Source organism: Typha angustifolia, chromosome 5 (assembly GCF_048772165.1).
Source record: "Typha angustifolia cultivar Huaian chromosome 5, ASM4877216v1, whole genome shotgun sequence".
Lineage (NCBI taxonomy): Eukaryota > Viridiplantae > Streptophyta > Magnoliopsida > Poales > Typhaceae > Typha > Typha angustifolia.
Genome location: NC_133243.1, coordinates 2,160,254 through 2,275,009, shown reverse-complemented (window position 1 = coordinate 2,275,009; position 114,756 = coordinate 2,160,254). Strand labels below are relative to the sequence as shown.

The 114,756-nt window shown below is 38.8% G+C and overlaps 2 protein-coding genes across 2 annotated transcripts; both read right to left on the bottom strand.

Moving 5' to 3' along the window:
* Positions 1-15,564: 15,564 nt before the first annotated feature.
* Positions 15,565-18,983, bottom strand: LOC140760057 (oryzain alpha chain-like). Its single transcript, XM_073096849.1, has 5 exons — positions 18,479-18,983; positions 17,709-17,944; positions 17,466-17,606; positions 16,202-16,651; positions 15,565-15,925 (listed from the first exon to the last, which is right to left on the bottom strand). The coding sequence occupies exons 1-5, from the start codon at positions 18,936-18,938 to the stop codon at positions 15,827-15,829; spliced, it is 1,386 nt and encodes a 461-aa protein (XP_072952950.1). The 5' UTR covers positions 18,939-18,983; the 3' UTR covers positions 15,565-15,826.
* Positions 18,984-39,235: 20,252 nt separating this feature from the next.
* On the bottom strand, positions 39,236-82,994 carry LOC140760047 (probable cadmium/zinc-transporting ATPase HMA1, chloroplastic). Its single transcript, XM_073096838.1, has 13 exons — positions 82,306-82,994; positions 78,893-79,043; positions 78,561-78,745; positions 59,162-59,308; positions 57,020-57,215; positions 55,930-56,042; positions 53,015-53,256; positions 52,617-52,719; positions 51,271-51,435; positions 44,681-44,897; positions 43,893-44,080; positions 43,722-43,808; positions 39,236-39,604 (listed from the first exon to the last, which is right to left on the bottom strand). The coding sequence occupies exons 1-13, from the start codon at positions 82,813-82,815 to the stop codon at positions 39,425-39,427; spliced, it is 2,484 nt and encodes an 827-aa protein (XP_072952939.1). The 5' UTR covers positions 82,816-82,994; the 3' UTR covers positions 39,236-39,424.
* Between the last annotated feature and the right edge of the window lie 31,762 nt (positions 82,995-114,756).

Here is a 114,756-nt window from a genome sequence, read left to right as displayed (position 1 = left end):
TGTATCTGAAAAGTAAATACCTGTTTCGATTGGACAAATCGTCGGAGTTAAGATTGGTGGGTTCTTGAGTTTCCTTGAACCTTTGATCTAATTTTTTTAAGTAAAAAGAAATTTTATAGATTAACCTGGTGGTTATAAAAATCTCCAAAAATTGAAATTTGCACAATATAACGTTGATAATTTTGTAATGGCAAATTCGCAGATAAAATTACATTTAATTGAGCTATACAAATTGGTTTCGTATATAGACGAGTCACAACTTATGAAAGATTGGATTGTGCAAAGAAATCAAGTGAAAATGAGAATAAAAACAAAACCAACATGCGAACTTTCGGACCCCGTCTGGATGAGGCCAAGGGCATCGAGATGGCTGAATTGCTTCACTTAAGAAAAGTAAAGTGGCGTACGGATGGCAGGTGAAGAATAGAACAAGAAATTCGGAAACCTGTTCAAACTTGGAATTTCATTTTCTAGTGCGAAGTAAGATGTTTCTTATCTCTATATAAGTAATCTAGAGGCTTAAATAAAGTCATTCACTTAGAGGAATTAAAGTAAATCATTTGAGTTCTATGATCTTGTGCGGAGTATGTTTTATATCAATTGTGAGGAGAGCGATCATCACAAGTCTAACAGCTGGAGCTCAATAAGGCTCAATCAAGCTAGGTGATATGAATCCTCGTCTGTTCCTGATTAAACTTGGACGTATGGAAGAAGTCTGTGCAGTGGGAAGAATATTCTTAAAATATTCTTTCGTAGTTAGAAAATTACCAAATCAGTCGGGATCGTTCCGTATCTTCTTGATCTACGTTTTTTATATTCATGCCCTTCGCAGATTTTGACTGCACTACACCTAGAGTGAAAATAAACAATATTACAGTGGAGGTGGAGATGGCGAGTGATGGTGATGATGATAATGAAGATGGTGGTAATGGTGATAGATTTGGTGGCACGAGGTGTTGAAAGGATAAGGATAAGGGGAGAGAAGTTGGTCGAGATCCCAAGGAGGAGAGAGGACCCGACAATTGAGGGGTATTAGGGGTAACTGGTATCGAGATGACAAATGGTTAAGGCTTGAGTGAGGAGGGTGAGCTAGGGTAGAGGGAGAAGAGAAGAAAACTCAATATTTCTTGATAATCTCAATTAGGTTGCCATCCAAATATTAAGAGGCTAACCTAACAAGCCAAACTAACAAATGGTAAACATAGAAACAATACATTTTCACTGATCGACGGGGGCTAATGCGTTCGAACGCACAATTCGCGTCCTCTGTATGTGCAAACGTATGCAAGCGTTCAAACGCACAATTCATGTCCTCTATATGTGTGAACATATATAGGCAGTGATGATAGAGATAAGACATACATCTATGTTACACAACTTTCTTAGAGAGGTATTATTTTTGTGGAGGATTTGAGTCTGTAGGTAGCAGAACATCAAGAGAGATGCGCCGAGCAGCACCGCACAGCATTAGCCACTAGCACGACCATCATTAATATGATGGAATACTTTCTATACGATACTATACTTTTATTATATTCTAAAGTTTACATAAGTGGATTGTTATTGTAACACGCCCACTCGGCATGGACACGTGCACGCCCACGCGCCCACACGGCACGCGCGACGCACGCGACAGGTCGGATGAGGCTCGTCACGCACAGATACTCTCCTGTGCATATATAATCATGATATCATCAAATAAAACCTACTAACCTATCCATAATCACATAATCCATCACCAAAATACATCATACTATCAACCAAATAAACTTGTTAACATATGAATATCCAAGTCCATAATAATATACACTAGACCACTACATAATCTAGCAGGGCCCACATAGATCATAATAAACCATCAAGATACAACTAAACAACTGATATACGAGTGCTCTATAATCTGACATGTACTATACAAATCATCATCTGATACAATAAGGTACAAATATAACAAATAATGATACAACTCAAAGTCTGGTTAAACTATCTTCTATACCGCTTCACGTCTATAGCTCAGCGAATAGACCTTACCCCGAATCAGTGATGCCAAACAGAGAGTAAATCATGTACTGGATAATATGAATCAGAAATAGCATCATGTCATGAATGAGTATATAAATGTATCCTCAATAATATGAAAAGTAGATAACATGTCATAATTGATAAAAGTATATAATCCTCGACAATGAGTAAACAAATCTCCGTATCATACTATCATCATAATTCTCTCTCAAATATGACACATTATGCATGCTGACTATGACTATGTTATGATATCAAATGTAACCATATATGATGTATATTGACCACTCGATAATCAGATAATCAGATGATAATGAAATCATATGCATTTTTCAACATCTCGGTCATCAATGTTGTCTCTATATATCATCATCATACTAGACCACTGTGCACAGTCAACACTCGGTACCCGGTCTCAACATCATGCCCGAAGGCTCAGAGCATACTCTGCCACCCGCAAGAGTATCTCAAATATAATCATACCCCGCCACCTGCTAGGGTATCAACGTCCATCCAGACCGGGCACCCTCATAGCTGATAGAAATCTCGTGAGGATAACTCGCCACATATGCCCTAGCGAACGGCATGTGTCCGAATGTCTGCTGCGCACATAGACTAACGACCTCGGACGTAAGGCCAACAGGATCATGACTATGTCGAGCGATCAATCATCCACCAAGCACGTCCTAACCCTCCCTCGCACCCACTCGGGTATCCTCACGCTTTCTATCAACTATCCTATCAATCACATTTCATACTTTTCTTCTAAATGATAGATCATATGCATATATCCAGTACAATAACAAGTCAATGCATAACAGGAATTTAGGTGAAATAGGAATCAAGAGAAAAATGATGCAATGTAGTCTCCAACTATATAGTCAATACATGCATACTCATGCTAATCTATTACATGCATACCCATGCTACATATCAACTGGACATAACCTTACAACAGTATAATCATCTCTCATCATCTCTATTTATCATCATCATACTCATATCCAAGATCAGCTTAATTATATGCATGATAAAAATATGCTCGATTGGAATAATCTCTATATACCATATAATCATGTTAGAGGCCAAAACATGCATGTACATAATATATAATATATCCTAATTTGAGAAAGGCGTCTAGGGGATATGACTACTCACCGTCTGATCAGAAGATACAAACCACGCATCTCTCACATCCATCAATTAACCGAGTGACACTCATCGCTAGCAAGGTCCACGAGGTCTCAAATGAGGGGTTCGGGATCTGAAATATATAAGTAGTATGATGTTAGCCGTTTATCTAATTAGAATTAATTCAATTAAAATATAAATGTTTATTAGGTTTAGAATCACTTTTCTTTATTTTTGATTATATAACTAGGGCTATAATATAGATACGATTCAAATACTATAATTATATTATTATTATAAAATGTTAGTTATAACATAAGGAGAAGAGGCATGTTTCCTTTTATATGAGAGTATTTCTAAATATATAATTATAAAATAAAATAAAATAAAAGGCTAAATAACTATAAGTATAGACAAGGTCTAATTATAATTAATTTTATAATTCATACACTATCTTGATTAATTAGGGATAATGTAGTTTTTACTCATTAAAATAATAAATAAATAACTAAATAAGCTTAGTATTTTATTTGTTGCAGAATAATCATAAAATTAATAGAAATACTTCAAATATATATGATGAGGGTATTAGAATATAAATCTAATAATTATAATTTACAAATCTATCTATTAATCTAATAGATATATAAATAAATATAAGTATTACCTATATTTATGTGTAATAGGTTATAACCTAATTAATCATCAATTATAAAATTATCATTAATAAAATTATATTGAAGGATATATAATATTATTACAATAGTTAATGTCTAAATAATCTACTTGCACTAATTAAGAAGAAAAATACCTAAATAAATAACATAAATTAATTAATTAATTAATTAATTAAGTTCGGCCCAGCACTGTGCAGAAAGAAGAAGGAGCTGAGGGAGGAGGAAAGAAAGAAAGAAAGAAAGAAAGAAAGAAAGAAGAAGAAGAAGAAGAAGAAGAAGAGAGGAGGAAGAGAAGAAAGAGAAAAGGTGAGGGAGGAGGTTGCGGACCCGGGCCGGCGGGGAGGGCACCGGCCGCTGCTGGCCAGCCAGCGGCCGGCCTCTCGCCGGCGGCTCGGCTTCGACGAGCCCGAGCTCGGGCAAGAGAGAGAGAGAGAGAGAGAGCTTCTCACCGGAGGCGGCGGCTTCAGGAAGGTGGCGGCGGGCCGACGTCGGCAACGAGGAGAGGAAGGAGTGCAAGAGAGACTAGAGAGAGAGTAGAGAGAGAGTGACCGAGAGAGAGATTTAAAGAGAGGGAGGGAAGGTGGTGAGGGGATCTTGGCGGTGGCTGCGGTGGCGCTGGGGCCCGCCGCGGCTAGCTGGTCACAGCCAGTTGGCTGCAGCGACGCGAGGGGGTGTGTGGCACGCTCCCCTCCCGCCACTGCATGGCACGAGGCCGGCTACACTGTGGCCAGCCACGTCGTGCCATGTATCTAGTTTTTTTTTTGTTTTTTTTATTTTATTTTTTTAAGGTTGGGTTGTTACAGTTATTGTTACAATCGCCCTTCAGGAAGATAATTCAAGATCGAGAGACAATTTAGGACAAAACTAAACACGAAACTTTCAAATGCAATATTGAAAGTGCCTCTTTGTATATGAGAATGTATATGAGAATGATCTGTAGGCATTCAAATGGTCAAACAGCCCTTCTTAGCGCTTGAACACCCCAGCTAGAGAGCCTTATTCTTTAGACACAAAAATGATCTAGTTCGAGGTAGGCTGGTCAGGGTCCAATCTGTATTATAATCACAAACCGTAACAACCTACCATGCTTTCCTCACCTTGTTCTCACGATGCAAATTAGGGAAAACAATCCATCAAGTCATCCTACTTCTACGATCACCCTTTGGGTGGTTGTGATCTCAATAAAGGACCAACTTTGGACAATTCTGGAACTGGAAGTTTGGAGGACAATGCCAATCGATCTAACCGTCCAAAAGCCTAAAACTCTAGTAGGTTATTCCCTTAGAAGTCAAGAATCAAAGGTGATAAAAAATTGTGTTGTAAATACTGACCAAGGGTCAATGGGTGGCGATATGGATGTGTAAGATGGAAAATGGAATAATTGGCTAGGGTTGGGGTTTTGGAAGGTAGATATGGCTACCGTAGTGGGGATAAAGCATAAAGTTAGACAAAGAGGAAGAAGTGGACATACTTTCAGGGACGAGAGGGAACGATCAGACATAAAGGAAGGGTGACGACGGCATTAACCACGACCGAGGATGGAGCTTGGCGAGAGAGAAAGATGCTGCATAAAAGGGAGAGCAAGGGAGAAGAGTCTTGTGGCAAAACTAATGGGTTCAAAATTCATTCGGTAATTAAAATGTTGTCAGCACCTAAATATTTATAGGTGGCCACAGTACAACTTGGTTCGACTAGTCTGTATGCTTCGACTTAACTCTAATTAAAGAACTAAAGCAAACGCACCTAACATCAATGCTACATGTACGCACCATAAGTTGGTGGCTATCTAACTTAACTCAACCGGCCTGCTTTAAGAGCCCAACCTAGCTAACTTAAATAAGGACTAAATTGCAAAAGCACACAAGCAAATATAAGGGGTTTCATCCCTTATCTATTAACTCGAGACAACTAGGTTGGCCCAACTCATATCATTCCACCACTTTCCGTCACCTTGACCTCATCGATGGCTTCCTATCTTGCTCTCGATCATATGATCTTCTTAAGCACCCTTTGGTTGGCTCAGATCAACCGACCTGATTGCCTTCTTAGGTCCAATCCGAGAGACCGACTGGGCTTTAGCTCTCTTCGACAATTGCTCCCTCGACTAACTCATGCAGTTCTCCCATCCTTGACGTGCCTTGCGGTCTTGTGGTGTTTCGTGCCTTAGTGACTGAGTGTTGATCCCAACTTGGTTTGCGACCTTCCATATGAGGTGGTTGACACCTCAAGTTGGGAAAAACACTCAATCTTCGATGTAGCCACTGCTCCATGCTTCCCACCATTGGTTCGGTTGGATCGGTATGATATTTTGGGGTTTGATAGATCTGGGATGGAGGACCGAATCTATCAGAATGGATCAACAAAAGGGTGGCTAAGTGGTGGTAATAGTGGAGCTCGACTAGGGTTAGTGAAGGTGGATTAATGGAGGTGTTAGGTAGATCAGGTGTTGCGCAAAGCATAGAAGAGAGGAAAGAAGGAGGTTATTTCTTAGGGTTGAGAGGGGGGAAGGAGCTCGGCCAATAATGGTAGTCGACTAGATTGAGGGAGGTTGAGGGAGAAGATAGATGAAACAAGAAGAAGATTTGATTCAATTTCTAAAGTTACTAATTAGGTGCGCACCACAAGTATTTATAGGTGGACCTGCAACTCAGTTGGCCTAACCCATGCCTTTTGGTTTGATTCTACTAAGTAGAAACTTATAAGCAAATAACATAACAAAAGACTAGAAAATAAATACTCTAGACAAGAACTCTCCGTCATGCATTCAAACGACCTCGTGAAGTCATTCAAACGGCCAAAACAAGTTCTCGAACTTTGCGAATGCTATGCAGGTGTTTGAATTCCGCATTTGAAAGGCCTTCTTGGTGTTAAAATGCCCTAGCTAGAAATTCATATTATTTAGCAAGCAAGCAAATAATTACTACAAAACCAAAGTGAGAAAACAATAAGTGGCTAGGGAACTATCTCATATCAGCCCACCATGCTTTCTCCACTTTGTCCTTAAGGTGAGAAGTCGAGAAATCATTCCATCATATCGGTCTCTAGCTCCCATGTTGCTTTGTTTGATGATTTGCTGAGCCATTCAACTAAGACCTTAGTCTCCAATCTGGTTTCATGTCGATGCCATCGTCTAGCAAGCACATGCACCACCCCAATAACCTCTATGTCCTCCAAAAGCTCGGGCAAATATGTCCCCACCTTAAGGAAACCTTTTTTTTTGAAATAAATAACTAGTACAATAAGAGAAGACTCTAGTAAGGAGTATCAAAGGCTAGCCCTAGGGTCCAGCCGCAACCCTTCGAGTCGAATTAGTCTCCTCTCATACTCGAAGTTCATTCACGTCATGCCGAAATCAACTAGGATTGGGCCTAAGCTTTAAAGCCATTAAACTCCTACAACCAAGTCAACCCCCTTGAGTGCCAATTGGTGTAGGTCCAACCGGAACATCTCACCTTGGATCTACATCTCAACACCATCGCACCTACTATCGGTCCGCAAGACGGTGCCATCTCCGATGGCTACATCGAATCCAATGGTTGAGTCACCCCCAACCCAATTTGTCGCACCAAATTCTTATCTATGAAATTATGTGTGCTGCCCTAGTCAATAAGTATCTCGACTTGGTGCTTCTTGATCGAACTCTCTATCCGTAGGGTTCGAGGTGCTCGCGAGCCCAAATAGGTATGTAAGCTCAATTCGGCTGATATGATCTCCCCTAGATTAAGGTTTTATCTATCCCGTTTTTTATATCTGGACAAGATCTTGCACAAAAATTTAGAAAAGGATTCGTGGAAATATAGCTATCGGATCAATATGAAATTTTGACAAGTCATAGTCCTAGAAAAGAGCTTTCCAACGAATCTAATTTCAGGTGAATTGGATGGTGGGATCTGGAGATATCTTCGGATAAGTGGGCAAACGTCAGGGAGTTCGTTCTTTGGATCTATGGATAGGGGTACGAGATCCTAGGTGGATTATGGAGGTGGTAAGCTGGAAGTAATGGGTGGCACCAGTAGGGAAGGTGATGGTGGAAGGATTATGGATGGTGGAAAGGGTTATGACAAATGTAGAGAGATTTGAAGAAAGGGGAGGAGTTGGCCGCCCCTAAGGGAATAGGGTGAGTGGTCGGTTGAGGGGGGCTAGAGGCGGCGGAACCGTGAGATGAGGGAACGAGAGAGAAAGAGAGGAAGAAGAATAGGGCAAAAACTCAATTCATTTAATATCCTCTTTTTGATTGTCATCCACACCTTAAAAAGCTAACCAAACAATTCAAAAATGACAACTATTAACCCTAGAAACAGTGGACTTTTGTCGACCGTGTTAGAACAGGGTCGAACGCATTTGAATGCACCAAATGCGTTCTCTATATTTGTGAACACCTGTCAACGTTCGCAATTGCCTTCGAACGCACTTATCCACGTTCGAACGCAACATACAAAAGTCTTTTTTTTTTATCTGAATAAAATACTAACACAATAAGAAAAGACACCCATAAGGTGTATCCTTGCTCGAGACAACATCGATGAAGTCTGAATCGTATCAATCCACCATGCTTCCACCACCTTGTCCTCAAGGTGTGAAATTGGGGAATCAATCCATAACATTTGACTCAACCTCCTCCATGACTCGATCCTTTGCACTGGCTCTTCGTAGATCTAAAATAAAGGGAAGGTTGGTAATGAAATGGAAGCGAGCTCACTTGCATTCGGTTGGCATGAAAGGGCATTAGCGGCTCGGTTCTCGATCCCCTTTTTATAGACTGGCTCGTAGTCATACCCAAGGAGTTTCATGACCTATCGTTATTCTGTTGGGGTGTACACACGTTGCTCAATGAAGTAGGATAAGCTACGCTGGTCTGTACGGATAGTAAACCGTCGGCCAATCAAATAGGGTTGCCATTTGGTGACGACGTGTAGAATTGCTAGCATTTCACGCTCATAGGTGGATAATTGTCGCGACTGGTTCAACAATGCCTTGCTGATATATGCCATGGGCTTGCCCTCCTGCACATCAAAACAGCTCCAATGCCTGCACCCGAGGCATCGCATTCCACCATGAAGGGCTTGCTGAAATCTAGCAAAGCCAAAATCGGTGCGATAGACATGGCTGTTTTCAATGCTTCGAAAGTCACCGTCGCCTTGCTCGTCCATTGAAACCCTTCTTTTCTGAGTAAGGAGGTCAGCGGGGTAGCGATCTTGCTGTAATTGTAAATGAATCGCCGATATTACCCCATCAACCTAAGGAATCCCCTCAATTCTTGAGGATTAGAGGGAATCGGCCAATCCACCATGTGTTTGATCTTGTTTGGATCGGCTTCCACCCCTTTCGCTGAGATTATATGACCCAAGTACTCTACTCGTGGCTCACCCCAAAGGCACTTGCTCTCTTGACTTTAACTGGTTCAGTCACAATATATTCAACACCTCATGCACATACCACGAGTGTTCGCTCCAACTCCTGCTGTATATCAAAATATTATCAAAAAAGATGAGCACACACCGATGCAAGAGCGGATGAAAAAGGTCATTCGTCAACCCTTGGAAGGTCGTTGGTGCGTTGGTGAGCCCAAACAGCATGACTCAAAACTCGTAGTGGCCATCGTGAGTTCGGAACGCCGTTTTGTGTACATCTTCCGAGTAGACGCAAATTTGATGGTATCCCGCTCTTAAGTCAAGCTTGCTGAAATAAGCCGACCCTATGAGTTCATCCAGTAGCTCCTCGATCACCGGTATTCGATATCGATCTTTGACAGTGATTGCATTCAAGGCTCGGTAGTCGACGTAGAACCGCCAACTCCCATCTTTCTTTCGAATCAGCAGCACCGATGATGAGTAGGCACTCCTACTCGGCTGGATGATCCCTTGCTCTAGCATCTCGATCACCAATTTGTTGATCTCCTCCTTCCGGACATATGGGTACCGATACGATCGAACATTGGTTGGTTCAACCCCTAGGATAATCTAGATTTGGTGGTCATAGTGGCGGTTCGACGGTTGTCCTCGGGGCTCCTCGAAGAGGTCGCTGAATTCCTACAACAACTCCTTCATGTTAGCGGGTATTTCATTTGATGGTAGATGTTCTGGTTCAACAATAGTCATTTGCAAGAGTAGAGCTCAGTCCCCTACATATGGGAGTCCAAACAGCGATTGCAACACTGGCCCTTGCCGCGGCTGGTTTCCATCCAGCAGCACTCTCCGGTCATTCCTCCGAAATACCAGTGTGAGGTTTGTAAAATCAAATGTTACAGGCCCCAAGCTTTAACGTCATTGAGTCCCCAAGACGATGTCGGCACCCGGCAAGGCCAACGGATAAAGACATAATGTGAAAGTTTGGCCTTGCACCTTCAATTCCATACCTCCGTAAAAAAAATCAGCTCGCAATGTGGTGCCATCTCCGGTTGTCACATTGAACCCGTTCGTGGGTTCCAACTTGAGCCCAATCTTCCTAAGAAGCCTCTTGTCAATAAAGTTATGGGTGGACTCTGATGTTGATCAGGATTCTCACTGTGGTCTTCTTGACTACACCGTTCACCTGCAAGGTCTTTGGTGTGGCTGTCCCGGAATAGGCGTGGAAGGAGATTTTGACCATAATGTCTTCCACGGGTTGCTCTTCCACTACTCCTTTATATTCAGCCACACCCTCATCTTCAATTGCAACCTCATCCTCAGCTTCCTCTAACCCATCTATTAGCATCACTGATCCCATCGGTTTGGCACAGCGATATCCAGGTACAAATTTCTCATCACAGCGAAAGCAAAGGCCTTTCGCTCTCTGCTCCTCCACTTGAGCAGGTGTGAGTGCTCAACTTGGACCTCTAGGTGCGTACTTCTCATCATGGGACGGCCTCAAGGGTGCCCGAGGAGGCACCCTTGCAGTAGCAGCTTTTGATACGCTGACTACATTTCCTACCACTATGGTAGGCCGAACCGGGTTGCGGCTATCTTGGCTTGTCCAGTTCTGTTTGATGTGCATCTTCATTGCTCGATGCTTGTCTTCCATTAGTACTGCATCCTCGAAGGCCTCCTTTAAGGTTCGAAGCCTTAAAGCCCTCACGTCAGCTTGTATGTCTCCCCGCAGCCTTGAGATGAAAGTGCTGCAAAGTTGTTGATCGGTCCAAGGAGGTTAGTAACGATTATTCATTCTCTCAAATTCCAACCGTGGTCCTTTGTACAGTCTTTGAGAGAAGAGCATCAAAGTTTTCATGCCCCAACGCTCCAAATCGCCGAGTAATATTAGTGCAGAAATCGGCCCACCTTTCAATCGTCTCATGCACATTGGCTACCCGAAACCAATGAAGTGCCGCATCTTCAAGGTGGAAGCTCACAAGCGCTATCTTATACTCTTCCGTTGTACCTTGGTATGCGAAAAATTATTCTGCCTTATGTAACCAATCGACCGAATCGCCACCTTTGAACTTCGAAAAGTTGAGACGCACAGTTCACCCATGGATACTGTTGTCTCGGTCTGGATCATATTCGAGCCCTTGTCTAACCTAAGGAGGATGCATCATGAATGGTGGATGATCCCAAGGGTCTAGACCACCAAGATGATCACCATTTAGGTTTGCCCGACAAACAAGCTCACCCGCAAATTGGCCTGGCAGAACAACCCTTGCTGGTCTCTGCCCAAAGGGTTATGGTAGCAGAGGTTCTTGCCGGTGAAGGTTCTGAACCGGTGGCGTCGGGTTCATGGTGGTAGACTCGCGTCAGGGGGTTGTTGGTGCATTTTTTATCGCCATGGCTTCTCTCGTCGCCCTTATTTCCCGCATCATCTCCATCATCATATGATTATTGATGGCCATCTATTCAAAAAGAGATCCAATCATGGCTTGAACGCCAGGCTCTTTCATATTCAGATTCGGTCGAGCGGTTCCGCGGGTGGAAGTTTCTGCAACCGTTTCCCCCTCCTCCATTGGGGGAATTTCATCCTCCTCGTTTCGTCGTGCAGCCATGGCTCTGGTTGTCGTCATAGGAAGCGTGTGCATGTGGCTCTGATAACACTTTTGGTACGATCTCCCCCCCTAGATTGAGGTTTAATCTGTCCTGTTTTCAAATCTAGACAAGATCTTGCATTGAAATTTAGAAGAGTATTCCTGGAAATATAGCCATCGGATCAACAAGAAATTTTGATAGGTCATAGCCCTAGAAAAGAGCTTTCGAATGAATCTAATTTCAGATAAATCAAATGGCGGGATCCGAAGATATTTTTGGATAAGTGGGCGAATGTTAGGGAGTCCGTTCTTTGGATCCATGGATAGGGTTACGAGATTCTAGGTGGATTATGGAGGTGGTAGGCCGAAAGTAATGGGTGGCACTGGCAAGGAAGGTAATAGGGGAAGGATTATGGATAGTGGAAAGGGTTAGGGCGAATGTAGAGAGATTTGAAGAAGGGAGAGGAGTTGGCTGCCCCTAAGGGACTAGGGTGAGCGGCGGGTCGAGGGAGGCTAGAGGCGGTGAAGTCGTGGGATGACAGAACGAGAGAGAACGAGAGAGAAAGAGAGGAAGAAGATTAGGGCAAAGATTCAATTCATTCAATATTGCCTTTTTGGTTGCCATCCACACCTTAAAAGGCTAACCAAACAATTCAAAAATGACAATTATTAACTCTAGAAATAGTGAATTTTCGTCGATCGCGTTCGAATGGGATTGAATGTGTTCGAACACACTAAATGCGTTCTCTGTATTTGTGAAAGCTTGTAGGTGTTCGCAAGCGCGTTCGAATATACACACCAGCGTTCAAACGTGACCTGCAGAAATCTTATTTTTTTTCTCTAAATAAAACACTAACATAATAAGAAAAACTCCCATAAGGTGTATCCTTGCTCGAGACGACATCGGTGAAGTCCAAGTCATATCATCAGCATGCACCTCATCCTCATGGTTCGTGGCCTCCATATGCGCAACTTCCTCTTCATCACCCCACGGCTCCATTTCGTCCTCCTCATCTCCTCCAAGGAACATGATCGTCGTAGGTTGTTTCCCACACTTGTGGCTCGGAGCAAACTTCTCGTCGTAGTCAAAGCACAAACCCTTAGCCCTCATTTCCTCAATTTGTACCGGGTTAGCCATCGGGAGAAGCTCTTTCGTTGCTCTCTGAAGTCAGTGAAAGGAGCACTAGGTGGTAGGGACTTCCCTAGTGCCATCTTCAAGTTGTATAGTTCAAAATTGAGCCCCTACAAATGACCCATCTTCATGGATGGCATGTCCTCATTCCTCGCGTGGTCCCTTTTGCCACGTGGAGGAAGGGGGGCGGGGGGGGGGGCACTGTGGCATTGACTCCATTAGTGTAGGTGGCTCGGGCCAATCTCCAGCTGTGGGTCATTCAAGCTTTGGTCTTGGTGCATGTGGTTCATGCCAGGGTCTACCCTGCTTTGTTTCGGGCCAAACCCTAGCTATGGGTGGCTTGGTCCAAAGCCTTGGGGAATGGTGGTTTGGGCCAAGCTCTAAGCACTGTCAAGTCAAAACAAGCCCTAGTCGTTGGATGTGGTGGAGTTTTAGTGCGCCGAACTCCATCTTGTGCGCCTAACCCTGGTGGGTTCAACCATTGGTGTGCACGTCCAAGGGATAGGTCCACCCCAAACCCTACGACATCCTCCTCTTCAATCAGTTTAGTGCTCATTGATTCGGGAGCTACAACATTCCTCTCTATTTGTGCTCGTAGATCCATTCATCACGGAGTTCGCGAATAGCAGGCACCATCTCAGTCATGAATGTTTGTATTAGTTGCAAGGATTGAAGCACCTTTGACTAAGTTGCCAAGAGTGGTGAGGTCGGCGGTTTCGGTGGTGGACTTGTGTTCTCGGGTAGTTGTCGCTGGCGATCAATCCCTGGCCGTAGAAGTCTCCTTGGTTACTCTTGCTATCATCCTTCGTGTGGTTGTCATTTAGTCCGAGGATAATGATGACTCTGATACCAAATTGATATGGACCAACTAGCGAAGATCTGCAACAAGTGAGTGTAGGCTTCGATTAGGGTGAATGATGGTAGATGCAAAGGGTGGAAGGAGGGATGATGACGGTGGTGATGGTGAGAAAGATGAAGGGCAGCAATGGCGATAGTGAAGGAAGATTAATTTACTTCTACTCCTATGTCATTTTACTCTTGCTCTTAAGATAAACTCAGGCTAGAATAATTTCTCAATTCTTGGATGCTTAATAAAGGAGCCCAACCACTCTATATATAGAGGTCAAGTACAACGAGTCCTACTAGGACTAACTCTAAAGGTTAACATGACTCGAATTAAGATTAGCCTTAAAGACTTACATGCCTTAATTGGACTTGCTTTAAAAGCTTACTTGATTTAACTAGACTTATCATAAGTGCTGTCATAACTTATTTAGACTTGCCTTAATGGCTCACATGACTAAATTAGATTTACTTAAAATGCTTACATTATAAAATAATTAAAGGATAAATAGACTCAATCAATCGAGCCTAATGTTCTCGCTAAACAATCCGATCAAATCCGGATCACATTTGTATCTATAGATCTATCCAACCGAACGGCCGTTAGATCAAACTAAGAATTGCTCAAAAATAGCAATCGAGTTAAGAGTAGACATCCAGCAAGAATTTTGAAAAGGACTTCCAACTTATAATAGCGCTGCCCTGTTAACTAATGCCTAAGAATAGAACTTCGAAACTCTCCGTATAACTTAGTTGTCTCCCAAACGCAACTTCTTCTTTAAAGTCCAAGTAGATAATGACTATTTTGCAATGTTGCCTTTAAAATCTAAAAGTTCCAACTCATATCCGACAACTTATGCAAATAAAGAAAGGTAGTAGGCAACATCAGCTTGAGAAATTATTCCTAATGGAATCAAGTGGTGCATACGACAAAGAAATAGATCAGCAATTTCCCTCACTGCTATGGAAATCGATATAAATGAAGAATATTTGTACATATATATTCCTACAAATTTTTCTTATTTGCGTGCAGGCAGCTTATAAATTTTATATACTTTTCAAGTCATGGAAAAAGCATGGATTTTTATGATATTTTACGAATCACAACCTATATTTTACTTATTTTATGATTCACACCCTATATTTTATTTATTTTATGATTCACACCCTATATTTAACTTATTTTATGATTCACACTCTATCTTTAATAATTTTATATTCTAACACTTCTTTTTCTCTATAATTCTCATTTAACATCCTGATGATATTTTGACTAACTAATATCAACTAAATTACTAAAATACTGTCACTACTCTTTTCATAAATTATTTTTTATATTCCAATAGAATACTCAATGAAGTGCGTTAAATAAGAATTATAAAGGAAAAATAGATGTTGAATTATAAAAATCTCAAAGAGGGATGTAAATCACAAGTGTGATTTATAAAATTTTTATATTTTAACATATATAATTATGAATTTTAATAATCTAACGGATAAAACTGCATATATATTCTAACTGAAATATATATATACAAATATAAGTATAGGTCTTTCTATCTTTTTATAATTGAATTGATAAAATTTCAAGTGTGAATTAAATTTGGGAGACTATATGCATGAAAATACAAGCGTTTTAAGTGGTACCCATGAAACCAAGTGTTCTGGGTGGTTAACATTCGAATATTGATTTTTTGAGCTGTAACACGAAATAAGATATTTTAGAAGCGTATGCATGCAAACCAAGGATAAGCAATGCAAGACATGACAATTTGGTTGTCACAAGGCACCATTATTAACATGAAGGAATATTAAAATAAAAGAAGGCATCGAATAAAATATAGCTTAGTTAATCTGCATTATAATCCAATGGAGTAAATTTGCAAGATTCTTGAAAGTAATCACATAAACTGTCCAGCTAATCAGGCAATTGGGAAACTTAGGATATGTACAATAGCATCTAACATTACCAAATAACCCAACAACCAACTGCCTCTTATAACCATATAATGAGTCCAAAGGCAATCTGGCACCAGTTTCAGTAACCCACGTCCCCACTCCTTGCCTGCCCAAATGGGTCGTTTCACTTCCTCACGCACTGCTCCTCTTGCCTTCAGCACCAGAATGAGCCCAGAAAGGCTTTGCAGGAGTGCGCTTAAGAGCCTTCACTCCCAGTGGGTTGTTCTTGCTCTGTAATTAAACCAAAGAAAAGAATATATTAGATAGGTAGGTAACGATATATACTAGAGAAAGTTGAATATTACATCAGACAGAACATAAATCTAATAACAGTTCTACTTACAGGAGACCTAGATAACTACATATCAGATTGATAAATGGATAGATAGATACACTAATAAAATATTAAAATAACAACTATCTGTTTCTAAACAGAACAGCATAAATGATAAAACTTATGTCTCAAGGCATAAATTAAGCACAAGTACTCTTAAGTTTGAGAGTTACCATCAAGCAAGTTCCTTCGCGGATGTTGCAAATGGGGTAATCATGGGGACAGCAGCTGTAATGGTCTTCACAGCATGTAGCTGCCTCAAGTGGGCAGCATCCCCATCCAAAGCATTCGCGGCCAAATTCGAAGACACAGCAGCATGTGGTGCTCTCTGGGCAAGTGTAATAGTTGTCGCAGACGGTCGGAGGCTTCACAGGAGAAGGGGGTGATGGCCCAGGGTTTGGTGGGTTCTGACCATTCTTGATGGGGTAGGATGCTTCCATTGCGATTCCACATTTGCCAGTTGCAGCGGCAATGTTGCGCTCCATCTTCACGTACCCATCCTCTCCCCAATCTCCGCCCCATGAGTTCTTTACAATCCAGTAGTCTTTGCCATTCTCAGTGCCATAGCCTACAGCAGTGACACCATGATCCAGCTCGGTCCCGCAAATTCCAGTGAATATGCCCTGAGAAAACCAGTGCGGCACATTACTTTCTTAGAAAGATACAAGTCTAAATTGTGATCTATGACCTATAAATCAGGCATATTCGTGCAGTAGAGTCTCCTCACTTGGTAAGTTAATGATTCAAGTATAACCCTTGATCCCATCCACAATCAGATAAAAGGTTTCAGGCATACAGGGATATTTGCAAAGTAATTGCCACAAAGTGTTGGTCGGCAATGAGATATGCTAATGGTTAAAATTCCAACCAAAAGTTTCCATAAAGAATGACTAACTAGTATTAGTTAAAAGTGTGTAACAACAAGACAGAATTAGGTTTTCAATCATGAAAATGGGGAAAAGAACAAAAAAAAGTAGTGGGCCACCATGTGGCAGAGGTTGGCCAACTATAGGCAAGATTGTTAAATACAACTCTCCACTAGAAGATAATTTTACATTTAAATTGGTCGACAATCCACGAGATTACCCACTTCCATCTCGAGAAAATGAAGTGGGCACTTAAAGTCAACAACCACTAGAGTAAATAATCAACAGGGCTTATCCTAAGGCAAGAATCTGAAATAATTTTAGTGCTCGAAGATCAGCACCATTATCAGAGTTCTTTAGAATGCAAAAGAGTCAACATAGGACAGAAGCCAATATTTTCAGGATCAGATAAAGATATATGGTGTTAGTGCAGAAAAATCATAGATGGGGTAATAAACAAACAGATCAGCAATTTTCTATAGCAAGCGAAGACATAATTGTCTTAATCAAGAAGCAACATATAAGATTGAGATCCAATTATCATCTCCATGTATAATCAACAGAATCTTACCGATTGATACAGCTGGAAGGCCCTGCCTCCAGCTTCAATGGCAACACTAATTGGTTGATTTGCAACAGCCTTCTGCAAAGCTTTCTCATCGTTGACTGGAACATCCTCATATGAGTCAATAGATACAACCCGTGCATTTTTCTGCAAAACATAAAAATACATAAACAAAAAGTTGTCATCCAGACACCAATTTAGGAATGAAACGAGTCAATACAACTTAGCAAAGAGGAACGAGGATGGTACCCTGTAGGTATCGCATCTGCCATCTCTGGCATTGTACGGGTAGTCCTCCTCGGTGTCAATGCCACCATTGTTGATGATAAACTCAAAGGCATAGTCCATAAGACCTCCATCGCAACCTTGGTTGTAGCTTGTATCACAGTCAACAAGCTCCTGCTCGGAAAGCGAGATCAGATCTCCGGTAACAATCTGATTTATACCTTCAACGGCAGCAATTGTTGAGAACGCCCAGCAGCTTCCTATAATTCCAAAAGATCAAATCGTTAGATTAAGCAAGGGGCGAACCATTTTATCTAACCTTTGTAACCACCCCCTTTAATCCTTAGCATGCATATAGGATCATCGATGCTGTTTAAATAATATAGATATCAAATCTATTAAATGTATGCATCCTTTCAAATAATTCTCGAATAACTCTTATATGATAGCTTTAAATTACTTTAGCAGATAACTCAGGTGATTTCCACCTTGAAAGAAGAAGTGAGGAAGGAACCAGATAGCAAAAAGGACAGTAAAAAGAAATCTTATAGGTAAAACACAATACAAAGCATATACAGAGGATCTCCATAGAAGCAACCTAAGGAAACATGTGAAAAAAAAATTAAAAGAAGAGGGTCCTCCCTAAACTCAAATATAAGTACCAGAGAGGAGGTGTTATGGGGGAAAAGTATCATAGCTTTCACATGAATAAGAAAAACTAAGCACTAATTTTGTTGCAAAATACCCAAAAAAAAAATATAATTAAAAAAATTAAAAGAAGAGATAAAACTTACCACAACTCCCTTGATCCTTGACACTAACAACCGCTCCCTTCTTCCTCCAATCAACGGAATCCGGCAGCGCATCGCCGGCCCGCAGCCGGTACCGATCACTGCCCTCCCCCTCGTCCCTCCGGCGGTGGGATCCCTCAGCACGGACGCCGAGGAACTTCGCCCGGTACTCCTCGTTGGTGAGATCGGCGAACCGGTTCAGGCCGAGACGGAAGGCGTGAACCCCAGCGTCGGCGGCCGCGTTGTGCTGGTCGATGTACCTGAGGTTGTCCTTGAAGATCTCAAACCTCTTCTCCTCCTCGTCGATGGCGTTGTACGACTTCCGATGCTCCGCCATCCACGAGCGGTAGAGCCGCCTCACCTCCTCCTCACTCCTCTCGCCATACCCGACGATTGACAACTCCGCCAAAGACAAGCCCAGGAAGAGAAAAAGGACGAGCAAGGTAGAAAGCTTGGAACCCATTGTCTTTTCTTTCTTTCTTTTTCTTTCTTTCTTCCGTATGAGCAACTCTGGGTTCATTTTATAGGGAGGGTGAGAAAGAGAGGGGATGGTGGGAACGGGGTGGATACTTTTTAGTTAATCAGATTTATTTTATTTATGAAAAGTTTTAATTATAATAGGAATAATGAGATGTACAGATTGTAACTTTTCTTATTTTATATTGGAATTATTAATAGACAGTGTTCTCATCTTAGAGAGAGAGAGAGAGGAGATAAGGAGAGAGAAGAAAAAGAGGATGAGGTGAGAGGTGGAGATAGTTCAGCCAATCGAATGAAAACCAACCAAATACCTATCATGGAATCGGGAGCGACGGGGGGAATCCGTGGCCTCGTTTCCAACATATGTTCCAACGCTTGTACTTACAAATTTTATGCGGAAGACTCCATCATTTTCTTCTTTTTTACTGGGCAATTTTCGTTCATTCTATGTATGTTCAATTTTGATGATCTCATATTATTCGTATATCCTCTTAAATTTTGTATTGGCAATGCATTATGTACTCTTGAAAACTTTTTTTTATGAGAAATTATATTTACCTCCTATGGTTAAGACTAAATTGATTTCACTCTTTATAGTTTTATTTCTATTAATTAATTCTCTCATGATCTAGATTAAAATATAATTATTTATTTTTTAATATATTTAACTAAATTATATGTTGAATTTTAAAGATACTCATTAAAAATAAAGTTATAAATAATTAAATAAATTTTTAATGCATCTAAAATAATACAAATTAGATTTTTAGATAACACAGATTAAACAAACATTTAAAATCCGATTGATTTTTATTTTAGATGCATTGGAATTCTCTATAACTTTGTCTAATAAGTATCTTCAAATTTAACTTATAAATAGACAATATAATAAATTAATTAATAATTTTAGTTTAGATTTAATCATAAGGAGGTAACAAAGTACACATGAAACTATACCGGCAAAGTGAATTATAGTCTAACCACACAAGGAACTAAAAATATTTTCTCTTTTTTGGATAGATGCCTTTCAAAACTTTTTTTGATAATTATATTAATGCAACCCAGTGAAGGACTGCAACTAAATTAATTAGTCTTAGATAGCAAAACTGGCTTCTCTTAGGTGTTGTTAGGGTTCGATGTGCACCGACTCAAGTAGTCTATCTCGTCTCTAAAGGGTGACACGGTGAAGGGGAAAGCTGCAAAAAGGAGATGGTAACAAGGTTAGAGAGAGGATTTGATACCAGAGAAAGAAAATTATGGAAGACTAATTCATTAATAAATTAATAATTCAATGCAAAGATACAAACGATAAGCTCTATTTATAAGAAATAAAATAAAGAGTTCTAAGATAACTAAAGTTGAAAAAAAATAAATTAATGAGCTTATGTAAATGAGTATCCATATCTCATTCGAATTAGATTACAATTATATCCAAAATAGAATATGAATATGAACAAATTTAAATATAAAAATTATAGATTACAATGCTACTGATCATATCTCTCTGGTTTCATAGTTTTCGGATATCGTATGAATACTTATTTATTATCTTCTCAGAACTACGTAGATTATAAATTTCTATAATTCATGGATCAGACTAGTGCGAAATCAGAATTCTTACGCTAAAAATGTCCATCTGTAGTAGTTATCGTTGTTACTCATACAATGTTTATGCGAGAGCTCGTAGATTCATTGTGGAAAAGAGAAATGCAGCAATCGCATGACCGGCGACTACGGGTTAACTGGGTGTCCTGACCGCTAATTCCTCCCAACCCCCGTTCCAAGGATTCCGATCTAAAACAATTTCGAATCTTCGAGTGTTTCGAGGGTCGCCGTGGCTTCATTTGATTGGTTTTCGTGGGGAAGTGGTATACTATATACACGATTTAAAAAGAAGAAAAATAAGCGAGAATAAAAAGAGTGGACCCGGGATGCACGCCACTATTATTGGTCGCTTTCCTACCAAATTAGCTTCTAGTTTCGTACTCACTGAATAATTGTTCTTTTTTTTTATATTTATATTCTATGGCATAGTAATTATCTTAACCATGTAAAATCTCTCAACTACTTCTGTTATTATTTATTTAATATTTCTACTAAAAAGATTAGATGACAGTCACGTAATTATTTTTATGCACTCTCGGATGATTTTATTTTTATATAAAAAATTACCAGTAAAATAACTATTTAACATTTTATTGGCACTATCTTATTATAAAAGAAAAGTGCCGGCTGCAATTGAATCTAGATATTTAAACCCTACACTCAATGACCTCTTTAACGACGGAAATTCGTTGGGTTACGTCTCTACGACCAATTGTGTATTGATAAGGAGTGTATTAGAAATATAGAACAGGCCACATCTTGGGGTACACAAGTAATTTAAATTAATTGGGTTTTGTGGACCCACTTGACGGCGATCCGTCTGAGTGAGAAGCATGATTTTGGGTAAAATTATGAACGGCGTGACAATAATGTCAAAATAATTGCTGGCAATTGTTTCTACGAAAGAAACTCTCTACCTAGCCTACTACCTTGGGAGGTTGGACGGATCTATCTGCATTTATGAAACTCCGTGGTAACTAAAATGTGTCAAATTACCTTAGTTTGTGTTTGGTTGCACAAAAAGCGAGACAATTTATATGGGTAGTTTCGCAAACTTTTTATTATTTGGTTGAAGAAAGTGAATTAGTGTTCTACTCATTTTGTGACTGAATTGGTGAATTCAAAGTGCATGGTCAATGGGTGCTCTTGAAAGCAACATTAAACTTGCGTACTCTGATTGTTATGATCGGACCATGTGGGTTAGGTTAGTTGAGTCACTTGATTCGACTCGAGTCAACTTAGGAGTGGCAATCGGGTCAAGTTAAATAGGTTCAGGTCGGGTCGAGTCGGATTTGAGTCGAGTCAACTTTACCTTAATACAAACACAACCTGATTAATAAATGGGGTTGCATTTGGTAAACATGAACACGAGTCAACCCGCCTAGACTGTTTGATAAACGGGTCGAGTTAACATGACAGCTAACATGACCCGTTTAACCTGTATACTTAAACATGTCATGTTAACTCGATCCGTCTAATCTGTTTAATATAAATCTTATATAAAATTTAATATTTACTTATTTATCACATATAAATAGTGTATTATACATACAAAATAACCTATTACCAACTCAAAACTCATACAACATTAAAATTACAATCCTTATTGTAATACCCTCTCCCGGCATGGGCACGTGCACGCCTACGCGCCCACACAACACGTGCGGCTCACACAACAGGACGGGCGGGGCCTATCATGCACATATACACTCCTATGCACATATAATTATGACATCCTAAAATAATACCTACTAACATATTCATGCTCACATAATCCAACACCAAATAAATCATACTATCAACCAAATAAATTTGTTAACATATGAATATACAAGTCCACAATAATATACACTAGACCAATACATAATCTAGCAGGACCCACATAGACCACGACAAACCATCAAGATACAACTAAACAATTGATACATGAGTATACTATAATCTGACGTGTACTATAATCGTATGATACAACAAAGTACAAATATAACAAACAATGATACAACTCAATTTTTATACAAATTATTATATATACCATCTCGCATCTATAGCTCACTTCATCAATCTAAAATATCTTTTCGGGATATCTCAAGTTACTATCACGTACCACATATCTGAGAGAGTTAGAAAAGAAATAAAGAGAGTCATGAGCAAAAGGCTCAGTGAATATATCTTACCTCGAATCAGTGATGCCAAACAGAGAGTAAATTATATATTGGATAATATGAATCAGAAAGAGCATCATATCATGAATGAGTATATGAATGTATCCTCAATAATATATATGAAAAGTAAATAATATGTCATAACTAATAAAAGTATATAATCATTGACAATAAATAAACAGACCACCATATCATACTATCATCATAACTCTCTCTTAAATATAACATATGATGCACCATGCTATTGTACCAAATACAACCATATATGATATATATTAACGACTCGATAATCAGGTAATTAGATGATAATGAAATCATATGTATTTTTCAACATCTTAATCATTAATGTCAGCTTTATATGTTATCATCATACTAGACCACTATGCATAGTAAACACTCGGTACCTGGTCTCAACATCATGCCCGAAGGCTCAGAGCATACTCTGCCACTCACAAGAAGTATCTCAAATACCTTGCCACCCGCTAGGGTATCAACATCCATCCAGACTGGGCACCCTTCAAGCTGATAGAAATCTCATGAGGATAACTCACCACATATGCCCTAGCGAATGGCATGTGTCCGTTTGTCTGCTGTGCACACAAACTAATGACCTCGGACGTAAGGCCACAGAATCATGACTATGTCGAGCAATCAATCATCCACCAAATGCGTCCTAACCCTCGCGCCCACTCGAGTATCCTTAGGCTTTCTATCAACTATCCTATCAATCATATTTTATGCTGTCCTTCTAATTGACCGATCATATGCATATATCTAGTATGATAACAAGTCAATGCATAATAGAAATTTAGGTAGAACAGGAATGAAGAGAAAAATGATGCAATGTAGTCTCCAACCATTTAGTCAACATATGCATACTCATGCTAATATATCACATGTATACTCATGCTATAGATCGACTAGACATAAAATTATAATAGTATAGTCATCTCTAATCATCTCTATTTATCATCACCATACTTATATCCAAGATCAGCCTAATCACATACATGATAAAAATATGCTCAACTATAATCATCTCTAGATAAAGTCATATAATCATGCTGAAGGCTAAATTATGCATGTACATAATATATAATATAACCTAATTTAAGAAAGGCGTCTAGGAGATAAAACTACTCACTTATGATCAGAAGACCCAAACCACTTATCCCTCACATCCGTTAATCAAACGTCAACTCATCGATAAGTAGCAAGAAGTTAGTCGTTCATTTAATTAAAATCTGTTCATGTAAAATATGATGATTTATTAGATTTTAGAATTTCTACTTACCTTAATAACTAGCTAGATTTTTTAATTATAAATAAAAATAAAAATATAGATAAAATCTAATTATAAGTAAATTGTGGTTCTCACTCTATCTTGATTCATTAGGGACTATGTAGTCATTACTTTATAAATAAATAAGCCTAGTATTTTATTTGTTACAAAAGAATAATAATATATAATAAATTATTAGAATTTCTTAAAATGTATCTCATAAGAATATTAGTATAGAAATCTAATAATTATGATTTACAAATCTATCTATTAATCTAACAGAGATATAAGTAAATAATAAATATAAGTATTACCTATATTTATACCTAATTAATCATTAATTAAACAAATTATAATTAATAATAATTATATTGAAGAATATATATATTACTATTAAAATAATTAATGTCTAAATACTTTATTTGCATTAATTAAGAAAGAAATACCTAAATAAATAACATAAATAAAATAAAATAGAAAACTAGTGGTGCCACCAGTGCTGGACCGAGCGCAGCCTGCTACAGAAAGAGAAGGAGAAGAAGCTGAGGAAGAAGAAGAAGAGAGCAAGAAGAAAGAAGAAAGAAGAAAGAAGAAGAAGAGGAGAAAGAGAAGGAAGGAGGGTGTGGACCCGAGCCGACGGGGAGGGCACTGGCCGGTGTTGGCCAGCCAGCAGCGGCCATTCACCGGCAGCTCGGCTCTGGCAAACCCGAGCTAAGGCGGAAGAAAGAGAGAGAAAAAAAGAGGAAAGAAAAGAGAGAAGAAGAGAGAAAGGAGATAGAGCTCACCGGCATCAGTAGTTCCAAGGGAGGTGGCGGCGGGCCGGTGTTGTCAATGAGGAGAGAAAGAGAGTGTGAGAGAGAGTAGAGTGGGAGGGTGACTACGAGAGAGAGAGAGAAGGTAGTGGGGATGTTAGCGCTATGGCTGCGGCGTCGGCGGGCCCATCGGAACTAGCTGGCCCTGCCGACAACTGGGGGTGAGTGGCACCCTCAGCTCGTGCCACCCAGCAAGGCACGAGGTCGGCCACATTGTGGCTGGCCATGTCATGCCATGCAATATGTTATTTTTTTTAAGAATAGGTTGTTACACTAATACATATATATCCATCTCTTAAGGCCAAACGAATGTCGTGTCACATGTTGCCGCTAAACACGTCGTATCTAGAAGGTCCCATCGTAGTATTCAAATCCATTTCCTTCACTTACTCACTCTTCTTCCTCCTCCGCCTTCCCATTTTTCTAGAGATGATGACCATGGCGCTCCTCCATCACCTCTCCTCTTCTTCCACCTCCCCCATCCGCTATTTCTTTATCACTCCTTGTGGCTTCTCCTCCCCTCTGACAATGAAACCCTAACGATCAGACGAGCATCCCCTTCACCGGCAACCGGATTGATCCCCCATCTTGCGTCGTCGATACAAACCCCTTCGAGTTCCTTTCCTTCTTCTGAACCATGTCCACAATGCATCATATGGAGATTGCCGCCGACTCCCTATACAAGGCAAAGCTCAGCCGTGGCTTCTACCACCTCTACGACGGCTAGGAGGTCATTTAAGTCGGCATGGAGGCTGCTGTCACTAAATTTAACGCCATCGTCACCACCTACCGTGACCACTGCATTTACCTCGGCCACGGCGATGATCTCATATCCAACTTCGCTGAGCTCATGGGCCGTCGCAACGGGTGCTCTAGAGAAAAGGGCTGATTGATGCATTTCTACAAGAAGGATGCAAATTTCTACAGGGGGCACGGGATCGTTGGGGTGCAGGTTCCCTTGGGATATGGCATTGCGTTTGCTCAAAAGTATAACAAGGAGAGGATGATGATGTTTACATTATATGGAGATGGGGCGGCGAACCAAGGGCAACTATTTGTGGCACTTAATATGTTGGCACTGTGGGAGCGGAGGCATCGTAGATGGACATCGACGAACTCTTGTGGTAGATGGCAGGTGGAAACTAAGCGAGAGGCACCGCGATAGGCAGCAGACGACGATTAGAGAGATTGGAGAGAGAGAGGTGGTGTGGCAAAAAATTTTTGCCCTTTTGGTGAGATGAGGCGGTTACGGCTAGACTGCTAGAGAGTAGAGAGAACGAGAGGCTGATTTAGATTTTAGACTTTAGTTATCTTATATATATGGGTGATAGGCTCTGATACTAATTTGTTGGGCTCTGATACCAAATTGATGGGCTCTGATACCAATTGATGGGCTCTGATACCAAATTGATAGGCTCTAATACTAGATTGATGGGATCTGGAACCAAAAGATCGGCTACGGAACAATTCCTTAAAATATAAATTTATTGTAGGAAGCAGTCCACACAACCATGGAAAAATATTCGTCAAATATTCTCCGATAGTCAAAAAATTACAAAACTAATTGGGTTAGATCCATAACTTCCTGATCTACAATTTTTGTTTTTACTTCCTTCACAGATTTGAACTATAGTAGGGACGAAAACACGGAATAACGTGGTTGATGGTGGTGGTGACGGGTGGAGTGGATGCTGCGGTTTTGGATGGGTATGGAGATGAGGGTGGATTGTCGATGTGATTAAGGGAAGTAGACGAAGGGAACGAAGTGGTCGAGATCCCAAAGAAGAGGGGTGGCTCGATAGTCGAGGGAGATTAGAGGTTAGAAGAAAACTTGCCAACGGTAGAGGTGGAAGGATGGTGAAGAGGAAGGAGGGAGGAGTCTAGAGAGAAGATATGAGGCAAGAAATCAAGAATCCAATAGCATAATAAAGTTGGCTGCCTTCCACATATTTATAGAGGCTAGCCAACAAGTCCTAAAACAATATGAAACCCTAATTTTAGAGGATTCCCATCGATCGTGTTCGAACGCACTCAAAAAGCTCAATCTTTGGATGTGCGAACGCGATGCAGGCGTTCGAATGCGGGCGTTCAAACTCGCCCGACTGCGTTCGAACGAACAATATGTGTTCTTTGTATTTGCGAACCTGATGTAGGCGTTCACAAGGGCGTTCAAACGCGACCCCACCTACGTTCGAGCACAACTTATAGGAATTTTATTTTAATGAAAATAAACACCTAATGCAATAAAAAAAGATCCTAACTAAATGTATCAATGGGTTAGTGGGTTGGCGGGTTGACTCGACTCGGCCCAACTTGTGTACTTAAACGGGTCAAACAAGTCAAAACAGGTCGGCTATATAAACCCGAACATGACTTGATTATTAAACAGGTTAGGCGGATTGACTGATTTGTGACCCAAACCAAATTATTCTTTTCATCTTTATCTTTACCGTAGCCGTTAGATCATCTTTATATTTCTAGGAGTATATCATAGATGTAAAAGCATTTCGATCTCCTAAACCCTGGCCATCTTTAGCACTAGCTGCCATCCTACTTTATGGTCATCCACCACCACCCTTGGCCATCCGCCACCCTCTGACGACCACCACAACGTCAGATATTTACCATTTTGCCCATTCTGACCTTGCTCCACTAGTTTAACCATAACTTTCCATTAGTATCTTCGATTAACTTAATTCCAAAGCTATTAGATCCGAGACTTCCAAGGTTATTACCATCAAAATCTCAGGATCATCCTGCAAATCATTCCAGATCTAGTATGCAATATTGATTGAATCCATGCCTAGATTATTGAACTTCTGAGGCCTAAGTTTACAATGCTCGTCGAGGACTCCTCATAGAAATTTTTCACCATGACAAGTAATAGTGAGATGATGGGCTATGCGATGGTTAATAGGTTTGGACAAAACCATCATGCACTTTGGCATGCTGACATGATAGGTTACGTAACGATTCCTTCAAGATTTGGATTTATTATAGGAAGAAGTCCGTACAATCGAGAAAAAATATTTACCAAATATTCTCTAGTAGTCAGAAAATTATGAAACCAAGTGGGATCGTTCCGTAACTCCCTGAGCTATGTTTTTCGTATTTATACCCTTCATAGATTCGAACTGCAACTGGGACGAAAATATGATATAGTGCAGATGATGGTAGTGGTGATGAGTGTAGTGGATGTTAGGGTTATGGATGATAATGGAGATGAGGGTGGATGGTTGATGTTGTTTAAGGGATAAAGATGAAGGAGAAGAAGTGGTCGAGATCTCAAGAAAGAGGGAGGACTCGATAGACGATGGAGATTAGAAGTTAAGAGAGACCTTGCCAATGGTAGAGATGGTAGGTTGGTGAAGAGGGAGAAGAGAGATTAGGGTAGAGAGAAGATAGAGAGAGGCAAGAAACCAATATTCCAATCGCATTCTGATTTTGGCTGCCATCCACACCATTATAGAGGCTAGCCAACAAGCCAAAATAATAATTATTAACCCTAATTTTAGTGGACTCTTGCCGATCACATTCGAACGTGCCCGATTGCGTTCGAACGCACAAAAGGCGTTCTCTGATTTTGCAAACCTGATGCAAGCTTTCGAATGCACCCAACCGCGTTTGAACTCGCATTTCACGTTCTCTATTTTTGCGAACCTGATGCAAGCGTTTGCAAAAGCGTTCAAACGCGACCTATAGAAAATTTATTTTAATGAAAACAGATAACTAATGCAATAAGAAAAGATTAACTAAGTGTATCATGACACCCCAACTATTGATTACAACACTTGTCAGTCTAGTGTTGCTTAACCACTTATAAACATAGCCTGCTATAAATACGAGTTCTATTACATTTATAATGATACGAATCGAGTCAGATTGGGTCACATTATAGAGACATTGGGCTTAATGGGTTGAGTTTATTTATCTTATCTACTTAAATAATTTAGTCATCTTAGTAGGTTAGAAGTTTATTTAATTAGCTAAATCTAACTTTACACAATTTTAAAAATAATATATATAAAATATTAGTTAGATATCTGAAAATTATGAAACTAAGATTAGCAATCTCAAGATCTACAAAGTTTTAAATTCAAGATTTCTCTGGATTTGAACTCTATTTGCGGTGAAACGAATGAATAATTAGAGAAGATAAGGAAGACTATTTAATTAAGTTTGTTTAGGGCTTTTTAATTTAATCTCTATAAATAGGGCCTTATGGCTTGTATATGAGAAAGGATTAGTCAACAATTATTTGTTTACTACTATATAGGGCCTTATGGCTTGTATCTCTAGGTCGTTGGCCACCATCTTTCATTGGATAGGTCTCTACTAGCCTCTAGCCTCCCTCTTCTTATCATCTACTTCTCCTTCATTTTATATTCCCTAATATCTGTTACGGTCAACATCGAGGAAGATGATTGTTTATCCAAGTTACTAAAATGAACAGAACTCAATACGAAAATTTTGAAGGCAATAGGGATCAATCCAATTGTTGGAACGATCTGAGATTTGGATATGTTATTCCTCTAGAAGTGAGGAATCCAATGCAATCAGAATCTTGTCAATCATGTAAGTAGATCAAAAGTTATGAAGGAAATAGTGACCAAAGATCAAGGGATGGCGGGATGGATGCGGATGATGTGGTTAGGGTTTTGGAAGATGATAATAGCTATGGTGGATGGATTAGTATCTTGAACAAGATGAGGTGGGAGAAGGAAGCTTCCATGTATGGTTAGTTGCTAGAGTGAGAAGGGAGAAGCGACGAAAGCTTGGGTTGGATACGGGGTTGGGAGGGAGGAGGGAGAAGTTTGGCTCAAGTCTAGATGCAAAACTAAGTTCAATATTTAATAATGCAAAGATGGCTATTTTCCACATATTTTGGAGGCTAACTAACCATCCAAAAATCCTAATACGAAACAACTTAACTGATGTGTGTTCGAATGCCCCTCGACCGCTTTCGGATGGCCAAAAACAGGGCTCTGGATATGCGAGCACGATTTGCGTTCAAAAACACTTGCTGAAAGCCATCTTATTTTTTTAAAATAAATTTAGAAAATGATACAATAGTATCCATTAAAGAGTGAGTTAATATTTGCACTAATCTGGCCATTAAGGACAACCAAGGTGCAATAGATCCAAGTAGATACGATCTCAATTAATCGAGTTGTATCACCCTCAGACCTTCGACCACCTCTTAGAAGATATTTTTTAATCTAACCATCCGATTGGCATGAAATTAGATTCGTTGGATGCTCTCTCCGAGCATATCAAAATTTCACGTCAATCTAATGGCTAGATCCAACTAAAAGATCCCTCAAATTCTATGAGAAGTCTAGGACTGTTACGAGTCGGACTAAGCCAATTCGTATTAAATTGGTATTAGAGCGAACTTTCCTTGGACCACCATGACCACAAACTTGCTACTCCTCTTAATTGATGGATATGGGCAGATCGACAAAGGATGCAAGCTGATCGAGAAGAGACTAGGGCATCATGGGAGAGGATGATAATGATCCTAGCCAACGCACAAGGAGCGAGGATCACCATATAGAGCTCTCTACCTACAGCAATCACAGTGGAAACACTAACCTATCCGAGTGAACCCGACGAACTAGATCTAGTTACTACAACGACAGTTGAACTAACACTAGCAGCGGCCTGTGGAATACCACCACCACCATCTCCTATTTATCTAGATCGACGTCCACCACTACTTGTCATCTAGCCATGGGTCGAAGAGTGGCCAACACTAGTGGAGTCAGCCAATTGCGAGAAGCTCCTAATCACACTGATAATGCAACACTTTGAGGAGGGCAATCCAACGAAATGTGTAGAATCGCAACTTCGGGAAGAATAATCATGGGTATATCTCGATGATTTAGCATTTTGATAAACAGAACCAAGGGCTGCTAAAGAGCCACCTCCTCAGTCCATAAGTGACGAGCCAAAGCCCAAACTGGTTAGACCGTGCACGAGGTTTAGATTAGACTCATATCCATATTGGATTGCGAGTGAGATTAGTCCAAGCATTGGACTAATTGGTTGAGCACCAACCAGTAGGACACATCAGGCTATATTTGGCTGTGCCCTAGACTCGGCTAGAAGGTTAGTGGAAATGATTCGACAACTATAAAAGGTTTGAAAACCAATATAGACACCTTGAGGACAAAGTGATCGGAAGTGAAACACCCACTAATTTCCCATTATAAGCAATTAGTAGAGGTACACTTAGACCATAGTCTAATTTATTAATATGAATTTATAATAATTATTATGTTTAACAAAGCTATCATCTAAAGGTGATTAATATTTAAGGTTCAAGTTGACAAAGATAATTAAATAAAAAGACTAAATTATATTAAAATAAATTAAAGAGTAGTTAATCTATTCGGGCCAGCCCAATGCCCAAAGCAATGGGTTGGGTTGTAACTAATCCAAAGACCACAACACTAACTCACCATGGTTAGGTTCGAAGCCCAAACTATCCAAAGATAGCCACTTGGGCTGGGTCGCACAACTAGCATGGGCTACAATAGAAACAGAATCCACATGGTTTGATGGGTCCAAGGTGGCCAAACTCACTAGCATTACTTGAATGAAGGGAATAAATAATCATAATAGGTGAACAATATAAAAGAGAGAGAAAAGAGGAACTCATCTGCCAAAGGAGGTGTTAGACAAAAATTTGCATGAAACGTTCAAGAGATTTTTCTGCTCATCTAGTCGTTGGATCCTCGTGAAATTTTAATATGTTATAGATCTAGGAGCGAGCTTTTCAACATAGATTTCACACCAACCAGATGGCTAGATTGGAAGATATCTTCAAAATAGTAGATGAAGGTTGGAGGGTGATACAACCTAACAAATCGGGATTGTTTCTACTTAGATCGATTTGCACGTTGTTGCTCTTGATGGCTGTTTTGGCGCATATCTACCTTGCTTTTGTAATAGGGTTAGTGAACATAGGTCGAATGAGAAGTAGAGAAGGAGAAGAGGGAGCCTAGAGACTAGAAGAGACCGAACTAACAATAGTGGCGTAGTTGGCAAGGAGGGAGATGGAGGAGATGAGGCCGATGGCCAAGAGATAGAGATAGAGAGAGGTAGAGGGCCGCAAAGCAATCTAATAATGAGATAATTCTCAATTACGATTTCCTCCACATATTTATAGAGGCAAACCCTAGACCAGTCTCGATAAGGACTCAATCAACCGACTAGCTCGAGTTGAACTCGGGTTCCCAATACAACTCATGACTTGACTAAAACATTTAATCGACTTTACTAGACTAAATTATCAAATTAACAAATTGAGTCCACATTTATACGTACTTGAGTTCATGGCTTAACTAACAAGACAGCAGCAAAAAAGAATACAAATAAATAACTAAATAAATATGCTTAATCCTATGAGCCCAATGTGCCGTGAATGGATTCAATCCGACTGAGTCATATCAGAGAGAGAGAGAGAGAGAGAGAGAGAGAGAGAGAGAGAGAGAGAGAGAGAGAGGAGAGGGAGGGGAGACTGAGGGGTAGTGGGGCACATGTCTAGAAATAATTTTTATTTATTTATTTTAGTATAGGCTATTACAATACTATACACTAGGTGATTTGAAATTATAATTGAGAGGTAGGGATCAGGGTGTTTATGAGCAGTGTGCTCTTATTTTTGCTATGAGAAATGATTATGGTATATGTGATGATTCAGCTACAAGTAATGATTCTACTATGTGCGATGATTTACTAAAGAGGTGATGATGATGATGTTAGGATATAGGCCTACAATAGGAGAGAATGATGACGATCCTAGCCAACGCTCTAGGAGCGAGGATCACCACACTAAGCTCTCTACCTACAAGTGAACTTACTGAACTAGATCTAGTCGCTGCATCGATAGGTGAACTGGGCATTAGCGCTGGCCCATGGAATGTCACCACCGCTTCCTACTTATCCAGATTGACGTCCACCGTCCACTTGTCATCCAGCCACAAGCAGAAGCATGACCACCACTAGCGACTACCCATCGCAAGAAATTACTACCCTCACTAATAATTGATGTGATTCGGACCAGACCGAGTCATCTCGTGTATAGATACAACATAGGAATCTTTTCATGTTCCAATTTCTTAGTTTTCTTGAAGAATAAGAATTCTAGCTATCACGTTCGAACGTGAGAAAGTCGAGTTCGAACGCCCTATTCGAACGCCTGCATACGTTTGCAAATACATAGAACATAATTTGCCATTTGAACACGCCCAACCCCATTTGAACCATTTGAACACACTCAACGAGAATGTATTATTTTTAAGTTTATCATTTGTTTGTTTTGCTTGTTAGATTAGCCTCTAAATATGTGGAACGTTGGTTACCCCTAGCCTCCTTCAACTTTAACCCTCCATCTTCTTGGGATACTGACCACCTTCTTCCCCCTCTTCTTTCACCCAACAACACCTCGTGCAAACCCTACGTATAACCCATGTCCACTCCATCTCCTCCTTCATCACCACCACCCATCATCAACACCTCCACGAGAACTCTGCCTATTTTCTCCCTATCTATATTCCAAATATGTGAAGGTCATCAATACAAAAAAACTACACCAAAGAGATATAGAATGAACGCATCTATATTTGTAATTTTTTGGCTATAGGAGAATATCTAACAAATATTTTTCTACGACTGCGCGGATTGCTTTCCTACACCCGAGCTAGATCGAGTAGTCAAGATCGGGCCATAACAAGGTTTTAGAGCCACTGTTCCTTGGTCACCATGCCAACAACCAGATCCATGGCATTGAGACCCAATGAAGGGACCTCTATCGAAGGAAAGGCCACGGATGTGGTTAGATCTTAGAAGAACCCCAGCACACCAGTCAGGATTTCTCCCTCGACTTCTTCCATCAACTCAGATTTGATCAAGATATTATAAAGTTGCCTTCTACATATTTAGAGGCAAACTTAACAAGAAAAATAAACAAAAGATAACCCGAGAAACAATGCAACCTTGCCGAGCGTGTTCAAACGGGGTTGGGCACGTTTGAACGGACAAAACATGTTCTCAGTATTTGTGAATGTATACAGGCGTTCGAACGCGACAGCTAGAATCCTTATTCTTTGAAAAGAAAAGTGATTCAGCTCGAGACAACTAGGTCCAACCCCAATTGTATGTATCGTCATGAACTCAAATCAACTAAAGGTAAAAGCAATAAACTAATACAAGGACTAAATGGAAGAAGCAAATAAATCTAATTAAACTAAGGGATTTTGACCCAAGTCCTATCAACCCCTTGTAACCTAAAAAACTCAGTATAGAAATTGCTGATAAACACACGGTCATGATTGGAGGCTATCGTGTGTGGCATGCCATGGAGTCTAGCGACAACTCAAATAAAAATTTTAGCCACCGACTTAGTTAACCTGTCAATTACCATAAAAATAATAAAATAACTATGTACCAACAAAAGACCTATGAAATTCATAGAAATATCTTCCTATACATAGCCCGGTATAGGTAGTGGTCACAACAATCCCGTCGGTTTCAAAATTGAAGACTTCGCCCACTGTCAAGTTTCACATGCTTGGATAAAAGCCCTTATGTCACGCTGATATAGTTTTGCCAAACCAAGCCTTATTCGACTCTAGACTGGGTTGATATAGAACCATTACTTGTTAATAATTCCTTATTTATGAGTTCTAGTAGTTATTTGCTTATTTGCTAAAAATTAAGGATTTTCAAGCTAGGGCGTTTGAACACTAGGGAGGCCATACAAACATGGCATTCGAACGGCTGATGGAAGAGTACTTGCTTGAAATGTTTATTTTCTAGTCTTTTCTTATGTTATTTGCTTATGAGTCATTAGTTAGTGGAGTTGGACCACGCAACGTGGGTTAGGCTAATCGAGTTGTAGGTAGCAACCTAATTAGTCACTTCTTTTTGGAAATTGAATAAATTCGTTTTCTTGTTCCTTTATCTTATTTTCTAGTCTTTTTTTCTTATGTTATTTGCTTATGAGTCATTAGTTAGTGGAGTTGGACCACGCAACGTGGGTTAGGCTGATCGAGTTGTAGGTAGCAACCTAATTAGTCACTTCTTTTTGGAAATTGAATAAATTCGTTTTCTTGTTCCTCTATCTTCTCCCTCAACCTCCTTCAATCTAGCCGACCACCATTGTTGGCTGAGCTCCTCCCCCCTTCGTCTGGACGCCCCTCTCGACCATGAGAAATGACTCACTTCTCCCTCCTCTTCTCTGCCTTGCTTAGCATTCCGACCTACCTTACATCTCCATTCATCTACCTTCATCAACCCTAGCCGAGTTCCACCACCACCACCACCACTTAGCCACCCTTTTGCCGATCCATTCTGATACATTTGATCCCCACTCTAGATCCATCAAACCCTAAATTATCTTTCTAATCCAACTGTTGAATTTTGAAGAACCTATTAATCTTGAAGGTTCACGATAGACCTAGCTTTCAAATCAGAGGTTCAATCATGAATTAGATATCATATTTGGACTCGCATTGCTCGAGGAAGTTGGAAGCCACCTACGGATCACTATTTGGAGGTAGTTCTTATCATTGATATCAGAGCCAGGCAGACCTCCAACCTCCGACCTCCGACCTCCTTTAATGGTGGATACAAGGTCAATGGCAGTAAGGAGACAACCAAGAGATACGCCACTACAAGGAGATATTTCAGCTACCGGAAACTCAAAACACGGTGTCAAGCCAATCGATAATCATGGCTAACCCAAACCATAGAAGCTACTTTGCGGCAACCTTGGGCCTTACAAATGCCATGCTCAAGTTGACGATACAGCGGATGGACCACCTACAAAACGAGCAAGCTAAGTTTGAGAGAGATTATGCGGAATTGGTCAGCCGCTTCTACACCACGTTGAAGAATAGAGCGCAAGACGGAACAATGATGATTCCACCACCAGCACCAATATAGACCCAAAGACATGAATATCCATTGATACCTCTCCTAATGAATTTAGACCTACACCAGTGGTAACATTAAGGCCAACTACAGTGGAACCAGATCGGCGTGCCAACCTGATGAGATAGACCATGAAAGAGGATACCCCAAGTTCAATCCACTGCCTCGAAGGTTTAGAACTGAACCGAGAGCCAACCGCGAGGTTGATCACAAGATCTAGGGTCGAATTGCTCAATTGGACTTTTCAAGTTCCAAGGGGACAACTCCACAGATTGGATATTTCAAGTGGAACAATAATTTAACTATCAACGCACAATGGAAAAAGCCCAGGTGAAGATAGCAAGCTTTCGCCTCCAAGAGACGGCCCTTTATTGGTATTGATCTATCATTCATGGTCAAACAATTGATAAGTGGGCAGATTTATTAAGGAGTATATCTAGGCGATTTAGGACAGCACACTATGAGGATTTCCATGCCATCCTCAATAGAATGATGCAGCGAGCAACGGTGTTAGAGTACTAGGCGGAGTTTGAAAGGGTTAGTAGCCAATGCATACCAACATGGCCGGACCAGACATTATGAAGATCTTTCATATCTAGGCTACGGAAGGAGATTAGGGCGGATGTTGATACGATCACGCCTCGGGCTATGGAGCTCTGATACCAAATTGATACGATCTCCCCTTAGGCTAAGGTTTGATCTCTTCCAATTTCCTGATCTGAACTAGATTTGGCATGGAACTTTGAAATAAGATCCCGAAATATGTCGTCGTCGGATCGATGTGAAACTTTGATATGTTGTAGACCCAGAAAAGAGCTTTCCAACAAATCTAGTTTTAAGCAAATCGGATATGGAGATCTCGAGATATCGTCCGATTAGTGGACGAAGGTCAGGTGGTCTGTTTTGGATCCATGGATGGAGGCACGTGATCCTAGGTAATGGTGGTTGAAGGTGGACCGGCGTTAATGGGGTGGCACCGATAAAAAGTGGTGGTGGAAGGGTTATGGTTGATGGAAGGGTTAGGACAAGTGTTGGATAGATTGGAAGAAGGGGGAGGAGAGGGCCACCCCTAAAGGACTAGGGTGATTGGCCGGTCGAGGGAGGTTAGAAATGGCATCGCCAGGGATTTGAGAGAACGGGAGCGAAGAAGACGAAGGAGGCAAGGCAAAACTCAATCTCAATATTCAATAATCAAATCCTGACTTTGGTTGCCATCCACATCCTTTTAAAGGCTAACCAACAACTCAAAATTAACCCTAAAAATACAATTTTCGCTGACCGCGTTCGAACTCACCCGACTGCGTTCGAACGCACCGAGTTCACTCGTCTGGATTTGCGAACGCGATGCAAGCGTTCGAACGCACGATCGAACGCCCCTCTCGGTATTTGCAAACGCGATGCAGGCGTTCACAGTGCGTTCGAACGCAACGCACAGTGCACTCTCTTCACCCACGTTCACAACCCCGTTCACAAACCGTGTTTGAACTCACTCCACCTGCGTTCGAACACGAATTACAGAAAACTTATTTTAATGAAAATTAAACACTAAAACAATGAAACAAAAACACTCCTAAAGTGAATCCATGCTCGAGACGACGTCAGTGAAGTCCGAATCGTATCAGATGTACAAGCTCCCAACCCACTTACACTTGAAGAGGCCTTTGAGAAGGCTGTGAAGATGGAGCAAAAGCATAAGGCACTCAAGCAAGCGATGAAATCTAGTTGGACCAATTGAGAGGGCCAATGGGCATCACCTACTACTAGTGAACCTACTGCGATTTTGAGGACAACAATTGCTACTTTTGAGTTGAGGCCTCCTTTGAAGCCATCTTTAGATGTTAAAGGACGCACATGACCCCCTACTCAAGTTCTCACCCCTATCTAGGTGGAGGAATGAAGAGCAAAAGAGTTGTGCTTTTGCTGTGATGAACGTTTCACTCTTAGACATCGATGTTTGAAACCAACCAAGAGTATAGTGTTAATCGATGATTTTGAGGATGCTGAGGATGGAATTGCTAGTGATGAGCCCACAGAGGACTATCAGGAGAAGGACTAGGATGAGTGCGCGGAAGAGAAAATGCTAGTGGAGAATTTCTTGTATGCGTATCTGGGTACTGTCGCATCGAAGACCCTACGTGTCGATGGCCTTGTCAAAAAGCATTGCATGCATATTCTAATTGACTTTGGGAGCACACATAAATTTATAGATTGAGTGGCTGGTTAGAATGATTGGATTAAGAGAGGAACTAATGATCGGATTTGATGTGGTGATCAACAACAATACCATGTTACGGGCGAATAGTTATTGTTGCTGGGTTGGAATTCGAGTGCAAGGCCACAATTTTATTGCAGACATATATCCGCTGGCCTAGCGAGGAGCTAATGTGATTCTAGGAACACAATGGCTACAGAGCTGAGGACCAATGGATGACATTTGATTTCAGCAAGTTGTGGATGATGTTCCAACATGACGATAAGGTGATACGATTAGATGGGATGAGATCACTGCCAAACCTAACCTTGCATTTGATGGTTTGGCTACCTCAACCCACTTGGATAGGAGAAGACATGTGGGAGATACCTCAACCACCAGTAGCATCACTTCACGTCGTCCCAATTTGGAGCGTTCCCCAGTTTCACACCTTGAGGAAAAGGTGGGGAAAGTGTAGTGGACTGATACGATTTCGCCAAGCCAAACATTATTCGACTCTAGAGTGGTCTAATACGGACTTGCTCCTTACTTAATAATTCCATGTTTATGAGTTGTAGTAATTATTTGCTTGTTTGCTAGAATATAAGGATTTTCTAATTGGGGTGTTGGAATGCCCAACAAAAGAGCACTTGTTAAGTATTTATTTTCTAGTATTTTGTTATATAATTTGCTTATGTGTCATAAGTTTGTAGAGTTGGACCAAACAATGTGGGTTAGGTTGACGAAGTCACAGATAGCAACCTACAAATAGTTACGGTGCGCACCTAATTAGTCACTTTTTTGAAAATTGAATCAATTCTTCTTTTTCTTCCTCTATCTTCTCCCTCAACATCCCTCAATATAGCCGACTACCATTGTTGGCCGAGCTCCTCCGCCTTCCGTTTAGTCGCCCCTCTCGATCCTAAGAAACAATCCACTTTTCCCTCCTCTTCTCTATCGTGCGCAACACCCCGACCTACCTTACATCTCCATTAGTCTACCTTTACCAACCCTAGCCGAGTTTCACCACCACCACCACCACTCAGCCACCCTTTTGCCGATCCATTCAGGTGGATTCAATCCCCCACTCCAAATCTATCAAACTCTAAATTATCTTTCCGATCCAACTGTTTAATCTCGAAGACACTATTAACCTTAAAGGTTCACAGTAGACCTAGCTTCCAAACCGGAGGCCCGATCGTGAATCTAAGATCATATTCTGAAATCTTTACTGACAGTCCAGATAAACCTATTGAACACTGCATAGAAATGCTAAGTGCAGAACAATAAATGAGAGATGTAATATACTGTGATACAAAAGAATGTTTGGCATTTTCTCGATTTCTCAGATTCACAAAGTGCTGTCTTCAATAGCATATAGAAGCTTCTGCACTACATCCCTAACATCCAATTCAGAGAAAAAAAAAGGCAATGATTAGGATGTGATAGTAATGGTTGTAAAATATCATACATAATCTACATTGGAACTGCTTGCGCCATATGATCTGAGGCAGGCCTCCAGAAGAAACCCACTACAATCTTTCTTAGTCCATTGAGCAACTGTTGTAGATCCTGTACCCAGGACCATGTAGGGTCGTTAAGAGCACGGATTGAGTTCAAGCAAACCAGAAGTGTTCCTCCCTCATGAAGAAGTACCTGAAATTTAACCACCATAAGGTATCAAAAATATTAATAGTTAGTTAAGAATTGAATTCTGTTAAACCAAAAGCAGACACATTTCTGATCAAGAGTAATGTGGACTACATGGGTTGACTTTAACGATCCACTTCTGTAAGGGATTATGCAATAGAGGAATTGTACCATATGCACAATCTTATGTTAAAAGATGATAAAGAAATAGAAGCTGAAACAGATTAGTAGTTCAAAACGGATCTATAAAATTCAATAAGAAATATAATTCTAAGGACAGAAAACATTCACATGCAACACCCAAAAAAAAAGAAAAAACAAAGGTGCATGTCAAAGGCACGTGCGTGACTGTTCTCCTTCACCCTCTCGTTTACCCATTACAAGAGGGCGTGACCGGCACCATCCTCACCACGATTTGGGGGAGATGAATCATCAATCCAATCCCTAGATCCTCACCTCTTCAAAACCCAACCCCCTTCAAAACTCTTCTTCTCCACCCTTTCATTTGGTATTTCTTTCCAAAACCTCCTCTTTTTTGTTTTCAGGCTGAAGTGTTCAACGTACCATGTTCATTGTTGGAGCATCACAGGAGAAATCCAACCAATCCATTAGGATCACAAGACATAGGAGATCGACATTTGAGGAGAGTTTATTGCAATTCAAATATACTTTCTAGGCAAATAAATCTTCCATAGTCTAGGAATAATATAGACTGTAACATGATGTGGTAATTATTATAATAAAGTAGATATATTATAGCATGCATCATATTCGTTAAGCTCTTATTCTTTATTGTATTTATTTATTGTGTTTCTGATGATCTGATCCATGCATTATAGAATCATGTGTGCTATAATTATCCTAAACATCACATGGCGAAGATAATAAAAGAACTTATATATGTGAGGAAGGGATTATAGACCTAGCAGTATTTTATGGCGTAGGGTTAGGGCATCTTTTTGAGTTGCATGCTCCTTATTTCGTTGTCTGCAATAATTCGAGCTATGTGCTCCTAATTCCACTACGTCCGATAATATTAGATATAAGGTTTATGAGCTTACGACTGGAGTTCTTAGTTTGATGACCATAGACAACCGATTTGATCATATGCAATATCGTCAAGCATGTACTAGTAATATTATCACTAGTTATATATCCCTCATTGTTGTGTATTGCTTTATGCAAGCTATTATATATTTGTGACTGCTTTTCGTGAGCTTATGATATGTCGAGTAGCAATTAGTGTAAATTTTGTGAGTGAAAAATATGATATGAAATTATATAATTGTATTTTGACATTTGAAAAATGGATAATCTATTTAAGTTGTTAAGGGACAATGAATGAGATTTCATTATCATACATTTGGATTGCATATTACCGAAGCATTTTTGTGACTGTTACACATTATGTTTACATTATCTTTAGACTATCGTAGATTGCACTTCCTGGATATTTATGCTCATCATCTTTTAGTAGAATATATATAGAACTAGAGGAGGATTACGAATTTATCTACTCCTTGATTGTTAGTTGTTTTATATTGACTTTGTTAGATAAATTATTACTCCTAAGTATGTTGGATATTTTGAGTTGTATGGACATAATTCTGGAGGCTTGTTGTGGCCAATGTTTTGTGTGAGTTATTTCTTGTGGACTTATATTTTTTTAGTAAAACTAATTTTTGCTTTAATACTATATGGAAATGTTAATCGGGTCACATGAGCACCACATGGGAAATTCCCATGTGATTAGCAGGTGCTTTTTTGGTGGTGGATGTTTCATTACAAGTCCTTGAAAGACTATATACTAGTAGGTAACAAATTCAGCAGCATTAGAAGACTTTAAGACTATACTAGTAGATAACAAATTCAGCAGCATTAGAAGACTATAGAAAGTAATAAATGTGTGAAATGAAAGGTTAACCATTACGTATAATGTCTAATCTACAAATTACTTAACGATTGCTTTGTTTCAGCCATTCAATTGATATTTTAAGCAAAGGATTTAAGTGTTGTCCTATACTTGGCATGACAAGTTGCACGACTCGCTGACAGCTCTTGGGGATGAGAGCAACATGAAAAGAGACAGAGAGAAAAGAAGCGAGTAAATTGGCTAGTATTCATGCTTTTAGCAAAACGTATTTTGTTTTTCCCTGATCTTTCCCATGCTCAATTGTTGCATCTCAGTGTGAACATAAATATGGTGTTTTCTTATATTCAACACCTTGCATAAAATCTTGCTTATGCAAACTATTTGCTGAAATAAGACAAGAAGGTAAAGTGTCTAGAAACTATGCAACCTCAAATGGAAAACAAGGATAGAGGGCTGATATTTAATCAAGCAACTTCTCAATTGGGCTTGTTAAAACTGCGGTATACATTGTTGATCCATATATCACAAGTTAAGTTTCTGGGACAACAAGTTATTTAACATGATATCAGAGTGTTTTTCTATAGGTCCAAAGTTCAAACATCATTTAGCTTAATCCCTATTTTCTATTATTTATTTTTGTTCAGTGTAGAGGGCTGCACACTCATTAGCTTTAATCTGTTAACATACAGTGCATAGAGCTGCATGTGAGAGGGCATATTAAACGTATGACATATATTGCTAGTTCGTTACATAATAGCTAAAGTTTTTAGGCCAACTAGTCATCTAACAGGATTAATTAACAAAAAAAGGAAAAGAAGATAATGGTAGTTTAAGGACTGAACAACGATTTACTAGAAGTTTAGATTAGGACAACAATTAATATGAAGAGATTGATGACTTTCAACATGGATTTAGGAGACAAACATCATAGATGATTCACATTATATATTTCAAGAGCCTATGTTAAATCATGTTAAAATTAAGAATATTGTAATTGCAGACACCTATTGATAGGTGAAATAAAGAGAGTGTGCACATTGGATTGACAAAATTCCCAGTTCCCACTTCCCAGAACCAAAATCTTATAAAATAATGTGGTATAAAGCAACACCCCTCTTGAGGACATCATTTCTATCACATAATTGCATGCCTCCAGAATGGTTATTGCATTGTAGCGAAAGTGACATTGGATTGGGAGGGAACAATTTAATGCAATAATTTGTGTGAGAAACAGTCCGAAAAGAGAATCATCCACCAGATGAACTTCTCAGTGTCTTTGAGTCAGACAAGTATCAGAAATCAGAATATCCAATGAAGTAGAACAAAATGGTGCACGAAATTTTAAGATTTTATTCAATTACTACAAATGAAAAAACTCTTAAGAAGATATAAAACATGTAGCTATATGAAACTTGGAGATCATTTATTCATATAAGTGTCCTACATCCAGCTAAAAACTTGAAGATCCTCAATAGTATTAAGCTCAATGGAGTTGCAGATATATGATGTTAAGAAAAACAATAGGTACAAACTGATTGTTCTTGTCCTGATATATATGATGTCATTGACCAGATAAGATAATTAATTTATATAAGTGAGAAATAAAGAATTAACAGATAAAATGGTGGTTAAGGAAGATCCGTAAAGATGAGACAACTGAAAAGTCTATTTTAAGGTAGACCTACATGAATCTTATAAAAGGAGAACTATAGAGCAAAAGTAAACTAGTATTATATCAAACAACCAAAGAGAAGTCTTGTCTACCAATATTACTAATTTTACAATCATTTCTCCAGGATAGTCATATATATCAATACTAAGCTTCAATATACAATGAAAAATTTCAATGAACACATGCAACCAGGCAAAACTTCTCCGGTCATAAAAAGCTCTTAAGCTCTAATCAAAGTAATGTGTTATTCAAATTAAAGCAAATGAAGATGCATGATAATAAGCTACAAGGGAATTGCCATAAAATTTGAGATATCAAACACTTCTGTTGATTTAGTTGTGGAGAAAATGATGATGTAGGATCCAACAAGACTAATTCAACAATTTATGCAGATTTTTTTTTTTTTTTTTTTGCTTTCTGTGATTTTACCAATTCAGTGAGACATTATACCTGATGCATTAATTTGCTATAAATGGAAGCTAGTTAAATAGTCAGTAGGAAGTGACTTACGTAAAGAATCATATCCAACAGATAATAATAGTGAGAAAGCATATGAAATAATAGAGTTGAAAGCATACCGTCAACCATAGAGGAACACATCCTAATACAGAAGAAAGAGCAGCAAAAAGAATACAAGATAAGGCAAGTGCAACACTTTGCTTGACCTGCAAATACAATTGAAATTTGGAAAGTCAAAAGATAGCATGATAGACAGAGAACAAAGGATTGGAAGATCACAAAGACCATACCAATGAAGTAGTTTGACGAGCTTTAGCTATACAAAATGGAACAGCAGAAATATTATCTTGTAACAAAAGAACATCAGCAACAGCTATTGCGGTTGCACTAGCACGTTGGGCCAGAACAATACCCACGGTTGAAGCAGCAAGAGCAGGTGCATCATTGATACCATCACCTACCATAATCAAACCTCTACCTGCAACACAAGTAAGGAAGCACCACTATGAATCACTTGTTAAATGCAAGTTAAGCTGGACCAGTAGCCCAAATATTCTCCCAAACGAAATCTAGCACAGACACTCGATAATACAAAATCTTCAAATAAAATAGTAAATATATAGCTGCGGCAAAAGTAGACAAGGATAATCTTCAGGATCATTCAACAATGGAAATTAATCAACCTGAATCCACTACTACATGACCCAGAACTACAATGCCAACCACCAAAGCAGCAGCAGGAGTAACAGAAAGAACATTATGACACAACTAATTGATTTTGCCTGAATGATTTTTTCTTCATTCAACTAAGGAAAAGGGACAGTTAATGGAATAAGATTAAAGAACTACAGGTCAGCTTTTCAACTAGATGTTCGTTCTCCAATTAAGCGGTGATTACAATATGCGGATCATTTCCAGGTCACTCCTGATTGCCGATTCTTTCCTAGTGACTTCAGGAGGTCCTAAAAGAGTGAAAGTATCTCAGGTCTGAAATCAAGTACTTGTAAAATAGCATGATATTCCATGGTTATAGTTGAAAATCAAATAAAATGGTATGCAGTACTTCTCTCTACACTACCTGTATCTCTTGAAGCAGTTTTGACTTGATTGAGCTTATCTTCAGGCTTCAAGGAGCAATGCACTTCGTTGATACCAACAGCTTTAGCAACTCTCCAAGCACTCGACTCATGATCACCAGTTAGCATCATAATATGTAGCTTTGCCTTGTCTCTAAGAATAGATATAACTTCAGCAATACAAGGACGAGGTTCATCCTCAAAGTGGAAGAGTGTAACCTAAAAGGAAGATTAAACCTCATAAAGATCACGCTTTACTGACTAAATAAGTCTACTGGTACATTCAAATCCCATTGTGTATGAAAGTCATTATTTGTATCCATTAGCAAAACCACTATTTACAGCTGAAGATAATTACAGAAATCAGTGAAACTAAAAAAATCAACTTGAAAAATACAAATGCACAATATTCACGTTAAAGTTACAAAATAATAAGATCAAAATATAGTAGACATCATTACTAAATCATGCAATGTTAGTTGGCAAAATGTTCTGCATAATTTCACAGGATTTTTAGTACTAAATGATGAGCATATAAAGACTTACTCTGTAAGCAATTGACAAGACATACTATCTGTGAAGCACAAATACCCCAAATTGGGGTAAGTATCCGTATCATATACGTTTTCGGAGTATCCTAAATTAAAATAATAAAGTTTTATTATCGGCTACAGATGGATACATTAGGGATATGTATTTTGAGTTTATTTGGGTAATCGAGCGGGTTTAATTTTATAAACCTGTTAAGCTTATTAACTTACCCACCCCCCACCTCCCACCCCAATTCGTTCTCCTCCCCGTTCTTTCTCCCCCACTCAAACATTTCATGCCCTAGCTGTCCCACTCTCTCTCTCGACAAACCAGCCGCCGACGACAGCATTACCTCGACACTCGACTGCGACGATCTTCCTATCTCACTCTCTCACAATGGTATTTTCTTCTCCCTTCTAATTGACTCTTTTTTTCCTCAATTTCTTCTTAGTTTCTTCTTTGAATTTTCTTCATCAGATTTCTTCCACTTCCCCTTCTCAAATTCAATTTTCCATTTCGTACCTCAGTTTTTTTTCTTTTTATTTCTCTCAGTTTTTCTCCCTTGTTCTCTGAACTTTTTTCCTTTAAAATTGTGCACAGTTTCTTCAATGGATTTTTCTTCTCTACCTTATTTGCAGTTTAATTAATTCTGATATGGTTACTTAAGTATCAGATGATTAAGTAAGGTTACTTAATTCTGATATGGTTACTTAAGTATTATAGTTTAATTAATCCTCTCTCACTCACAATTTTTTCAGATAGAGACTCGTTTTACAGAATTGTTTCCAATCTGTTGCTTTAGATTCCTAGTTCAGCTACTTATATTTACCTTGAATGATGTGGTTTCATCTTCTTAAATGTTCAATTGTTGTGGAATGTGAATGATTAGTAGAATTCTCTGTTTTATTTCAGAGAAGAGAAACTGAATACTAACAATTAGATTAGTATAGTGTTAAAACGTAGACAGAAATGGCTACTGAAAGTATGAGTTCTAGTACTAGTAGAGTGCGGCGGTAGATGACAGCGCCTCACATTGAAATATGTAACCAAATTGGAAAAGATGGGGAGAAGGAGGTAATACAAGGTTTCGGCGCAATTATTGTCATCAAACATATGATGGATCTTGCTATAGAGTGAAGGCTCATGTGATAAGAATTAGTAGATGTGGAATCAAAACATGCCCTAAAGTTAATTGTGACGGTTCATTGGAGTCCCTAGTTACCTTAACTTTTAGCTTTTGCTTAATTATGCATTGCATTTCATTTTTAGATCTTAAAGTCTTGTTAATTGCTTACTAGGTGTTTAGGAAAATAAGATAGTTTCTGGCGACTGCGTTCAAATACAAATGGTTGGCGTTTGCAAATTCAAAGACTTGTTTTGGGGCGTTAGAACGCAATCGATGCAAATGGTTGGCGTTCGAATGCCTGATTCACGTTAGCAAATCCATAGACCTGATTTGAGGCATTCAAATGTGATCGGGGTGCGTTCGAACACGCGATGGAAAAGTTGAGTTGTAATAAGACTTTGCTAGAGTTTTTGGATGATTAGCTAGCCTCGGCAGCTTCTTTTCATTATTGATTTATCAAAAAACTTGGACTCTTATTCTTCTTCTCTTCTCCTTCCTCAAAGCTTGGTTGACCTAGATCTTCCTAGGATCCACCATTGCTGACCACCTACTCGACTGGCCATACCCCCTTGACCCTAAGGTGTGACTCACCTTCCTTTCTATCCTTCTCTTGCAACCTAGCCACCTTCCTTACGCCCTAATCCATCCATTCATTTTCATCCAAACCCTTGGCCGTTCTCCACTTCATTCACCAGCCTTCCCCACCTCCATCCACACCCCTAGATCAGCCCTACATACCTGGTCTATTCCTTACATAAATAGTCACCATATTGTGAAAATAAAAAGGATTATAGAGCAGGTTCAGTTAAATATAAAGAACTCTATGCCAAAGTCAATACCATTGCCAATGTCAGCTCAACATGGAACTTCTAGTATACCATTTGCAACTTCTTCTAATTAGCTTATTAGGCTCTTACTACTCTAAGTCACTTCAGTCAAGCTAAATATCATCATGCTTAGGAATAGGTTCTAGACCTTCACGCTTAAGCTAGGGTTTCACACCCAAATCTTCTTGATGTTAAGACTTATCCTCAATTTCAGAAAGGGCACCGATCATGGGGATCAGAGAAGAATTCAATAGGGACGTGGCAGCGATGGATGGAGGTTGGAGGCTACAAGTAGGTGATGGTAGGTAGTGGAGTTCAGAGAAGATGGCACCGGTGGTAGTGGAGAGCAACTCTAGCGGTGTCAGTGGAGAGCGAAACTGGCGGTAACAGCATTAGTGGAGAGCACTGCTGGCGGTGATAATGTCAGTAGAGAAGTTGCTAGCTATAGAGAGTCCGATGAAAGAAGAAATAGAGACCTTCACCCTCAAGTTAGGGTAGATTTAGATATGTTGAGGTTGAAGACGACTTAAAGCTAATAGGTGGAATTGGTTGGGGTTAAGACTAATGGATTGGATTAGGTTGGGTGCTAATAGATTTGAGGATTGAGTTGGTGAGCTGAATTGGTTGTGTTTAGGTTAGGTTTGAATTCAGGTGAGTTTGAGTTCAGTAGGTTAGAGAAAGTGAGGGAATTTTGGTATTTTGAGGGAAGTTAAGATTCGAAATTTTGGTAGATATGATAAGGAAGAAAAGAAAGAATTTTTGATATTTTGTGGGGAAAATTTAAAATAAAAAATTTTGGGATAGGCTTGGGTAGTTTTTAGATAGTCAAGATTTGTTGGGAGGGTTAGGAAAAAAAAAGATTCTCAAAGAAAGGATAAGGCATTAGAATTTGAAATTCAAAAATTTGAAATCCATGAAATTTGAAATTCGAAATTTCAAAGTTTTCAAAATTCTTTGAAATTTGATTTCTTTTTTTGCTCTCCTATGGTAGAGAAGGTTGATTTAGGTGATGATGGACTATGGGATGATGCACCAACACTCCACGTCTGGCCAGATCTTGCTTCACAATTTCATAATGATGGCTAATTTTTCTCGTTCCTCCTCAACGGTGATCTCTTCATGCAAATGTGATAGGTTCGTGATGATCAAGCATTCGTAATGCAAGTATCAAACGAAGGACAAGTGTAGAGAGGCATAGAACCTGAAAGGCGGGCCCATCTATACCCAGTGGAAATAGTGATAAAAGTTGGGGATGATGGATAGCACAGGTAAATTAATGGGTAACTGAGAGAGATGGTGATTTGGAGAAGATTTGAATTCTAAAAAACCTAGCTCTGACACCAAAATGATGTGAAACAATGGGACCGTCAAGATTCTAAGAGCGATGACGGTGAAAAAAAGAGAAAAAGAATGGGGTTTGACACCTCCATTCTCAACTAGGGTTTCACACCCGAAACTCACATTGGAGATAAATCTCAAAAAAAATTATTTCTTCATTAAACCCGATTGAGTAAAAAGATGGCCTATATATAGATCTTACAAATGACAATAAGCAAATAACACCTTAAATAATTACAAAAAAGCAAATATAACCTTTTTAAACACCATAAATAGCAAATATATAATAAAAATAATTGATTTAAAACTAATTTCTTAAAGGAGAAATTGCACTGATACATGTGCCCATGTAATGTTATTGATGTCCGCATCATTCTCCCCGAGAGGGAGAGAACTAAACTCTATCAAGTGTCCTCTGTAGTATTTATATTGCTCTAGTCTCACAGATTCTTGACATTCCAAATCACCTCATTCGAGCAAAATATCATCAGATTCAAGGATAGGTTTCACATCTCCACCTTTAAACAAGGGTTTCATACCCAAGTTTGTCTAACGATAAGACTTGTCCTTGGTGACTTTGAGCAGTAAAGTGAGACTTTCCTCGTACTGCTTTAGCCTATCAAGCTCTTACCATTCCAAGTCACTTTAGTCAAGCCAAATATCATCATGCTTAGAGATAAGTTTCATACCTTCACCCTCAAGTTAAGGTTTCAACCCAAATCTTCCTAATGTCAAGACTTGTTCTCAGTTTTAAAAAGACCACCGATTATGGGGACGAGAAAAGAAGTCGACGAGGACGCGACAGTAGTGGATGGGGCTTGGCGACTACAAGAAAGTGATGGTAGGTACGGAGTTCAGAAAGGTGGTGGAGAGAGAATCTGGCAATGTCAGCGTCGGTGGAGAGCACTGCTGGTGACGACAACGTCGGTAGAGAAATTGCTAGCTATGGGGAGTCTACAACAAAGAAGAAGGTTGATTTTGGTGATGGACTATTGGATTATGCACGAGCACTCCACGTCTAATCCGATCTGGCTTCGCAATTTCGTAATGATGATTGGTTCTCGTTCTTCCACAATAGTGATATCCTCATGCGGACGTGGTAGAGTTCATAATGCAACGACATTCATGATGCAAGTATCGAACGAATGACAAGTGTAAAGCAGCACAAAACCTGGAAGGAGGGCCATCTATACCTGGTGAAAATGGTGATAAAGGTTAGGGAAGATAGGTAACACAGGTAAATTAATAGGTGATGGAGAGAGAAAAGGATGGTTTGGAGAAGATTCAAATCCTAAAAATCATTATTCTAATACCAAAATAATGTGAAATAATAGGATAATTAGGATTCTAAGAATGATGATGGTTAGGAAGAGAAAATGAATGGGATTTCACTCCTTCATTCGCAACTAAAGTTTCACACCAAAACTCACATTGGAAATAAATCTCAAAAAAATTTAATTTCTTCATTAACCCATCATCATTTCGTAAAAAGACAGCCTATATAACAATAAGCAAATCCCACCCTAAACAATTGCAAAAAAAGCAAATATAACCCTAAACACCATATATAGCAAATATATAATAAAAATAATTGACTTAAGACTAATTTTCTAAAGAAGAAACTACACTAATACATGTGCTCGTGTAATATGTCATTGATATCCGCATCAAGTAATATACCTCTTTATTGTTTAGCATAGTTTGAATCCAAGGTAACATCAATATCCTAAAATAATTTACATAGTTTCCTTTGGTTCTTTTATGTAACTTATTTGGGTGTTTGTCTTACTATGTACTATAGGGGATCTTGGAATGGAGAGGATCCAAACTATACTCCTCCGCACAGGACTTAAGGATCTCGCGTATGAGAAATAAATGTTTAAAAATGTTCTTTCCATATTTAGAGAAAAGAATTATGAATGATGAATATGCTAATTTCTGAACCGTCACCGAGGATTTCAAGATCATGACTCTATTGAAGATAAAGAAGCTATTGAATCAAAGAAGTGGTGGCTTATCCATAGTGCTTGTGCACCAACACCTTAAAATTTGGCACTCGATTTACTTGGATAGTCATGGTCATCTTCATGTTGTAAAGGAATTGACCAAGATGTGGGATGTTGAGGGGAGATGCATTTGTTTCGTTCAACAGAGAGGATGTGTTAGAAATTGTCAAGCTCTCACTTGATGAACCAGATTTAGGAGTGTTGTATTCACCAATGATGGCAATGAGGGCAAGAATGAGGAAGTTAAAGAAGAAAATGAATTATCAATTTAGTAGCAATGGCTCTTCTAGTTTTATTTGTCCGAGCACTTTTGGTCATTTGGTGGCATGGCGTATGTACTTACTTAGTATATATATTATGTAATGATGGAACACGGTTGGTGACTTTCTTTATGAACTTTTGGCACTATTTTGGTGCTATGAATAGTTTATTATTGATCGAATGATATGCACTTTTTTGCCATATATTACGTTGGTTGACAATAGATTGCAAATATAGTTTATTAATTTATTTGCTGTTCTATCCTTGCCATATTTGTGTCCTGTCTTTTAAGGATTTGTCATATCCCTTTATCTATATCTGGTATCCGCATCCGTGCTCTATAGTGCATCAATCATAATTGACAGCTTTCAGCATGTTTAACATAGAAGTAAATCCATAATCATGAAGAGCTCAAAGTAGCAGGTTTTTATTTCATATTAGAAAAAATTAATACAAATGAGATCATATTCAAAACATAAGATTGAATTGAAGGCGTATCTTACCTTTCTATTGACACATAGAGCGGCTTGAACAAAATTAGGACCATAGGCAGATGCCTTTACTGCATTTTTTATTCTTTCAGAGTCATCATTAGATTTGCATAAAGAAACAATGTACTCCACCGAACCAAGTGATGCATTCAAAGGCTCATTGTCACCATTTCCTGGCTGTTTAAAGAGATAGGCCAGTGTCAAGCTAATCACAATATGGGTTTGGCATAATTGCATTTTCAATACAAACAGTCATGTAAATTGAAAAAAGTATTACACTTGCTAAAGTACTTACCAGTCTCAAACTCAATCCAAACAGGACAGAAAAAGCAATTTACTTTGAAAAGTATGATAATCAAATTGAGTTGAATTAATAGTTAAAGTTAAATGATATTTCAATATCACAATCATCATGATCCAAGAAAAGTGAATTGCTTCAAGCGGAAAAGGTAACTAAACAATCTGAACTTCTAAAGTTTACTGTATTTCTCAAATTCTCACATTCTATTCACTAAAACTATGAAACAAGATAGTACAGCTAGCTACTTGAAATCCATCAGGCAGAAAACGAAAGGTTCATGTTAATCATAGTTTACTTAAGAAGCATTCTCAAGTAGCAATGCAAGGAAACTTGTAAATGGAAAGAAAATATCTATAGTTCACTATAAAATCAGTTAAGAAAATGAGTAGGTCTCTTGTGTGATGTATTTTTTTTTCTTTGAGTTCATCTGAGTAACTCACATATAAGTATCCTAGGAATAACAAAGAAACAGAATGAGAAAATGCAGTATGGTATTCTTTTCTTCTTAGTAGGTGAACCCCACGCTGTATCTCAATCAGTAACTGGAGCTTGCAACTAAATTATGAATAATCTGACTGTACGAATATATACTTAAAAAACTAGCTAGTCTATGCTCGTCTGGCCATTCGTGCAACTAAGAGTAAAATCTGACCTTTTCTCAGATAAGAGAAAAAGGATTAGTTTCTCAATTTATCATGCCTCTTCATTTAGAAGACATGGTGTGAGAGGAAGGGCAGACCATCAAGGTGAGGAAAGTGGATCCTGTTGACAAAAGGATTCAAGAGTAATGCCACTAAATTAGATTGAGACAGATTAATAACAATTAAAAATCATGGTCAGAAAGAACATACAGTCATAGAGATATGCAAAATCTGTTAAGAAATTACGGTATATTACCATCATACCCACACTGGTTCTTTTTCTTTAAAGAAGAAGGCAATTTTCCATATCATTTCAGTTGATTTGATAGAAAACCAATATTACGCGGTACTTATTGTACAGAATGGAATTGAGAAAAACAAATACAAAGATCATTTAGATAGCATAGACTGCCTACCTTCCTTGCGAGAGTTGCAACAAGACCTCTACCGGGTAAACACTCGAAACTTTCAACTGCAACCTCTGGAAGAACTTTCCCTAGAGTGTGATCTAAAACAGCTCTGTTCATCGTGCAGTTGTCAGAATAAGTGGAAAGCACAATTCTTAAGTAGGCAATGAAATTTTGAGATCTTCATCTAAAAACACCTAAACAGTAAGCAGGCTTATAACCTGAAGAAAGAGCATCAGATTATCAAATATACAGATATTTATAGTCGAGAGTACAAGATGCATTTTAAGCATTAAGGAAAAGAAGAAGTTCATTTGTCTAATTCAGGGTTTGTTTATTACCTAGTAACATGTCCTGCTAATCCTAACTAAATCAATCATGAGGAAGTTTACATGCTTAAACTTTACCTGCCAATAGGATGCGTAGTTCCTTTCTCCATGGCTGCCGCTACAGCTAGAGCTTCTCTTTCACAGTTAGGGACACAACAAGATGCGTCTTCAGATCTACTCTCCATTTCAGAATGTCCATGAATGGGCTCGATTGCTTTACACATAAGCTTCCCTGTTGTTAGTGTACCAGTTTTATCAAATGCAATTGATTGACAAGCAGCAAGGGCATCTAGTACATTCCCACCCTTCAGCAAAACACCCTACAGAGAAGAAGGAAACATAACACACAATTCCAAATGTGCAATATAACCTTCAGAAAGAGCAGCTTTCTGACATAGGAAATTTGAAACCTAGTAAGTGGATGATCATCTATGAAATGTATTTGAAACACAATAATGTAGATTAAGTTGATCTCCTCAATTGCATATTTTAGCTTCACAAAACATCCTAATTCTAGATATATTGCAAGACTTCTAATAAGATATGATTCAAATTTTGAAGAATCTAATGGCATCACAGGAAAATAATACACACTACGCCTTATCACAGATTTAAGCTAAGACATAAAAAGGGAACTGAACTGTGATAAATAAAGCCAACAACACAAATTAAAAATATGAATACACAAACATCCTCTTCGAAGCAATGAAGGCAAAGTTAGAGATCCATCTAGAAAAGAAAAATAAAGGTCAAATCCTCTAATAAGATTATAGGTTATGAGAACTGTTGATTGGCATTTGATAAGAAGAAAATTACAGAATGTCAGGTCACAATGATGGAAAAAAGATATCCACATCACCTGGCCCAATTAAATGACTATGGTTGTGTGATGCAATAGATCAATTTACAATGCAGCTTTTATTTTCGATAAGGTTACAAAGATGGAGTTGTACAATGCAGTTCTTGCAGCAATGTGAGCTTACCTTGGACCTACAACATGGCAACTAAACATTATGGATCCAAGACTTTTTTCCTTCACAACATTAGAAATAAAATCCTACAAGTGATCAAAACAGATCAACTCTAATAAAGAAAATTACGCAGTGTTTCTAATCAAGGCAAACTCATCCACTGCAAATGATACTATGGTGATGATCAAGACAATGGTTATTGCAATTTGTAGTTGACCTTAATTCAGCTCATTGATAAGCAACAAAAATTGGAGGCGACGAGTTGCACATTCAGTAATTTCCAATTTACCATATTGTCTCAATATGCACATCCAAAAGCACACAAAATACCAAATACAATTTTCACCCCTATGGTTAGGCCAAAATTTAGAGTGCCTCCTTGGACTTTCATTTTTTGTTAACCCTTATAGTTCTAACCTATATGCAACTACCTGACAGACATAAATTTTAATATAGAAAGACCAAAATGCTTTTTTTGTTTTACAACAACTAACTAGAAAAACAAGCTTTTGTGAAAATCATTTTGTCTTACGCTTCTTTTATTTCAATCATTCTAAATTTACATTCTGGGCATTTAAATTTTCAAAAAGAGATAATATACTGCAAATTGTCAAAAGTTTTAACAGTTGTAATAAAAAATTACCTTCACTGATAGTTTTGGACAAAAAAATAATAGTTGCAAATTCCAATAAATTATTACTAAAATGAGTTAAGTGACACTAATGAAAGTTCAATAAGGCACTTTCAAATTTGGCCCAATTATAGAGGGTCGTAACCTTGTAGAGTACTAGAAATTCTAGGTGTGCAGTGATGAAAACCGGGTGGATAGATGGGCAAGCAAGAAAAGGAAGGGAGGAGAGACAATGGTAGTGAGGCTCTCGGCTAGATGGTGGCTGGCGTGTGAGGGAGTTGGCCTTGTGGGTAGATGGCTGGCAGCAGCAATGATAAGCCAACGACGGCCAAGGAAAGGAAAAAAGTCATATGGGTGGTAGAGACGGCTAGGGCTGAGAGAGACAAGAGGGGAGAATACACAGATGAGAGAGTTGGAGAGAAGATTAAATATTTAAATCAACTCAATTCATCATTCCATTTGATGCCTAGGGTTATAAGCCATAAGGCCATATTTATAGGAAATAAAATAAAGAGCCCTGAGGTAGCTAAAACAAACTAAGAATTAATTATATCCATCCAACTTTTGTCTCTACCTTAGATTTGATTGCAGTTCTGCCCTAGATAGAATCTAAAACTGTAGAAAGTCCAAATACGGAAAACATAGATAATGACATCCCCGATCTAATCCATCTAATTTCATATTTTTTGGATATCGAATGAATATTTGCTGATTACTCTCCCTGAACTGCGCAGACTGTAAATTCCTACAATTCATGGACTCAAGCTAACTTGGACTTGGGCTAAATCCAGACTTGGACCGTATCTTGCAGCTATTATCCTAAACCAGCTATCTGGAAGCTAGCATACTTCATCTCAAAACAAAATCTAGTGTCAAACCAACTCCCGGCACTAAAATCCACACAGAACAATCCTTATTAAACATTTAAAAGTTCAAACCTGAACTTGCTGTTCTAATACTACCCTTTGCTGTGAACCTTAATTTGTGGGTCCCAGTCTTCACTTATCACACATCAATTTGGTATTAAAGCTATGTGGTCTCATGCGAATGTCCTAGAGGCTAGAGGAATGAACTCCAAAGTAGTTCACCTAGGAGCATCATTAAAGTAACCTGAGCAACTTCATTTATCAATAGAGCAAATTTAATTGAAATTCAAATGCATTTCCATGCTTAATTTTGTCCATATTATTTTAAAAACCTACTGAATTTGCTAATAGAATAACAAAGAAATAAACAGTAATTTAAGAAGAAAATTGGTTTAAAGACTAAACAACTAACCATCATTAGTTGATTACAGCAGATGTTGATATTTTTCTAGTGGAAGATCAGCTGAAGAAGTAGCAGTTATTCAGAAATTAAAGATATTATTAAAATGAGATATAGCCAATTACCTTATTTGCACATGCACTGATTGCAGTAGCATATGCTAAAGGAGCAACAGCCAATGCACATGGAGATGCTGCAACCATAAGACCTAAGGCACGGTAAACAGAACCCCTCGAGACTGCAAGGAAGTCACATTCAAGAAAAAGTCATTTAGACCTCCAGCTCAACATATGAGGATAAAATTACACAATGTCGAGGATTATATATAATATAACCTTCAATGTCACTGTAATAAAAGAAAAAGACGAAAAAACTGCATCTGTAGCACATACACCATTTTTTAAAAAAGTAGAGAAGAATTTTGTACAATTGTTAGATAACATATGAAAGCTTTCATATGTTTAGGCTCATAACCAGCAGAAATTTTGTAGACGTATTCAATTTGATCACATTATCAAGTTCTTTAATTCTTCTGTGCAGAGTAATCAACTTAATGCACTGTCCATTTTCCAGTACAAGTTGGAAGACATTGTCTGGAACTTGGAAGTCTTGTACTGATTGGCTTTATCAAAATATAGAAAACAAAAAGATGCAAGTAACAGTGGAGACAGTAAAATTACTATATTAGGTCATATTCTATTAGTTGCAGGAGAGAACAGGCTACGCCTTCAGTGTCATTATGAATCTATTATCTACCTAAAGAAAGTTGTGCAAGTTTGGAAACCTTCAGCCTGGCACAAAAATCAATAGATCAATTTATTGCTCCTTTTCATCTTACCAACATATAATTCCTTTTCACAGAGAGCAAGTTCTGGAGGGCACAAGCAAGATTATGTGAATGTTATCTGCATATATTTCCAAAGCATATCAATAGATGTCAACGCCAGTTTTCTCCCAAAAATGTTTCCTACTATTTTAGCTTTTTGGGTGGATCATACAGTTGATTTCCATGTAGCATCATGAGTCATGAACATATGAAATGAAAAACAATATGATGAATGATACTACATTCATTTGAGTGTGCAACTTACGCAGATGCCCACATCATTTATAGTAAACAGGATATCCACAATAAAGTCTAGATAGGTTGTAATTGACAATCCAAAGATTAACAAACTAATTGGAACAGAGCAAAAAAATTGTCTAGTAGGAAACCTGAGTTGCCAATGAAGGGCCATTTAAAAAGAAACGGTCCAAGAAGAGCTACAACTAAAGATATAGCTACAACTGCTCTGCCGTAATATTCACCAAACTCATCTAGCCATCGTTGTAGCTTTGGTTTGTTTAGTTGACCTTCTTCAGCTAACTGCACAATTTTATTTAATGTTGAATGCTCCCATGACTTTGTCACCTACAAATGGTAAATTAAATGGAAATAAATATCTTGGAAATTATTGAAATAGCACTATATGAACATATTGTGAAAGAGTTGAAAACATAACAGATAGAATATTCCCTTTTAGCTGAGCACTGAAAACTTAAATCCAACATAAATTACACATGGAATTTATAGGTTAAATTTCTTGATGTAGAGCTATTACACCATAAACGATATTGACTAGGTTAGCTATACCGGTCGGTATGCCCAGTGCTAGTCGACACGGGTTTTCTATTTTTATCTTTTTATTTTTGCACTTTAAAATCAAGGTTCGTCGGATCGGCTGGTCCGGATCGAGATCGGCCTGTTTTAGTTAAACTGAGTCAGATCCATTATGGATCTTAACCAGATCCGACCCAAGGACATCAATTATTGACGTCCCCAAGCCAAGCCAGACAACTTTATTTTTTTCTCACTCTTTCTCTCTCTTCTCTCTTTCACTCATTCTTTCTCATTTTCTTCAAAGTTCCCAACTCTCACACTCTTTCTAAATTCTAACGGAGAGATCTAGCTCCGACAAAAACTCCGACGAACTCCAGCGACGCAGATCTAGTTCTAACAAACTCCGGTATATAATTTTATAATTTTATTAAATTTTTTCTCAGTTTTTTAATTTCTTTTATTCTCTCTTTTTTCTTCTATCATTCTTCTTCTCCTTCACTGCATCATAATTTTTCATTTTTTTTTGGTTTTCTTTCTCTCTCTCTCTCTAATCTCTTTTTCTTTTGATGTTCTTCTCTCTAATCTCTTCTTTTTCTTCTCTTTACTGATTTTTTTCTACATAATAACTCTTTAAAATCCAAATTGTTCTTTGCTGAATTTACTAAAATTGTAACTAAATATTTGCTGAATTATTTAATCTGCTGAAATTATGATTAAATATTTGCTGAATTATTTAATTTTCTGAAATTGAAATTAAATATCTATTGAATTATTTAATTTGCTGAAATTGAGATTAAATATTTGCTGAATTATTTAATTTGCTGAAATTAAAATTAAATATCTGTTGAATTATTCAATTTGCTAAAATTGAGATTAAATATTTGCTGAATTATTTAATTTGCTAAAATTGAGATTAAATATTTGCTGAAATTGAAATTAAATATCTGTTCAATTATTTAATTTGCTGAAATTGTGATTAAATATTTTCACAGTGTTAGTTCAAATCTAACATGGAGTATTTTCTGCACATATTTACTAAATTATAGGCCTCAATTTACAAATAGTAAAAATACAGGGTGTAAACCATAATTACATTATAAAGCAAGATGTTATGTACAAATTTTCCTAGATTCTAATCTAATAATCTTTCCACAAAAAAAAATTTGGAACCAATTTGTTAAGGAAAATAACTTGCGGAAAACTAAAATTTCCCTTGGATTTCTAAAATTTTAAATATAATTTATATAGATTAAGCACTAAAATACAAAGAAGTGAGACTTCAAATTATGTTTGTTTAAAAAAAGGTACGTTCAATTCCTAATGGCACACACCGGCATAAGTGGCCATGGAGTATCAAGATACTCCCTTTGTATCGATGTTGATAATTCACTAGCACAATACATATCGACCCGTGTCGATTGTATCAACCAGCAAAGTGATCCATGAGCACAGTAGACATACATGAATAAAAGGATTTACACTACATGTAAATTTCGCCCACTTAGCTTGCTAAAAAGTTCTAGGTCTCAATTGTTTAAGGCAACAAAATTTGGAGGCAAAAAATAGAGTTGACAAAAAGATTTGAACTAACTATGTCCAAAGAAGGAAAAACCAGTGTTACTAAGAAGCAAAATGATAGACAGAAGAAACAATAGATAAAAAAATGGCATTGTCTATACTTAGCATTGCTAAAGAAATCAAACAATGGATAAGTCAAGCAATGGCATCATTAGTTGCCATGAAATATTCTTCCATACCTTAATAATCATCATTCCTTCCAAGTTTCTAGCACCTCCAGGGATAGTATCTCCAACCTTTCTTTCTAGTGGCTTTGTTTCACCGGTAAGATGTTCAATAGTAACTGTAGATGACCCCTGGAAAACTTCCCCATCAACTGGCACAGCCTAATCAAAATATGATTTGTCAAATTGTGAGGTGAAAATATGCAAACCATACACAAGAACAAAGGATCCTTGAAAATACCAGAACTAAAATAAACCTTAATAACAAACTTAAAGGATGGAAAAATAAAAAGACTGCATAACAAACCCAATGGATAAAAAAGAGGACAAAAGATGAACGAGCATAAAATCTGAAGAACTACTTCAGATTAGAGAGTTCATAGATAGTCTTGGGGTATTTTTGTTGAGTCAAAGTCTAGTTAGGCTTAAAGCTCATTTAGGCTAATTATCAATTTGTATGTATTTTCATAACTTCTATATTTGGGCCGGTTTTATGGTCAAATTAAGGCTTTTCAGGTCAAAAAGCAGTTGGTTAGTTCTTATTGGTGCATATATCGGTAAAGTATCTTTTGCCTTAATCAAGCTAGGAATGTGAGACTTTACGATTTCTTATCCACCCAATATTAAAAGAACAAGATATGGGCCTTTTGTAATGATGGTTATGGTTTTGCATCAAAGAAATAAAGAAAAAATGTTGGTTTCTCCTTCATTCAGATGCAGCATTGAATATGATGCCAATCCTTCAGTGTGATTCTATGAGACAATATTTATCCCTTATATCTAGTCTATTGTTCTCATTCTTTCCTCTCTTTCTTCTTTTCTTCCTGGGTTATTCTCTTTCTTCTCTACATATCCTTTTCCTTGCTATGTTTTATTTGACTATTCACTACTGAAAACCAGAAGATCTTTTTGGGGTTGCAGTATTGTAACAGTTCCTGTTAGCAACCATGCCGTGGGGACTACAGCAGTGATAGAGTAAGGTACTGTAGCAGTTCGTACAAACATTTTTTTTTAATTAGATTTTAGATCTGACTCTCTTTTTTTCCTTATGTTCTTTTCTTGTTTTTCTATTTGAACTCTTAACTCTTTTTCTCATCTTTGATCTTCTTCCATGAATCCTTTGTTATCTTATATCTGTCCTACATCAGTTTAGTCTCAAAGCTTCGCTTAGCCATCACATTCCGTCATAGTGGCCAATCCAAAGTTCATAAAATACGGATGCAGTGGTCTATCGAGGGCCTATTCATAAATCATAACCTAGTTTTTGCTGGAATATAGGAGAAACATCAAGCATGGAGATGGTTTATTGATATTGAAGAATATTTTGCTAATTTAAGCATGTTGGAAAAAAAGTCAAATTAACTCATTTCAAGAAGCTTCTGCAAAGAAGCTTATCAATGTTGGAGCAAAATGCAGCAGCAACTGTTCCATCAGGAAGATGTGAAAAGGTCTTTCAGAGGATATATCTGTCAAGTAAAAAAGTCCATCTTTTTCTATGAACGACTCTACTGAAATTTATTCTTCTGATTTAGATTCTTGGGGAGAATTAGAGCCAAATGAGTCATTGAATGTCTTAAAGCTTTGGAAAGTTGATTGTCTTTCAAGATGTAATTGCAATGCATATTGAGTTATATTCACGAAATTTAAATTAAGAGGCAAAGCAATAAAATGGTAGGACAAGGAGTCACAATTTCTTTCATCATCACTCGTCAACCTGCTCAAAATATCTATCCAGTAGGTTGTGACGCTAGAGCTAGACAAGATCAGGGAGAAATATTGCAGTCGTCAAGCTTATTTTAATGTTACAGTAAAAGAATTCTGGCAAGAGTTTCAACGTTGGGAAATTCAAAAACTATGAAGATCCTCCAATGAAGAAATCATTATATTCTGCCAAAGACAATGAATTTCCACATTGGGAAGCTCGAAAAGAACGAAATAATCACATCAATTCAGCAGTTTTGAATCAAAAATTGCTAGAAGAAGCCAACAGGAAAGATCTATCTCTTAGTGATATCACATGTCAAATTAATTTATTATATGAAGAAGTCAAACCTGACTTGGAAAATTCAGAAGCAGATGTCAAGTCTATAATGCAAATTGAGGCAATCCCTATTGAGAATTCTAAAGATAACTCACTAGAGATGGAGAAAGAACTAGTGGAACCCACAGAAGATATTTTTTAAGGAAAAAAATTTCAATTTGAAGAAATTGTTACCGAATTGTCCATTGAATAGGGTGATTAAGTGTATTATTCTCCATATGAAGTTCAATTGAATCAAATGATGATAATACATTTAACAGAAGTCATATAATCAGCACTGTTCTTCCTAAGTACTTAAAAGTCATATTGAAGAGGAGAAATGGCTTTGATGAGATGAAGATTTCAGAGAACAAATCATAATTTGGTGGTCTTCAAGCTTCCTATGAAAGTGATAAGAAATGTTCAACATTGATAATAACTTCAACTGACTATAAAATTGAATACAAGACATCACAATCTTAATTATATTGAAGCGTCAATTTGTAGGAATACAGCATCTGCTAACTTTTTAAGCAAATGACTCCAATGTACTTCAGATTGCAAAAAATCAGGAGAATTTATTATACAGTGTAAGTGTTTGATGCAGGGGAATAAAGATTGAAGACATATTTCAAATTAGAGAATTGATGGATGGTCTTTTAGTGCTTTCATTGAGTGAAGTCTAGTTAGGATCAATGAAGGCAGTGCAAATTGGCATCATCCACTACTTGAGTTAGACTCATCAAGCAAATCTTTGTTATTTCGACCCATATAGGTTGTCTTCTTCCTCCGAACAACGCTAAGGCATGCACCTCTCTTTGAGGGAACGCGAGTGATGGAGAGAGCTGCATAGTAAGTAGTATCCCTCTCCTCACTCCTTCTCTTATTCTCTCCATCTATGCCGACCATAAAGCTTCTTTTCTTGAGACCTCAGCGAGTGTCGTGGCATGTGATGTGCCGTGCCAATAAGGGGTGGCAATTGGGTCGAGTTAGCAGGGTGCAGGTTGGGTCATGCTAATGCAAACACAAATACAACCCATTCAATAAACATGTTACACGAGTCATAAATGGGTTCTCGGGAGACAAGTTATTCAAATTTTTATAAGTTACTCAAGTTACAAACGAGTTTATTCGAGTTTCAAACAGATTTATTCAAGTTTCAAACAGGTTTTTTCATATTAATAAACGAGTTAATGGGATCATAAACTAGTTAGTCAAATCATAAATGAATTAATCAAATAAATGGGTTAACGTGTCATAAATGAGTTGGCGGGTCATAAATAGGTTGACGGGTTGAGTTATAAACAAGTTAATCGGAATTTGATAATAAATATAAACATGATCCATTTAATAATAGGGTGAGATGAGTTGATTTGTTTATGACTCCAATCCGATTAGACTAAACTCAAATCCATTTAAAAGTCGGGTTACTATGTCGAGTTATTGGGTCAGGCTAATTTTTACCACCTCTAGTGCTAGTTGATGGTCGGCATGGGTTTATTTCACCATTTATTTGACATGTTCTTATGTATTTTCATAACTTCTGTATTTGGATTTATTTTAGGCTCAATTTAAGTCCTTTTAGGTTGACTGATATTTTAATATTTAGGTTTGACACTGATCAATGCTTCATCATATTTTAATATTTAGGTTGACTGATACAATCCTACCACGTGTATTAAGTCAGAGCGAGTCAGTTGAGTCAAAATCAAGTTAAATTGAGTCAGTTAGTTAGATTTATCTTATTGCTTTATATTTTAAATAAAATAGTTAATCCGCAGGTGGATCTGATCCACTAAGACTTTCCTTCTATAAATAGGAATGATCATGAGTTGATTATTATCATGAAATGAATCTTAAGTTTAGACAATTTATTCTTATTATCTTTATTTTTTATTATAGCCATTAGATCATTTTTATCTTTATAGGAGTAGATCATAATCCTAGATCCACATTCAAGCGCTCAAACCCTAGACATCATCCTCCACCACAAGCCATCCTACTATACGGCCGTCCACCACTACCCTTAGTTGTCCACCACCCTACGACGACTACCGTAACGTCAAATATTTATCAATCTTTCCTATTCTGACCTACTTCTATTGATTTTTTTTAACTTTTCATCTCGATCTCCAATTTAAATAAAATCAAGGTTATTAGAATCCTAACTTCTGAGAATACCACCACAAAAATATCATAATTTTTTAACTTTCAGATTAGTATCGATCTGGTTGATAACAATGATATTACAATCGATGTTCCTCCACACGACATCAACCCCTCTTTCAGCCGCGATGGAGACCCCTCCAGCCCTGGGGAGCCTCCTAGACGCCATACCATGCTAGAGCTGCCAACAGCAGTGGCCACCCGCGACGGAAGCTAGGGCCGAAATCCCTAGATTTCCACCAGCGGCGATCCAACCTCCACCAGCCTAGACCTCAACATCTAGTCCCTTTTACAAGACCCTGGCACCCTAGATAGGTCAGCGATAGCCGCTAGAGACAATCAAAAGACCGCCATTGACAGCCATTACCGCTGCAACCAACCCGCAGCTGGTGGCAGCGGGTCCGATGCTCCCACAACCACCAACGGCCACGGCTAGCTTCCTCAGACCGACTGCCAGCCAGCAGTGGCCACCACAGACACCAAAGATCGTCAAGTGGCTGAATTCAATGGCAACCACCACGAGGGCCTATCCCTTCATTGAGATGGCTTCGCCAGAGCTTCCTACCCCCACCACTTCCCTAAAGTGGGGTCGCCAGCCCCCTTAACCAGCTGCCACTGAGGCTATGGCTTACGACAACGCCCCTAGGCCGAAATTCTATCATAGCCCTAGGGTTAGGGCAAGTGTACAAGGAAGATGAAGTGTGCAAATTTCGAGGCAGGCCAAATTTTTGCGAATCAGTTCAACCATCTCGTGCGAACCAGTTTGAGGCCTATGTGCATGACCCCGAGCCCAAGTACGAGCCTGAGGATGACTGGTGTAACAACCTGGTGGGCCCGCACCATCAAACTAAGTCGAACTCGCATGTAGCTCTAGTGCGACATGAGCCGAACCCATAAGCTTATGACCCACGCGACCAACATCGACTACGAGGTCGCTTGGCTCGCAACGATAGGCCACATTTTGGAATCCAAGCTCGAACTGTCAAGCTTGAAATTTCAAAATTCTCTCTAGAGGAGACCCGCTAGACTGGACTTATCTAGCGAAGCAATTCTTCACGTACCAAAACACGCCTGACCACCAGAAGGTTGGACTAGCATCATTCCACTTAGAAGCAGTTGCGATTAAATAGTACTAGTCGGCTAAGCAAACTCGAACATTCAAGTCTTAGCAGGACTTCCCGAATGCAATTTGTGCTCAATTCAATCTGACCCAGTATGAGGACTTTCAAGCCATGTTGACTAAACTGACTCGATCAACAGTTCGAGCTTACCGAGAAGAGTTTGAGCGGATCTATAATCGGGTCACTAGCTGGCCTAACTCGGCCCTAAATAGTACCTTCATTAGTGGGCTCAAGCCTAGCATTCAAGCTAAGGTCAAGACTTTAATGCCCACTACTTCTGATGAAACCTTTTCCCTAGCTGTTCTGATGGAATCCAATAACTTCTAAGTCTACCACCACAAAAATATCATAATTTTCTTACGTCTAGACTCTGGTTCGTAACATTGACCTTTAAATTTGAACTTGTTTTAGATGTTGCTAGGCTGCCGAGACTACCACCACTTTCATACACATGTACTCATTCAAACGCAGGAGAGCAGCTCATTCAGTAATACTTTGGCAAGGCGATAAGTCGTGATGAAGAGACTTTGATGTCGAGGGCATTTTAGTCTTTTCTTCCTGTTATGGGTAATTTAAATGGGTTGGCCTATTTGTCCTTTTAAGATTTCCGTATAGAGAGGCTTGTTATCTTCTTATTTAGATTTATTTGAGATTTTGAGATCTACTTTCTTTTTCGCTAGTGCTCACACACCATTGGTGGATTCCATGAGTTATTCTATTGTTTTTCTTCGCCTACCATCGTATATGAACATCCCACCTCTCGAGTTCTATGCCACCTTGCACATGTTCTTCGTTGGACCAATCGCACCACAAATGTCGGAATGTCACGAACTCCGTCACACGATGGATATGACGAGTTCCGAATTGCACGAGAAGATCGTCGTTGAACAACAAAAAGAACCCATCATCACCACAAAACCTTGAAGCGAGATTCAATAGCCATCAAAAGTGAGCCTTGTCTTAATTTTCATGTTGGAATTGTTCACTTTGAACGTAACTAGCTGGAACCATCAACATTTAGCTATGTAACTAGCTAGATTAAAAGGAAAATCTTAACATCTGAGTCGCTGTTATGATTATGGAGGTGTGTACTACTAGATAGCACTTTATGTCAAGCACGGCACGTGCCAGCCATGCTGTAAGAGAATGAGAGAAAGAGGTAAGGGATACTCACCTTTGCCATTGTTCGCCGCCCGCTTCGTGCCCTAGCCCCCAAGAGAGAAGAGAGATTGAGACAGAGAGATCGAGAGAGAGAGAGAGAGAGATCGGGAGAGGGTTTAAAATTTAAGTTGTGGGTTCGGATCCAAATCTCTCTCTCGATCTCTCTTCTCTCTCGAGGGCTAGGGCATGAAGCGGGCGGCGATCGATGGGCAGCAATCAGCGGGCGGTGATCGGCAACGAGGTCGATGGTGAGCGGCGATGCATTAGGAGGGGTGTCGTGCGGCACCCTCATGCCACGTGCCGGTATGCCATCGGCACGGCCATCCTTGCTTTATGTCATATTTTGACATTTTATCCGGCTAGAAGTTCCCAAAGATTAGACTTAGATTATTTAGTTCATTACTAGTTGAGATTCGTTGTTATCAAGGTTCCCAGTATCAAGATCGGGATCGGTATCGGCCGTCCAGAAAAACGATACGTATCGGCCGTTCGTATCGGATCGGACTATTTTTTAATTATATAAAATTCTAAATATTATATAAAAATGCAGAAAAATTTTAAAAAAAATGACAAAAAATAAGAAAACAAAAATTACTCACATATGAAGTCTAAAAACTTAAAAAAAAATTTATTAACTTATTCAAAATTTAAAACTTTGTTGAATACCGAGCTGGTTCTCATAAATTTCTATAGTCTTCATCGTCATAATCACCATAAGTTTGTAAATATTGATGTCTGGGACCTGATGCTCCAAAAAGTGATTCCATCATACTAGTCATATTGTATGGATCTTGTTGTGTGATTTGCGTTTGAGGAGGATAATAACCAACATTTGGATCTTACCGAAGGTCGTTGGAGATCGAGGTCGTCGAAGAAAGTCGCCGGAGATCGAGGTCACCGGAGAGACGGAGATCTACTCACTACTCAGTCGCCGGTGAGAAAGAGAGTAAGAGATTCGTGAGAAAGAGAGAAAGAAGGAAAGAAAGAAAAGAGAGGAAAAGAGAGAAAGAGAGAGAGAAAAGGGAGAGAGGCAGGTGGGGGATGGGGACATCAATTATTGATGTCCCCCGGGTCGGATCCGACCCGTTCCCACCCGTTTCGGTTGGGATCGACCGTTCGGGTTTCGGCCGAAACCGATTGGATTCGGCTGGGATTGACATCGACCCTAGCCGATCCCACTCGGGATCGGTCGAAACTGGGAACCCTGGTTGTTATCTCTTGTCATTCATCAGCAGCATTAATTGTTGCATTTCCCACTGCATTGTCATTAGTGGAATTCTTTTTGCATGGACCTATGTAGATGTCAGATAGCATATAACTCTCAATCTCACTCTGTTATGGAGCCCGATGCTATGAATGGCATGCAAAAATTCATTCAAGAGTCCTTTGAGAAGTATGCCACCAAATTAGATGATTTTAATGCCCATCTTGAGGCTCTTGAAACTTGTCGTAAGAGACAAGGGAGTGGAAGTGATGTTGAAGCTTCCAACATGGGAGCTAAGCCTGTCGCTCCTGACCTCAAGATCCCTTAACAAGCCCCTAACCATCCTTACCAAGAAAGAATCACTAAAAGATTCTCATAATGGCACAATATCGGAATAACATTTTAGATCAGAACATGAATAGAGAGTTTAGAAATAATGCTATGTATAGAGAACATAAAAACCCAAAGGATCAAATGATAAAAAATGTTAAGGTGGATGCTCCGAATTTAATTGGACAAATGGACCTGATGGTATTCACTGATTGGATTTGTGAAATAGACCATTTCTTTCAGTGGTACAATTTGACTAAATATCGAAATGTTAGATTTGCCCAAATGAAACTAATCGGGCATGCCAAACTATTTTGTCAAAAGCACTAAACAAATCTTAATTCGAAGGATCAACCACCAATAACTTATTAGATCAAAATGTAAAAAAAACTAAAAGAAAAATATTTACCTCATTCATAACATAGCGACCTATTGGATCAATAAAACAATTTTAGGTAAGGAGCAAAGTCTGTGTGTGCTTATGTTTTCTAATTTAAGAAATACATGTTTAGATGCAACACTGTAGAAGATGAGAGAATGACCTTGAGCCATTTTAGACGCAGCCCCACAAAGATATTAGATAATAATTTATTGAAAAGTAACCATGCTAGACTAGGCCTACCCTTCCAATCTAAATTATGTGATGGTCACAAAATAATAAGTATTGAGGCAACCCACTGATCGAACCATTATTACTTTTGCTTCAAATAGAACTAAAACCCAAACATCAACAACATTTTCCAAAAATACTCAAAATATGGTACTTTTTAGTCGCCTTGGAAATGCCTTCATGATGTTTTGATGCCATGGCTCTCATGGTCGACATCTAGTCCAAGGAACACATTCTCTGATACCAGCTAATATGAACCAATTTTGGTTGGGGTAGATCTATTAGTTCGGCGTAGTTAAATGCTCTAGTACCAGCTAATACGACCTGGCATAAGGGTCCTCTCAAAAGTGATACTGGTGATAGTGGAACGTGGCTAGGATTGAGAATATGATGCAATCACTGATGGAGCTAACCATAGGGCAAAGGTAACGATGAAGTGGAGGTCGAGTAGTTAATGGAGGTGGCATGCGAATGAAGTAGATAGCTGAAGGCTATGACTGGCTTACAGCTATGGTAGCGAGTAAAAACAAAAATGGTACAAGAGGTACAGACGATTAAGACAAAGAGAAACAAATGGGGAGAAATCTGAGACGAAAGGTATACGAACTATGAGAAAGAGTACCGTTGCGGTGAAGGTGAAAGCCGCTAAAAGGAGAGGGCGGCAAGGGAGAAAATGATATACTAGATGATAAGGAGAAGCTAGAGAGAGATAAACAAAGAGATTAAGAAAGATAAATTCATTCCATTCCGAAGCATGTCTAAGATACAATCCATAAGGCTCTATTTATAAAGAATAAAACAAAAGAGTCCTAAACCGAATAAAAATAACAAAAACTTAGCTAAGCCAGCCTCCTTATCTCCCTTGGATTGGTTCTTAGTTCTGCCGCAAATATTTCTAATCTGAAGAAATTCTAAATACAAAAATTCTAGATCATAATGTCACCGATCTTATTCATCTAGTTTCATATTATTTGGATGTCTAAGGAATATCTTCTAAATATTTCTAAAACTACGAAAACTTAAGTTAATTGGACTTAACCAAGGTTCGAAAAATCAAGATCGAGATCGGCCTTCCGAATAAACAATATGTATCAGCTTTATTGGTCGCCTATATCAGATCGGACATTTTAATTACGTAAAATTCTGAATATTATTTAAAAATACAGAAAAGCTTTTAAAATTTTAGAAAAAGAAATACCAAAAAAAAGAAAATAAAGAAAAACTATGGTGCAATAAAAACTAAAAAGAAGAGATTAGAGAGAGAGTGACGGGAAGAAAACCAAACAAAAGAAAGAAAAACCATGGTGTAGTGAAGAAGAAAAAGAAGAAAAAAGAATAAAAGGGGAGAAAGTAAAAGAAATGAAAAAAACTGAGAGAAATAAGAAAATAAATTAAAAAATTATATACCGGAGTTCGTCGGAGTTTAGAGCTAGATTTCTCTTTAAGAAAAACAATGATGATACGGTAAGGAGAGAAAAAATAGAAAGAGCGAAAGAGAGAAAAAGAGAGAGAGTGAGAAAAAAGAGTGAAAGAGTGAAAGAGAGAGAGAGAGAGTTCGAATCAGGCCCGGATCAGGATCGAGTTCGGTCGATCCCGATCCGACTATGGACTTAACTAATTAAACAAATTCTAGCCTACTAGGACTCTAACTACCTAATAAAATAATAAATAAATAAACTCGATCCATCGAGCCTAATATCTTTCGAGGTAATCTGATTAGGTCTAAATCACATCGGAAACACAATTTTTCACACATACATCAAGTGTAACACCCCAAATAAATAAAAAATAAAAAAATAAAAAAATCCCATGATGCACGCGCTCGCGTCACAGGCACCTGCCACCCCCCCATCCCCCCGTGTCCTCTCTTCTCCTTCTTCTTCCCTTTCTCTTGCCGTGCACGCCACCTTTCCTACCTCCTCTATCTCCTTCTTCCCCTCACCGCAGCCATCCCACCCCAGCCTCTCATCTTCTCCTCCACCTCACCTCTCTCCTTCTCTCGCGAATTGCCGAAGCCGGAGTCGACGAAGTGTCGTTGCCGCCGAAGCCGGACCGAGAGCTGCCGAGCCTGCCAACCAACCCCCCGGTAAGCCTCCCCCCCCCTCCCCCCCCCCCCCCCCCCCCCCCCCCACTGCCATTAATTTTGATAGTGTAACCCCCTCCCTCGCCGTCGTCGGAGCCCACGGCGGCCAACGACCTCGCGTCTAGCCGCCGATCCGAGAAGCCATCTCTGGGCTTCGGGCCCATGGTAATGGGGGAAGGATGGACTCCCCATGGCCGCCGGCCATGGAGCGCGGTCATCGCCGTCGGGTCCACCTCCTTCCCCTTTTTCTTTCCTTTTTCCCCCTTTCACTTACCCGTCGATCTCGTGGCCACCGCCGGCCTTGTGCTGCGCCGCCGGCCTCGTGGCCGTGTCGTCGGCCTCGTGCTGCACCGCCGACCTCATGCCGCGCCGCCCGCAGCCCCGCAACCTCGTGGATCCCTCTCACCGCCTCGACCTCCTTCCCTCAGGAGGAGATGGGGTGGAGGGGTGGGGGTTTAACCCCCACCCATTTCCCCCTTAGTGGGTTGCAGTGGCCTGCAGCCCACTAAGCTGGTTTTGGGTGGGCTGTAGGCTGCAACCCACCTGGACTCAGGTGGGCTACAGGGCGCAGCCCACCTGGCCTTGGACCTGGGTGGGCTGCAGGCTACAGCCCATTAGCCCAATGTTGGGTGGGCTGCAGTCTGCAACCCACTATTCCAACCTTGGTGGGCTGTGGCTGGGCCCCCAGCCCACCAAGGCCCTCTTGCTTGTTGGGTTAGGTTTGAGCCTAGCCATTGCCTCTAGCCTAGCCCATTTGGAGCCATTTGGACTCTATAACCCTGTTTATCTTTTTCACCTGATTTAATTAGCCTGATCCGTCGTAATGACAATTTAGTATCATGTGAATTTTCGGATGACATAAGATTCGCCCTAGGAGACCCCGACTCATGTTTGCTAAGCATAAATACGCTAACAAGATAATTAACTCTATTAGTTCGCTAATCTTCGTATGGCGTTACTTGCGTGAATTAATAGGATTGATACCGCGCGAGGAGGATTTTGGGACTTCGGAGGAGCCGGCTAGCTGACGAGATTTACCATACTGGGGAGACCCCCCAAGCGAGTAGAGTTATACAAATCTAGAATAGTATAATTACAGTCATTATACTTGTCATGACACTGTGGGAAAAGTCGGTATTAATGCATGCATTTAGTACACCATGTTATATCTTTGCAAATGCAGTTATTACTAACTTGCTCATCATAACATTATGAGAATGTTAATGTAGCAGAAACATTAGTGTGATAATGCTTTACTTGTATCCTATATGGTATACCATTACATAGATGTATAGTTGTTGTGAATATAGAATGTAATGATCATAATGACTATGACATGCTTTATACACTTATAGACACTGCACCACTTCCACCTATCATTAGTAGTCGGATTCTGACTAGGCAATACCCTTACTCACTCAGCCCAGGGTTAAGGGTAGAGTGTATTTTATATGACTATACCATTAGCGGCCTACACCTGAGGTCGGGAGTCTGTGTGACATTCAGATAGTTATACTGCATAGTCAGGACTAGATTATGATGATAGAAGAACATGATTGTGAGGCGGGGATATAACTCTAGCGGTACCCGACGACGCAGGGTTAGGACGTCTGTTGATGAGCCGAGGGCTCCCGATTCTCCCGCTGAGAGCGGTGATGATTTAGAAAGAGTGAGATATGGGCTTACGACTGGAGTCCTTAGTCTGATGGCCATAGACAACCGGTCACATGTAGTGTCGCCATACACGTGTAGGTGACATTACCGCTAGATGTGTATATATCCCCCTTCGATGTATGAGATGATGGATGATTGTTTCTTAAGAGTATTTACCCTGTGTAGTGAATAGCTCGGTGAGCGATGATAAGTATGATTAATGCTTTGGTAGGCATGAGATGACTAAACTGCTATTTTATTGCTATGCATAACATGTAAAACCTATGATTGAAATGTGTACGAATAAAAGATTGTATCAAGCTTTATATCTGTGTGAACTTATCATGATACGTTTAGGAACTAGCATGTTCCATGATAGTGACTGGTAATCTTTATCAATTGCATTGATTTAGTAAATTGTGGTAAGTATTTTCAATAAGCATATCATTATCGTTAGTAAATATAGGCATACATTGGATATACACATGTGATTTCATTATTTTAGATTGTATGGATCCTACTCGCTGGGCTGTAAGCTCACCACCTCGTTGTGGTATTATTTCAGAGCTAGGGGACGCAGGTGCAGGTAGCGAGGAGTAGCTGCTTTTCCTTTTCAATATGTATGTTAGTTGTATTAAACCCCTGCGAGGGCATGATGATGTTGTATTTTGAACTTTAGCATTGTATTTTGGATGTATATTTGAAAGGCTTGTTGTGGCCTGTGGAACTTGTATCCGGACTCTTATAGTTGAGTTTATTTATGGTAAAATTGTGCTGTTATGTGCCTTGTGAAATCCTTGTACTGACAGGACATGTGATGCACCGTGTGGGAGGATTTACCCACGCGGTTTACACGTGTTTTTGGAGATTTGGGTGTTTCATCAAGTGTGAAACAAAAGGTTGCAAAGTGATCATCGATAGTGGTAGTTGCATCAATGCGGTTTGTTCCAATGTAGTGTCCTTCTTAGAACTAAAACCTACTCCTCACCTAAATCCTTACAAAGTATCTTAGGATAATAATGATTATTCTATCTCCATCAATAAGCGATGCATGTTCGCATCCAATTTCTTTTGTACAAAGAAAATGTTTGGTACGACATCGTACCAATGGACATGGGCGCCCTTGGTTGTTCAATCTAGATATGATCATTTTTGCTAGATTGAACTCGTGCTCTTTCATGTTTGAGGGCATGAAGATTAAAATTTTATTCAATGCACCTCAACTAGCTAACAAAGATAATAAGAAGAATGCAACTAGCAAAAAGTGTTTACACATGATATAAGCAAAAGAATTTAAAAATGAGGCAAACCAAGAATCCAATATATTTGCCTTACTAGCCCAGGAAGCTAAAGGTCAAACTATTGTTCCACTTTCGAAAAAGATAGCTTCTTTATTGAAAGAATTTCAAGATGTTTTCCCTCAAGATCTTCCAGATCATTTACCTACCGCCAATGTGTGACGTCCAATATGGCTATCAATTTAGTTTGTAGTGCATCTTCCTAATTTGCAAGAGCCTAAGTCCGTGCACTATCCCTGTTCACGCCTAAAAAGATGGCTCGTGGCACATGTAGGTTTATAGTCAAGCTATCAATAAAATAAGTATCATTTCCCAATTCCTCGACTTGATAGCATGCTTGATATGATGGTAGAAGCTACAATTTTCTCCAAAATCGACTTAGAAATATAGAGTGGTTATCACCATATTAAAATTTGTTCACAAGATAAATGAAAGACTGCTTTCAAACCAAGGATGGTCCGTATGCATGGTAAGTGATGCCTTTTCGACTTTTTTGCATGTTATCATACAAGTGTTCCAATCATTTATGGGCAAATTCCTATTGGTGTAATTTGATGACATTCTAATTTATAGTCATTCAAAGGAACAACATTTGGATCATTTGCGGTAAGTCTGTCTCACCCTTCACGCCTCTAACCTCTATGCAATAAGTAAAAGTGCTCATTCCTCATGGATCGAGTTATAACATTAGACTATGGTTTCATTAAAAAGGAATATGTGCTGACCCCTAAAAAATTAAAGCAATTGTCGATTGGCCTGAACCACAAACATTTCTGATGTTCACAGTTTTCATAGCTTGCTACATTCTATCGATATTTTGATCACGAGTTTAGCACAATTACGTCTCTAATTACTGACTGTCTCCAAAAAGGTGACTTCCAATGGACTTAGATCTGCAAATAAGGCTTTTGGGGAAAACAAGAGAAGAATGATGGAAGCTCATGTAATGCACCTTTCTCACTTTTCTAAAGTTTTTTGAAGTGGAATGTGATGCCTCTAGAATTGGAATAGGCGATGTCCTTCGCCAAGAATGTCATTTTGTTTCCTAATTTTAACAATAAGTTGAATAAGACTAAACAAAGGCATTCCACATATAACAAAAATTTATATGCAATTATTCAAGCTCTTTTCTACTAGCGTCATTATTTACTCCTGCATGTGTTTGTGCTATACTCCGACTATGAAACCCTTTGATACTTCAACTCTCAAAAAAAATGTTCAATGCTAGGCATAATCACTAAATAGAATTTTTACAGGAATACAAGAAGGCGGCCAATGCACTCAGTCAAAAAGTTAATCTTCTTTCCATCATAAGTATCACTATGACTGGATTTGACAAACTAAAAGAAGATTACGCTTCCTGCCCTGATTTTGGATAAGCCTACCTCACACCTTATCTAATAACTCGAATATATCTCTTAATGGTTATTCCCTCCAAGGAGGGTATTTATTTAAAGCCAACAAACTCTGTATACCTCCTATGTACGTGACTTTATTCATGTTGGTAGCCTTTCGAGTCATTTTAGCCAAGTCTCAGATATGATGTAGCCAAAAGAATCGTCAATGACGTACTTATCGTCCTTGTGGAAAACTTTATGGCATGAAACTAAAATTTTCAGTAGCCTATCGTCCTTCTAGAAAACTTTATGGCACATGGTAGGTATAAAACTAAAATTTTGAGTAGCCTATCATTCTCAAACTAATGGTCCAACAAAGATTGTCAATTGTAGCGTAAAAAATCTTTTACAATGTCTCATATGTGACATAACAGAATATGGGATTTCATTTTTCCTATAGCTCAGTCTACGTATAACAATTCCATTAGTAGGCTTATAGGCATGAGTACATTTAAGATTGTCCATGGTTTTAAAGGTTATAAACCTTTAGATCTACTTTATATGTCATCTCATTTTAAAATCTCTAAATCTGCTGAAGCATTTACTTATCATGTTCATTTATTATATCAAGAGATTGGCAAGCCAATCAAAACTAGTAATATTCAATATAAACTATTGGCCAATTTGCATTGATATGCTAAGGATTTCATGATGGAGATTATGTCATTTTTCGTATTAGAACCAAGCAGTTTTCATCTAGAACTGCAAGGAAGTTGTAAGCCTATAGTGTTGGACCTTTTCAAATATTAAAACGTGTAGGATTTAATGCTTATGTCATCAATATTCTCTCTAATTGTGGCATTAGTTCCACTTTTAATATTAAAGATTTAATTGCTCATAAACCACCTATGATCATCCTAGATGATCCTTATAATACACCTCTACTTCCACCCTTCTAGTTATGCCTTCTTCTAACATTACTATTTCCTCTCTTCCATCCACACGAAGAAATTAGAGAGATGCTATTTTGGATGAACATTATCACATTTAATAATGAGGGAGTTCACCGTTTCCTAGTCCAATAGAAAGACTCTTAGATTCTGACAGCACGTGGATTACTCGCAAAGAGCTATAGCAAATCGATCCAAATCTCTGGGAGTTCTACTGGTGCGGCCCTTAGCCTCACTCGACTAAGTCGAGTTTCTCCCATTCCGAGAGAGTAGGTGCAAACACCATTTTCAAACTAGTGTAATCATGCAAATGCGGGAGGGTAGCCTACTCAGTGACACTTTGCCTAGGCGACGAATTGTAAGAAAGAGACTATGATGTTGAGGTATTTTAGTCTTTTTTTCCTGTTATATGTATTTTATTCTATTTGTCATTTTAGGGTTTGCCTATATCAAGGCTTGTTATCTTCTTATTTGGACTTAATGAATATTCTGAGATTTTGAGATCATCTACTTTCTTTTTTGTTGATGGATTCCACGGCTTTGTTCTTTTGTTTTTATTTGCCTACCTCATTTAGGATCAAACACATTGGAAACTAAAGGGCATTTTTTACAATTGCTTCGGGTGCATACTAATAGGGCCATAAGTGAAAAATGTTGTAAGAATTGTTAGTGAATTTTTTGAGTGTGGAATAGTTAAATACTTAAGTCACCTTTTCTTTGTTGGTTTGTTAATTCTCTCATCTTTATATTTCTGTCTCTCTCCAAACTGTTTTCTTATATTGGAAGGTTGATTTCCAAATACTATTTCCTATCTTCTGTACAGCAGACCAGTTTCCCTAGCAACATTACTCAAGCAAATGATTACAGCTCTTCTTTGAAATTACATCAAATTAAATACCAAACAGTTCAGAAGCAAGAAATCAAGTAACCACAAAGTTCGAACAGTCTCAAGATGTTCAGAGTGATGGTCAAATTGAAATTAGTATACATTTCAAATAGATTTCAAGATTTCGTGAATTAAGTGTCATGGAACATTTAACCAAGCCAGGTTAAGACTGCAACATGGAAATAGATATCAGTATTTCATGAATTCAGTACCACAGAATATTGTATATAGGTTGAATCTAGAAGTAGACCAAATGCACATTGTATTTTTCAATATTTCTTTTAAAGGAACGATGCCAAATCACTTTTTTTTCCCATGCCATATACTTCTACATACAATTCCGATATAATGTAATAGAAATAGACATGGGTAATTAAATATTGGGTAAAAGCTGCAAAATGATTGCATGAGCAAAATTTTCCACAGAAATGAAGTTTTCATTTTCTTCAAATTAAAACCTTTTTTGTAAACAATTGGAAAAAATAAATGAACTGAGACACTCCTAGCAAAGATCAGCATGAATCTGAGTAAGAAGAAAACAGGAGTTCTTATGCTCAAGATTAGCTAATGCCACAATTTTATCAGAAAACCTAGCATCGCTAATGCCACAAGCAAAAAAGAAATTCAAAATTAGCTAATGCTTAAGATTAGCTAATGCCACAAGCAAATAAGTGCATCAAATAAACACAACTTTAAGTCTCAAAATCTTATTCACCTAGAAGCCGCAAAAGAAATATCAAAATCAACATCACTGCCACTAAAACAGTGAATTTAACTAAGAGCCGCAAAAGATATAACAATATCAAGTTTCGCAAGAACAAAAAAAGGCAAACTTTAAAGTCTCTACTGGAGAATTTTCTAATCAGATTAGTTCCTTCAACAAAATAAATTAAATATAATGCAATTACAGTGAAAATATGGTCAAGGATAAGCAAATAGACAAGGCAATGAATCAAAAGAGTTGTACTTATTACTATTCGGCCAATAATACAAACTAAAGGTCCCAAAATTCATAGCTCATAAGATATCAAAATACACCATAAGAAAATGAATCTATTCAATTAATCGTAGAAAATTCAAGCATCAAAGAACATTGATTTAGTGATACAGTCATACCAATATAAACATTAATTGCAGTAAGCTGCACAATCAAACAATATCTCCAACAATATAAAGAGTAATGTGGCATGGGATAAGAAAATGTGCCAACAAGGAGAAAAATAAGAAGGTACATAGATCCATACCTAGGAGAGAAGATTGGGCATCAATTGATCTATTTTTCCACCTCAAAGTACCTTTATCCATACTAGCGTAACTACATAGATAAGATTTGGGAAGATAACCCACTTAACTGTGAGATGAAAGGAAGGCAACACACATGGCTGTCAGGGAAGGAAGCGCACATAGATTGCATGGGATAAGAGAAATCATGGAAAATACCACAAAAGGAAAGATAGGAGGAGGAGAAGGAAGAGGGAGAAGAGATATACGTGGAATTTTCCACAAGAATTCTCTTATTTTCGGGATTCCCCTTTACCCTAAAAAAAGAGACTGTGATTATATCAAATGACAATCTAAACTAATAAAAAAACCTTTCTAATCTAATCTATAACCATACTATGACTCTTCTCATTTGAAAATCAACCAAATCCTAGCAAAACTTCTCTAAAAAGAAAGTAACAACCAAATCTCATAGATTTTAAGAGTTTTAACCAAATAAGACAATCTAAAAATAAATCCATTTTTTAACTAAAACATCCGAAAATACAAAAAGTGAATGAAACTATCTTCCCCATCGAAAAGTCTCAAATGTGCTTCTGGATTCTCATATCCCTAAGATAGCTCAATTTATTTTCACAGAAGTAACAGATAACAATTTTTAATCTCCCAAATTTTGTCAGATAATTAAAATTATCTATTCGAAAATCCTATATGGTATCCAATAGTGTTACTTCAAGTTAAGATTCCTTTATGGCTAAATGTAAAGATGGTCGTCTGGATACCCATAAATACAAGGGAACGACAAATTTGTATAGTTTATGGCAAGGGAAGACCTTGATAGGGTTGTCTATTGCTCTGCATCTCAAGTTCCCAATCATCTTCCGACCATGGGCTTTATCATCCCTTAGATCAGTTTTTAGACAATCCTAATTTAGCTCAAGTTTCCCTAATATGAGATTATTGGTTGTTTTCCAAGTAAAGTCATTATCACATGAAGAGATTAAGATCCTCATGTAATTGCCAATCTGGCAAACCATGTGACTCCTACTTCGATAAACAAGCCTACAAAGGAACAATCATCCAAGCCTTTCCATTGTAACAATAGATGCATAAGTGCAGATAGCATAACAACAGGCTCAATGGGTCTAGGAATGAAAGATCAGTGGTTAACAAAAATTTCTCTTTATCTTGATCACAAAATTGCGAACTCCAATACCAGGTAATGCTTGAAAGCACAAAATTGGAGTTCAAGGATGTAGGCTAGTAGTAATAAGAGCAAAAACAGGTTCTACAGGATACCTTAGCAGCAGGTAATGAACTAGCAGTAAACAGTAAATTTAGGTCAAAAAATGCAAGGAATTTCTTCCAACGAACCTCACCAGCCCTGACCAATATATAAGAGCCCACTTCAAGATCACGTACAGGAATTTTGATGTAACTCAATTTTGAAAATTGATGTGGTCCATCACCACTCGTTTCTAATAGAAGTGCAAAGTCCGGATAGCTATCCTTGAGTTCCTTCACATCAATCATCGATCGACTTGTGAAATACTCTTCCGCTGTGAAGATTAACATCATCCTTTAAATAACAGAGATGAGACCTTAAGATGCCTCAATCATATTACTAAATAATGAAAGCAAACATTATGCCTCAATCATTACCAAATAATGGAAACAAACATCAAAGTTCAACGAGAAAAAATTACCAATATGGGCCAGGTTAAACATTGCAAGAAGCAAACCACCTTCCAACGAATTCCCCATAAATACAGAAGCAAACGCTGCAAGAGCCATGAGGACATGGATATTTATTTTTCCAGCAGCAATATTTACAAGAGCATCAAGTGCTGCAGAAACCTAAAATACGAGCAGGAAATGAACTTAGAGATATTCTATCCACAAATGATTCTCTCGACATATGAAAATCCACAAGATCTGAAACTATAACCAAAGATGAAAGTAAAAGATGGTTATAACTTATAAGCATTAATAACAATGTGTGAAAACTGAAAAGATAAATAGATGAAAAAAGGAAAGGGGGAACTTTGGGCCAACAGAAATCTAGTTCTTAATAAAGTTAATATGTCTAGCTCTGCTTTATAGGCTTCCTTTAGGCCATCAAACAACAACTATGTAGTTAACATCTAAAAAATTCCATATCTTTTCTTCATTTCAAAACAAAAGAAGCCAAGGCGAGTGACCAAGTGCATCAGCAGTGTAGCATCAAGGCATACATAATTCCTAGGTTTCCTACGGTTTCCAAATATCCATAGGTTTCCTAGGCTTGTTTCTACAGGTTCCCCTCCCCCAGTTGGTGCATATTTGGTTATCAAGAAGTGAGAGAAGTGAAGTAATCTTAGGAAGTAGAAGTTCCTAAGGAACTTACTTCCTAAAAGTCATAATTGTATATATTTCTTTTATATTAGTTTTTAACAGAGTTTTTGACCAAACTGTTGCTACAGTAAAAAAATTCAAAATATAACACTGTTCAAACTATTTCTCAAAAAGTACAACCGCAAAATCGCTCTCTCACACAGCAACTTTTAGTAAATTAATCAGTTTTTCAATAGGCTAAATATAAAGAAAAAGTTTAAATTATCGTAACTTTGTGCTGAGTTATTCGTTTCAGTCATAAAATATATTGCTATGAAGATATGAAAAAAAATCTATAAGATAACATGACGTAGTCATTCCCTCAACCATCTGCGCTCTGAATCGCAAAATAAAGACCATAACACCTTTAAATTTTAATTTCAAATTTGTTATATAATAGTCATGATTCCAAGTTTCAGCCAATCCTGGTTTCAACCAGGTATATCGCCAATCCCGAGTTATCGGCTGTATCGGCCAATCCCTCACGATACAGGCTCTCCCTCTCTTCTCTCACTCCATCTCTCTTCTCTCTCTAAGTTTTTTTCATTTCTTCTCTCACCAGTGCCCCATCTCTCTCTAGCGTCTCTCTCTCTCTAGCAACAGGAATGAAACTTATTGAGAAGTCATTTAATTCTGATGCTCGCAATCAATTATATTGTGAGATTATAAGAATGTTTTATTCAGCTAGGTTGTCTTTTCATTTAGTAAGAAACCCTCACTATGTTAGAGCCTTTCAATTTGCAGCAAATAATAATATTTCTGAATTTGTGCCCCCTGGCTACAGTGTGTTGAGAACTACACTACTTCAACAAGAGAGAGCAAATATTGAAATGTTGCTAAACCCTATTAGAAGCACATGGGAGAAAAAAGGGCTAAGTCTTTTCTTAGCAATTTGCTGCCCTTATCCAGCTAGAGTCCTTCAAAGACCAAGTGGAATTCCTAAACAGATTGTCTTGCTTTGAGGCTTCACTATCAATCCTTCTTTGGTCCATTTGTACCTTCCTTATTGCTATATAAAGGACAAACCTCTATGTATAAGAGATCTCATTTAGAGTATTTAGTTGCCAATAATACTAAAGAAAGCCTTTGCAATTTCTGCAACCTTCTTGTAGTGGATTTGCTACCTTATTTTTCCTCTACTAACCTCTCTCTTGTGCTGAAATTGGGTGAGGCTTACTCTCCTTTGCGAAGACGAAGGAGTGCCGCATCGATCTTCAACCAAGAAAACAATTAAGTCCATGACAACAGGCCAGCAATACGTACAATTTCGAGCCAAGGTCGGCACCGCCATCCAACAAGATAGTAATAGGCGATAGTGCTAGTGTTGCAAATGATGCTACTGAATCTTGAACTCTGAATTTAACTAATTTCCTCAACCTTCAATATTCTACAAATGAGTTGCTAGCGTGTAATTTGTATTGCATAGACCAACAAAGAGCCGCCCCATTGGGAACTAATTGGGTAGGAGAGGCTACGCTAAACCTCCTTGTCCTGTCTATGATGAGAACACCACCAATAATGAAGTGCAGTGGCTCTTTCTTGGACACAGTACACTTCGTCATTTCGCAATCCGGTACATGACCATAGTTATGATTTTCCTATGAAGGTTCTCATTGTTATCATTTAGAAAGTAACACCATGATCGAACAAGCAAGGGCACAATAGCCAACAAGGGAATGACGCAAGGAAAGAGAATTGAGAAAGAAATTAAAAGTAATAAATAAATAAAAGGGATGAGCAGAATGAGGAGCTAGGAATGTCAATCCACTAAAATCCTCATGCAATGACCCTGACGCAAAGCCCAAGCTTATAATCTTTATCAAACTGTTTGTGGAGGACGTTTTGCATGGTCATTCACTGACATCCTCACACAATGATCATAGAACAAAGCCCTGAGCCTAGCTGCTTTGTCAAATTGAGCTTCTTCACCAATGAATGGAAGCAACCTATTGAAGCAAGGCAGATTTCAGTGTCTAACATCCATTCTGTCACAAAATCGAAGCACATGGAGTCAGTTATGCAAACTATGTGTTTCTCTAGCTTCTACCATGAAAAAGGATCTGCCGTTCTAGTGCAATTGGAGGCTTTATTCACATCGATTTCCACAAATCCCCTCCAAATTCATCCATAAGAACCTTTTTATTGTGATGATAGGTAGAACCCTAGGACTAATATGAGATTCAAGTGGAGCCAAGAGCATGGTTAACAATATTGACATCCCTTACTCTTGAGTACCATATACACCTAGAAATATTTGGAGCCCGTCAAGCACTTCTCATATTTTCAAAGTTCAGAGAGGAAACAGAGATACAACGCATAATTTAATGTTTATGGATTCATATACCAACGAATCTTTATTTGATCAAAATGATAGGCCCGTGTACATAAAGAAGATAATACTAGTAGTTTTCAGTCCTAGTCCTCTTTGGTATGACACTTGAGAAATTTCTTTGGTATATGTAAATAGTCCTCCATAAATAGTAGTAATCAGACACTAAATGATGTTCCAGAGAAGGAACGTATTTACTAATAAATGAAATGCCATCACCTACTGCTACCATCAAAGCCAAGATGTGTCACTTTACAAACCCCATCTATACTCCATGTTTCCCTCCTCCCGATAGACATACAAGATAGTGTCAACGTTGATTCACAAGCGCCACCCTCACCGGGTAAATCCGGAAAAGGGCAACTGCTTCTTGATAGAGTGAAAATATGCTCAGTCATGGAAAGTAAATCAACATACCCCAACAAGAGGGAAGGCGACAGCAATGAGTGTGCTCTGCAACGGCTTCACGGCTCGGCTGGGGACCGCATAGGGGCAGGTGGCCGCGAGAAGCAGCAGTGCCATCGAGCAGCAGCAGAGCTGGAGGTGTTCCCGCAGGATATCCGCTAGGTCGGCCCACCCAACCGCCTTAGCGAATAAGATAATCGCCTTCTGTGCTCTTGTGATCGGCTCCCGATCTTCTCCATGAGCATGACTGTGCCCATGACTATGGTGGTGGTGATCGTAATGACGGTGGTGGTGGTCATGGGCACGGCATGTCATCGATCGACGAGGGGGCAGCCAGGGTGGTCTAAGGGGAGTACAGAGTGGGCTTTTCGTTAGTTGCAGACAGGAACGAAGAGGGTCAGAACGGTCGCAGCGTCGATCAAGAAACGGAGGAAAGGGGGTGGGCCGTTGCTTCGCGGGGACGGAGAATTGGAGGCATGCGGTGCCTCTACCGGCTGCGGCCATGGCGAGAGTTTCCATCATAATAGATTATTTCTGGGTTTTGGGAGGGCAGATGTCAAGAATATAGAGGTATCAGAAGAAATCGGGTCATTTGGTGAACTTGTTAGGACGAAGAAGGAAAACACAGATTGGTGGATCTGTTACGGCAGACGAGAAAGGTAGAGGAAGATCATGTTGTGATACTAACCACATCGTGAGCTCATCGATTTAGTTTTCAACCGAACTAGCCCTCTCCTAACTTTTATTTACCGAAATAGAATGCTAAAAAAATTCCTTTTTTTAAGAAAACTCAGAATAGCCACAAAAAATTAAAATTAAAATTTGAAGGAGCTATTGTACTGCCCGCAGCGAGACATTGGAAGCATCCTAATATTACTCTGGACTAAGCACACTTGGCTACGGAGTTTTGATGTATACAGTGTATTAATGTTAGTATAAGCACGTCTAAAGGATTTACTCCACTAAATATATATAAGAAGATAGTGAGCTTCAAAAGACAGTGGTGCACAAGTGAGATGGCGAGACATGGAAAGCATCGTATTACTACTCTTGAGCAAGCACATTTGACTACAGAATTTTGATGGATATGGTGCATTAGTGCTAATATGGCTGCATCTAAAGGATTTACTCCACTTAATATATATAAGAAAAGAATAAGCCTCAAGAGGCAGTGGACGTTCTTCTTTTATGGAGCCACATTAGCAACACAATGTGCGAGTCTGATAGCTAGACATAGGAAATTAATTTTCTAAGCCATATAAGTGATTTTCGTAGCTTCACAATGGCATATCATAACGCAAAATTATGACCAAATAATGTTTAGTCATATATTTTCTACCACATTTTCATATGCAGTGCAGCTTCAGTCAGGACCACTATTCCAGAAGGCAAAAAGAAGGGAGCAACACCAGAATCCTAGAGAGTCAATCATCCTAGGAATTCTCTCACCTAAGCATACTTAACTATGGGGTTCTCTGCAATTATGCATTAGTGCCAGTATGTTCGCACCTAAAAAATTTACCAATAAATATATATATATATATAAGAAGAGAATCGAAAGATGATGCTCTCGCTTACAAAGTCGCATCTATAGCACATCTCGCACAAGTAACATGGTGAGTCATGGAAAGCTATTTTATAAGGCATAGATGATTTTATAACTACACAGCAGCATATCATAGCACAAAGTTATGATCGAGTAAATTTTGATCACATATTTTTACCACATTTTTGCATTGTGAGATGTGATGATTCTTCTGTTAGGACCACTACGCCCCTCTCCTAAAATACCTTCCAGATGACACATCATATCCTGTTCGAGGCGAATGAGAAAAGAGTGGAAGAATTGTAATGCTCCTGCTAGGCAAGAGCATGTGCACACCCACACACCTACATGGGGTGCACGGCACACATGAAAGATGAGCGGATCCGCCACATGGAGATACACTTGTACTCATATAATTCATCTCAAAATAAATTATGCTATTCTCCAAATAAACATATTAGTTTATGAATAACACAATCCATAATAACCATACTAAATGGCTACATAATATGGCAGGACCCACACGAATCATAACAAACCATCAAGATACAACTAAAATAATTAATACATGAGCAAAATATAATCCAACCTATATTATACAAGTCATCTCTAATATAATAGAGTATAAATATATCTAATAATGGTACAATCATTTTCTATATAAACTAACTTTTATACTATTCCATGTTTAACTTACCTCATCTTTGCTCATATCACACCTGGACCTGTGGGTATCGGTTTGGTGTGGTCCCACCGCTGGTCCTTCTTGAGACACCGATCGTCATCGAGGAGATGACGAAGCCGATCGGTTCATGACATATTCTTTTAAAGCATTATGATCATTCTGTATTGCATCAACCCTATGCAGCAACGTTTGGAACATGCCTATAAATTCATCCACCAAGCCTATATTTACACTCATGGATGTTAGTTGACTCGGTGCTGCCGTGGTCGCTCCAAAAGAATCGGCCTCACGGTTAGGATTATCGTGGGTTGAATCTTCCCTTGTCGGTGTGCTCTTTATTAGTCTCCTTGTTGATGTCATCTTCCTTGTTTCAACCATTAATGGAGGTCTAAGGTTCGCCTGGCTTTGATACCAAATTGATGGGTTACGGTACCAAAAGATCAACTACAGAACAATTCTTTCAAGATTTGGATTTATTATAGGAATTAGTCCGCGCAATCGTGGGAAAATATTCGTCAAATATTCTCCTATAGTTAAAAAATTATGAAACCAAGTGGATTAGATTTATACTCCATAGTCTACAATTTTCGTATTTATGCCCTTCCCAGATTCGAACTGCAATTAAGACAAAAATATAAAATAATGTGGGTGATGGTAGTGATGACGGGTGGAGTGGATGTTAGGGTTATGGATGGGTATGGAGATAAAGGTGGTTGGTGGATGTTGTTAAGGGATATAGACGAAGAGGAAGAAGTGGTCGAGATCCCAAAGAAGGGGGAGGACTCGACAAACGAAGGAGATTAGAAGTTAGGAGAGACCTTGCCAACGATTGAGATGCAAGGTTGGTGAAGAGGGAGGAGGGAGAGAGAAGATAGGAGGCAAGAAATCAATAATCCAATAACATAATGAATTTTGCTGCCATATACATACTTATAGATGCTAGCCAACAATTCTAATAATAATAAGTAACCATAATTCTAGAGGATTCCCGCCGATCGCGTTCAAACGCACAAAAGACGTCTCTGTATATGCGAACGCGTTTGAACACACTTCTTGCGTCCTCTATATTTGCGAACCTAATGCAGGCATTCACAAGGGCGTTCAAACACGACCCTCTTGCATTCGAACGCGACCTACATGAATTTTTTTTAATAAAAATAAATAACTAATGTAATAAAAAAAGATCCTAACTAAATGTATCAAGGGCGTTCAAATGTGACCCTCTTGCATTCGAACGCGACCTACATGAATTTTTTTAATAAAAATAAATAACTAATATAATAAGAAAAGATCCTAACTAAATGTATCAATAAGCTGGGCAAAAACAGATATACCTAATATAACAATTAATGGACCTTTAGAAATGACAAATACAAGAGGAGACGATCAAAATAATGATTTATGAGATGAAGATGATCTCAAAAATAATCTTTCTTTACATTGCATAATTCAATATTAGATACACTGAAAGTTTATTTCAATAATCTTTTTTAATGGCAAATAATTGTTGAATTCACAAGCGATCTTTTTGGAGTCAGACGTAATAGAAATTATTGCAAAAGTTAATTCTTTTATTTTTTTAGTCATATTTCATTTAAATTTCTTCGGTCATATTTTTTGTTTATCTTTTTCTCCTTTAATTGGTTAAGCAGGGTAGTAACATGAGCTTGAATGTTCGAAGAAAGTGATATTTTGACGATATCAGACGTGTTATGCTTTATGAGTACCATTTGTTCTTTCTTTTTTTAAGTCAAATTTAAATTCATATTCTACAATCCTATTGTTGCTTTAAGTATTTGTTAGCATAGATTATTATTGTCTAGTCTCATCTTATTTGGTTCCATATGTTGAATTAATCTCTTTTTTTAACTAAACTAATTTTTTGCAGAAAAGTTGCATCTACAATGCGGCGATAAAAGATTCAACAAACAAATACTAATAATGCATTTGGCTCAAGAACTACACCTCAACTTAGGCAAACAAACACACAATTAGTTCACCATATATTACAAACATCTCAGTTATGTAGCAGTCAAAATATGGCAATTAAAAGTCAAATAAGAAAAAGTACTAGGTTGCATGTTATGGCAAGTGGAAGCAGCAATATACCTCCGAATGATCTTACTAATGTACAAAGTTGTGCACCAAATAATCCTAATGATGAACAATCACCTCATGATTCGCAATCTACAGCAAACTCAAGTACTTTATTTACCTTTCCTCTTATGAAACTATTATTATTTCAACTAAAAAATAGTGGATTAATTTAATATATTTATTACTTTCTAGAGAATGATGTCAACCAAAGTTTCAGACGTGGTAGAGGTCCAACCCAGATGCTAGAAATCTAGTCTTTGCGAGAAGGGCAAGATTAGTTGATAAAAGTGCAATTTGATGAATATAATTAACTAGTTGAAATAGGTGATTCAAAGTTTACTCGCTTTTTTTGGTACAATCATAAGAAATGGTTATGATGCTCCATTAACATTTAAAGAATGGATCATACCTTAGACCCAAAGAGCTTTTAGAGTTGTTTAGCTGGCAAAGGTACGAAGGGAAAGTTTGGCTTGGACGTCTAGCAGGTTATTCTCTTCGTCTTGGCCGAGCTCCTCTTCTTACTAGACCACTAGATCTTCCATGAGATCATCCTCCATCAACTCCTCCATGAGCATGATGGTCGTAGGCTGTTTGTTGCATTTGTGGTCCAATACAAAGCCCTCAACGCAATAAAAGCATAAGCCCTTTGAGTACCGATCTTTGATCTCTACTGATGTGAGGCATCGACCTATCATCCATAGCTATCCCCTAAGGTCAGGGGCTATCTAAGGTACGGTTGGCCGATTGAGGTTTGGTCAAATCCACTCTAGGTGTGACACACCCGAGATTGCCAATATAAGGCTAGTGCGCGAGTCAATTAGGGTCCAAGCTAGTCGGTGAGTCACCTTTAACTCAGGTATCTTCTCCTCCATCATTTGTGCCACTGAGAAGTCCTCTAGTAAAGTGGTAAGACGAGTAGCTTTGACTTATGCTTAAATATCACGACGAAGTCCATAGACAAAAATGCTTTTGAGAGCTGAGTCTAACCACCTATGGACTCGATTGCTAATTCTTTTGAACTCCTCTTGATAGGCTCTTACAGTGGTCTTTTGGGTTAGCTTTGTCAAGGTGGCTTGGAAGTCTTTAGTCTTCATATTTAGAGTTTAATGCCCCCGCTCGGCACGGGCACGTACACGCCCACGCACCCACACGACACGTGTGGCGTATGTGACAGGACGGGCGGGGCCTGCCCCGAATAGATACATCCCTATGCTCACATACTCAATCACAAAATAAATCATGACATCATCAATTTAAACCTGTTTAACTTATCCATATCTAAATCTACAACAACCATACTATATAGGTACATAATCTGGCAGAGCTCTCATAGGCCATAGCAAACCATCAAGATACAACTAAAATAACTAATACATAAATATATTATAATTCATCATGTATTATATAAATCATCGTCTATATAATGTAGTACAAATATCAAATATTGGTACACCTCAACATTTAGATAAATTATTTTCTATACCATCTCACGTCTATAGCTCACCTCATCTTTGCTCTAAAATATCTTCTCAGGATATCTCAAGTTGCTATCACGTACCACATATCTGAGTGGGTTAGAAAAGATATAGAGTCATGAGCTAAAGGCTCAATTAATAGACCTTATCCCGAAATAATAAATAAATAAATAAGCCTTGTATTTCATTTGTTACAAAATAATATATAATAAATTATTAGAATTGATTAAAATGTATATTATATGAGTATTAGTATACATCTATAAATCTAATGATTATAATTTGCGAATCTATCTATTAATCTAATAGAAACATAAATAACTAACTAAATAAATAAATATAAGTATTACCTATATTTATGTGTAATAGCTTGTAACATAATTAATCATTAATTAATTATAATTAATAATAATCATATTGATGAATAAATATTAATATTAAAATAGTTATTTTCTAAATAATCGATTTGCATTAAGAAAGAAATACCTAAATACATAAATAAACAAAAATAAAATAAAAGAGCACTGCCACTAGTGCTGAGCTCGGCCTAGCACTAGTGCTAGGCTAGGCCTAGGCCTAGCACTATTACATAAAAAAGAGGAGAAGAAGCCAAGGAAGAAGAAGAACGAAGAAAGAAGAAGAGAACAGAAGAAGAAAGGAAGGGAGGGGCGGAGATCGGGCTGGCGAGGAGGGGCCCGACCGCTACTGGCCAGCCTCTTATCGGCAGCTCGGGTCCACCGGCTCAAGTCTGGCCAACCTAAGGCCACTAGTGAGGAAGGGAGAGGGGGGCGGGGGGGAGGGAGAGGGGAGCGGGGGGGAGAGAGAGAGCGATAGGAAAGCATTTGAGAGAGAATATAGAAAGGAAGAAAGAGAGGTGGTGGAGGAGGGAGGACGGTGGCAGGGCCCGCCATGCCAGTTGGCTTGGCTAGCGGCACACGCCACGGAAGGTGAGAAAATTTTCTCACCTGCCGGGCTCAGCTTGGGCATGAGGCCAGCCATAATGTGGCCGATCTCATCATGCCAAAATTTTGTTTTTTTAAAGTTGTTACATTTTTCTTCCCCTTTATAAAAATTTTGACCTTGAAATTTAGATTGCACTAGTATTGTAAGGGTCACATTCACACTTCCATGACCTTATAACCAAACCGACAATGGTCTCATATAACTTTTCAGCTACATAACTCCGACCTAATTAACTACTTTCCCTCATTAACTCCTAACATTACAAAACCACAAGTAACTTTCGTATAAGAATAAATTCCTAGATCTAGGTCAATGAGGTAATCATACTATATCTATAGACATCGATAATACCACTAATTTGCAAGAAAGATTGTTCACTAATTCTACAATATAGGTGTTGGCATATGTTAATTGTACCATGTTATACCCAAAATACTTCAACTTGTCTAAATCTATCACTTCTTTTGCTAACTGTAACCATATAATAATGAAAAGATATAATTACCTAAGATAAAACAATACAACTTAAATAAATTATCTCCAATCTACTGAATATATACTCCAATTCCAAACATGCTTAAACGATCATCCCTCAACACTATCACTAATACTGGGTAGAACGGTAAATATATACTATGCCATGGAATAATCAAAATACTAAATTCTAATTTCTTTTCCTAAATGCATTATTCATTGATCCCAATTTTCACTCATAACTAGTTTACTATCAGCATATACTTAGAAATTATTCTGATCCTAGACATTAGTAAAAATTCTCTTATCCAAATATATACCGCTCATATACTTAAACCATTATGCAATTTACTAAACAAATTAGTAGGATAGATCACACTACCCATATAAGACTATCAAATCGCAGCTTGTATTTATAATACATTCTTCAAAATAACATATAGCTCATCTGATCTAACTTGTTAATATTAATCATATTACAATATCAAATAAAATTTATACAACCTTTTAATTCCCTGCATTATCTTCCTTCATAACCTGCAATATCTGAATGATTATATTTATACTACCTCGAGCAACATACATGTTAAAATTTATAATGATCTTTTTGTCAATTGTTTTTTGTATCCAAATATTTATTTCTCTAGTATATCTACCAAAATATGTTACGATCCTTCCTCGGCTATAGGCTCTGATACCAGATTGATACGAACCCTCTTTTGGTGCTATGGCTTTGATTCAAGATTTATACGATCTTGCACGGAACTTTGAGATCAGATCCCGAAATATCCCGCCGTTGGATCGCTGTGAAATTTTGATATGTTGTAGGCCCGGAAAAGAGCTTTCCAACGGATCTAGTTTCAGGCGAATCGGAGATGGGGATCTCGAAATATCGTTCGTTTAGTGGACGAACGTCAGGATACTCTGTTTTGGATTCCGTGGATGAAGGCACGAAATCCTAGGTAATGGTGGATTGTGGAGGGCCGGTGTTGATGGGGTGGCACCGGTGTAAAAGTGATGGTGGAAGGGTTATGGATGATGGAAAGGTTAGGGATAGCGATGGATAAATTGGAAGAAGGGGGAGAAGAGGGCCACTCCTAAGGGACTAGGGTGATTGGCCTGTCGAGGGAGATTAGAAGCGGCGTTGCCGGGGAGATTGAGGGAACGAGAGCGAAGAAGATGAAGGAGGCAAGGCAAACTCAATTCTCAATATTCAATAATAATTTTGGTTGCCCTACACATACTTTTATAGGCTAACCAACAACTCAATCTTATCCTAAAACACAATCTTATCCTAAAACTCAATCTTATCCTAAAACACAATCTTATCCTAAAACTCAATCTTATCCTAAAACTCAATCTTATCCTAAAACTCAATCCAAACTCGAGACGACGTCGGTGAAGTCCGAATCGTATCAATCCACCACGCTTCCGCAACCTTGTCCTCAAGGTTTGAAATTTGGGAAGCGATCCATGATGTCTGTCTCTAGCTCCCATGTAGACTCGTCAGTAGGTTTGCCCAGCCACTCAATCAGCACTTCAGTCTCTAATCTGGATCCTTGGCGTCTTCTCCTACGACTTAGGACTCGAACCGGCTCAGTGGAGCCATCTTCCTCCATTGGTTCGGGTAAGGTCGAACCCACTACATGGTTAGGCCCGATCTGGGCCTTCAATGCCGAGACATGGAAGACGGGATGTATCCTGGTTCCTTCAGGTAGGTCCAATCGGTAAGCTACTGGACCGATTCGTTGTAGCACTCGGTACGGACCATAGTACTTGTATCCCAACTTTTGGTTCAAAATTGGCCTCAATGTGGATTGTCGATACGGTTGAGCTCGAACGAACACCAATTGATCCACCTCAAATTCTCGCTCACGTCTGCCTTTGTCATGCGTTTGCTTCATGCGGTTTTGTGCTGTGGCTAGGTGAGTCTTGAGCCGTCTCAATGTTTCATCTCGATCAGCAAGCTCCAAGTCAAGCTCAGTCCTATCCGTCGCCGCGAGTCTATCGTAGGCACGCAAGACAGGGGGAGTGCGCCCATAAACCGCCTCAAATGGGGTCATGCCAATGCTTGAGTGATGAGCGGTATTGTATGACCACTCAGCCCAGGGAAGAAATTTGACCCAATCCTTTGGTCGATCCGCCACAAAGCATCGCAAGTATTGCTCTAGTCCACGATTCACCACCTCGGTTTGGCCATCCGTCTCGGGGTGATAAGCTGAACTAAGATTGATTTGAGTCCCTTGCAATCTGAAGAACTCGGACCAAAACTCACTTATGAAGATGCGATCCCGGTCTGACACGATCGTCCTAGGCATCCCATGCAAGCGTGCCACTTCCCGAACAAAAATTTCAGCAACCCTTTTTGCTGAAAACGGGTGAGACAATGTTATGAAATGTGCATACTTGCTCAGTCTATCCACCACAACAAACACCACCGATTGTCCTCGAACTTCCGGCAGCCCCTCGATGAAGTCCATGGAGATATCCTCCCAAATACGCTCTGGTATCGGTAGTGGTTGCAGTAGCCCGCTAGGCTTGAGTGCCTCCGATTTGGCTCGTTGGCAGATTTGACATTCACGCACATACTTCTTCACGTCCGTCTTCATCCCAGTCCAAGTACAGTTTTGGGCCAGCCGCTTGTAAGTACGTAATACCCCTTCATGACCTGCTATAGGAGTATCATGGAAGTGTGCCATCAATAGCCTCCGTAGCTCTTCGTTTCGGGGTACCTTGATTCGCCCGTGCTCTAGTACTAACCCATTGCGCTCCTCGTGCTCGGGGTTGCTTGAGGGGTTCTCTCTCAACTCCTCCATGAGTCGGACCAGATCACTATCCTCTGCACTGGCTCTCCGTAGATCTGAAAAGAAAGGAAAAGTGGATGCCGAGAAAGAAGCGAGCTCTCTTTCTTTTGAAAGTTCAAGCAGCGGTTTACTTCCATCCAACAACACTCTCTGATCATCTCTCCAAAAGGTCAATGTGAGGCTTATAAAATCAAAGGTCACGGGCCCCAAGCTCCGAAGCCATTGGGTCCCTAAAACAATATCGGCACCTTGCAAGGCCAATGGATAAAGATCCAATGTGAAAATTTGGCCTTGCACCTTCAATTCTGCACCTCCACAAATAGAATCTGCTCGCAAGGTGGTGCCATCTCCAATCGTCACATCGAACCCTTCCGTGGGTTCCGACTCGAGCCCAATCTTCCTAAGGAGCCTCTTGTCAATGAAGTTGTGGGTGGACCCGGTGTCAATCAAGATTCTCACTGTGGTCTTCTTGACTACTCCGTTCACCCGCAATGTCTTTGGTGCCGCCGTCCCCGAATAGGCGTGGAGGGAGATTTTGGCCATCGTGTCCTCCGCGTGATGTTGCTCCTCAACTTCTTCTCCTCGATGTCCAGCCACATCTGCACTTTCAGCTGCCATGGGTGGAAGATCGTGGCCTTCTCCTTTGAGTGGTAGCTTGGCAGGGAGCTGCAACGTCATCGCTGGTGATGAAGCTGTCGTGGTCGACTGTCGATTGACCGAGGAGAATGGTAGAAGATCGCTGGAGGCCATATGCGATTTCTTCTTAGTTGCCGACTCACTATGGTTGCAAAGGGAGCTAGTGAAAGGCGGCCCAAGTGTCGAAATTCGCGATTTCGGATCATCTCCTTCACCACTGATGAGGATTCCTGATGAGGGATATCCAGCGACCAGGTGTGGGGTAGCCAGCACTTCGCGGTTTGTCGACGAGGTCTCCGGTGCATGGGAAGATGTGGAGGTTCCGAGGGCTGCTACAATGGTTGAGGATCTCATTGTAGCCGGTGGCAGTTCGTTGCGGCTGACCATGGGTCGAGGTGTAGAATCTCGATCTTGCCGGATAGCCGAACTCTCCCCTATTTTTGTGATGAGCGGGAAGGCCGTGGAGGATGTTGGGTATGTTGTGGAGGGTTCCCAATGCTGTCTTGTGATTGCCTTGCTTGTTGAAAAAGGTTTCGTCCATGCCCGTATTTCCTGCATCATCTCCATCATTATTTGCTTGTTGATGGCAATCTGTTTGGAAATAGACCCCAACATGGATAGAACGCTAGGTTCTTCCGTATTCCTATTAGATCGAGTGATCGTCATTGGAAGCGCTTGTCCGAGGAACGGTGGCTCTGATACCAACTTGTTACGATCCTTCCTCGGCTATAGGCTCTGATACCAGATTGATACGAACCCTCTTTTGGTGCTATGGCTTTGATTCAAGATTTATACGATCTTGCACGGAACTTTGAGATCAGATCCCGAAATATCCCGCCGTTGGATCACTGTGAAATTTTGATATGTTGTAGGCCCGGAAAAGAGCTTTCCAACGGATCTAGTTTCAGGCGAATCGGAGATGGGGATCTCGAAATATCGTTCGTTTAGTGGACGAACGTCAGGATACTCTGTTTTGGATTCCGTGGATGAAGGCACGAAATCCTAGGTAATGGTGGATTGTGGAGGGCCGGTGTTGATGGGGTGGCACCGGTGTAAAAGTGATGGTGGAAGGGTTATGGATGATGGAAAGGTTAGGGATAGCGATGGATAAATTGGAAGAAGGGGGAGAAGAGGGCCACTCCTAAGGGACTAGGGTGATTGGCCTGTCGAGGGAGATTAGAAGCGGCGTTGCCGGGGAGATTGAGGGAACGAGAGCGAAGAAGATGAAGGAGGCAAGGCAAACTCAATTCTCAATATTCAATAATAATTTTGGTTGCCCTACACATACTTTTATAGGCTAACCAACAACTCAATCTTATCCTAAAACACAATCTTATCCTAAAACTCAATCTTATCCTAAAACACAATCTTATCCTAAAACTCAATCTTATCCTAAAACTCAATCTTATCCTAAAACTCAATCCAAACTCGAGACGACGTCGGTGAAGTCCGAATCGTATCAAAATATCACTTAATGATAATGATATTCAGATCCAAAGACTATCTACTGAGTTCTACCAAGTAATCCAATAATCTCTTTAATATCTCAATAGATATAATACTCAATTTATAACACCAATCCATTGTCATACAACTATTTACTAATCCATCATATTTGATCTTTAAGAATACATAAACATAACTTAGACAAATCCACAAAAATATTGTACATGAACTAAAGCTACTAAGATTAATCTCTTGAATTGGTCATGCTATTATGATCTATCAATAAAATAAGTAACACTAACTAATTCATATAGATCGGAAGATATCCACAATTATAAATTACAACCTTACTAGTATATCTTCTATTTTAGTTTAGATCAACTTGGAACATTAACTTTGCAATTTATTAAAAGATCAAATTTTCACAAACTATAATAGAACCAATCATATAATCATTATCTCCTAATCAAATATCTTTATCACTCAAATGCAAACCTGTAAGTCATTAAAATTATTAAGATCAATTTCATCATTCAAAAAGCTCGTCGAATAACTTCTACTAACAATTTAACATTTAAACCAAAGGTTATATAAATGCCCATATAGTCACTTTCTATACATCACTATCTATTTATTACATAGCAATATAATAAATATCCATGAATACACTTTATATAAAAGATTATAGTCGTTGGTATTCCCTTCATTACAATCCTATGAAGCAATTATCCAACTTTCAAATAATCTATCAGTCATAATAAATGATCATATCTATAGGCTCTATGAATAACTCTATCAAGTTATCTCTCCAAATAGTGCCCTCAAAACAACTAACATGTCAAAGCACATAACATCTCAATTTAACAACTATGATTAAAAAATAACAGATTTTATTTCTAATTAAATCACTTAAATCTCATACTTCCTCAAGAGTCCCAACTTAAAATTCTATCACATCCTCTATACAAAGTCTACCACATATACTGAACAATTTAATCTTATAGCATTATCAAAATTTTCTATAACATCATTAATATCACCTAATAATCATAATAAAAATAAGTCTATATATTTATAACTAAAATTCATCACTCAAAACACACGATCACCATGTTATAATATTCTTATCCTTTAAAAATAATGCCCAAAACTAAATTAATAATCAAAACATATTTTTTTACTATCATACAAGATATGTCATAAAGTTATCAACTTAGTAACTATCATCACCCTATATAATTTATTTTATTATCATTCTTTCCATCTAACCATATTCACATAATTAGCAACTTCTAAACAAAACCTACTATCATATCATCAAGAAATATATACATTAAATCTCAACGATTGAAATCAATTATAATCCAATAACTGTATCCATGTTATATTTCCTATACTCATTACTATATTTGGTAATCATCAACTTATAGTTTTAAAAGAGACATTAATCTTCTATCGATATTATTGGACAAACATATCCCTATTAAATCATCCTTCTTATCGGTACAATCAAAATTTTATACCTACTAACACGAGTATCTTGCAAACATAATTTATCATACTAGTCATTCCAAAAATTATTTTCTATATACAATTTACAATCATCTATATCACATCACCTACTATCTTTTCCACTATACAAAATTCACAATGTCTCCACCATCAATAATTATAACCCACAAATAGTCTCTCTTCACATATATATCTTTTTACATTAATCTCCTAATATCAAGTGTATCTATAAAAAGATAAAAAAATCCAAAAATATGCTATCTGTTCAAAATAACCCCAAATATACTAATAATAATCCTTTTGCAAAAATAAATATCTTCACATGCTTAGAAATTTCTATACTTTACCGCATCATATGAACATGTATACATCTCCAATATTATGCTCCATAGATTATAACACATCAACATTAATACATGTCCTCTATAGTACATCAATGCATGATATAATAATATTTCTTCCTATTCATTCGTAGCTCTAATAAATTCTCAATCTACAAAGATCTTAAATCATAATTTCTATCTTCATCACCGGGTATCAAAATTATAGAAATTCAAGATCACAACCCAAACCTCTATCTCAAGCAATTAAAATCCAACTCGTAAATATCGACTACTAGCATAATCCTAAAATAAACCGACAGCTACTATACTTGAAGGTTTGCCAGATCATCCTTAAACCTTAAGCTTTGATACCACCTAAATTGTAACGCTCCCGCCCAGCATGGGCAAGCGTACGCCCATGAGCCTACAAGGCATGCGTGACGCACGTGATAGGATGGGTAGGGCCTGTCTCATAATAACTATACTAAATAGCTACATAATCTGGTAGGGCCTTCATTGGCCACAACAAATCATTAAAATGCAACTAAAATAACTAATACATAAATACACTATCATTCGATCTGTATTATATAAATCATTATTTATACAATAGAGTACATATATCAGATATTGGTACAACTCAACATCTAGATAAACTATCTTTTATACCATCTCACGTTTATAGCACACCTTATCTTTGCTCTAAAGTATCTTCTCAGAGTATCTCAAGTTGTTATCACGTACCACATATCTGAGTAGGTTAGAAAAGAAATAAAGAGAGCTATGAACTAAAGGCTCAATGAATCAACCTTATCCTAAATTAGTGATACCAAACAAAAAATAAATCATATACTAGATAATATGAATTACAAAGCAGCATCATATTATGAATAAGTATATGAATATATTCTCAATAATATATAAATGTATGGTAGATATTATGTCATAACTAATCAAGTATATAATTCTCGACAATGTATAAATAAATTTCCATCTCATACCATAATTATAACTCCCTCAAATACGCTACATATGATGCATGCCGACCATGACCATACTATAATATCAAATGCAACCACATATGATTCATAATGACCACCCGAAAATTAGGTATACCAGATGATAATTAAATCATATGCATTTCTCAACATCTCAGTCATAAATATTAACTCTGAACAATATCATCATACTATATAATACATATTGTTAGTCTTTTTTATTGTATTAGTTATTTATTTTTATTAAAATAATTTTTTGTAGGTCGTGTTCAAATGCGGAAGGGGTCGCGTTCGAACGCTTTTGCGAATGCTTGCATCAGTTCACAAAAATAAAGAATGCAAAAAGTGGCTTCGAACATGGTCAAGCGTGTACGAACGCCTGCATCGGTTCGCATTGACAGAGAATGCCTTTTGTGCGTTTGAACGAGATAGGGCACACGTTCAAATGCGATCGGCGGGAGTCTACTAGAATTAAGGTTAATAATTATTATTTTGGCTTGTTAGCTAGCCTCTATTAAGGTATAGATGACAGCCAAGATCATTATATTTAATCAATATTGGTTTCATTCCTCTTCTATCCTCTCTCTAGTCTCTCTACCCTAATCTTCCTCCTCTCTCTCCACCTCTACCGTTGACAAGGTTTCATCTAACTTCTAATCTTCCTTGCCTATCGAGTCATCCCTCCTCCTTGCGATCTCGACCACATCTTCCCCTTCATCTTTATCCCTTAAATTATATCAACCATCCACCCTCATCTTCATTATCATCCATAACTCTAACATCCACTCCACCCCATCTAAAATAATGAAATCACATGTGTATATCCATTGTATGCCTATATTTGCTAGCAATAATAATATGCTTGTTGAAATGACTTACCATGAGTTACTACATCAATGCAATCGATAAAGATTACCAGTAACTATCCTGGAACATGCTAGTTCCTAACATATCAAGATAAGTCCACATAGATATAAAGCTTGATACAATCTCTTATTCATACAAATCTCAATCATAGTGTTTTCATGTTATGCATAACAATAAAAGAGTAGTTTAATCATCTCGTGCCTACCAAGGCATTAATCATGTTTATCATAGTTCACTGAGCTATTTACCACACAGGGTAAATACTCTCAAGAACAATCATCCATCACATAACCATCCATCATCTTATACATCGAGAGAGGATATATACACATCTAGCGGTAATGCCACCTATATGTGTATGGCGACACTACATGTGACCGGTTGTCTGTTGCCATCAGACTAAAGACCCCGATCGTAAGCCCATATCTCACTCTTTCTAAATCATCACCGCCCTTAACGGGAGAATCGGGAGCCCTCGGCTCATCAACAGACACCCTAACCCTACATCGTCGGGTACCACTAGAGTTATATCCCCGCCTCACAATCATGTTCTTCTATCATCATAATCTAGTCTTAACTATGCAATATAACTGCCTGAATGCCACATAGGCTCCCAATCTCAGGTGTAGGCCGCTAATAGTATAGTCATATAAGATACACTCTACCCTTAACCCTGGGCTGAGTGAGTAAGGGCACTGCCTAGTCAGAACCTGACTACTAATGATAGGTGGGAATTGAGCAGTTGGCCTCAACCCCTCCTCCGATCACGGAGGAGGTCCCCCAACTATTACAGATCCACAACATAGTCATAGCGATGCCTGAGCAGCTAGTCGAGATGGGTTCTAGATCATCTTCCCTGCTAAATTGTGCGTCCATTCCCAATCAAACTCGAATGCAGGAAAGCAATCCACGTAGTTGGAGGAGAATAATATCAAAATATTCTCCCATAGTTAGAAAATTACAAAACCAGTAGTGATCACTCCATATATTCCTGGTCTACATTTTTTATTCACACCCTTCGCAGATTCTGACTACACTTGGGGCAAAAATATGCAATATTATGGTGAAGGGGGAGATGACGAGTGACGGTGGTGATGGTGATAAAGGTGGTGATAATAGTGATGGATTTGGTGGCATACGGTGTTAAAAAGATAAGGATGAGGGGGGAGAAGTTGGTCGAAATCCAAAGGAGGATGGAAGACTCAACAGTCGATGGGGATTAGAGGTAATCGGTGACGAGATGACACAATGCTAGGGCTTGAGCGAGGAGGGAGAAGATTTAGGGTAGAGAAGGAAGGGAAAAAATTTAATATTCATTCATAATCCCCTCTCAGATTGCCATCCACATCTTAAATTTTAAGTAGTTCTAATAATATATTATATATTATTATTATTTTACAAATAAAATACTAGGCTTATTTATTTATTATTTTATAAAATAATGACTACATAGTCTCTAATGAATCAAGATAGAGTGAGAACCACAATTTAATTATAATTAAGTTTTTTTTTCTATATTTATATTTTATTTATAATTAAAAATCTAGCTAGTTATAAAGATAAGTAAAAATTTTAAAATCTAATAAATCATCATATTTGAATATTTTAATTAGATGAACAGCTAATTTCTTGCTACTTAAATATTTTCAGATCCCGAACCCCCTTATGTGAGACCCCATGGACCTTATCGATGAGTTGACATTTGATTGACGAATATGAGAGATACATGGTTTGTGTCTTTTGATCAGACTGTGAGTAGTTATATCTCCTAAACACCTTTTTCAAATTAGGTTATATTATGTATATGTATGTTTTAGCCTCAAACATGATTATATGACTTTATCTAGAGATAATTACAGTCGAGCAAATTTTTATTATGCATATAATTAGGCTAATCTTAGATATGAGTATGATGATAATAAATAGAGATGACGAGAGATGATTATACTATTATAATTTTATGCCCAGTTGATCTGTAGTATGATTATGCATGTAATAGATTAGCATGGGTATGCATGTGTTGACTACATAGTTGGAGACTATATTGTATCACTTTTCTCTTGATTCCTATTCCACCTAAATTCTTGTTATACATTGACTTGTTACTAGATATATTGATATGATTTGTTATTTGGAAGGAAAGCATAAAATATGATTGATAGGATAGTTGATAGAAAGCGTGAAGATACCCGATTAGGCATAAGGGTTAGGGCATGCTTGGAGATGATTGATTGCTCGACATAATCGCTATCCTGTTGGCCTTACGTCCGAGGTTGTTAGTCTGTATACGCAGTAGACATTTGGATACATGCCGTTCACTAGGGCATATGTGGTGAGTTATTCTTACGAGCTTTCTATCAGCTAGAAGGGTGCCCGGTTTGGATGGATATTGATACCCTAGTAGGGTATTGTTATATTTGAGATACCCTAGCGAGTGGTAGGGTATGATTATATTTGAGATACATTAGCGGGTGGCAGGGTATAGTTATATTTGAGATACTCTTTGCGAGTGACAGAGTATGCTCTGAGCCTTTACGCATGATATTAAGACCGGATACCAAGTGTTGATTGTGTACGGTGGTCTAGTATGATGATGACATATAGAGCTGACATTGATGATTGAGATGTTGAGAAATGTATATGATTTTATTATTATCTGATTATCTTATTATCGAATGGTCAATATGTAACGCCTCCGCCCGGCACGGGCACGTGCACGCACACGCGCCCACACGGCACGCGCGGCGCACGCGACAGGTCGGGCGGGGCCCGTCACGCACAGATACACTCCTGTGCACATACGTTCATGACATCATCAAATAACACCTGCTAACATATCCATGATCACATAATCCATCACCAAATAAATCATACTCTTAACCAAATAAACCTGTTAACATATGAATATCAAAGTTCACAATAATATACACTAGACCGCTACATAATCTGGCAGGACCCACACAGGCCACAACAAACCATCAAGATACAACTAAAATAACTAATACAAGGGTACACTATGATTCGACCTGTATTATACAAATCATTGTCTAATACAAAAGAGTACAAATATCAAATATTGGTATAACTCGATTTCTATATAAACTATCATCTATACCATCTCGTATCTATAGCTCACCTCATCATCGCTCTAAAATATCTTCTCAAGTCGCTATCACGTACCACATATCTGAGGGGGTTAGAAAAGAAATAAAGAGAGTCATGAGCAAAAGGCTCAGTGAATAGACCTTACCCCGAATCAGTGATGCCAAACAGAGAGTAAATCATGTACTGGATAATATGAATCAGAAAGAGTATCATGTCATGAATGAGTATATGAATGTATCCTCAATAATATATAAATGAAAAGTAGATAACACGTCATAACTGATAAAAGTATATAATCCTCGACCATGAGTAAACAAATCTCCATGTCATCTATCATCATAACTCTCTCTCAAATATGACACATGATGCATGCCGATCATGACTATGCTATGATATCAAATGCAACCATATATGATGCATATTGACCACTCGATAATCAGTTAACCGAATGATAATGAAATCATATGCATTTTTCAACATCACGATCATCACCGACATCTCGGTATAATATCATCATACTAGACCACTGTGCACAGTCAACACCCGGTACCCGGTCTTAACATCATGCCCGAAGGCTCCGAGCATACTCTGCCATCCGCAAGGAGTATCTCAAATATAACCATACCCTGCCATCTGCTAAGGGTATCAACATCCATCCAGACCGGGCACCCCACATAGTTGATAGAAACCTTGTGAGGATAACTCGCCACATATGCCCTGGCGAACGGCATGTGTCCGATTGTCTGTGCGCAAAGACTCAACTGACCTCGGACATGGGCCACGAGATATCGCATATCAGCGACCATAATCATCAATCCAGGCACCCCTAACCCTGGCGCCTACTCGGGTATCCCCACGCTTTCTATCAACTATCCTATCAATCATATTTCATGCTTTCTTTTTAAATGACAGATCATATGCATATATCCAGTACAATAACGAGTCAATGCATAATAGGAATTTAGGTGGAACAGGAATCAAGAGAAAAATGCTGCAATGTAGTCTCCAACCATGTATCTAATACATGCATACTCTCGCTAGTCTATCACATGCACACTCATACTAGAAATCATCTCGACATAAAATCATAATAGTATAATCATCTCCAACCATCCTTATTTATCATTATCATACTGATATCAAAGATCGGCCTAATTACATGCATGATAAAAATATGCTCGATGGTAATCATCTCTAGATAAAGTCATATAATCATGCTGGAGGCCAAAACATGCATATACATAATATATAATATAACCTAATTTGAGAAAGGGATCTAGGGGATAAGACTACTCACCGTCTGATCAGAAGATACAAACCACGCATCTCTCACGTCCGTCAGGTAACCGAGTGACACTCATCGCTAGCAAGGTCCACGGGGTCTCAAATAAGGGGTTCGGGATCGTCTGAAATTGTTTAAGTAACATAAAGTTAGTTGTTTATCCCATTATAATCCATTCGAGTAAAATATGATGATTTATTAGATTTTAGAATTTCTACTTATTTTTATAATTGGCTAGATTTTTATTATAAATAAAATATAAATATAGATAAAAACCTAATTATAATTAAATTATATCTTGATTAATTAGGGACTATGTAGCCATTATCTTCTTTGTTACAAAATAATAATGTATAATAAATTAATAGAATTACTTAAAAAATGTATATCATAAGAATATTAGAATATAAATCTAATAATTATAATTTACAAATTTATCTATTAATCTAATATACATATAAGTAAGTAAATAAATAAATATAAGTATTACCTATATTTATGCCTAATTAATCATTAATTATAAAAATTATCATTAATAAAATTACATTGAAGGATATATAATATTATTAAAATAGTTAATGTCTAAATAATCTATTTGCATTAATTAAGAAGCAAAATACTTAAATAAATAACATAAATAAACTAATTAATTAATAATTTAATTACAACACTGTGCAGAAAGAGAAAAGAGGAGCTAAGGAAGAAGGAGAAAAAGAAAGAAAGAAAGAAAGAATGAAAGAAGAAAGAAGAAGAAGAAGAAGAAGAAGAAGAGAAGAGGAAGAGAAGAAAGAGAGGAGGTGAGGGAGGAGGTTGCGGACCCGGGCCGGCGGGGAGGGCACCGGTCGCTGCTGGCCAGCCAGCGGCCGGCCTCTCGCCGGTGGCTCGGCTCCGACGAGCCCACCCTCGGGCAAGAAAGAGAGAGAGAGAGAGAGAGAGAGAGAGAGAGAGAGAGGGGGGGGAGAGAGAGAGAGAGGAGCTCACCGGCGCTCGAGGAGGTGGCGACGGTGACGACCGGCCTCGGCGAGAGAGAGAGAGAGAGATAGAGAGAGAGAGCATCCAGAGAGAGAGAGAGAGAGAGATTTAAAGAGAGAGAGGGAAGGCGGTGGGAGGTTGGCGGTGGCTGCGGCGGCGCTGGGGCCCGCCGTTGCCAGATGGCCGCAGCCGGTTGGCTGCGGCGACGCGAGGGGGCGGTGCGTGGCACCTCCCCCACGCAGCCCCACTGCATGGGCACGAGGCCGGTCACACTATGGCCGGCCACGTCGTGCCCATGCAAAATTAAATTTTTTTTTTTTGGTTGGGTTGTTACACAATATATATCATATACGGTTGCATTTGGTACAATAGCATGGTCCTGGTCGGCATACATCATGTGTCATGTTTGAGAGAGAGTTATAATGATAATATGACATGGTGATTTATTTATTCATTGTCGAGAATTATATACTTTTATCAATTATGACATCTTATCTACTTTTTATTTATATATTATTGAGGATACATTCATAGACTCATTTATAACATGATGTTCTTTCTGATTCATATTATCCACTATATGATTTACTCTCTATTTGACATCTTTAATTTGGGTAAGGTCTATTCACTGAGCCTTTTGCTCATGACTCTCTTAATTTCTTTTCTAACCCCCTCAGATATGTGGTACGTGATAACAATTTAAGATATCCCGAGAAGATATTTTAGATTAATGAGGTGAGCTATAGGTGCGAGATAGTATAGATGATAATTTGTATAGAAATTGAGTTGTATCGTTGTTTGTTATATTTATACTTTATTGTATCAGACGATGATTTATATAATACATGTCAGATTATAGTGTACTCGTATATCAGTTGTTTAGTTGTATCTTGATGGTTTGTCGTGGCCTGTGTGGGTCCTGCCAGATTATGTAGTGGTCTATTGTATATTATTATGGAATTGGATATTCATATGTTAACAAATTTATTTGATTGATAGTATGATTTATTTGGTGTTGGATTATGTGAACATGGATATGTTAGCAGGTAGTATTTAATGATGACATGATTATATGTGCACAAGAGTGTATCTATGAGTGATGGGCCCCACTCATCCTGTCGTGTGAGCTGTACGTGCCGTGTGGGCGCGTGGGCATACACATGCCTATGCTGGGTGTTATAGTGTTGGTTAAGTATCCCTTGATAGGTGAAAAATTGCTCCAGTTGATAGATCTAATCCAACCGATCGCCTACGCTGAATTTAGGAAAATCAACTCAAATGGCATGGTATAGAAGCTCATTATGCTGGACTCTTAGTTGATATGGCTGCTCCTCCCACCCCTTCCATGGGTCCTCCTATGGGTATTTTGCCATGAGAGCCCTCAGATGCACGAGCAGTAAATCAGTGTGGTTGCCTTGTAGTTCGACATGTCGTAGCCATGGTGCGGCTAAGATCGACCCTGCTAGACCAGATCTTGTAGTAAAGGACGCTTATCTGGTCTCTGATGTTGTTCACGAAGGGGAGGTCGTTGATTTGGTCGGGTAGTAGCCGGTGGAGGAGCCACATATGCTGTAGCCAATGTCGGCTCTTCTAGGGCACGGATGGATCCGGATCGATGGCTAGATTAGTTCTAGGTAGGGTGTCGCCTTGTCCATCTACCCCACGAGTGGTAAGGTCTAGTGTATGCCTTGGACATTGTTCATTCATGTCCACAAGGCTTGCCTTCATCTCCCTTATTGCCTGCACCATGGAAGCTATGGCTTGAGATAGATTGGCTAGGTACTCCATGGGATCTCATGGGTGCAGTGGAGATGGCGACCTTAGTGGCGTTGTGTGTTCCCTCTCCATTGTTTGATCTACTTGTTGTGAAGTTTATACTACTTGCTTTGCAACTCTCGATCTCGTGGTAGTCATGACGGTTTGAGAAACGGTGACTCAGATGCCAAGTTGTTATGACCCAATTTATTAGATCATAACCAAGACTAGTTCGCACCTTGTTAACCCTTCAATGGTTAGATAAGTGTTGTGTAAACTCTTATTTTAGAGTTTATGAGTTAGAGAATGCCGACCAAAGTGTTGGGCGGTGGAAGGAAATAGGTGAGAAATGGGCGCCGACCGCTAGAGCAAGATAGGAGGGAGGTAGGGGCGGCAAAGCCAATGCAATAATCAGATTAAGATGAAATTAGGGTTTCCTTCAGATATTATAGAGGCTCACCCTAGCCCGACTATGATCAAGAATTGATCAACTAATACAACTCAACTAGCCCGAGTTGAACTTGGGTTCACCATACATCTTATGACTCAACTAAAATAATTAATCGACTTGACTAGACTCAATTAACCAATTAACAAGTTAAGACCATATTTAGCAAGTACTTGAGTCGATGACTCAACTAACAGAGCAGTTGCAAAAAAGAAATGCAAATAATTAAGCTAAATAAATAGGCTCATCCCTATTAACCCAATAAGCTACGAATGGATCAAATCCGACCGAGTCGTATCAACTAGGGCTTCCATGGCTTGGAGGTAGTCAAATAAGGAGGAAGAAGACGATCTTGTGAAAATAATTCAATAATTTAAGATGACTAATAGGTGCACACCATATCCGTTTATAGGTGACTCTTTGGCTCTAGTAGACTTGGCAATATGATCTAACATGCTTGAATCTTATTGCTGAAAATGAGCAAAAACACTTAATTAAAATACCTAAACTGTAGTTCCTCGCTATCGTGCGTTCGAATGGTCTTGAGGGCGTTTGATGCCTAATTTATTTTCTAGCTCTTAGGTAAATGTGTTCAAATGGCCTTGAGGGCATTTGAATACCTAATTAATCTTTTGCTCAGGAGTTTGCATTCAAACACCTGTAGGGGTCATTCAAATGCATTAATACTTCTTCTGCTCTCTCAAGGATTGGCATTCAAATGCCTAAAGGGCCATTTGAACGCCCAATCCTGAGTTGGTTCTTTCGACTGTTCGAACCTTTATTTTTCTTCATAAGCAACTACTATCTAACCATTATACTAATGTTCGCTTAATTATACCTTCCATCAGCAACGTCTTAGGTGCCACCATGTCCATTTATGCATGTAGTGGAATTTCATCGGCCTTGTCTCCATCGTTCTCTTCTGTCTCGACCACTATAAGCTCCTAGGGCTCCTCTTTGGGACCTTCCACAACAGCAATATCCTCTTAATCTTCTGGACCATCGAGAAGGAAAACCATGCTTATAGGTCATGTGCAATGATGACCCGGGGCGTATTTCTTGTTACAACAGAAGCAAAGCCCTTTGGATTTTCGTTCTTCCACTTGAGTAGGTGTGATGGACCTTTCTGGAGCTCTAGGGGCTTGCTTTACGTCATTAGAAAGCCTCAATGGAGGCCTCAATCCAGCTCCAATAGTAGCAATCTCCAACTTGTTGCGGTGGGTGCAACCGATCGGCTAAGTTGCCGTGTGTCTCGTCTAGCCTAAGTTGGTCGCTGGTATGACCTCAACTCACAATACTTCTCTTCCATCAGCAACGCATCCTCCACCATCTCCTCCAGAGTGTTTGATCTCAAGGCTTTGACATCAACTTGGATCTCGCCACAAAGACTGGACAGAAATGCTGCACATTGGTAAAGATCGAACCATGGCGGGTCACATTTATATGGATTCTCTCGAACTCCTCCACATATGCCTTGACGGTTGTCTTTTGACTCACCTTGGCCATCATGGCATGAAAGTTGCCATAGTCGGTTGGTCCAAACTGCGTACACAATGTATCAATGAACTTAGTCCAGGTGTGGAACTCAAGATGTGAGTTCGTCAAACGAAACCACCACAACGGGGCATCCTCCAATTGGAATGATGCCATGACTACCTTGTGAGCTTCAAGGGTTCCTTGAAATTTGAAGAATTGTTCTACCAAAAAAATCCACTTGAGTGGATCTCCTTCTTTGTATTTAGGAAAGTTGAGACCATAGGTGCATCTCTCGATTGGGTCAAACACAAACCCTTGTGGCATATCACAAGGGTGCACCATCTACTGCTGGTGTTGGTTTCTTCGCTGGTTCATGCCGCCTCAGCCCCTTAATCTCTTGCTCAGACTCTAATTTGAGTCCAGCCCACATGTCAACTTCTTGGTTCATCTAAAATGCCTCATCTGCTGGATTGAGTATTGACAAGATTCTAGCAGCAGGTCTTGGCCCAAAAGGATGTCGTAAAATCCCTGGTTGGCGCGTAGGAGCCCAATCATGCCAGATCGATTCACTTTAGATTGCATCAACTGGTTCGGTTTGAGCCGCAAGTAATTGGATCAACTAATCTTATTTCCAGTCCATGGATCTCATGAACTCCAGCATCAAGGCCTCGGTGGTTGAGGGTGGATCTGGACTCGATTGTCCACTAGCGTGTCTAGGACTTTTGGGGTTAGCACCCCTACGCTCTTCTCCACACGCCGATGGCTCCTAAATGTCCTCGTTCATCATGCGCCTTGAGGCCATTGATTTGGTGGTCATCATCTCCATGTATGGTCCAAGGATCGACCTGCTCTAATACCAAGTTGATATGATTACCTTAGGGTGGTTGTGATCACAACAAGGACCAACTATGGACATATTTGGAACTAGAACTTTAGAGGACAATGTCAATCGATCCAACTCGTCCAAAAGATCTAAGATTTTGGTAGGTTATTCTCTTAACAATCAGATGTGTAGATTACAAGTTGTGGGGGAAAAATTGACCGAGGGTCAATAGATGGCGGGATGGACGTGGAAGTGGAAGATGGAATTGTTGTGGTTGACAAGTTTAACAAATACGCACATTTTTCAATGCTATCGCACCCATTTTTAGTCAAGTCGATGGCTGAAATTTTTGTTCGAGATATCGCTAGACTCTGTAGCATGCCACGCACAATCGTCTCCGACCATGACTGTGTATTTATTAGCAATTTCTAGACCGAGTTTTTCAAGTTACAAGGGTGCAACGCCCCCCCCCCCCCCCGCTTAACACAGGCACGTGCACGCCCACTCGCCCACATGACACGCACGACGCACAAGCCTGGATGGACGAGGCAGTCACGCATAGATACACTCCTATAGTCACATAATCCATCATATAATAAATCATGACATCATTAGGTTAAACTTGTTAACTTATCTATATATAAATCCATAACCACCATACTAGATAACTACATAATTTGGCAAGTCATAATCTAGCAAGGCCCACAAAGGTCCTGACAAACCATCAAAATACAACAATTACAATTAATACAATAATATCTGACCCATACAACATTTCCTATTATACAGATCACGATCTAATATAATGGAATACAAAAATATACATCAGTACAACTCAATATCTAGATAAATTATCTTTTATATCATCTCACGTCTATAGTTTATCTTATCTTTGTTCCAAATATTTTTTCTGGATATCTCAAGTCGCTATCATGTATCACATATCTGAGTGAGTTAGAAAAAAAATAAAGAGAGAATTATGAGCAAAAGGCTCCATGAATAGACCTTACCCCGAATCAGTAATCTTAAACAAAGAGTAAATTATTTACTGGATAATATGAATCACATAGGAGCATGAATAAGTATATGAATGTATCATCAATACTATATATAAATAAAATGTAGATATCATGTCATAACTGATCAAAGTATATATAATTCTCGATAATATATAAACAAATCTCTATGTCATATCATCATCATAGCTCTCTCTCTCAAATATGACACATATGATGCATACCGACCATGACCATGCTATGATATCAAATGCAACCACATATGATACATATTAGCCACTCAAAATTAGGTATATTAAATGATAATTAAAGCACAAGCATTTCTCAACATTTCAATCATCAATGTCATCTTTGAATATCATCATCATATTACACCATTGTGCACAGACAACATCCAGTACCCAGTCTCAATATTATGCCCGAAGGCTCAGAGCATACTCTACCATCCGCAAAGAGTATCTCAATCATAACCATACCTTACCATTCGCTAAGGTATCAACATCCACCCAAACTAGGCATCCTTCTAGCTAATAAAAACTATATGAGGATAACTCGCCACATATGCCCCAGTCAACAGCATATGTCTAAATGTCTGCTGTGCACATAAACTAACGACCTCGGATGTAAGGCCACACGTCAAGCGATCAATCATCCTCGCACATACTCGGGTATTCTCATGCTTTCTATCAACTATCCTATCGATCAAATTCTATGCTTTCCTTCTAAATGACAGATCATATACATCTTATCTAGTACAACAATAGATCATGCAACTCAAAAATTTATTTAGGTGGTAAAGAGGCCAAGAGAAAAATGATGCAATGTAGTCTCCAACCATGATCTAACATATACATCCCTAAACCAGTCTATCGCATACATATTCATGCTAGAGATCATCTCGATATAAACTCATAACAGTATAGTCATCTCTAATCATCTCTATATATCACCAGTATACTCATATTATAGATCAGTCTAATCAAATGCATGATAAAATATGCTCAACTGAAATCATCTCTAAATAAGGTTGTATAATCATATTAGAGGCCAAAACATGCATGTACATAATTATATAATAAATCCTAATTTGAGAAAAACGTCTAGGGGATAGGACTACTAACCATCTGATCAGAAAACCCAACATGCGTATACCTCACGTCTATCGATCAACCGTCATTCATCGCTAGTAAGGTCTCCGAGGTCTCAAATAAGGGGGTTTGAAGTCTAAAAATATTTAAGTAGTATGAAGTTACTCGTTTATCCGATCATAACTTATTCAAGTAAAAATATGATAATTTATTAGGTAAAAAAATTAGTTAGATTCATAGGATATATTTAATTCTGATAATATTAATATGCTAATACTATAATTTATATTTATTAAGAAGAATCCTAGTTTGCTAAATATAGAGTAAGTATTATAGTAATTTAGCTCCTTGTGTATATAATTAAAGACAACCATATATATGATTTATAAAAATAAATATATAATTATAAATATAATCTTATTAATAATTATTTTGTGATACTTACTCTTATTTAATTAATCATAAATTATATAAAAAATAATCATTATCCTATTATACAAAAATAATATGCAAAGCTTAGTATTTCATTTTATACAAAGTAGTAGACAATTATATAAAATTATTACTAATAAGGCTACATGTATTAATCTAATGAATAATAACTAATCCATAAATAAAATTTATATGCAAATATTTATAATTATAACTAATAACTTATTATACTAAAATACTTAGCTAATAATTATACTAGTGAGTGTAAATTACCAAAATAATTAATTATCTAAATAAACTAATTTACCTAACATTAGAAAATAAATTATATAATTAATAGAAACAAAATAAAAACAAAAATCCTCTTTGCAGTAAGAGGAGGAGGAGGAACTGAGGAGGGAGAAGAAGAAGAAGAAGAAGAAGAAGAAGAAGAAGAAAGAAAGAAAGAAAGAAAGAAAGAAAGAAAGAAGAAGAGAAGAGAAAGAGGAGAGGAGGGGACGGAGGGAAGGGCGGGCCAGTAGGGAGGGGCTCTGCCAGTCTCTCACCGGTGGCTTGGGTCAGGCGGACTTGAGACAGACTACTAGAGAGAGAGAGAAGAGGAAGAGAGAGGAAGAGAAAATAAATAAGGTGAGTGGCTCACCTCGGCAGCGACGATGACAACGGCGGGGGTAGGCCGACGTTGACAAGAGGGGAAAGAGGGAGAGAGGGAGAGAGGGAGAGAGAGAGACTAAAAGAGAGAGGAAAAAGAAAAGAGAGAGGCAGTGGGGGGCCTATTGGTGGCGGCTATGACAGCTGAGGAGGCGACAGGGCCCGCCGGGCCAGCTGGCCCGACCAGGTTGACCGGGCTGACAACTAGGGCGCGTAGCGCCCTCAGCGCACGCCAACCCAGATTGGCATGAGGTCGACCACATTAATGTCATGCCATGTAGGTTTTTTTTGCTTTTATATAGGTTGTTACAAAGGGACTCTATCGAACTTTAGTTTGGCCTATCATCCGCAAACTGACGACCAAACTAAGGTGGTCAGTCAGCACATCGAGCAAAATTTGTGATGTTTTATGGGAGAGTAGATTGGAACTAATCAGGTGGTTGGGACAAATCTACCCGATCCTTTGGAGGACAGATCTTGCAGAGTCGGTGCGAGTGCTTGCTAGATGGCATCGTCAAAATAAGACTAGATTGGAGACTGAAGTCTAAGTTGAATGGCTTGGCAAGCAATTCGGCAAGGCAACATGAGAGCTAGAGACCGATGTGAAGATATCTCCCAATCGCGCCGTCCGAATCACCGAAAATTAGATTTGTTGGAAAGCTCTTTTCTAGACATATGACCTATCAAAATTTTACGTTGATCCGACAGTTATATTTTAAGAAATTTCCTTCTAAAGTTTTGTGCAAGGTCCTGCCCAAATTTGATAACGAAATAGATCAAACCTAATCCAGGGAAGATTTATCAAAGTGGTATTAGAGTCACCGTTCCTCAGACATGCACTTCCTATGATGACAACCAGAGCCATGACCGCACAGCGAAACAAGAAAGACAAGATTTCTCTAATGGATGAGGGGGAAATGGCTGTGAGAAACTCCACCCGCGGAACCGCCTAACTGAATATGAATATGGAAGAGCCTAGCGTTCAAGCCATGATCTGATCACTTTCCGAACAGATGGCCATCAAAAATCAAATGATGATGGAGATGATGTGGAAAGTATGGGCGACGAGAGAAGCCATGGCAATTGGAAATGCACCGATGACCCCCCGACACAAGTCTACCACCATGAACCCGCCGCCACCATTTCAAAACCTTCACTAGCAAGAACCCTTACTGCCACAACCATTTGGGCGGAGACCAGCAAGGGTGGTCCCGCCAGGCTAATTTGTAGGTGAGCCCGTCTGCTGACCAAACCTAAACAGCGATCATCTTGGAGATCTAGACCCTTGAGCAAAGCAAGACGAACTAGAACCACATTGGGTTAACATAAACCGAAAGACGGATCATCAACCATTCATGATGCACCCTCCTCAGGTTAGACAAGAACTTGGATATGATCCAGACTGAGACAACGTTATCCGTGGGTGAACCGTGTGTCTCGACTTCCTGAAGTTTAAAGATGGAGACCCAATCGATTGGTTGTATAGGGCGGAACAATATTTTGCATACCAAGGTAAAGCAGAAGAGCATAAGGTGACGCTTGCAAGTTTTCACTTTAAATATGCGGCACTTCATTGGTTTTGGGCAGCTAATGCACGTGATACAATTGAAAGATGGGCCAATTTCTGCACCGATATCACTCGACGATTTGGAGCGTCAGGGTATGAAGATTTCGATGCTCTCCTCTCAAAGACTATAGAAAGGACCACGGTTGGAGTATACCAATAAGAATTTGAGAGAATAAGTAATCGTTGCCATCCTTCATGGACCGACCATCAACTTCACAACACTTTCATCTCAGGGCTGCGGGGAGACATACAAGTTGACGTGAGGGCTTTAAGGCTTATAACCTTAAAGGAGGCATTCAAGGTTATGGTACTAATGGAAGACAAGCATCGAGCAATGAGGATGCACATCAAACAGAACTGGACAAGCCGAGATGGCCGCAACCCAGCTCGGCCTACCATAGCAGTAGGAAATACAGTCGGCGTACCAAGAGCTGCTGATGTGATGGTGCCTCCTAGGGCACCCCTAAGGCCCTCCCATGATGTGACGTACGCACCTAGAAGTCCAGGTTGAGCACTCACACCTACTCAAGTGGAGGAGCAAAGAGCCAAAGGCCTTTGCTTTCGCTGTAATAAAAAGTTTGTACCTGGACATCACTACGCCAAACCGATAGGATCGGTGATGCTAATAGATTAATTGGAGGAAGCTAAGAATGAGGTTGCAACTAAAGATGAGTGTGTGGCTAAACAACAAGGAGTAGTGGAGGAGCAGCCCGTGGAAGAAACCATAGCCGAGATCTCCCTCCATGCCTATTCCGAGACAGCCGCACCAAAGACCCTGCGAGTGAACAGTGTAGTCAAGAAGACAACGGTGAGAATCCTAATCGACACCGGGTCCACTCATAACTTCATCAACGTGAGGCTCCTTTGGAAGATTAGGCTTGAGTCGAAACCCACAGACGAGTTCGATGTGACGATCGGAAACGGCACCACATTACGGGCTAATTTTATTTGCGGAGGCATGGAGTTGAAGGTGCAAGGCCAAACTTTCACATTAGATATTTATCTATTGGCCTTGCGAGGTGCCGACATCATTTGGGAACTCAATGGCTTCAAAACTTAGGGCTCATGACATTCGATTTTACAAACCCCACACTTACATTTCGAAGAAATAGTCAAACAGTGTTGCTGGATGGAAATTAGCTGTGGCAAGGACCAGCGTTACAATTGTTGTTTGGACTTCCATGTGTAGGAGACCGAGCTCTACTCATGCAAATGGCTATTGCTAAACTAGAACATCCACCATCCAATGGAACACTCGATGACATGAACGAGTTGCTGCAGGAATTCAGCGACCTCTTCGAGGAGCCCCGAGGACTGCCTCCGACCCATCACCATGACCATCGAATTTAGATCATCTGTTATATTTAGTTAGGATCTTTTCTTACCGTATTAGTCGTTTATTTTTATTAAAATAAATTCATGTAGGTCGCATTTGAACGCAGGAGGAGTCACGTTCGAACGCCCTTGCGAACTCTTGTATCAAGTTCGCAAATAAGAGGACGTGAAAAGTGCATTCAAACACGGTTTGGTGCGTTCGAACGCTTGCATCGCGTTCGCACATACAGAGAACGTCTTTTGTGCGTTCGAACGCGATTAGGTGAATTCGAACGTGATCGGGTGAATTCGAACGTGATCGGCGGGATTGCACTAGGATTAGGGTTAGTTAATGTATTATGACTTGTTGGCTAGCCTCTATAAAAGTATGGATGGTAGCCAAATTCAAGATGCTATTGGATTATTGATTTCTTATCCCCTATCTTCTCTCTAATCTCTCTCCCTCCTCCCTCTTCACCAACCTTCCACCTCAACTATTGGCAAGGTCTCTCCTAACTTCTAATCTCCCTCGTCTGTCGAGTCCTCCCTCTTCTTTAGGATCTCGACCACTTCTTTCCCTTTGTTTATATCCATTAACCACATCCATCATCCACCTTCGTCTCCATACCCATCCATACCCCTAACATCCACTCCACCCATCACCACCATCATCACCCGCGTTCTTTTGTGTTTTTGTCCCTGTTATATTTT

What these genes read in the sequence shown, in the direction of transcription:
- LOC140760057 (XM_073096849.1), bottom strand. Translation starts at nt 18,938, where the DNA reads ATGGGTTCCAAGCTTTCTACCTTGCTCGTCCTTTTTCTCTTCCTGGGC. An exon ending in CAAGGATCAAGGGAGTTGTG is followed by an intron (nt 17,945 to 18,478) that starts GTAAGTTTTATC and finishes TTGGAATTATAG; the next exon opens with GAAGCTGCTGGGCGTTCTCA. An exon ending in GCGAAGGAACTTGCTTGATG is followed by an intron (nt 15,926 to 16,201) that starts GTAACTCTCAAA and finishes GTTTAATTACAG; the next exon opens with AGCAAGAACAACCCACTGGG.
- LOC140760047 (XM_073096838.1), bottom strand. Translation starts at nt 82,815, where the DNA reads ATGATGGAAACTCTCGCCATGGCCGCAGCCGGTAGAGGCACCGCATGC. An exon ending in TCGCCTTCCCTCTTGTTGGG is followed by an intron (nt 79,044 to 82,305) that starts GTATGTTGATTT and finishes CTCGTATTTTAG; the next exon opens with GTTTCTGCAGCACTTGATGC. An exon ending in TTGCAACTCTCGCAAGGAAG is followed by an intron (nt 51,436 to 52,616) that starts GTAGGCAGTCTA and finishes CTCTTTAAACAG; the next exon opens with CCAGGAAATGGTGACAATGA.